The sequence below is a fragment of the Lontra canadensis genome, unplaced genomic scaffold, assembly GCF_010015895.1.
Source record: "Lontra canadensis isolate GAN:19392208 unplaced genomic scaffold, GSC_riverotter_1.0 scaffold40, whole genome shotgun sequence".
Taxonomy (NCBI): domain Eukaryota; kingdom Metazoa; phylum Chordata; class Mammalia; order Carnivora; family Mustelidae; genus Lontra; species Lontra canadensis.
In genome coordinates, this window is record NW_022631034.1 from 17,984,696 (window position 1) to 18,112,763 (window position 128,068).

At 38.6% G+C, this 128,068-nt stretch overlaps 2 protein-coding genes across 4 annotated transcripts; both read right to left on the reverse strand.

Moving 5' to 3' along the window:
• Positions 1 to 36,646: 36,646 nt before the first annotated feature.
• On the reverse strand, positions 36,647 to 96,679 carry ZNHIT6 (zinc finger HIT-type containing 6). 3 transcript variants are annotated; one of them, XM_032870286.1, is made up of 11 exons: positions 96,134 to 96,679; positions 95,847 to 96,103; positions 94,258 to 94,323; positions 94,065 to 94,171; positions 93,894 to 93,979; positions 84,215 to 84,318; positions 64,657 to 64,725; positions 63,810 to 63,890; positions 62,284 to 62,361; positions 41,845 to 41,969; positions 36,647 to 37,649 (listed from the first exon to the last, which is right to left on the reverse strand). In XM_032870286.1, the coding sequence occupies exons 1-11, from the start codon at positions 96,506 to 96,508 to the stop codon at positions 37,609 to 37,611; spliced, it is 1,389 nt and encodes a 462-aa protein (XP_032726177.1). In that variant the 5' UTR covers positions 96,509 to 96,679; the 3' UTR covers positions 36,647 to 37,608. The 3 variants fall into 3 exon arrangements, 2 of the variants coding, with proteins under 2 accessions (XP_032726177.1, XP_032726176.1); XM_032870285.1 differs by having other exon boundaries at positions 95,847 to 96,679; XR_004384127.1 differs by lacking the exon at positions 36,647 to 37,649 and adding an exon at positions 48,663 to 48,826 and having other exon boundaries at positions 41,886 to 41,969; positions 95,847 to 96,679.
• A 16,496-nt stretch (positions 96,680 to 113,175) lies between these two features.
• Positions 113,176 to 120,882, reverse strand: LOC116875079 (collagen alpha-1(XXIV) chain-like). The gene is made up of 3 exons (XM_032870287.1): positions 120,778 to 120,882; positions 117,729 to 117,944; positions 113,176 to 114,647 (listed from the first exon to the last, which is right to left on the reverse strand). The coding sequence occupies exons 2-3, from the start codon at positions 117,915 to 117,917 to the stop codon at positions 114,501 to 114,503; spliced, it is 336 nt and encodes a 111-aa protein (XP_032726178.1). The 5' UTR covers positions 117,918 to 117,944; positions 120,778 to 120,882; the 3' UTR covers positions 113,176 to 114,500.
• Between the last annotated feature and the right edge of the window lie 7,186 nt (positions 120,883 to 128,068).

The following is a 128,068-nucleotide window of genomic DNA, read 5'->3' on the forward strand; positions in this document are numbered from 1 at the left end:
GCACTTTTCCCAAGAAGTTGGGGGACCAGAGCATCCAAATCATGGCCTTTAGGCCAAAATTCACAGCCCGCTTAGCTGCATGCTCTCATTCCATCCTTCAGTGATTGCTCCTTTTGGAAAGTGGTGCAGCTGTTAAGAGAATTCTCATGCCTGTGACTCTCCTCTCAGCTTTTCCATCCATGGAACAGACTCCACGTACAACCTTTTGCTTCTTCCTTGGTCAAAGATCTTGGGAGACTTTCTGAGGTATCACATGGTTCATCTTGAGTCATTTTCCACGATTCACCTGTGTGGTGTCAGAACTGAGCCTCGTTCAGCTTTGGGTTGTTCTGTCCCCAACATGTGCACACACAAAAAATCACCCACGTTTGATTTAGTGGATGATACTACCCTTTGTGAATGGTTTGTACACCATGCCAACTAGGAGGTTAAACTTGGTAAGGAGAGGGATGGATGGTAGTATAAGCTGAAGAGAAAAATCTGTCTGTGATTACTGGAACATACTTGATAGACGCGCCTTTGTCTCAGTGAGAACAGTGCCAGGGATTAAAGGTTCCTGTACTTTGGGAGGTCACTGTCTGTGGGAACGGAAGATCAAAACAAATCGTTTTAATTCATGAGGAATGGAAGTTGTGGGAGGTTACATTTCATGGCCAAGGCCAGAGATGGAACTAGAACCCACATCTCCCACCACCCAGGACAGGACATTCCCCCCTCCCCCCAGCCTGGGAGCTGTCACCAAGCTCAGCAGGTGTAACTATGTACAGGGCAGATATGTGGAAAGTCATTTTCTTTCTTTTTTTTTTTTTTAAAGATTTTTATTTATTTATTTGATAGAGAGAGATCACAAGTAGGCAAAGAGGCAAGGAGAGAGAGTGAGAGGGAAGCAAGCTCCCTGCTGAGCAGAGAGCCCGACGCGGGACTCGATCCCAGGACCCTGGAATCATGACCTGAGCCGAAGGCAGCGGCTCAACCCGCTGAGCCACCCAGGCGCCCTGGAAAGATATTTTCTCTAGGGGCCAGGTGTTTGGGGGCTGAGAGAGGCATGCACAAAGACCTGAGGAGCCAGACTGCAGAGCCTCTGCTTCTGCCTGGAGAGGAGGCAACACATCAGTCAAGCCTTGGAGGGTAAGCTGACAAGGGCTCGGGGAAGGGCATTCCAGGCAGAGGGAACAGCCTGGGCAAAAGCAAGGAGGTACTCTGGACAGTCCTGGGCTGCTCTGGCTCATGATCTTCAGCCCCACACAGTGCACACGGGAACCAGGTGCAAAGTGTCTGCCCCCATGTTCTTCCATGTGGGGGTCCTCCCTAGGATGTCCAGAGAGCTCGGCCTCAGGTTCTTATTGTCTGAGGTCACTGAGCCTCCTGAAAGTATTTCAGGAATGTGGAGGCCTGACTCACTCTCTTCCTTGAGTTCACAGTCTGAAGTTCATAAAATGGCTTTCTCCTTTAGTCATTCTTATTCAAACAACGGCCCACATGCTTCACAGATGGAGCTGGCAGGAGGAATCCGGGGACACATTTTTTTGCTCAGGATGTGAAAGGAGATCAAGGGAGATTTTTCAGCAGGGGCCATCCACATACACAGGGAAAGGCTGGCAGGGAGCAGAGAGCCCTGGCAGAAGGGAAGCTGTGCAAGCTTCTGTCTCTGTGCCTTGCCCTTCTCATCTGTGAACAGGGATAGTAACCACACCAGCTTCAAAGAGTCGTGATGAAGGTTCAATGAGTCAATGAGTCAATCCACGTGAAGTACTCAGAACAATGCCTGACAAAGAATAAGCACTTGAGAAATACTAGTGTATGACTGATATTATTGCTCATAGTTGGCAAAGAGTGAGTTTTCTAAACACAGAGTGATGGGGGACAGAGGAAGTGTTCCTGGAGCAGGACTGTGGGAGTTCAACCTAGAAGGAAGACATCCCCTGCAGTGTACAGAGCTGGCTAGATGAGGACGACTTGGGCCACGGCATACCCACGGCGGGGATGGCAGTGCCAAGACTTGGATGAGAATAAACTCAAGTGTCACATCTGGCCAGATGCCAAAGACAAAGTTTCAACTACAGACTTCTTCCAGGATGGAAAGAGGTATCAAAATGAGCAGAGAATAAGCACAGGGGACTGGGAAGAGACAGTGGGAGCACAGGCTGGGCTTTCAAACAGCCCCGTGTAGAGTTCCCATTGGTTATTCACCTTATTTCCCCTGAGGCCAGGTAGGCAAGGAAGTTATCAGCAAGGCAGGCCAAGCACAGATCAGATGCCTCTGTTCCTCCTTGCTGATTCCAGGTCAGTTTAAAGGACTGAAAATGCCGGGAGACTTCCAGATCAAAACCGCCACCCACACTGCCTTGGAGCTGGTTTTGAGATCTCTCCTAGAACACATCATCAGTTGTCTTGACTTGAAGAGTTGAGTCCAAGCAGTCTTTCCATTGTTGGAATTCTGTTTGGACAAGGTGAACCTCTCTCTACCTTTCAGAACACTCCTCAGGGAAACGCTCTGTCCTGCCCAACTTAGACAAAGCACCGGGCAGAGTGAGCCCCACAGAAGGAAAGCACCCAACTCCGCAGGGCCTTGGGAACATCTGGCTGGCACAGTGCTTGATTTTTGCCTTCTGTGTCAGCCCCTTAGCCCCCATTGCCTCTCCTCTTCTCCTCAGTTGGAAAGGGCAGACACGTGCCTCCTTGTGCTTCTGTCACAGTAGAGCCTACAAGGTAAGAATCCCATATGAATTTGAAAGCCCCCCCCCACCTTTTTTTTTTTTTACAAAAAGTAAAAATACTCCCAATGGAAGAGAGGATTCAAGGATTTCACTGAAAGGCACTGAAAAACAGTATTACTGGCTCAAAGAAAAAGACGGCTGAAGAGACCGGAGACAAAGCCTACATTGGCCCTATTTTCAGACCAGTGAGCAGATAGAAATTACATTACTCTTTTGTTTCATGAAAACAGACTGGAGAGTTGAGACAAGGTGATTCTTGAAAGAAGAAAAGGTTATTAGATTCTTTACTATTAAAATTTCTTCATTTTTTTATTAACTTGCTTTTTAAAAAATAATACAGTACATACTTATGGCAAGTAACTCAGGATAGAAGGAAATGAGGTGAAAAGTAAAATTCCTTTCCTCCACTCTACACCCACCTCCTCACACCTTCCTGAGTCCCAATCCTCAGCAGAAAAAACTCTTCATAGTTTCTTCCCCACTTTTCTAGAGCTTTCTATATACATTACAATCTCCTCTGACACTACTCTCCTCCTTATTCACCTACAAGAAGCCTTCAAACTTGGGATCTCATAATTCTACTTCCTTTGTCAGAAAAGCTCTTCCAATCTTTGCAAGGCTGGTTCCTTCCTTATTCTGCTAATATCTACTCAGAATTGTCACCTACCAGAGATGTTCTGTGACCTCTCTATTTAAACAGGAATCCTATCAACACCACCATTCTCTACCCGGACAGTCCATACTCACCACTGCCTACCCAGCCCTTAGCACAGTGTCTAGCACACAGAAGGTATTTGATAAATATATGGTGGACACAAGCATGAGTACATTAGGTGCGCATGTGTACGCACACGTACAGAGGTTATCACACAAAGAATTCTGCCAAAAATGGTAATAAAAATAATTAACATTTCTTAAGCACTAACGTTGCAAGGACTATTCTAAACTTTTTACATGTATTCCTTCATTTGGTTCTTACAACAACCCCAGAAGACAGGTAGTAATACTACCTTAGGATAGGAAACCAAGAGATGAAGCCACAGGGAGGTTAAGGAACTTCTTAAGGTCACCCAGCTTGCAAATGACAGAGTCAGCATATATAAATTTACCTTCATTTTAAAATGACTATTTAGCCATAATTAAGATATTTTTAGTTTTTAACATATACAACATAAGATTTACCATTTCAGGGGTGCCTGGGTGGCTCAGTGGGTTAGAGCATCTGCCTTCGGCCCAGGTCATGATCTCAGGGTCCTGGGATCGAGCCCTGCATGGGGCTCTCTGCTCAGCAGGGAGCCTGCTTCCCACTCTCTCTCTGCCTGCTGCTCTGCCTACATGTGATCTCGCTCTGTCAAATAAATAAATAAAATCTTAAAAAAAAAAAAAAAGATTTACCATTGCAACAATTTTTAAGCGTAGTTTGGAGGCATTAAGTAAATTCACATTCTTGTGCAACCACCACCACCATCCAACTCCAGAACTTTTCTCATCTTCCCTACTGAAACGTCACATGCATTAAACAAAAACTCCCCATCCCCTCCTCCCACCAACCCCTGGCAGCCACCATTTTATTTTCTCTCAATGAACTGACTACTCTAAAGTTCCTCATATAAGTGAAATCATACAGTATTTGTCTTTCTGTGTCCTTCTGCGGCTTAGCATAATATCTTCTTTCACTAATGTTTTAATGAGTAATGTTATTAATAATTTGAACATCCTACTCATACACACGATACAAAATTCAAAAGGCACAAAAAGACATGGGGTAAAAAGCAAGTTCTCCTCCTACTTCTGTCTCCAAGCACCACAGGGCAACCACTCTTCTCAGTAGCCTTCCATATACAATCACATACCTACACAAATATTTTCTACACAATGAAGAGCATATTCTACATATTGCTCTGTTAAGAGCATTTCCCTTTTAACCAAATACCTCATAGATAGTTCCACATCACTGTACATAGACCTGCCTCTTAGTTAATTATTTTTATTCAAATATCATGTACATACAGCAAAGTGCGTGTAAGTATGTTTACAGCTGGATCAGTCTTCATAAGCTGAACACACCTGTATAACCAGCAACCTGATCAAGAAACAGAACATCACCAGTTCCCCGGGAGTCCCTCTCCGGCAACTTTCCAGACACGACCCATCCCCTCACCAAGAGTAACCCCTCTTCTGACTCCTGAACAGACTAGATTAGGTTCGTCTGTTTATGTAGGTTTTATGGAAAGTATCCTACGATCTACACTCTTGTGTCTGGCTCCTTTCCTTCACCATGACGCTGGTGAGATGAACCCACGTCACTGCATTTCAGTGGACACGTAACAATATCCTTGGGTCAGTGAAAGCCCTGTCCGCGCCAGTTGGAGGTCTTGTGTGTGGTATGCAGTCTCTCCACCTTGCCCTCAAGACCCTGGAATTCCTCTCAGCGGCTCTGTAAATGCCTTAAAGAGTCCACAGCTGGCCAAAACACACCTCCAGCTGAAGAAGTGATGAAAACCAGCAGCCCTGCGTTGAGGTCTGGGCAAAAAGTCACACTGGAGCCAAGAGAGGGGAGAAAGGCACAGCAGCCCTGCCCTCGGATCAGCATCTCTGCGGCCACAGCTCAGGGCCACGTGCTGCTTGAGGCCTCCGTCAGTCCGCCAAGAACTCAAATCAGAATTCCCTGAACATGAGGAATCATGACAGAGCACTGGTTTGCATTCCCTTTGCAAATGTGACTTTTAAAGTGGAGTCAAAACTACTTCCAAGTAAAGAGCTAAGCAGCTTTAACTAGTATCAGCAGACGGCCTACGAAAAGAGATGCAGTTAATGTATTCCATCTGTTTGTTTGCTCTCTTCTGCCCTGAGACTTGGGGCAAAATACCCATTTGGGAAAGGAACCGTCACACGCAGGGCAGGAACAACATACCAGCAGGGCAGAGTTGGACACCCTGTCCAGCTTGGGCTGCCCACTTATGACTCTGAAATCCCTAACTGTCAAATCAGTCCCCAACCTCACCCCCATCCCTAGTCTGGCAATGACACAAGTATCTATTTCCAGATATGAGTGAGCTACTAAGTGGCAGAACCAATCGGCACATTCGTGTGGGGCCAATCATCACTGCCCTGAGTGGCTCAGGAGGCAACACGCAGGACTGCATTCTTGTGGTTTGCCCTTCCAGAAAGGCCTTTCCCAAGCACCACATGCTGCCGGCCCTGGGTCCAGCAGAAGGGGAAGGGCAGAGCATGTGTCCTATGGCAGACTCTGCTTTGCTAGAATAATACCTTGCTTCTTGCTTTGGCCTGTCGCATTCCTTCTCTCCACAGAGGCCCTCTCCTGCAAGGCTTCACTGCATGGGCCCCCCAGAAGAACGCCTCCCTATGTGACAACCTGTAACAAATACGTATAGTGGCTCCAGGGTCTCCTGATCTCATTTGGGTAATTAAGCAACAAAATTTTACCGAAAACTCAAGATAATCCAGAATCATTCCCTGGCTTTCCACTTAGGATGTGGAAGGAGAGAAAAGAAATGAAGAATAAGCATAGGAGCAGAGGAATAAAGAGCTTACAGGAGAAGCAGAAAACAAACCTGATCCCAAGTCCTGAAAGAATATTCCATTTAAATGCTTTATAAAGATTTTCTCTGATGAGTTGCAGAGTCCTCTCTAAGGTGTGCTATCTTACAGTCCCTTCTCAGTCTGGTACTTACTGAAAGGTGTTACATGCCCACTGTAGGCAAAAGGAAAAGATACAGGGGGAGGACCACACATTCTCAAGGCTAGTTAAGGTACAGAGGTGAGTCTGCCAAGGCCAGAGCCAATTTTTAGTCTATATCAGCAAGGGCTGCTCGTTCTCAGGCCCAGGAGTCTGTGGAGGCCACTCTGGATAACCATCCACCACCCTGTTTGGCCGTATTCCATATTCCTTCCCGGAAACTTCTCTAAAAAAGAGAATTGAGATGAAAAATGCCCATAGGGGAAGTTTTCATAAGGGCCCACGAGCTCAACTGGCTGGAATATGACGAGGGCAAAAAATGGAATGTTCACCCCGAATGACTGAATAGAAGATAAGCAAACATCAGGTGACAGAGCAAACAGAGAAGAAACATGATCTACCCACCCCAGGAAGGACTACCGTCCTTGGATTCGTCTTTAACCAGGAGGAGTTTCTTATTGACTCTGGGGTTTTGAATCCAAGTCTGAGCAAAAGCTGCCCTCGTGATTCTAGAAAGGACAGTATAGGGCGCAAGGGCCAAGGATTTGTAGAGTTGGTAGAGGCTGGAATCAGCCTCATGAGAAGAGAAGTTCCAAGAGTCAACAGCAGCTGGCAGCAAAGCTCTCCAGGCTGGAGGATGGCAGGATCCTGACTGTCCCTGCCAGAAGGTACCTTAGAGATGGCCCAAGACGGGGAGTCCTTTGTTTTTCAGGGGAGGAACCCCAGATCCAGAAAGGGTAAAAGGCTTGTCCAAAGTCACACAGTCGGTGTGTGACACACGGTTGGGTGCAGGGCCGGTGAGCTGGCTTTCATTCCTCTCCCTTGGCCAATGTGTGACCCAGGACCATGATAGTTGTGGGGCAGAAAGAAGGGGAAAAGTTAGGAGCTTTGAGAGTCATTAGTAATCCTATCATTAGACACACAGTTAACATCATTAGCCAGCAAAACGTGCTAATGTGTTAACGTGAGAGGCAATATTGATTGCACTAATGAGGTGACTGGTGCCAGTAGCCATTTGTGGCAGACATTTTTTTTTCAAGTTTACCATTGTAGTAATAATGCATACATAAAAAGAGATTTACACATTTCCCGTCTAAACACACACGCTGACCATTCTATTATGAGACTGATTGAGTGAACATATGTCCCTTAATTTTGTCAGGAAAAAAACTTCAATTGAATTATAGACAGAATGAAGACAAAGTTATATGGCATAGAATTTAAAGACAAAATTGGTTAGCCCCCCTCCCCTTTTCTACTATTTCTTTGTTTTAGAAAGTGACTTCAGTCCTAATGAAGGTATTAAGAAAGCAGACGCAAAGACAAAAGTTCATTCAATCACTGCTACACATGCACCAGCAGCATGAGGAACAGTTTGCCCAATTGTCCAACTGTGAAGTCCCTGGCTTGGGGCAAGGCCTCATGCCCATGAAAAGCATGGGTGAGTCAGTATATTTTATTTTATTTTATTTTTTAAAGATTTTTATTTATTTATTTGACAGAGAGAGATCACAAGTAGGCAGAGAGGCAGGCAGAGAGAGAGGAAGGGCGGGGGGAAGCAGGCTCCCTGCTGAGCAGAGAGCCCGATGCGGGACTCGATCCCAGGACCCTGAGATCATGACCTGAGCCGAAGGCAGCGGCTTAACCCACTGAGCCACCCAGGCGCCCGAGTCAGTATATTTTAGATGCTTTTTTTTTAAAGGCCCTTCAAGGAGCTAAGAGAAACTAGAACATTCAGGTTGAGGGAGGATACAGACTTTTTTTTCGCATTGTTTCCTAATGTAGGTTAAAACATCAATAGTCTAGAATGCTGAAAGAGATCTCTTGTACTCTATTCAAGTTGGATGAATGGTATACTGTCATAGCCACGTAGGTCTAGAAGGACTTCAGAAATCACCTAATCCAGCATCTTCATTTTCCAGATCAGAAAACAGAGGCCCAGTTAGATCCAGTAACTTGATAAAGGTTAGCACAACCTCTCCGTGTGCTCTGCCAACCTCCAGTGTGTGTATTGGAGAAAAGGGGGGTGGGTAGGGTAGGGCAGACAGCCTTTCAACAGGTCTGTCAATCCTTCAAAATGCAAGCCATACAAAAAATGTATACAGAGCATTTTCCTGGAAGATTTTGATGTACATGAATTAAACTTGCAGATTTAAATGAAGATTTTAAAACATTACAATTATAATAATTATCCAGCCCTCCAAAGTGTTCATTCAGAGTAGGAAGCGGGTGTGAGCACTTCAGAGATGGGCCTTCTGTCCTCTTGGAGGTGCTCAGGCCTATGCGGACCACTGCTGGCAACATGGAGGTGGGAGATTAGAGCCAAACACTGAGAGGGACACACTGTTGCACCTGATGGTGTTTTCATTAACTTGCTGAGACTCAGCATCCTTGTTGCTTTCAGGGGATGACCCCTGAGAGCTGGAGTACAGACTTTTCAGCAGTTGTCCAGTCTGACGACAACTGTACACAAAACCAAGTCTGGCCAGCACCGAACACCTTTGGTTCCCCCAAAGCACTCCAGACCTCAAAGCCCAAAAGATAGTTTGATGAATGAGCCCATAGCCTTGGAGCACAAACAGGATGCTGTTACCATTCCAGAATGACGGCTCATTTAATGAGCACTTATTATGTATGGTGCTCATGACCTGTTATCTTGTTTTTTTCTCCACAAGAGTGATGAGCAGTAAGGGTAACTGCTCTCTTCTTCAGAGATAGGAAAATAAGGTCAGCCATGGCCCAGTAACTTGGCCAAAGACACCTGGCCAGTTAGCAGCAGATCCGATTAAACTCCACTGTCTGACTCTAACTCCCTGCCTCCTGGGTTAGGACCCAGGCAGGAGGAGCTGCACTCACGAACCAGCATTCCAGATTTTAAGTTATTGTCAAAAGCAGCCCCCCTACCTCCTGCACCCTTAATTCCAGTATTTGTTTGGAGGCCTGTTTTCTGAAACTTCACATTTGTTTGCCATGCATGCATAGGACTTCCTTCAATATCCCTGCAAATTTCCACCAAATAAAACCATATGCACTTCCATAGCAACACTGCAACACAAACATGGTGTAATCTTTGTCTACTGCAGTACACAGCTCGGAAGGTTTAAAAAAAAGAAAGAAAACCCCAAAACCCCAAAAACACCCCCAAAACAAAAAAACGACATTGTATACAGTTGAACCGAATCCCATGGTAACAAATACAAACATACACTTGGTTCTTTTCTTTAAATTTTTTCTTCTCTTTCCTCTTTAATAGTTTTAGAACAAACTGGGTTGGAACACTTGTGACTAAGCAGAGACCCCATCCAGGGGACCCAGGAGCCTTTCGGCTGGCGCGGGCCTCCTGCAGGACTAAGGCTACTGCTCTCCACGCCAGCGCCCGTCCCCGCCCGGGAGCTCCCGCCGGGGGCGCTGGAGACCCCAGGGGCCGCGCTCCCGGCCTTGTGCAACATAGAGCGGCTAAGGCGACCGCGCCGGGGCGGGTCCCAGCGGGAGGTCGGTCGCGATCCGCTCCGCAGGACCGCAGGACGGCAGGACCGCGCTTGGCTGTGGGGAAAGAGGGGCTGCTGGCCCCTCCCGGCCCGCCTGCTACCGCGCGGGACTCGGGGCCCTCCGCCTGGGCCCTCCCTCCGCACGCCCAGGCGCCGTGCCCGCCGCGGCCCCTCTCATCCTCCGCACCGGCCTAGCGGAGGGATTAGCCCCATTTTACCAACGAAGGCCTCCACCTTGCCAGAAGACAGCCACGGGCCCAAGTGACATGGCTGGAAAGGAAGAGCGGAGGGACTTGAATACAGGACTGGTGTTTCTCCTACTCTACTTCGCGTGGTCCCTGGCTGCTAGGGTGCTGGGGAACCTATCTGTGGCCCCGTGCGACCTGTGCGGCGACTCCGTCTCCCGGGTGCGCCCCCAGGGGACCGGCTGGGTTTGGAGGCATGGGCTGCCACGATGCAGGTAAAGGTGGGTTGGTCTGTCTGAGGTCCCTCTTTCCCTTCTGCTTCTCTCTCCTCCCCGGAGCCCAGGATTTTTAAGGGCTTCCTCTGTCCTGACACAGGCAGATGATGCCTCAGAAACGAAGACATTTCAATCAACTAGTAAGCTGGGGTTGTGCAGTGATTGATTGATGGCTCCTGTTCCTATAGGAAAGTCCAGCACTCACTAGTTGAAGGGGGAAGGAATTCACTGGGTAAAACGCCAATCTCAATGGACTTGTGCTGAGCTACCAGATGATCTCTGAGGTGGCAGCTAGGAGGCTGTGGCCCAGCCCAAGTGGTGATAACAAGAAAACCTGTCACTTCTGGAATACTTTGTAGGTGGCCAGGTGCTCTGAGGAGCTCTTTGTAAGATTTCATACTCACAAATCCCAGGAGGCAGTATGATTATTCTGCTTTAAGCCATGACAGATCCAAGGTTTTCAGAGTCATCTGTCCTATCCAAGATTGTGCAGTGGACAGAGCGGGGTTCTGCCGAAGCTGCAGCCTCCAGGGCCTGTGACTTCCCCATAGAAGGGGGTGGGGACCACTCACGGGACACACTCAGATAAGAGGGCCCAGGGAGACCACATTATTCCTCAGACTCTCAGGAGACCTTGAACCAGCTTTAGGATATTGGAGAGTGGGAACTTCCCTGCTTCTTGTCCAGGTCCAAAGAGGGGATCCAAGGTCTCATTCAGGAAGGCTTTTTTTTTTAAATCAATTGTTTTTTGTTTTCAGACCTAAGGTGGAAATGACCCTGTGAGGAAGGAAAAAGAGCACGACCTGCCATGGCCACACAAATAGAACATATATGCTGGCCAAAGGTACATCAGTCCCCTACCCCTCCCTTCAGTGAGAGAAAGGCCCTTTCTGAACCGGAGGCCTATTAAAGCATTCCACTGGGGAATCCTCTGACCCTTCTGAAGGGACACTGTGAGAACCTTGTTCCTTAGAATGCAGTCACACAAAGGGTTTTGTGCAAATACCGAGCCGTGATTCTATAAATGCAAAGGAGCATTAGGGATGGTATGTGAACAAAAGCTGGACAGAGGATGCACGCCCAGATGCTGTCTTGGCCAGGTTGCAGTTTGAATGATCTAATGTTTTCTGGCTCCTTCTTGCTTTGCTTTTCCAATTTGGTTCAAATATTTGCATTACTGTATTATTTTCCCTGTACAACTGCTGTTGTCTGTACACAATTAGGTCATTTTCATAGTTGGGTGAGGAGACGCTTCAGACAGGAGATGAGCTACGGCTGAGCTGGTTCTCTCGTGGGATGTGCGTTCAGACCCCCATCTTGCTGACTGCAAAGGCTCTACCTGCACCCAGGATCCGAAAGTTTTAATGTAGGTCATTCAACCGAGTGGAAAGAACCACAGCATCCCTGCGTAATGGTGGGTAAGCACATCTTGTTTCTATAACTTTTGGGTTGATTTGCTGATCTAATCATGCTGTTCCTTGGACCAAATCTAACCCTGGATCATAATGCTCCAGACAAAAGAAAGGGCTGTTTCCTGGCAGCCTGTGGCTTCTCTGGTCTGTGGAAGGTCTGCTGAAGTAGACCCTGAGCAAGGCAGAAGGAAAGGGAAGTACCAGGGTGAGAGGAAGGGCAAGCTGCCCCCAGAGGCAAACCCAGAAAAGCATGTGGATGTTCAAGCCAGTACAAGAGGCTGAACTTTGACCAAGGACTTTGAAGAGGGAGAGAAAGGGGATCCCAAAAGAATGGAGGCTTATTTTGCAGATGAAAGCTGACTTGGGCCATGTTCACAAAGGGCTCTGCAATCCCTCACCGGGTGAAATCTCACAGATACACATGCCACTAATCCAGCTTTCTCAGCTCTCCGGAATTTGTGGCCCTTTGGGCAAAGCCAGTGCTACATTTTTTGTTTGTGCTGGCTTTAAAATCAGGTGGGGCCAAATAAATGGAAAGGACAGGCTGTGATTAAAGTCAGGGGGGAAGCCCCTGACTCTTAAAGTGCTTTGTAATCAGACATGACCACGCCTGGCTCATCAAGTGTTGCTCTGGCAGGCCCATCTCTGGCTCAACCTTCTCAGGGCTCCTGCTTGCTTCTTCTCCCCATCCCTTAGATCGGAATCTACGACACCGACCTTGTTTCTCCTCTCTTCTTTCCTTTTTATCCAAATAATTCATTCATCATTTGTTTACTTGATATTTGATCACCTTCTGTGTCACATATGTTGTAGAAGCTGGGGTTACAAGTGACTAAGTGACTAAGGAGTCACTGCTCTCACAAAGCTCAGTCTAAAGAGGAGCGCTGACCACAAAGTGTGATGGGCACCACGTGAAGGGAAGCCCACTTCCGGCATTTAGCAGTGGCTGAATCAGAAGGCAGCTAAGACTCAAAGAGATGGCTCTCATAGATGGCTGACGACAAGACTGGAACTAGAGAGACCATTCAGGACTCGAAGCCTGGCCTCCTGCCACCACTTCTTTCCTGAGGCTATCTAGAGCCCCACAGTGGGTCTTTTTGGGTCTTTTTCATCCAGTTGCACAGAGTTCACACTTACCCTTCTCCCAAGACAACGCCATTCCCACCTCACTAAAACTCACATTTGTCACTATAGCCAGATAATGTGCCCTACCTCCGAGAGCTGATGTGCTGATAAACTGAGCTGATAGATACAAAAGGGCTTCGAGAAATGTCCTGCAATACAATTCTAAGTGCTAAAGCTACTATCAAAATAGCATTTAGTTCCACTGACAAATCAGCCAAGGATTAGCCACTAGTCAATACCAGCTTCTGTGGGAGTGAAGCTATTGAAGCTATCTTCAGGGATATAGTATGGCTCCCTCCCTCAAGGAATTTATGACAAGCTAATGGTACAAAGGCAAAGAGAAAACAAAGTAGGTATTTATGGAGTTCTTGTCATGTGGTTTTGCTTACAGTATCTCAAATAATCCTATCTAGGATATCGGCATTATTTTCTTCCTGGATGGAATGCCCTCCCCCAACCCCTGTCTGTTCAAGCACAATATAGCATAGTAGCTGAAAGCCCTGCATCAGGACTCAAACTGCTTGAAATCATATCCAGGCATAGCCAATTGCTTTCTGTATGACGGGGAAAATTACTCAAATTCTTGATGTTTCAGTTGTAAAATTGAGATGCTAAGAAGAGTACCTATTGTATGCTTTCTTGGAAGGAGAATGTGACCATACATGTTAATACCTGCCACAGTGCTTGGTCCAGAGGAAGCATGAGATAAAAGTTAGGTATTATTATTATTATCCAGCTCCAACAACTTTTTATCTACAAAGCCTTCCCAGACCCCCCGTTAGAATTGGTCTCTTTTACACCTACATCCTCGCATCACTGTGGGCATGCCTCTCAGCATATTTTTATGTGTACCTGGTTATTAGTGTCTGATACAGAAAAACCAATGGATGTTGATGGTTGGATGAATGGATGTTAATGTCTCCCAGAACCGTATCACATATTCACAGAAGGCACAATATTGTGTTTCTAGCTATATAGACAGAACATCTGGATATCCTAAATAAGATATAACAAATATACTTTTAAATGCATAACCAAACTCTCATGCAAATTAGGGAAATCCTCTTCACACGCATGTATGTGCACGGACTGGATTCAAAATGATAGACTGCCACTGGAGCCCTACTGCTTTGGAAAGTCTGTCTAACCCCCTAGTGACTTTGAGGCTTGGTTTTAGGGGCATTATGGGAGACAAGAGACTAGGCTTAGTGCCCTCAAAAGATGGAGAGTTGGAATAGAGAATTCTGCATAAAAGTGAGACTCACAAAAGGATACTTACTAAAGGAAAGAACAGACTAGGTAGGAAAAAAGCCTGCCTATCTGCAATGAAGAGAAATGAAAAACTTTGTCTGTTTTAGCCTGGCCTCATAAGATGTTAAAACACAGTCTTTCCTGGGGCACCTGGGTGGCTCAGTGGCTTAAGCCTCTGCCTTCAGCTCGGGTCATGGTTTCAGGGTCCCGGGATCGAGCCCCACATGGGGCTCTCTGCTCGGTGGGGAGCCTGCTTCCCCCTCTCTTTCTGTCTGCCTCTCTGCCTACTTGTGATCTCTCTCTGTCAAATAAGTAAATCTTTAAAAAACAAAACAAAACAAAACAAAAATCCCTCATACAAGTGTAGGATTTGAAATTTATACTATCTACATGGTCTGGGAAACTTCAGCTGTAAATTAGTTTAAATAGACCCCAGGTTGGTAGCATATGAGGGCACCTGGCAGAAGCAGATCTTTTGTGGAAGGGCATTCCACAGCTTCATAGGAATCTAACAGATGAAGTCCTACTGAACATAAGATCACAATTAAAATTATAACTGTGCTAAGAAACACACAAGCTACCCTGAGTAAAAGCCAGCAGAAACCACAATGAACAGAATTAGACATTATACAACTGTTACCGTATACAAAATATTAACTGTTTAAAATGTCTAAAGCAATAGAAAGGGGGGGGAACACATGAAAAAAGAATAAACAGAATCTAAAAAGACCAGGCAGAATTGAGAAAAGAGCCAACTACTACTTCTGAAACTAAAAAGTATAATCATTAAAATTAGAAACAGGAAGTGGGTACAAGTAGAATAGATACAGATAAAGAGAGAATTAGAGAACTGAAAGATAAATCTGAAGACATTACTCAGGACACAGCAAAAAAGGGGAAGGCAAAGAAATGGGAAGCAAGATGTTAAAGAGGCCCCAAAGAAAAAAATAGAAATGTGATAAAGGCAGTATTTAGAGAAAAGGACTAAAATATTTCCAGAATTAAGGGAAAGAAGTAGGCTTATTTAATCTTTGAATCTAAAGCATCTGGTAAGTGCCTGGTATGTAGTCAATGTCTAATAAATGTTTGTTAAGTTGAACTGACACAGTGTTACAGTATTTGCTCACCGATTACTTCATATACCTATTTAAAAAATTCACCAGAGACACAGTTGTGAACAAAATAGACAAAATCCCTGTCTTTACTGACCTTGTGTTCTGTATGAAGAAGGCATATAATAAGCAAATGAACAAACTAATACTCAAGATCTTTTTGATTATAAGAAGTGATATGAAGGAGTCAAAAGGTTATTTAGTAGATATATTCTGACAAGGATTTCATCAAAGAAGTGAGACCTCAGTGATAGGAAGTCAAGTGAAAGAACACATCCTAAGCAAAGTATATAGCAGGTGCAAGGGCACTGAATGAGAAATAACGTGTTATTTTCAAGGAAGATAAAGAAGCCAGTGTGTCCAGAGTTCCATGAGTGACATGGAGAGTGATATGAAAGTAATCTGAGAGATGGGCAGGAGAAATGAGATTTTTTTTTTTTTTTTCCCTGAGAGCAGCAGGAAGTCACTGAAAGGTTTTAAGTGTAGGAAGCAGTGTGCTCTGTCACCTTGGCCACTGTGTGGTGTGGGAATGGATTGTAGTGGGGACAAGAATGGAAGTAAGGAGTCTCGCTGGTGATTTCAGTTGTCCAAGCATAAGACAACAGAAACTCAGACAGGATGATGGCTGCGCTTATGGAGAAAAATGTTTGGATTTAACTTTTTTTTTTTTTCCCCCCATGTAAAAGGTGAAGGAAAGAAAAGGAGGAATTGAGCATGATTCCTGTTTTTGGACTGAGCAACTAGGTGAAGGGTGGTGCCATTTTCCAAGATGGAGAAGAGCAGATGAGTAACACTTGAGTGGGGGTCGGGTAGGAACATGAAACAGGAGTTCTGTTTTGGGCATGTTAAACTTGAGAAGCTTATCACACATCTAAGTAGACAGCTGTATATAAGAATATGGAGGAGCTTAGGGAAATGAGCCCCAAGTGAAGGAAAGGTCCTATTTTGAGAAGTACATTTCCTTTAAGATCTTCTTCGTGTAGGCTTGGATAGGACTGACCACTTCCAGCTCCAGACCCTGTGGGAATAATCAGTGTAGCTCCAGAGTTCCGGAGACTCTGCCTGTGCTGTGCCCAGCCCTGCAGTGGAGTCTTAGATGGAGTCCTCCAGCTCCATCTAAGCTCACTGCTTTTGGTAGTGGCTGTAGTTTTAAGCCAGTTTGCATTCTGAAAGATGCCAAAAGACTGAGTACAAAAACAGCATAGTGACAAACCTAAGCCACTCTTGTGTGAGGAAGGGTGGAGAAGTCATCCTATAATCTGGCTCCCACCCACTCCCACCCACCAGCTCAGAGCATTGTATCTGAGAGATCCAAGGGAGTAAAGTCAAGAATATGACGCATCAGGAGGTACAAAGAAAAAGGAGATCCCAGCATGAGGTAATGACTGTAAAATGCCATAGCCCATTACATAAGCGAAAGTGAAACCTCTGAGGAACAAATAAACAAAGGGTATCATATTGATATAAAAATACAAGAAGCTCACTCTGTGGTTGCTGACACACATCACTGTGGAAACAAAACCATGTCCAAAGTGGCTATGGTTAAACTTGGAACCACATGACAGGAACTTTAGGAAGTTCCAAAATAATCAAGAATAATTTGAACAAAGTAGCATTCTTCCCCAGGCTTATGATTCTGAGAGAAGGGACAAGCATTCCTTTGGAGAGGAGGGACAACAATTCAAGGTGTTAAAGTGACTCAAGGTTCATTTGAAAGAAGGAAACTACTGCAGCCTTGGAAAAGGGCCATCAGTTGACTGACATTAGTCAGGATTCACTCTCAAGGCCACGAGATTATAGTAGAATACATTCCTTCTCAGCAACCCACCCCCCGTATATGTGCATGTATATATATGTATATATCCATCCTCACTGAGAAATCTTTTTTCATTGCTCAGGAAAACAAAGACTATCACTTTAATTCTGTACCTGATCATGTCCACTTTACCTTGGCCACTAGGAAACTCGGAACCAGATTAAGTACATAACACTGTAGGTAAGCATGTAGCCTGTGTGGCAACTTCACTGTTGGCTTCATCTTGCTTTTATACCCTTATTTTTCTTTCATTCACCATTTTCTGATTTAAAAACAAAAACAGTGTATTTGACCTACAATGTGTTTTGGAATAAAGTAGAATACAAATAAATAAACTTTCTGCCCAAACAAGGCAGCACAAAAAGCAGGCACCTGGTGGTATTATGCCATCTCCATGAGCCAAAGAGGTTCTAATTACTGCCTGTTAGACACTCACGTCAGAATCATTAACTTCATTAGATAGACAGGAATCTTGCTTCAGCTATAAACAAGATGACAAATTAATGTTCATGAACAAAAGAAGGAGGTATTCAAGGTAAGAAGGGTCAGAGCCAATAAAAACAACCAAAAGTGCAATTCTAATTCCTATAGGGGGTGATTTCCACCCGGTCCAGGGTAAAGCTTCCAGGAGGAGCTCCTCGGGCCTGGCTGGGTGGTTCTCTTACAGAAACTTGGCTGTGTCCTGGGTATAGCTGGTCCCTCAGCTTCCACCTACTGGGCTCGATCACACTCTTGTCTAGACAAGTGGGTCAAAACGTCTGGAAAGGTTACTTTGGTTTCTGATGATTTCTTTGCATTTTATAGTTTTTATACATTTTTTTGTTCTTTTTTAAATTGACAAAGTTATTCAACTTTTTAAAATCATAAAAGTAACACAAAGGCAATAAAAAATCAAGTAATACCAAAGATATAAAATATAAAACCAAACTTCCTCTTTTTTACCTCCCATTCCATTGCTTCTCCCCATTCATCAAGAGTCAGTAACTGTTCAGTATGGATACTTCTCAATCTTTTCTATGCATACTGAGACATATATACATATACTCACAAAGTTTATGTATAGCTTTCTGTGTTTTCAAAGAATTTTTATTCACTTTTTTGTAACTTGTTTTTTGCACTTACTAAAATATTATGGATTCTATTTCTATTACCTACATACAACCACATTTTTTATAATTGCTCCTGAAAGAATCATGAGTTAGCAGAACTATACCGTAATACATTCAGCCTATTAAGGAACATTTAAGTTGTTTCTAATATTTTGATAGTACAAATTAATGTCACAATGAACATTCTCATACTTGTATCCTTTTGCTGTTTTTCTTTCTAAAGAGAACTGCTGGATCAAGGTATGTATGGGTTAAATTTTGATAGGCCCTGCCAAATTGCCTTCCAGGAAGATTGACCAATTTGCACTTCTACCAACTATGAAAGAGTACCCTTTGTTCACTTTCTCATCAACAATGGAGAGTGCCAGTTTTTAAAATTTTGGCAGAACTGACTGACAACAGCATGGTACTTATTTTAATTTGTCTTTGGCCAGTAGTAAGGCTGATTGATCATCATTTTTAGTCCTTCCTTTTACTATGGCTACAATGAAAGACAAAATGGGAGGCGAGGTTTTGGTTTATTTCTTTTTAATAGAGATGACCATCAAAACAGTGATATTTTGAGCTACTGACCCTTATAAAGATGCACATGTGAATGTTACACATTTCCATGTTAGGAAAGTCAGTCATAATTGAACTCCTAAGGTCAAATTGTACCTGGTGTTTATTCTTGGATTCACTTAATGGCTTTGGTCCAAAGCATTAAAAGATGTCAGAACTGTATTCTGATAATGTTCCCTTGTACCACCATTATTATACTAACAGTTGTATGTAACAGAAACAACTCTGACCAAATTATGGAAAAAGAAACTTATCAGATAATTACCGGAAGCCCACTATTGAGTTAAATAATGGATGACTTGTCCCCCAGGAACAGCATGGTGGTCTCACAGCAGGCATGGTATGGCTGGAAGGTCACTTCCACACAGCAATTCTTTTTTAAGTTTCTTGATCTCTATGCTTAAAAGCTAATTCTCTCTCTCTTTTTTTTTTTTTTTGAGAGATAGAGCACACGTGAGCAGGGGAAGGGGCAGAGGGAGAGAATCTCAAGCAGGTCTCCATGCTCAGCATGAAGCCTGACATGGGGCTTGATCTTATGACCCCAAGATCATGACCTGAGCAGACACCAAGAGTCAGATGCTTAACCAACTGAGGCACTCAGGCACCCCCAAGAGTCTAATTCTAGGGATAAAGCATTTTATTGGCTTAACTTGGGCCTCAAGGGAGGGCAGGTTCTTAATTACAAACCTAACTGAATCCAACAGCAAAGAGATCCTTCTTCAAAAGGAAACTGAAGTCCAGTTAGGAAGTGAAATGGATGCTCATTAGCTAAAAACCAAATAAAACCATCCCCCCCACTCAACTTTTCAATCATCATTTCTTCCCTTCACCTTGTAAACCTGCCCAGTCCCCACAGTCATAAAGATAATCTTGACAGACAGCAAGCTCCTCACATCCAAAAGGGGAGCCTATGGGGCAGAAAAGTGGAGACCATCCTATTCGTTACATTTTGTGCAATGCTTGTTCAAGATCTTTCCACTTTCCCAGGCCTGGGATTAAAATATTTAGGTCTTAGAATAAGAACAATAACCCTGAGAGGTTTTTTTTTTCTTTTTTTCAGATTTTATTTGTCAGAAAGAGCGAGCGAGTGAGCGAGGACAAGCAGGGCGAGCAGCAGGCAGAGGAAGAAGCAGGCTCCCCACCGAGCAAGGAGCCTGATGCAGAACTCAATCCCAGGACCCCGGGATCATGACCTGAGCTGAAGGCAGACACTTAACTGACTGAGCCATCCAGGCATCCCCCCGAGAGGTTTTAATATTGGTCTTCACTTTCTTCCTTCTCCTTGGTTATCCTTAAATGCACAGGAATTCTCTTTAATTCATTTATTCATCCATACAATGACTATTTATAGAGAGCAAACTTCTGCTAAACATTATTCTAGGTGCTGAGGGAGCAGCAATGAAATGGAAAGACAGGGTCTCTATCCTGGTAACAGATGAGGCTGCAAAGAGTAAGCAAGGTTGGAATTTGGATTTTGGACTTTATCTGAAAAGCAAAAGAAATTACTCAAAGGTTTTGGGCAGGCAAGAAATATGATCAGATTATACTTTAGGTACACCATTCTAAATGCTGTGTAGACAGAGTGGATTCCAAGGGTCAAGAACAGAAGCCAAGACACCAGATAGAGGACCAATGAGGTAGTTAGAAAAGACAAGACAGTAGCCTAAACTGGTTTGGTGGTCACAGAGATACAGAGATACGCACAGAATAAAGAGATATTTAGGAGGTAGAATGAAGAGAATTAGGTGATTAAAGTATTATAGGAAAGAGACAAAGATAACTCTGTTTCTGGTATGTGCAACTGGATGACTAGAGGTGACAGTGGGTGGCCCAGGAGGAGCTGGTTAGAAGCAGGTGGAGAAAAGGATAAATTAGCTGTGGGTCACACTGAGTACATGTGTGATTCTCATCTCAGGTTAGGTGCCTGGTCTCAAGTTCAATAGAGAGATTCAGAATATGGAGTTACCAGTGGGCATGAAGCCGAGGAGCTAGAAGACGCTGCCCAAGGAGAAGGTGTAAATTGAACAGAGAGGGTCACCAACACTGAACTCATCGTTTAAATAAGAGACCTTGGAATATTCTACCTCAAGAACTGTAACTTCTGTATCCTGTGGAGCCCCACATCAAGTCTTCTCTGTCGCAGTTCATTCTATAGACTGTAACAATGGCCAGCTCCTTCATTTGAGATTAATAAATGAGGCAAGGGTCCTGGTAGATCCGCCATTTGCTTCAGCTTATAGAAAGATTCTCAATTAGTTCTGCTCCGTCCATCTTGTTTGGAGAAAGAGGTGTTCCTCAGTCATGCCCATATTCTCACACAAATTGTCCAGGTAGGCGCCCCACCTTAGTTCAAGGGCTTACAGATTTCCAGGGCCATTGGACCCCAGGCTATACAGGCTATGGACTGGTGGTGGTGGGATGGTGGGGTCAACCCTGAGGAGAGCACAGCCCTGACTGAGCCCCTGCCTTCTACTCTATTCTTTGTCCTCATGGCAGATTTGAGGACGGTATTCCCTCCACACAGTGTGGTCACAGTTGCCCCTCTCCTGCCTTTCTCCCTCACTTCAGTGCTAGGTTATCCAGTCACTGGATATGAAAAACTGCACTTGCCACATCCTTTGGGTCTTTGTTTCTGTTTCTATCTGAGGTACCAGAAAGAGAGAAAGAGAGAAAAGAAATACACAGGAAGCACATTAGCAGGCTGGGCTAGGATTGTGCTGCTCTTTCAGACGATGGTTCACCTACAGCTGATTCAGGGATCAAGCTGGAGTTCTCAATATTGCCGGAAGAGACCCAGAAGGCTGGGAATATGGGCGAAAGATGAGACACCTAAGCTGCTGAAAGCCACACAGAGGCTTGGTAAATACATGCACGATTTAAAAAATGTTTCAGCGAAAATATAGGTGTCTCCTGTTTAGCCCTCGCTGTTAATCTAAGGAATCGCTTGAGCCTTGTGGCCTAGTGCATGATCCCTGCTCTGACCGCAGCTGCCCACGAAGGGCCTCAGTGAATTCCTCTTGGAGCCTCCAGACCTCCTTGGCTGGGAACTTGTTCCTCTTGGGACAGTTTCGCCTGAGTTGAGCAGCCTGGCCCCCAGCTGTGTGCCGGCCCTCTCTCCGGTAAGAGGAAACGCTTTCAGTTTAGTCCATTAACGCAAACATTCAAAAGCCACAGGTCATGTTCACATAAATAAAACAGGATTGAGGAAAGCTTCACCCCAAGAAACCAAAGGGGTATTTAAAAAACTGTCCTTGCCTTCCAAGTAGGCAGGCAGGCAGCAAAAGCCACAGCAATTCCAAAGGCTTGTGTGCCTGGTAGAGCTGGGTGGCAGAGGCCACAGACCTTTGAAGAGGAAATGCCATCCCCGGGACAGGCAGGCAGCCAGGCCCTGAGTCCTGAAAGTACCAGAGAGAAGCAGAAAGCAGTGAAGAGGGGAGGAGGAAACAGAGCAAATAAATGGGGAGATTCTTCCCAACTAGGGCCCCCACACCCAGACCAAAGAGTCACTAGACAGAGCAATTCACTGTGCCCCTGAGATGAAGCCCGGGCATGGAGAGTCCTGGGCGGCGGGCACAACCCAGGGTGACTAAGGCTTTGAGGAGGGGAGTGTGTCGTCGCTGAGGGGTGGAGAGGGGTGGTGGTGTCTGGGCTGAGAGATGCCTTTGCTTTGAATGCTTCAGAGGAAATTAACTTTACAAGGTACCTCCCTGTCTCCCAGAGTTATTAAAAGAAAGGAGGGAGCAAGGAAGAAATGGAAAAACGGTAATATCTCAGGAAGGGCTATGTGAGCCTAACAGAAGGAAATGAGAGGAAGGTTAAGTGATGAATGTGCAACCTCCCCTCAGGGAGGAAAACTCTGAATGGGACCTTGAGCAAATGGAAAAGAAACACAACAACCAACGTGGCAAAGGGCACAATGCACCTGTGCACATGCACATACACACATGCACACCCCAGCTTTGAATGACTAGAGATAAATGACTAATTAAATACCATAAAACCTTCAAGAGTCTGTTCCTACTCCTGTTGCAAGAAGGGAACACTGAATCCTCAAGGAATGGCAGTCGGGGGAGGTGGTGTAAATCATGGGGTCACCAGAAGGTATAAATCTGGAAGGCTCTGCAAGTCTTAAGAGTGGGGCCAGTAGGCGGATAGCTAGGCACTGATTACTCTTTTGCTGATGAAGAAGAAAACTTACTACATCGAAAAACTCTTAAAAAACCCTGAAACAGGGGCGCCTGTGTGGCTCAGTGGGTTAAGGCCTCTGACTTTGGCTTGGGTCATGATCCCAGGGTCCTGGGATCGAGCCCTCATCGGGCTCTCTGCTCAGCGGGGCGCCTGCTTCCTCCTTTCTCTGCCTACTTGTGATCTCTCTGTCAAATAAATAAATAAAATCTTAAAACAAAACAAAACAAAACAAAACCCCGAAACAAGAAGGAAGCCAACTGAAGCCATCTATTTCACGGGGTAGGAAGCCAGGTGTTTTCCTGCATGTGAAAAAACTGGGACTTAAATTTTAAACCCCTCCTGCCTGACAGTAATCCTCAGATCAGATGAGGCTACCTTTGCCCAACTCTGGTAAGCCCTGCCAGTGTTTGAAAGCACAATCCTTAGAAGCCTGTGCCTGCCCAGACACATGCATCCAGTAACTTCTTAGATTTAAAACTGTATTCAGGTAGAATGGCAAATCCCAGGTTGACAAAAAACCCAATACACTGGGAGAGAAACAACCCATCTATTGCTACTTTTCTATCTCTGCACTCCTAAGTCTTTTAGTCCCTCAAAGCCACTAGGATGGCAAGTCTAGAAGGACTTTGATGCCTCTAGAGGTGACACTCAGGGTGAATGGCCTTCTCCTGACAGAGACACCCCATGGCTTCCAAAGAGCACTGTGTTTAGCCCACTGGTGAAGGAAACAGCTCTAGATGGTTTCTGCTGGCTCCTTCATCCAAGCTGATCCCTGAACCATCAAAGTGCCACTCCTTCCAACATGGAAGCTCTAAGAGGGTTAGGAATTTTCTTCACCAAATTAACAGAGTATCCCGACTGTCATACTTCAGGATAGAAACTGACCAAAGTATACAAGGTCATGATGGGTAGCTCCATTCTTCATGGGCTAATTTTTATTTTCAATTTTTCTTATTATTTTGTGTATCAATAGATTTAGGAACAATCATAGCCACAGTATACTGAAAGTCTGTCGTGTGCCAGATGCTACATATGTTTCTTACATAATTCTTACAACTCTGAAATGGGTACCATAATGTTTCCTTGGTTAATTGAGGCTCAAAGAGGCCGTATAGCTTGTGAGAGGCTATACAACTAGTAAATCACAGAGTCATGGTTTGAACTCAGCTCTGTTTAACTCTCAAACCAGTTCCTTTTATCAGTATACTAGATAGGCTTCAGGAGCAAAGATAGTTTTGTTTCTGTAGCAGGCAGAAACTAGTAAGAAATTCCATCTTGAAACCTTTGACTAGTGTAACTCAATGTTCTGCCTCTGATATTGACCAGCAGGGACATTAGGTAGACAAGGCTAGGACACTGTATTAAGAAAGTCAAATAATCCCCTAAATACCTTTTTTTTTTAAGTTTTTTTTTTTTTTAATTAGAGAGAGAGAGAGTGCAAGTAGGCAGAGAGACAGGCAGAGAGAGAGAGGGGGAAGCAGGCTCCCCAATAAGCAGAGAGCCCGATGCAGGGCTTGATCCCAGGACCCTGAGACCATGACCTGAGCTGAAGGCAGAGGCTTAATCCACTGAGCCACCCAGGCGCTCCTCCTAAATACCTTTTTATCACTCATTAATCTATGTTAAATGCATTAATATTTTCAGTCTACATAAATCTCTTGGATCCTAGGTTCTGTAAGTTTATCATTTTATTCATTTACTACATTTATATGTCTCCTGAAACTACTTTTGTTGTTTCAAGGGAAGCCCTCATACTCTAGTATTCCCAGATTTATTTGTTTACTCATTTATTTATTTTAAATCTTTTGTTTATTTGAGAGAGAGAGGGAATGAGTGGGGAAAGGAGCAGAGAGAGAGAGAGAGCACGAGCAGGGGTGAGGAGCAAAGGGGGAGGTAGAAGCAGACTCCCCGCCGAGCAGGGAATCACACATGGGACTCGATCAAGACCTGAGCTGAAGGCAGACACTTAACCAAAGCCACCCAGACACCCTAGTATTCCCAGATTTAATAAAATTGCTGATAGAATCAAGATTAAAAAAAAAAAAATCTCAACAGACCGGAATGAAAAGGAGTAGGAATAAATTACAAATCACTGAGGTTCCACTAGTCAGGCTATTGATTAAGGAATGATGGTTAAAAAAGAAGATGGACACTGTCATTCAGTGGTCTGCCGTGGGATGTGGTAATCTCAGGCAGCCTAAAGAGAAACATGAAGTCCAGGACAAAGGGTGGGATAACTCTGGTTTAGTCTTTGCTGCCTATATAGTAAGTAATGTTCTAGACACACAGGTTTAATAACAATAAAGATGTTTGAGTATTAAATTAAAAAAGAATGAGAAAATGTCAGCATGATTCAAAACCACATTCCATGAAATTTAAGTGCATGTGTGTGCATGTGTATGTGTTGAGGGAGAATTGGAGGGGGGCAGAGTAACTGACTTGAACATTCAAAGGTGGGGAGTGGATTCAGATGGAAGAATTGGAACCAAATGGAAAGAAACTGCAAGGGGCTGATTTTGTGCAGTGTAAGGGAGAATTTTCTTAAGGGAGAATTTTCTAACTCTCAGAACTGCCAAAATGGAATGTGCTACCTCAAATGGAGATAAGCTTCCCATCTGTGGGGGTAATCAGAGACTGAATGACCCTTTGTGAGAGATGCTGTGGAGGGAATTCTGACATTGGAGGTGGGTGAGGGTGTGGAAGTGGCTTCATGATCTTCAGGATCCCTCCCAGTTATCAGATTCCACACTTAATATCTCTTCTCAACCTTCCTTCACCTTCTGAGCAATCCCTACATAAGCCATTAATCTCTCAAAGCTTCAATTTCCCCTTCAGTAAAAGCATTATATAAAACCTGTGAAATCACAGTTTGATGTGAAAGTACTGGTTATATTTTACTAGGATTCATCATAATAATTATATTTATGAAAATAAAAAATACTCATGAATCACCTAAAAATCACTTTGCTTACCTCCTCAGGCACCTTGGGAGGCCCTGGACTAACTGATCTCTATGATCCGTTTAGGCATCGGATGCCACGACTCTATGGTTCTGCAGACTTGAACCACACATATTGGAGGTGACTGTAGAGGAGAGCTGTTTGGAAAGGATGAGAAAACCACTAACAGGAGGTGCTCATTTGAACTTTCTCACATTCTCTCTATCACTTGGGAAATTGTTACTGCTACAGTTGGAATGAGGAAAGTAAGCATGCCAGAAGGACTGCAGAATGATAGGAAAATGTTACTAGGATCATCTCTCATCTCCACTTCCAGTTTGATTCTCAGGCTGCCTTCCCTTGTGGCACCATATATGGGTACGTATTCCCATGTAAGTTAGCCCAATGAGGAAGAGAGATGGAGTTCTAGCATTACTAGTGAAAAGCCAGAGGCCCACCCTCGAATGGACTGACATGCCCATTCCTGAACCAATTACTTTGGCTGAGAGGGTGGAATGGGGAGAGGGGTATCAATCCCAGCCAAACCATACAGCTCAGAATGAGGACAAGTAGCTCTTAAAGGAAATGTGGAGCATTAGATACAAGGACTAAGCAATGTTGGATAGTCCAAACTCTGGCCACCTAACATCATCCCACAGCTTCCAAACATCCAGGCCACATTCCTTTCCCAAAGGGAGATAATATAAGAGCTCATCCAGTTACTAAAGCTAGATCCAAGTCCAATATTTATGTCAATGTGCAAATCATGTCAAGTAACTCTTCATGGTTCAGTGATCTGTGGGCAAAGAGTGAGCTTAACCACACCCTATATATAATAGGAGAGAGAAAACAGAACTGCAATAAAAATTCCAAATTGCAGAGGGGAGAATGTGAAACATCCAGCGGCCATCAGTCCTCACACATATTACAATCTTTTTGGACAGAAATGGCAAAGACTCCCTCTCTTGCAGTGAAGTGAAGGTCTGGGATTGTCTCAATTTCACTCTCCAAGTGGATCTCCCTTGTCCAACCTCTTTAGAGGACCATACAGCTTTAGAAGCCACTGCTGGTTGCTGTAACACTAGAATGTATGGCTGGTGGGGGATGGGGCTGGGTTAGGGGTTGGGCAACCATTTTTTTTAAAAACAGACTTTTATTTTAGTTTGTTTTAAAGATTTTATTTATTTATTTGACAGACAGCGATCACAAGTAGGCAGAGAGGCAGGCAAAGAGAGAGGAGGAAGCAGGCTCCCCACAGAGCAGAGAACCCGATGTGGGGCTCGATCCCAGGATCCTGGGATCATGACCTAAGCCAAAGGCAGAGGCTTTTACCCACTAAGCCACCCAGGCGCCCCTGGGTAAACGTTTTTGTCACTGAGGAATTCTCTGTGATATGAATCTCTCATGACTTTTTTTTTTTTTTAAAGATTTTATTTATTTAAGAGAGAGCAAGAGAGAGAGAATGAGTAGGGGAAGGAACAGAGGGAGAAGCAGACTCCCTATAGGGTAGGAAGCCCGATGTGGGCTTGATCCCATGATCCTGGGATTGTGACCTGAGCTGAAAGCAGATGCTTAACCTACTGAGCCACCCAGGTGCCACCCTCATGACTTTAGTTAGCTCCCATCTGTGTGTTTTGGTTGAGATGTTTAATTTTATGTGTCAATTTGACTGGGCCCGGCAGTGTTCAGATATTTGGGCAAACATTATTCTAGATGTTTCTGTGAGGGTATTTTGGATGAGATTAACATTTAAATTAGAAGACTGAGTAAAGCAGATTGCTGTCCCAACATAGGTGGGTGACAGCCAATTAACAAGGCCTAAAAAGAACAAAAAGGCTGACCCTCCTCAGAGTAAGAATTTGTCTTCCCTGACCACCTTTGAACTAGGGCATTCCTTCAGACTTGAACTGAAACATCACTCCCCTGGGTTTCTAGCTTGCTGTCTCACCTTGCATGCACATCTAGAATTGTCAGACTCCATAATCACATGAGCCAATTCCATATAATAAATCTATTTTGAACTGGAGGGCATTATGCGGAGTGAAATAAGTCAATCAGAGAAAGACAATTATCAGATGGTTTCACTCATACATGGAATATAAGAAACAGGGCAGAGGACTGTAGGGAAGGGAGGGGAAAACAGAATGGGAAGTCATCAGAGAGGGAGAAAAACCATGAGAGACTCTTAACTATGAAAACTGAGGGTTGCTGGAGGGGAGGTGGGTGGGGTAATTGTGAGATGGGCATAAAGGACAGTACATGATGTGATGACCACTGGGCATTATATGCAACTGATAAATTACTGAACACCACACCTGAAACTAATAATGTGCTATAAGTTGGCTAATGGAATTTAAATAAAAATATTTTTTTAAAGACAAGAAAAAAACAGAAATCTATTTCTCTTTCTATATGTACACCCTTTTTAGTTCTGTTTAGAGAACCCTGATTAATACATTGGTCAATTCCATGGGTTAGTAGTAGAGATCTAGCTAATTACAATAGCTTTTCATTTAGAGTACAGGTTTGGGATGGTTATAATTAAGGGCTTCTCCTTCCATACTGGCCTCTGTCTGCAGGGGAATACAAAACAATGACCCAGAGAGGAGAGGAACAGCTACTATGCCAGAGGACTGCACACCAGCTGCATCTTTTTGAAAGGCATGGATGTCCCTTTGGATAGGTTGGGAGGGTATATAATGAGAAGATTCTAGAAGAGGCTTGGGAGATCACACTTATTTCACGTCCTAATCTTTCTCATCTTCCTTATTTTGCTTGAACTAACTTAGCTGTAGGACGAAATGTGGCTTTTACATTCAGACGAGGATCCAGACAATTGCCCTCAGTCTGCTTGGAACTACACAAGCAGAAAGCATTTCTATTTTATGTTTGCTTAGTTTTTAGAGGTGTTAGTTTCAAAGTAAATCTCTCTTTCTGGTGAGACTTACAAAGGCTTCAACTTATAATCAATCCATCTTACAGCCTGAATTTTTTGTCCAAGTCCTTTAATTTTGCAGCCCAAGGAGACATGAACTACAGGTCCCAATATACATTAGACAATGGAAAAACCAACTATTCCAGTATCACAAAGCAAAAACTGCTAATGGTCAACTATAGTAAAGACTCTCCCTTGTCCTCTAATACCCATTTAATTCTCCTCCTTAGAGGAGATCCACAACTTTTGGTCAATTGCATTGCCACCCAGCATCAAGACTTTCTTTGATTTCCTTGTAAGTAGGTGTGGCCATGTGGCCAAGTTCTATAAATGGCACATCACAAAAGAGCTGTGTGCAACCGCCATAAAATGCCCTTATAGGGAAAGTTAAGATTATTTTTCCTTTAGGGACGAATGTCATCCCTACGATCACTCTAGTCCAGGACATAGGCTCTCCTCACGATCCTGATTCAGCCAATTCCATAATCAAGGGTCTACAATTTGCCACACTTCACTTCCTGGCTTCAAATTCTGATATAGTTGACAGAAAATCCAACTTAAAATACTTGAATAAGGAAAAAGAAAAGGAATGTATTGGCTAGTACAACTGAACACTCCACAGGGGTAGATGGCTTGGCGTCAGGCTGGCTCTCCTTATAGTAGCAAAACAGGCTAGCCCACTTCCAGCCTTACATTTTTATAGCACGGGAGAGTCCATGCCCTCCCTGTTTTGTAGCTCCCTCGGATTGCACCAGCTCCGGCCACCTGCACAGTTGGAACCAAACATGTGGTCACAGGAGTGGGATACTCTGATCTATTTAGACTGCTGAAAACTCATCCAGGAGCTAGGGTTGGGCTTAATCCCATCCAAACCAGATGGCTGAGAACAAAGGCGAGCTGGCAGTTTCCCAGAGGAACTCAAGGTATGGTTACCAGAAAGAAGGGGGATGCACCGCAGGGAGCAAACAACAGATTTTTACCACACCTTTTACTATAACCCATACTTGCACCATCACTTGGCCTCAGCTTTCTAGACTCCTTACTACTCTCTGGAGAAAGACAAAATGGGACTGTAGGAGATTACAGATGATAATGAAGTACTTCTGGGTGGGCTACATTATAGAATTTCAAGTCAAGTACTTTTTTGATGTGTGATATACACTGAAATATATGCTTGCCCTCTCACTCCAAAGGGGCACCCAAGTTTGGGAGGAAAAAGAATCTGACTGCTCAGAAAGAAAAACAGTCAAGCCTCACAACTGCTCCCCTTGCCACTTAAGAAAGTGAGAAAAGAACCTCTGGATCGTGTTCTTCCTTTGTCCACACACAGGTCAGCCATGAACAGTGGCTTCCTTCTTAAAGAGTCCCATGAATTCAGTCCTGGGGAGACCGGATGCCCGCTCTCAGCTGGCAATCTTCACCTCAAGTTTTCCATTTCCAATGCTTAGAAGTTTTGTTTGTGAGGGTCCAAATGTGGCAGAAACTATTTACAGGCTTCTAAGCTGCTCTAGCTGCAGAGGCCAAAGACATTGGCTGAACAACTGACCAACCTTTCCAGGGAGAGATCTGAAGCAGAGAAGGTGGAAAAAAACAAAACAAAACAAAACAAAACAAAACAAAACACCTTCCAATCTGTCAGGAACATGGAAAAAGCTACTGTCTCTTCTGTGTTGGTGGGGGCCTGAAAGCACAGCATCCCGGCATCTGGTTAACCAGCCACCGAAAACTTCAAAACACAGAGGCTGGACCCTACTGTTTTTCTTTAGGAACACAGGGCAGCTGTCAAGAGTAGGACCACAGGGCTCTAGGAAAACTAAGAAGTTATTGGGCTTTTAGGACTGTCTTCGCACCACAGACTTATACCATATGGACTTAAACTAGAATCAACTGTTCAAGGAGCCAAAAGAAATCATGATACCAAGATGTGGTTGTGTGACAGTCTCTTCTCAAAGTAAAAATAATGTTGAGTGTTTAGCAGAAACCTGGGAGCAGGGAAGTCTTTCTGAAGTTAAAAGCTAAACCACCATTTGATAGTCCCTGCATGTCCCACCCCAGGGAGATAGAAAATTCCCCCTTTAAAAATCAAGTGGTTTAATGCACTTCTCTCCTTGGTTATATAGTTTAGAGCATGAGAAATGGCTTTAGTTCTATGGAATTAAGAATGAAAACATTTCACATTTCCCTGTGTATAAGGCCTTTCATTTGTCTGCCCTGGTCTTTTCATGGGTTTCCTCCCAGCATCCCATTTCCGCTTCTGAAGCCATTCCCGATTCCCAGCAGGTCCTGAAATGGTACTTCCTCCCATGGGGTTGTCCTAACTCCCCGCAGCCTGACCCGCCAAGTCTGTCTTGTCCAGAGGCAATGCTCAATAGCTCTCAGCTGGAGTCACCAGCATGTCCAGCACATGTCCCTCCTGCAACGTGACAATCACCAACAGTTGTCTTTGCCCCCTTATGTCCTTTCCCAGTGGGCCCCTTTCCCAGGGAGTCCTGGAGAGCCAGGTGGCTGGAGATCTGCTACAAGTGCTCCAGGCAGCGCTCAGACAGGCAATGCACAATTAATAATGACCAGTAAAACAGACCTGAGGCTAATACCCTGGAATCCACTGAAAGAAACTGGCATTAGCATTAACAGCTGCTTTCAAACAAACTGAAGTGATTGAAGTTTTTATGCCCAAACCAGCGAAATATGTGAGTACCATGGATGAAATACCAGAGAGGAACAAAACATACCAGGAGAAACCAGCCTGCTGTCCATCATCGAAGAGAAAAAGCTCCAAGCAAAGCAGTTTCACAAACTATAAAGAAGCTGGCCTTCTCCAAAAAATGTTAAAGTTGCTGGATGACCCAGACCAAGCCCACTTGGGAGGTTATATAGCCTAAAGGTTAAGAATGTGACTTCTGAATCCCCCAATGGCCTGGGTCTGATTCCAGGCTCACCTTTTTACTTTGCATGTGACTGGCCTGTGGCTCAGTTTCTCTGCCCATATCCTACAAAAAGGCGATGATGGTACTGTACTCCATGGACTTCCGAGCCCACGTTAACATCTCTGAGATCTTTAGTTATGAAATAGCCTTTGGCCAGCCACAGCCATAATATAGTTGTCACTTCCTGTGCATATGTGGACTTGGTGGCTGTTCCTGGTGGCACGAGTGGACAACTGCAGCCTTTCAGTGTTTGGGTCTATTATCACTGTCCTGATTGCAAGGAAGCTTTCAGAATGCCTTACCCAGTAATTTCACTTAGGTTTTTCTTTTTCTATGAGCACAGAGGGCTATAAAATCTTGTCTCAATCTCTATTACATCAAACTCCATGCTATTATTTCATATTTACCATCTCAAGTCAGGATGTGTCACACAATGAAGCTCTGTTTTTTGTTCCTGGTGGTATATGAAATGGTGTGTCTTACAAATTGACGGAGTGTTAGATTTGTTGAAATGAAATGACTAAGAGAGCGCTCTCTAAGTATAAACAGTCTAAACTGAGTTTTTGAAAAGCATTACATCATTGATATAACTGGCAGCAATTTTTTCTTAGTGTTACAGTATGTTACTGCGTTCATATAGTTCTTAGTGTTACACAAAAGGCACATCTTATCATTAACGGCGTTTTAGGTTCAAAGAAACACAGGAGTACCTAGCTCACAGGAGTGTGAGGATTCAATGACTGTTAGTTTTACTTACAGTGGTACCCAGATCAGGCTAAGTTCTAGGTTTTTTGCTGTCAATATTATCCTATCAGTCAGGGGTTTTGCTGTAGATCCAAAGAGATCAATCTGTAAAAATTAAAACTTTTTTATAAAGTCTTTCAACCTAGAGAGGTTTCCTACTTCTCCCACCTCCTCTTAATGCCCAATCTTTGACAGCTTACTTCAGGCCAGTAACTGTGCTTCTGCTCTCGTGCAAGTGCCAACCACAGATTTGGCCTTCAAGACTAGAAGAATTTCACCAATGATTATTAGACAGGAAGAAAGATAATGCCAGGTACAGAGAGGAATCAAGAGAAGGAAAATATTCAAGCTCCAACATTTAGCATTTAGCAATTTGACCTAAGAATAAGCTTTAGCCTCTAGGCTTAGCTTTTTCATGATTTAAGGTAAATCCTGACAATATAGCTGCCAACACGATCATTTCCATTCCCCATCTAGCCCCTGTTGGCAAGTGGCAAGTGGGCTCAAATTCTTAACTCTTGGTGAAGGTGAGGAATAGGAGAGGGGAAGTGAAGCTGGGGAAAGAAACACAGGCTGTCTCAGGAAGTGGGGAGGCAGGGGTGGGTTGGTTCCTCTCAGATAAGGAAGATGAAACAGGCATCAACTACCTAGGAGATTGCTGGACTTGCTCTGTTAGCCTCGAAGTACGAGTCGGATGTAGGACTGACTCAGAACTGTCCCATCAACATTTCAGCCTGGGTGGCCATCTGTCACCATGTGGTGCCAAAATACAGTTAGATGCTAGGAATTCCTGGACAGTTAGTTGTACCAACTCAGCCTGTCCTATCTTTCAGCCTGCAACAATGCAAACCCGTTTCATGTTTTGTACATGAATTTTTTGTTTTGTACCCCAGCTACTGCCAGGCTTTACTGTCATGTCTACTTCACTGGACCACTGTGAGAAATCTTAACTGTTGCTTCAAGTACATAAAGTGCTTGGAATAGTGGTTGGTATTTTATAAGCTATTACTACATATTAGCTATTTACTCTTATTATTGTATGACAGTAAACATATTTAATAACCAGTACGGCATTAGCACTAGACAATCAGGAGACACATCCAGTGTGAACGTAACTACGACTTCTACATGCGAGGATCACAACTACTACCTCTCAAGCCAAGTCTCAGAGAATAGGTAGGGTACATTCATGGAGAGACAGTGAATGAGAAGAAAGGCACAGAAGGGGGAAGAAACCTGGAATGTCCCCGTAATAACCTTTATGTTGTTTCATGACTGAGGCAAAGGGTGAAAAAGGAAGAAAGGAGAGGAAGGTGGTGGGGGGGGGGGTTGGGGAGAGGGAAGGGAGAGCAAGACACAGAGAGAGACACAGGAAGAGAGGTGGCCAAGTCATAATGGGTAAGGGTTTCAGTACTTTATTCAGCAAGAAAGAAAACCGACAATAGATTTGTGTGGTAGCTCATCAAAGGCTAAAGGATGCATTTGGTTATGAAGTTCAAGATGAGCGAAGTTGGCCACACTCCAGTATGGGAAACGTTTACGTTAGAGTTCATTTTAAAGAACATACGCATACATATTTTAGATAGCTTTCACTGACCAAAGTTGAAAGAAAACACTTCGTAGCAAAGTAAGATCCACCCAAATTTATTTAAGGGCCAACTTTTATTTAAGCAGTGCTCATTTTTTTGGGAAAGATTTTACTAATTAATTTGCCAGAGAGAGAAAGAGAGGCAGACAGACGGACAGCACGCACAAGCAGGGGAGGTAGAGGGAGGGGGAGAAGCAGGCTCCCCACTGAGCAGGGAGTCCGATGTGGGGCTCAAACCCAGGACCCCAGGATCACAACGATTGAGCCACCTAGGTCCCCAGTAGTGTTTGTTTTTTTAAAGTATTTTCCTCTAGTACAAATCTCATTTAAATATCAAAATTTCCAAAGTATTGACGAAACTAGAAGTTTCCAAATCTGTGATGGCAATGGACTGGTGCTATGTGCATGTGACAAAACCAGCACGACAAAATGTCAAACACAATGGAAAGTATTTTTTTAAAAAAGTCTATAATGGCAACTCAAATCAGCAATGGCATCAAGTAGGAATTAAAATCTCTAGTTAAAGCCAATGAGGATTTACAGGTTAGTTTTGAATTTTACTCCTTATTTTAAATCAGAAAAGTCTTACTACTCAAACTCAAAGAGGGTGCAATGAACATCTGTTAGTTTTGTATTCTCAGTAACATCTTGCCTCTCCTGTTCCCTACCCTCTTCCTTTTTCTGATCATTTCCCCTTCCGGATCAGCTCAGGGACGGAATGTGATTGAATGTGGGCAAAATCAAGGTTCTTTCCCAAATTTTACATAACTTGCTGCCCTGCTTTGGTTATGATGACATAAGCTGACACTGTCAATGGCTGCCATCTACCATTCTCTCCTCACTGCCTCCTTCTCCAAAGAGAAAGTTGGCCTGAAAGAGAAAACCAACAAAGGGAAAACACTGATCAGAGCTAAGTATGAGAGATGGAAAGATGGCTTCCTAGGGTGTTTGGACCAAGTCATGCCCGGACTTCCCTGTATATAAACCTGAGTTGAGTTCCTGTTACTTGCAATCAAAGAACAACTGGTTAATAATAAAAATGTATAATATCTACTTGAAAATAAATTTTAACCCAATAGTATAAATTAAATAAAAGCAAACTAGGTACCTTTACTTAAAACTTAATGACTAATATGAAATCAGGTATAACACACTGTGTATGTCAACCATTTTAAACCAAATGTATAAAAGAAAATTGTTGGCATTAGAGTTATGTGTTTAACATTTCATTATACACTGTGAAACCTGAAATGCACTACTTGCTACAGGGAAACAAATTGGTTCAACTAAACTTTGGAATCTTAAATATCTATTATACTAACTCTCTTTAACTCCTATTTATAATATGAACAGGTGCAAGCTTTGTTTACTGTAATTTATGGCTATTAATCCCATATATAATAATTAGCAATTATGAAAGGCCTACCTTGCCTTTGAAATCATTGTTTGAAAAATAAAGAAGGCCAGGTGAAGCTTTCCTCCTTTTAAAATGTGATTCGTGAACAAAATGCAGGATGTTGAACTTAACATGGGTCAGGGAGCTTGTTTATTCATCCGAATTTGTCAAGAATCCAAATGGAGAGGGGCTCAAAAAAAAAGAAATTAAGTCTTACTAGTACAGACTTCTAGGGCTCAGTGAATTATACCAACTTCACCCAAGCCGTTGTCATAGTTATTTACTAAAAACATGTTTATTATAAATCCCACGGGAATAAATACGTATACTAATCAGTTGAGCTGATAGTTATATTTAAGGGAACTATGCTAAATTTCTTTCCTAAGAACAGTCCATAGTTGAAAAATCTAATAGAATTCTAGACTACAGGGATGGCAAAGATGCACTGCATCACGCAGATGTCTTCCCCCTTTTGTTTTCCTCCTGGGCAGGGGGAAGCACAGGATAAATCCTTTGGTTGTCCAGTTTTCATTTTAACTGCTAGAAGACATGGAACTCAATACTTTTCTTGGAAATGAGACTATGTCATAACAGATTTCACTATCAGGAAATTGCTCTCCATCCTGATATCCAGATCATATGCTCCTGGCGTGTACTTTATCCCACTTTCCCACTAACAATTCTGTGACACATTTGATTCGATTCATTCGATTTCTTGCCTGTTTCAAGAAAACAAATTTTACTTTTAGATTAAAGAGGAATCCTTTGAAATCCCATTTAGTTGTCTCCCCAGAAATACTGAAAAACCTAATTCTACACAAACCTTTCAATGTATGAGGAAGATTCCTGAAGTTGCTTTAGAAGTGTAACTATTTCTCAAATTGCAAGAACTCGTTTTCTATGAATCACAGTTCCACTATTACTTTTATACTAAGGGTCTTTGTGGCATTATTGTCTTTGGATTTGCTTCTCCAGTTCTGACCCCCAAATTACACGTACTTGTGCTCTACAAGTTTCTCTCATTATTAGTTCATATTTCTATTTTTTCCCAAGCCTCTTTAATTAATGCCTCTGGCTTCCTTTTGGTCTAAAACTTATTCCAATTATAAACTAAAAATGAATTCACCAACGTCCCATTTTATCATTGTTTCTTAACCATTAAGTACACAGATGCAACACAGATGTAATAATCTTTTACTCTTTTATAGCCATATTGCAATTTCATAACTGTATAAATTCCAATAAAACTAGGAAACTTTAATTTCAGTATGTGAGATCATAATGTATACAGAGCGCCCATAAGGTATAAATTAAGCCATGTATATCTATAAATGCACATATACATTCCAGTAACACTTTGAAGAGTTCCAATTGTTTCTTTCTTTAGTTACTGCTGGATGTTTCAAAACAGCATAAAACTGCTCATCACAACACTCCTGTGTGGTAATGAGGAGCGTGAAATGGGAACGGGATGAAAGGCACAGAATTCATAATAAGATACAGCTCATTGTGCAAACAAGGAGAGCCAAATTTGTGAGCACCAAGGGTTCAAACAATGAGAAGCCACTGATTTTGTGAACTGAATATAAGAATTAGCAGTTAATAGTACTTATTTATCCTTTACATGTGACACTATACTAGATGCTACCCAAGTTAAAAAGACCCACTCAGTCTCTCAAGAGGGTGAGTTACAAGAAAATCCCAAAGACAAGAATTGGCAACGATGGGTCAGTCCTCCTGTGGCTACATGGTGGGTCACATGGCTTCTATGTTTAGTGAGGTTCTACCAACGAGACTGCCAACTTTGTGGCTGACACAGGTGATCCTTGGGTTTGGTCTTGCGTCAAACTAACATACAAAAGAAGTTTTCAGCCTATGGACTCAAGCATATTAAAACCCTGGGCCAAACTAAAATAAGCACTATGCTGGTCAGGTGCTAGGAATAAGGGCCTTACAAGTCAATCCACCAGGCTAGAATATACACCTTTTTTGAAAAAATTTTTAGATTGTTTAATTACTCTCAGAGAAAAAAAAAATTTCAACCACCCACTGACAGTATCCCAGCCATCCGACAGCTAGTCAATGCATAGTCCTCTGCAACGGTCTGGGAATTTTCGCCTTCTTCCTCCAGAAGAAGTGCTCAATTTTGATTGCCAATGTTCTTGGTAGATTCACTTTTCACTGAAAAAAATAAGTAAACATACAGTCAAGTGTTTATACTGTTTCTGTTTAGCTTGTTCTGTTTTTCCTTCTTCTCTCCTCCCTTCTGATGCATACCAACAGCACTGCTCATGGGGACAGACAAACCATGTCATATTCCAGGCAGCCGGAATATACAGATCTGGCCACAATAAAGAAAGGATGTCTGAGAGTAGCAATTATATTTTGTGAGGCAACATCCTTCCTGACTCTGTGGAAGACTTGGGAATGGTCACTTCACAGTGTGGTTATGATCCCATAATCGTACCACTGAAAAGATCACTATCATCACATAGGCTGGGCAAGTGTGCTTGGAATAAATTTTTCCATAATTTTTTTTAAAACTTAAAATTGAGGGTCAGTGTATGTTGAGTGAATGTGGGCTGAGAGAGGACTAGCTAATCGCCATCTCCTTCCTTTCATAGGAAAGATAACTTAGAGCAGAAATGGAGCTCCTTTAAAGGAGCTGTCCTGACTGGAAGCAAGACTATGATTCACTTACTAAACTGAGAGCTCCTTAAGAAGAGAGACTAGATCTTTCTTCCTTAAATCTAACTTCCCAGTGTAGCCTGCTTGCTGAATCAACATGAATGCAAGTCAACCAGAGTAACAGCTCTGTCTCATTCCATAGAACAGCTAAAAGGAAATAATATATTAAAACACTGAAATTAACGTTAAAATACAGATTATTTCGCTATAAGCTTATAGCCATTTATTTCCGTTTTGTAGATGAGGGAAACAAAGCTCTGAGGCAGAGAAAATGTTCAAGGCTAGTTAGTAAGAGCTGATGCTAGAATCATAAACCTAGATCTTCAACTGCCAAGTTCCTTGGGGGTTGTCAATGGTAACTAGATTTAAGATCATCCCAGCAACCGAAATGTTTACTAAATCCCTTTTCATGAGTAAAGCACTGAAACAGGTTCAATCCAAGATATAGTCCTGATCCTTATGAAATTTCAAACTCCAGTACAATCCTTCAAGTATCTCCATGATAATACAAGTCAGTTGTTTCTCCTCTGGCTTTCTTTGCAATTAATACTCATTTTATTAGAGCACCTACTGCACTATAAAGTTTACATGTGTGTTCTTGTGCCTGAGATCCATCCCCATCTCCCCACCCCAATATGCCACACGCACTGAAAGAGAGGAAAAGAAAGGGGGTAAGGAAGAATGAGGGGACGAAGAGGGGGAGGTAGAATGGATGAAAGGATACACTGGCCCAACAAGAGATTGATGAGTAGCTCCTACATTATGTATTTTCATTAACTTAAGTCCTCAGTTTGGGATTGGATTCCTTGTCAAAAGGCAGAGACATTTTCTATTCGAGTTATTTTAGAACAAGAGAGAAATACATTTTGCTGATATATTTAAATCAGTGGAGCTTTGTACTACTGCAGTTTGGGGGAAACACTTCTCTTTCTTTCCTTCCTGAAGTGGCCTGTTTTCTTCTTTTATTGTATTCCATTCTTTGTTTCTTAAGACTAAAAAAGCAGCATGCTCTTATTTTTTGTTTTTAAGATTTTATTTATTATTTGACAGAGAGAGCACAAGTCGGCAGAGCAGCAGGCAGAGGGAGAAGGCGGCTCCCTGCTCAGGGAGCCAGATGTGGGGCTTGATCCCAGCACCCCAGGATCATGACCTGAGCTGAAGGCAGCCACCTAACTGACTGAACCACCCAGGCGCCCCCAGAATGCTCTTATTAAATCATTTAAAGCTCCTAGCTAACTTTGGCAAATAGGGAACTGCCAAGCAGGTAACACCATTCGAAGCACTTCCCACTGGACTAACAGATGGGTGATCAGCACTCCACATTTCTAATCTAGTGGGCTACCTTCACTGCTCAATCTTTTACAGTCAACCTTTTATATTCCTTAAAAAGCGAAGAAACAACACCTGCCTGTTGCCCATCAATACCGGCAGACTTTTGAAAAGAAATTACGGCAATCTACAACCATACCAAACATTGTAACAATGATCAAGTGTGAAAACTACTGACTGCCGGCCCAGAAACACATTTTTCCCAAACTAGAAGAGAGACACCTTGTGCTATGAGCTCAAGATCAAAATCCCAACATTTCTGCCTCCGGAGAGAGAAGGAATTTCAAGGCTTTCCAAAGAAAATGCCTTGTTCTTATATAAGCCTCCTCCTGCATTAAGGGACCACCCTGCAGGATATCCAAAGTTATGAAAATGTTCAAAGAAACAGATAACTTGAAGTGCATTTCACACAAAGAAATGCACAGACAAAATTGTGTGCATTTCCCATAAAGAAATGCATGTACAAAAGACCCGGCATTATCTTTAAAGTGCGTGTATTTATGATGTAACAACACTGGTATGGTCCTTAAGATCCTGTCAGACTCTCTAAGTTTTTGCCACAGCAGCTCTAAATGATCCTCTATCCTGAAAGAACTAGTCACTTGTCTTCCTGTAAATAAGTCAAATATCATATACCCATCAAAAAACAGCAAATTTTACTTAATCAGGTTCCAAGTACACTACAAAAGTAGCCTTTTCATTCTGCTTCGTTACAGGAAGCCTTCCTTCAGTGTGCATTCCTAAACAAGGTGAAAGAGTTGCTGTGTGTGCTCTGTTTATTTACACAGACATGTTTGCCCTGGCTAGTAATCCACATTACTAAACAACTTTCCCTGAAACCAACATTTAGAAAGCTATGTGAATTATATGAAGGAAAAAGTAAGGTTTTACACAGCTTAAAAAAAAAAGAAAAAAAAAGTGAAATTGGTCATTTATAACACATTTGTAAGTTGAGAAAAAATCACATATTCTCAAATTGTGAAAAATATAAAGTCAAGAATTAATCTAAGGATTAAGAGGCCCATAACTGATTATTAGAAACTTCAACATTTGCTATCTAAAATTCTAGTTTCAAATTGTGATGCTGACAAAATTTTGGCTGCTTTGAAAAAAAAATTTCTCCTATTCACTTTTGCCAAGAAAGAACCCCATTATACACATGTGTAAGAGAACACCTTAAAACAAAGGTTACTGCTTATTTCAGTCTATACTGCTGGTGTAACAATAAAACCTAAACCATATGTTTTAAGTAATATTATTTAAAAAATAGATTCAAGCCAATCCAAGGATTCACTGGTCATCTGGAGACTGTTACAATGAAACTTGGCCTGTAACTATTATTCTTAGCTGAATAGTGGTATCTAATGGTTTCGAGTTGAGTCACCTCTCTGTCTTTTAAAAAGTAAATTCTGAATTTTATTAATCCTCTAGATTTTGCATTTAGAAACACAAGTAGCTCACTCTAACCAGCGGTGGCAAAGATGGATAAGTCATTTTAGATACTAAGCTTTTACATATACCATTTCCAGTTTTGTTTTGTTTTTTTTTTAAGATTTTTATTTATTTATTTGACAGACAGAGATCATAAGTAGGCAGAGAGGCAGGCAGAGAGAGAGGAGGAAACAGGCTCCCCGCGGAGCAGAGAGCCCGATGTGGGGCTCAATCCCTGGAGCCCGGGATCATGACCTGAGCCGAAGGCAGAGGCTTTAACCCACTGAGCCACCCAGGCGCCCCACCATTTCCAGTTTTAATACTTCCAATTCCATTACTCGCCAAAGAGGGACAAGTATCTACTTTTAAAGAATCACTAAAATCACTAAAATGATAAGAAATATAAGCCAAAGAAATAAACATCAAGGAAAATAAAATCACTGCATTTAAATAAAGAAAATAAAGGTCAAGTCAATGGCACTAGCTTATTCTAAACATAGTTCAAACTTTAAACCTGATGTTCTTTCAAAGATTATCTCTTTCTATAAGGTAAGATACTAAAAAATGTTTTATAATCCCTCATTTTAGGAATCTCTAAAGAAAGAGTTTTAACTAGAGAGTAGTTAGACTGTTACTTAAAGACTATTAGCTTTAAAAAAAGACAAAAACCTGTAGTACTCCAATAAGGCAAATAATGTCTTACTCATTCACTTTAAACTGATATTATAAGCTATGTGCTCCCATCATTACAGAATCAGTAGCTCATTCATTTGGTTCTTTACATTAGCTATAGCTAGCTATAGAGCAAATTCAGGTAAGTGTGTAAATACAGTGGGAAAACAAATATATAAAGAAATAAAGACAGTCATGTAAGTGCTCAGGTTCACTAGAGTTACTCTAAGCATTATAGGAACAAATTTACATTTACCTTGGTGAAGAACTTCCATGTCATGACTGGATTCTTTTAATACCACATGTAATGTTGGATATTCAATAATCACTTTGTTCCTCAAATTGTCACAGAGACTTTTGTAAGGATCCAGTTCATAATACCTTACAATAAAAAGCAAAACAAAAATAAAAAACATCCTTAATATTCAAAGTTACTAATAAAGAAGATATATATATTTTATTAAAAATAAAAAATTTTTAAATGTTGGGGTGCCTGGGTGGCTCAGTGGGTTAAAGCCTCTGCCTTCGGCTCAGGTCATGATCCCAGGGTCCTGGGATCAAGCTCCACATCGGGCTCTCTGCTCAGCAGGGAGCCTGCTTCCTCCTCTCTCTCTCTGCCTGCCTCTCTGCCTACTTGTGATCTCTGTCAAATAATAAATAAAATCTTTAAAAAAATTTTTAAAATGCTAATAACATCGTTATTTCTTTATAATATAGTAAGTTTAATACCTCTAAAAAAATCAGATACTATACAGGTTCTAAAGCTAAATCAAGAGCACATCAAATAATTTGATATTAGAAAAGCTTGAAAACAAGTCATTTTCAGATCAAGGAATAAAGGCTAACTTTTATACAATATCTATGGTTTAATGTGTCATGAATTCTTCTTGGATCAGGGAATGATGAGTTCAAAATCCAAATTCCTCAAATATATTTAGTTTGAGCCTTTGAAGAAAAACAAAAAACTATCTCATGATAATTTCCAGGAACATATGGTGTTAAAATTACTGGCTAGGAATACTTTTGTAAAAAGTTCATTCTAATTATAAGTAAGAAATTTACATTGCCATACGATTAATTAGGCCTTCCTTTATTTTGAAATTAAAAAAAAAAACAGGTTTGAGTTTCTAGATGAAGCTAAAGCACAAAATTTAAGGAATATGGAGTTTACCACTCAAGGTATCATGACATAGCTGTCAAATGTGTCATAGGTAATTAGATGCTAATGTTCCTTAAGTTATAAAACTCTCAAGTCACACCTTAAAAAAAAACAAAAACAAACTTTTTTTGAGTTGATTAAAAATGCATTCCTCTAACATTCTCCCCCTTGCTTGCTTTTCTGGAGCAGCAGAGAAAGGGGTGGAATTTCACTCACTAGGAGTTTCACTCACTAGCTCACTAGGAGTTGCACGTAGGAATATGTTGGCATATGAATATCATGTCACGTTAAAGAGGAAAAAGTTGAGAACATTTCACCAATGTAATCATAATTTTCCAACTTTTTTCTTCCATCTCCACCAATGACAGATGATATTCACATGCAGAACACAGATCCTAAGGGATACCCACCCTGACAGCTGTAATTCCATCCTTTTCTCTCCTTATCAAGAAAGCATACTGGATACAAGTGATCAAGAATGAAGTTATCACTGGAATACATGTGAATCTGCTGTAATTTTGTTAAGAGTAAATCATTTACAAACTTTGGTACTTCCTAATGAGTAATAGATTATTTGCAAGATTAACTTGCAGCTGACTGAGACATGCAATGCACTTATGAAGAACTCCTGGTGTAGATGTACAGAGATGTAAGTTTGTTCCATGGAATACTTTTCAAATAAGGGCGGGGGTGGGGGGGTGGGAAGTGCTTAACAAAATGCAAAGACAAAACCCACTATGGAAAATGATTTTTTTTCAGAAGTAGAAGTAGGTGAAAAGAGAGGGAACTGTACTTGACTTACGTTTGCCTGACTAAATTCCCTACCCCTGGAATTCAATTCTTCGTTTTAGAATCACAGAAAAATTTTTATGTTGAAAAAAACATGAAATGCAAAATACTCAGTTTTCCTAAACCAGCCACCCTAGTGCCCATAGGCCATGGAATGCACACATTTTTTTCCCTGTGTAATGTAACACAGATGTGCTTACAATACTTTAAAAGTGGTTCCAGCATTCAAGGATTAAATGCTTCACATCTTTTAAACATTATTTCCCTTTGAAATAAGCAGGGTCTTTTTTTAAAGTTAGCAGCAATTATACATAAGAGAAAAATGAGACTGAATTAGATATCAAAGTGTAAGATTAACTTTTAAAGTAGAATATAAAATGGATATAACCAAATTTTTCTTAAGAGAAAATAAGACTTGAATTCTCAGATAGGAAATTTTTAAGTAATATATCTTATAAACACTTGCAGCAACTTATCTTCTGTGAATTTAAACTGAATCACAAGACTTCTATTAAGAAACATTTCACAAATAAGGGGATGTTTTCCACTTATTTGTTTTTGATAATTTTCAGTGTAGACTTAACATTTTAGGTATTTCTTTTAATAATATTCAATCTTCATTAGGTTTCTCTGTATTTCCAAAGCTGCATTAAAAAAAAAAATTCTTCAAATGCCACATAACTGGAAGCCTAATATTCTTGCTGATACAGTATAAAATATGTTCCCAGCAGAGAAACATCTAGAGATACTTAAAAAGTAACATGTAGTTAAGTTATACATTACTTCAACCTCAAAGCTACAATGATTACTTATTTAGTTCCAAAAAATTTTGGTCCCTGTTTTATGTGTGTAGCAGGTCCTTTTAGTTTTCTTTCTACTTTAACAAATCACTTAGGATGAAAACATTTATAAGAACTTAGAATGAATTATTTTTAAAATACTTTATTCATATACAATGAAAATCTGGTAGGTTGTATGGTTTTCATTAGAACTGCTGAATTTTATTTAGTGTTTCCCCTAAAACGTTGCAAACTTCTAATCACAGTAATATTGGTATTGAGTGTCAGTAAGCTTCTAGACTTCGGCTTTCAAGTCTGTTAAAGAGGTTTGACTTCACTAGATAATCTTTTAGTTGAAATCCTGAATTTCTTCACTTTTCCACTACTAGTGGTACTCTCAGTCTACCATTAAAATTTGCCCATAAATTTAAAAAGAAAATTATGTAAACTGTTTATAAAGAAAAGTTATCAAAACATATGGGTAACATTTTGTGACCTGTAATTAAATAAAGCATCAACTTTTAGTGGCTGCTTGGGTTTGGGGCCTAATACCATGAGTTAAAGTCCTGGTGCCATCACTCATTGGTCTGATTCTGGACAAGTTACTTTACTTCTTTGATCCCTAGTTTCCACACATGAAACTGGAGAGAATGACAGTATCACTTCAGAGTTACTGCGGGGGTTAAATGATAAAACAGAGAAACTGTTAGCTCATTTACTTAAGCCATGAACAAAGTTTTACATTTGTATTTACCTAAAGCAAAACACATTCGGATAGAAACTTTAGTTCAGGTCATTGGACTTCTTCAGCATAACAAAGAATGATACTTACTATGTAAGCACGGAAACACACATTTGCTTTTTTATGCATTTTACATTTTAAATATAGAATTAAAACTTTCAAACTATTGTTTTAGATCACACTTACTTCCAGGAAGCTAAAAGAACTTTCAATGTTTCTATTTCTATTATCTTTAGGCAAGCTGTAGAGTCCAGCTTGCCACTGCCTAAAACATTTAAGACCTTAGCTCTTTTTCAAGCCATTAAGTTACTGAATCCTAAGGGACAGTTTTATCTGCTTGAAATTTTCTCAACTCTGGAGTTCCCATTAGTAGACTGGCTCTGCTACCATAAGACAAACTACTTAGGTTTGGAAGAATTAAGACACCAACATTTGTCTTTTTTTTTTTTTAACCCTAGGGATCCTCTCAGACATTTCCTCTTGTTATTTCACTTGTTCACCCTCACAGGCTGACTAGCTGACCTGCTCTAGGCAGCTTCACAGGGGCGTTAGAAGGGCAGCATGGCTCAGTAGGCTAAAACAGGTGTTATAGTGATTGACATTACATAAATAAAAGTTGTCTTGATAGTCAAGGGTATGTTTTTAATCTTGGCTCTGTTACTAACTTTCAAAGAAACTGCCCAAGTTCTCAACTTCTTCCTCTACTTTATTTGCAAATTAGGATTTTAAAAAAGTTTCTCCTAACTCAAAAGAGGGCTGAATTTTAAAAAGTCACAAACTACTTTATTTCCCATTACTGACACTCCTTAGATGATCTCCCTCTCCCCTCCTATAAAATATTCAAACTAAATATAAATATTCTCCAAATTTAATAATCTAATGTTAGTCCCTAGGCCACAGAACTTTTTCCACTAAAAAATAGTCATCGGATAAGGTGATCACCAAATTGACTCCAGGTTTAAAATTCTACAAGTTTTGATATATTTTTTAAAGATTTTATTTATATGACTGAGAAAGAGAGAGGGAGAGCGCACATGTGTACACAAGCAGGAAGAATGGCAGGCAGAGGGAGTGGGAGAAACAGGCTCCCTGCTGAGTAGTGGGGGTTGATCCGGGGACTCCAGGATCATGACCTGAGCGAAAGGCACACGATTAACTGACTGAGCCACCCAGGCACCCCCCCTTGTAAGTTTTGATATTTATGTGATGTTTATAGCACTTAACTTACATCCTTAATCGTTGCATTTATTTCTCAATCTAGATTTCCGAGTTAAAAGTGCAACTAACTGATTCCAAATGTACAAGGTTGAATCTTTGGCTATTAAAAAAATTAAAATCTATCTATCCATATATATATGTATGTATATAAGCAAGTTCTATGCCCAGCACGGGGCTTGAACTCACAAACCCAAGATCAAGAGTCCCATGTTCTACTGACTGAGCCAGCCAGGAGCCCCAAATTAACCTTAATATAAATCAGTTATTTGATAGTTAACTGTTTTTAAGGTATGGTTCCTCCAGGCCATACCAGTGAATTATGGTTTTTGAATCAACTGCAAACTCTTCTAGATCCACATTAATCAAATTCCTTGAAAATAATACAAACTTTAATGTACTAAACTTATTTTAATAGAGCAGAAAGTGTACGGATTAAGGAAACAAACTGGTTTTCAAAATCCAAATGAAAAGGAAGAAAGAAACCAGATTGTTACAAAGACCCAGAATAGGAGAAGATACATAAATTAAAACTAAGTACAGGGGTCAGAGAGTTTGAATTCTTCTGTTTAAAAGAAAAAGGTATTATTTAAAATTTTTCCAAATAATACACCTATGTCACAACTTTTGCAATTCACACAGTCCACGTCATATAGAAATGGATCTTGCAAAAGGTGAATTTTTTTCTTACCTAATTTCTCTTAGTTTTCATATATTTTTAAAAAATATTTTATTTACTTTTTCGACAGAGAGAGATCACAAGTAGGCAGAAGGCAGAGAGAGAGAGAGGAGGAAGCAGGCTCCCCGCCAAGGAGAGAGCCCGATGTGGGGCTCGATCCCAGGACCCTGGGATCATGACCTGAGCCGAAGGCAGAGGCTTTAACCCTCTGAGCCATCCAGCGGCCCCTTAGTTTTCATATTTGGGAAAAAAAAAAAAAAAAAGCCGACAGTGGTTGAATTAGTAATTTGCTGCACTTTGTTTTGGGACTTCAATATATCTATGTAAATGAGGACTACAAGTGTTTGATATGGGGCACTAGTCACGAGCTGGGTAGCGCAGACACATGTCTCCTCTTTCAGAAGGCTCAATAGTTCATACTGCAGCAACAAATGATTCTAGTTTATCCATGGTATGAAAGCTATGGAATGGGGGAAAATAGTGGCCAATTACTTATTTTAAAATTTTAAAGAGGGACTTAGAAAGCTCTTGTTTGTTCTAGATGCCATTTGTTCAGTCTTTCCTGATCCTTACTTGAAGCTTAATTAAAAGCTTAATTTTAAATCCAGAGACTTGGGCTCCAATCTTAAGATCCTTAGACCTTAAGGTCCTCTGTGACTCCTCAACGTTTGTTACTCCACTTTCTTCATTGGTATAATGATGGAAAAGTTATCTATTCAATAACTAGCTTATAAAGACTACATAAGAGAATTTAACAGATGAAATGTTTCTAAAGCAGAAGTTGTCCAACTAGTATCGGTAGTAAGATTTTATACTCTGAAGATTTTTTTATAATAAAGCACCTCTACCAGAGAAATGACATACTAGAAAGGAATTATGTTCATGATCTATGACAAGATTATTTAGTAGAAAAAGCATGATCTTATAGACAGACCTAAGTCCAAAACCTGACTTTCTAACTATAAATTGGTTTCTTCTGGGTAGGTCAATTTCTCAGATCTTAACCTTCCTATCTTGTGGAGATACAGTACATACTTCATTACACTTAATGCATGTGGAAATGTAAACACTTATTCATTGATTAATTCCTCAAATATTTATTATCTACCACACAGAGGTAGTCTACTAGGTAACAAGTTCAGAGAAATAAATCCCACAGTTTACTGATGGTACTAGTCAAAGAAATAATTAACAAATTTCATTGGGACAAATGTCATGATAGAAATTCTTTTTTTTTTTTTTTTTAAGATTTTATTTATTTATTTGAGAGCGAGACAGTGAGAGAGAGCATGAGCGAGGAGAAGGTCAGAGGGAGAAGCAGACTCCCCATGGAGCTGGGAGCCCGATGTGGGACTCGATCCCGGGACTCCGGGATCATGACCTGAGCTGAAGGCAGTCGTCCAACCAACTGAGCCACCCAGGCGTCCCCATGATAGAAATTCTAAAGCTAAGCAGACATTCAAAAAATATTCTCTTGTTCCTTACCAACCTGCACCTATTCTTTCAGGCGATGCTAAAAAAAGGGGAGGTAGGTAGGGTTAGCAAATGAAGTACCTAGATAACTAGTACCTACTAACCCAGCTGTGCCAACTGGCTGAGCTTCAGCTTCTCTGCAGCTAAATTTATAGTTCTTATCATAAAACTGCTGTAAGCAGAATGCCATGCATAAAACCCACTGGATATGTCCCTCTCTGATAAAAATATTTAGTACCTCACTCTACATATTTTCTTTATATGTATGGACACTCTTCAGATTGATTCTACATTTTCTAGTCTTCAAATGTTCTCTTGCTTCCTTTGTTCTAAGGTCTAGATCCAAAATATAGCCATAGTTTAACAGCAATTTGAGCACGTACTCATCTTGACCGTGGCTCTCTGAAAAACAATCAACAATCCCAAAAAGATATAACAAAGAACTGGGGTTGGGTTTCACATAATCGAATTATATACATTATGTCCATTTGAGAACACATACCAGTGTACTGGAAGACAGGCAGGCCTAGGTTTGGATCTAGGTACCACCATGTGGTGGTTACGAACCTACAGGTAGGGCTCTCTATCACTTACAATGTGTAAAACTTATAACGCCTGTATAATGTAACATAATCATAATGTATCCAAAATGCTTACTGAAGCACCTAAAAAACAGTGGAGGCACTCAATATGAGATTGTTATTAGTATTTATTATGTTGCATAAAGATACCCATTTGCCTCTCTTGGGGCGCCTGGGTGGCTCAGTGGGTTAAGCTGCCTTCAGCCCAGGTCGTGATCTCAGGGTCCAGGGATTGAGCCCCACATTGGGTTCTCTGCTCAGCAGGGAGCCTGCTTCCCCTTCTCTCTCTGCCTGCTGCTCTGCCTACTTGTGATCTCTCTCCCTCTGTCAAATAAATAAATAAAATCTTAAAAAAAAAAAAAAAGATACCCAATTGCCTCTCAATTTAACCTTGATCTTAATTCACCCTTGCAGCAAACATTTTTTGGTGTGTTTGCGAAAACTTATTCAGGATCTTCATACTTTTTTGGTTATATATAACTTAAAATAGTTTTGGAAAACGATGATACTTTTGCACATATATATTTTAAAGATTTTATTTATTTATTTGAGAGAGAGAGAGTGCACATGCCAGTGAGGGGAGGAGTAGAGGAGGGGGAGGGAGAGGGAGAAGGAGAGGAAAAGAATCTCAAGCAGACACTGCACTGGGCATGGAGCCCATCATGGGCCTTGATCTCACAACCCTGAGATCATGACCTGAGATAAAACCAAAGTCAGACGCTTAATAGACTGGGCCACCCAGGTGCCCCATTTTTGTATATTTTAAAATAGGTTATATAAAATTTCATTTAAAAACTTTACTCACAAATTTAAATAGATGAAAAGAACACAATTTATTGTGGAGTGTAAATACTAATGATTTAAAATGAAAATGTTAACTCACTCTTAAATAAATTTACTCAAATCTAAATACCATAGTAATTCGATACCGTATCATCCATTTAAAAGACAGATGGGAAAATTGGACAGCTATGTATAGAAGAATGAAACTCGACCATTCTCTTACACCATACACAAAGATAAACTCGAAATGGATAAAAGACCTCAATAAGAGCCAGGAATCTATCAAAATCTTAGAGGAGAACGTAGGCAGTAATCTCCTTGACATCGGCTACAGCAACTTCAAGACATGTCTCCAAAGGCAAAGGAAACAAAAGCAAAAATGAACTTTTGGGGCTTCATCAAGATCAAAAGCTTCTGCAGAGCAAAGGAAACAGTCAACAAAACAAAGAGGCAACCCAGGGAATGGGAGAAGATATTCGCAAATGACACTACAGACAAAGGGCCGATATCCAAGATCTATAAAGAACTCCACAAACTCAACACACACAGAACAGATAATCACGTCAAAAAATGGACAGAAGACATGAACAGACACTTCTCCAAAGAAGACATACAAATGGCTAACAGACACATGAAAAAATGCTCATCATCATAAGCCATCAGGAGATTCGAATCAAAACCACATTGAGATACCACCTTATACCAGTTAGAATGGCCAAAATCAACAAGACAGTAAACAACAAATGTTGGAGAGGATGTGGAGAAAGGGGAACCCTCTTACACTAATGGTGGGAATGCAAGTTGGTGCAGCCTCTTTGGATAACAGTGTGGAGATTCCTCAAAAAATTAAAAATAGAGTTACTCTATGACCCTGCAATTGCACTACTGGGTATTTACCTCAAAGATACAGATGTAGTGAAAAGAAGGGCCATCTGTACCTATGTTCACAGCAGCAATGGCCACAGTCACCAAACTGTGGAAAGAACCAAGATGCCCTTCAATGGATGAATGGATAAAGAAGATATGGTCCATATATACAATGGAGTATTATGTCTCCATCAGAAAGGACGAATACCCAACTTTTGCATCAACATGGTGGGACTGGAAGAGTGAATAAGTCACTGAGTGAAGTAAGTCAAGCAGAGAGAGTCAATTATCATGTGGTTTCACTTACTTGTGGCATAAGGAATAATGCGGAGGATATGGGGAGATGCAGAGGAGAAGTGAGTTGGGGGAAATCGGAGGGGGAGACAAACCACGAGAGACTGTGGACTCTGAGAAACAAATTGAGGGTTTTGGAGGGGAGGAGGGTGGCCGGTTGGGTGAGCCTGGTGATGGGTATTATGGAGGGCATGTATTGCATAGAGCACTGGGTGTGGTGCATAAACAAAGAATTTTGGAACACTGGAAAAAATAAAATTTAAAAAATTAAAAAAAAAAAAAGAAAAAGATGAACATGCTCTTCTCTTTTTTTCCCCCAAGCTCTTCCTTAATAGTTAGAAAGCTTATATGGTTCCCTCTTCTCCTTGAACTTGTATTTCCACTCTAATTCTCCACAGAGAAATTTTACCCTGAATAATGTATTTATGTTTGAAAATCTTTTACTGATTACCCATTTATACTTTTCTGTAACAAAAATGTGTATGTAAACTAAAAATTTAATTTTATTACCTATGACCTTAATACTTTAAATGTTAAAAATACTTCTGAATTGAATAATTTTAATAATTATTAGTATAAAATTGATTAAAACACAAACATACTACATTTTAAGTAATATTTTTACTGGAAATTATCTTATAGATGGGCAATTTTGGATGATGGCATCTTCTATTACTTGCAAGTTTGCTTACTATTGTTAAGTTCTCATTTATAGAATCAAATTCCAAAAAGAAAATAAGGGAATTAAGTAATCCCACCTAGAGAACATACTGCTGTCTTTACTAACCCTTCCTTCAGCACATTTACTTTCAAGGGATGTAACTAAAAGGCAACAACGGAGTCTGCAATTTTCCTAAGACAAGACATCTGAAAGTAATTAATGCTGTCCTTAGACATTCTGAAATCCCCTTAATGTTCTTTGATAATATATTTTATTCTGTACCAATATTCTCAAAATAATGTTAACTTCCAACACCTTGTTTTCTAATGGCAGGAAGTTTTAAAAAATCCTAACTTTTAACTGCATACTAAAAATTTCTTTCTTTTTTTTTTTTAAATGCATTGGGGCAATTTGATTTTTTTAATTTTTAAAAATTTTTTATAAACATATAATGCATTTTTAGCCCCAGGGATACAGGTCTGTGAATCGCCAGGTTTACACACTTCATAGCACTCACCACAGCACACACAGCCCCACAATGTCCATAACCCCACCACCCTCTCCCTCCCCCCCTCCCCCCAGCAATCTTCAGTTTGTTCTGCGAGATTAAGAGTCTCTTATGGTTTGTCTCCCTCCCGATCCCATCTTGTTTCATTTATTCTTTTCCTGCCCCCCAAGCCCCCGACGTTGCATCTCCACTTCCTCATATCAGGGAGATCATAGGATAGTTGTCTTTCTCCAATTGACTTATTTCGCTCAGCACAATACCCTCTAGTTCCATCCACGTCGTCGCAAATGGCAAGATTTCATTTCTTTTGATGGCTGCATAGTGTATACTATAAATTTCTTACTTAGAATATCTTCAAAGTATATTTTTCAATTATTTTCTGTAAGCCTGAAATAAGATAATTTTCCAGTTCCAATTCAATTAGGCAAAGCTTACAGACTAATATCTTTAAAGACATAAAAATCTGATTTCAAAAAATCCACCTTAATATCAAACTACATATTTCTTTTCACATCTTCAAAAACTCAACTGAATAAACATCTGCCAAATACTTATACAGAAAACATGTCAGACACTGTATGGGAATCAAATGTCCTCAAGGAGTTTACCACCCTGGCCAGTGTTTCTCAAAGTTTGATCACACGGGTAACTTAGAAAGCAGAGACTGTAAAAAATGCTCATTTCTGGGTCCTATGTGAAAATGATAAAACAGAGCCTCTAAGGGTAAGCTACAAATCTATATTTCCAACAACCGTCCTAAATGATTATGATGGACACTGAAATCTGAGAAGCACTTTGTGAGAAAAGAATACAGGTTAAATGTTTAGTTGTAGAGATGTTTACAGTCAGGAGGAATAATTGGCCAGTGGGGTATGGGTTAGGTAAAAAGCAAGGAGGGATATGGCAGGGCTATGTGGAAAGGCAGGCAAGGGACCAGGCTCTTAGAATTAACTGAGGCTGGGAGGCGGTATCTTGCAGGCAGAGCTGAGAGTCAGGGAAATCAGAATCTGAACAAGTTATATGAACTGGAGGTCAGCTCTGCTCTAAGGTAGAAAAGGTCTTCGCTTGCTGGAGGTCAGGTGGGTCTCACTTGAGGCCTTTTCATAGACAAAATCAATTTCTCTAAAACAACATAGGAAAAAGCATCTTACTTCTTTAATTTCACTATAAATGATTTTTAAAATATTTCATGCTACAGATCCAAAGAAAGTAAAGTAACCTTAGTTTTTATTTAAAAAACATCCTCTCAGCATGGAAATAAAATCATCCAAGAGAAGAAGCTCATACTTTTGCTGGCTGATTTTCCCCCCGCCAAAAAAAAAAAAAAAGTGTTCCAAAAATTATTAACTACAACCAGAACAGCAGGAAACAGCTAATAAAATCTGTGCAACTACAACAGGGTAGTATCCCCAAGAAGAGTAATAATCTTCTGTGTTACTCATTAAGTCAAAGCCTATTAAATAATATTTTGATTTGGCTTGGGTTTAAAGTCCAAACACTTGGCTTTATATGCCAATCTTTGCAAGCAGAGTGAAGGCAACTGGTGTGCGCTTCCATCAAAAAATGACAAGTCTGGAAAATCTATGCAAAATGCCCATGCCTTCCCTTGGGCACTTATTATGCCTTATATATAAAATACATAGCTATTGTGGCATTTATCATATATTTGCCTTATCTCCTAGACTGTGAGCTCCTTGAAGGTTGGTCTTTTAGATGCCTGTGTAGGGCTTAACACTGAGCTGACACATGGAAGGGGCTCACTGACACTTTAGGTCATGTTCATTTATCAGAAAGCCCGTCTTTTGAGCAGGAACTGCTTTTTCTGAAGTAACTTGAAATTATACTGGGCAGTTGTTGTAATCTTTCTATTTTTCTCTCTCATTTTCCATATTGAGAACTGAAGCCCTTCACTGATTAAATGATATAATCAAATAACCAATAAGAAAAATGCTTTAGAGGCATCTGGGTGTCTCAGCTGGTTAAGCATCCAATTCTTGATTTCTGCTCAGGTCTTGATCTCAGGGTTGTGAGTTCAACCCCCATGCTGGGTGTAGAGCCTACTTAAAAAAAAATCCTTTAGAGCAGAGATTGGCAAACTACAATCAGCAGGCCAAATTCAACCCACTGTCTGTCTGTTGTGTAAATAAAGTTGTACTGGAACGTTGTAAGTCATACCCATTCATATATGTATTATCTATAGTTGCATATGTGCTATAATGGCAGAGTTGACAATTGTGACTATATGGCCCACCATGCCAAAGACATTTACTCTCTGGCCATTGTAGAAAAAGTTGTCCCAATCCTGCTTTTGGGTATTAAAGTGGAATCAACATCTAGCAAATAGCAAGCATACATACATTTACGTGAATCAGTATACTACTTGTTAAGAAATTCCTACTATGGGGAAGTCATTGACTTAGTACTGCAGGAAATATAACAATGAAGATGCCTAATGTAGTCACTGTTTTTCAAAAGGGAGTTTATTATTGAATAGCATAAATCTTATTGGGAGAAAAATAAGACATGACTGCAGGAAACTATGAGAAATACAACATATTTTTTATGGCTCAAACGATAAGGAAACCACATGCAGTTGGTGAGAAGGGACAGGCTCCACTACAAATACTGATAAACAATAGCCTACTCAGAAAAATGGAGAGAAGCAACCATGTAAGCCAGAGTAGTAAGGGAAAAGTGAAAGATGGCTCTAAGGTCTTATGTCTCACTACAAGAATGACAGTGCCAATAACAAGGAGTAAGTATCAATATTTGCTGACTGCTTACTAGATGCCAGGAACATAATCAACCCATTTAATCTATATTTATAACAAAACACACACACACACACACACACACACACACACACACACCAGGAAGAAACAGATGTGGTGTGATGAGCTCTAAATGGTTTAAGATCTAATGAGATGTGTTAATAAGATAGCTACAAACCAGGATTTGGAGTTTGGGAGAAAGGCTGAAAATACATCTGAGAGTCACTGTACAGAAATAATACTTGATAACACCCTAAATACACAAACTCCTCAAACCTCATATTCTCCCAATATCCAATTTATATCAAAAGAAATAGAAACTAACATGATTGGGTATCTGCCCCCACTTGGTTAATGGTAAATGTGTTGAGAGTATAGCTAATATTGAACTTAGGGTACTTCTCACACGTATAAGACAAAATGGCTGAAACAAGTTGTTATTTTTAAAAAAGTAATGCATAATATAGTCCACTGCTGACTATACGGAATTTTTTGTTTGAAATCGATTTCCTCCTTTTCGTAAGGAAGTAATCTTCAGGATTTAAACAATAATAAAAACCCTTATATTGAGTCAATTCTGCAAGATGTCTGAATATTGCAACTCTTATTTTTAATAATTTTTAAAGTAAGATTTTATTTATTTGAGAAAGAGAGAGTGACCACAAGCAGGCTCCCTTATGAGCAGAGAGCCCAACGTGGGGCTGGATCCCAGGACCCTAACATCATGACCTGAGCCAAAGGCAGACGCTTAAAAAAACTGAGCTACCCAGGTGCCCCTATCACAACTCTTAATACCTGAGTAATATGTATTTACTAAGAGCGATTTGCTATGTCCCAAGCACTGTACTAGCAGCTAACATCACAAAGTATTCTTCACAACAAGGCACTATTGCTTCTGTTTTGATCTCCACTTGCAGGTGGGGAAACAGGCTTAGTAACTTTTCAAGGTTTGTACCAAATTTATAACATTATTTTGACTTTACAGGAAATCCACTTTGATGTAGGCTTTTGCATAAAGACAAAAGGGTTATTTTGGAGCATCTCATAATGTGGGCTAGGTATGAGAAGCAGTGATCTAATAAGCTTAGTATTTACAATGGTGAGGCTTTTGGTCTACAAAGTCTAGTCTGGAACCTTTCAAAGTAAAATCAGGTCTACTTCTATTCCGAAAGTATTATATTACTATTTCTTACTAGAATATGATATCATCTCACTCTGAAGGGATCCTAATAACAAATTAGTATAAAAAGGCCATTGCTTTTAAAAATAATGTTCCAGAAAACGATGCCTCTTCTACTTAAAACTCGATGTGCCCAGAAGGCTCTCCAGGCTCACCGGCATCTCTCAAAAAACAAATCCATGCCAGGAACCTCAGTCAGTCACTACTGCTTTAGGTTTGTTTTACCCCCTATAGGAGAACTATACCCCATTCATTCTTGAATAAACCCCAGTTTTTATTTATATGCCTCAAAGATAAAAGTGCTTAATTAATGGTTTTTGAGTAAATTTGGGAAGAACTATCCCATAATAGTTTAAACCATATATTTATCAAAACTATGCCCTTATAGGGCACCTGGGTGATGCAGTCAGTTAAGTGACTAACTCTTGGTTTCGGCTCAGGTCTTGGATCTTGGGGTTGTGAGATCAAGCCCCACTCTGGATTCCGCACCCAGAGTGAAGTCTGCTTGGAATTCTCTCTCCCTCCACCCCTCTCTCCCGTTCTTTCTCTCAAATAAATAAATCTTTAAAAAAATAAAAATAAAAATAAAAAGGACCTTACATAAACATCAAAGCAGCAAAGTAAATATGACAAGAAAATGTATCTCAACTTCTTTATGGGAAATAAATGGTTCCATTAAAATACAGAAAACAGATTTTGAAAATTACAACTGAATGAACAGTATCAAACTTTGGAATATTCTAAATTCTTCAGTCAGTAACAACTTAAGTGAGCAGCAACACAATGACTATCTCTTACAGGACCTGGCATTACCAACATAGGTTTTTCTGTTTCAAAACCACGCATTTATTATCTGAGAAGAGAGAGCTGGTTAAGAAATGCTGTGGCAAAAGATAAAGGGTGGCCTGCGAACAAAAGCACCTCTCATGAATTCTCCTCCACTGAGAATGTAAGCTCTACAGAGGCAGGATGGTTCTCCTTACTGCCATTACCCTAATGTCTAGAATGATAACCTGAACCAAAGTGGGTATCACTGTTTGCAAGTGAAAGAATACATGAACTTATTTACGAAGCCATATTAGCTTTTATAAGAAAACACAAATTCAAACCCTGTGTATTCTGGAAAGAAAACTCCCAAACAGATCAGCAGCAAATTCCTTAGGGTTAGACATGCACTCTATAATCCCCTAAGCCTAAAAATAAAAGTCATGTATGGCAAAGCTAAAAACTGGGAAATATTTAAGACTGCTCTAGCGGATCAGGTACATCATGAGACAACTGTCATAAACCCTCCAAAAATGGAAAACACAACCAGTGGAAACTGGCAACATTAAATATTTGGTAAAAAGACTTTGCTCTGGAGTCACTGGAATGCTGTAAATCGCAGGATACATTTAAAATCAACAGCCACAAGGAAACTACATGTTTCTGCCTTGTAAGTACTTTTTAGGAAATAAAATCCTTCCATTTTAGCATGCTTATCTTATATTAGAAGCCTAACATTTTAAAACCTATAATAATATTACTTAGATGTTCTCTGAATGTTTAATGATACATGTAATCAAGTTACAATCAAATATAAGTGCTCATCTTATCCTATCTATGAATGCATTATCTGAAAAACACTGTGATTTAAAAATCTTTAATTAAAAAAAACATTTAAAAAATCATTTAAAAAAAATCAAATGAAAATCTATTTCTAAAAGGATTCTCAGGTATCTAATTTCATTATTCATGATTAGAAAATACTTGAAAACTGGAAGTTTTATAGCAATTAGGATCACAGTATCACGAAGCGGACTTAACAATTCAAAAATAAATGATGCACCTTATCCCAACGTAGAATAAAAACTCCTTCACTGGATTTTCTTTGCCTTCTTCCTAATGACTTCCAATAGACTACTGAGTTCAAATAAACAACTCAAATGGGGAAATTTGGATAACAAGTTTTTGATATAGATAAGAGAAAGTCAAAATGCTTTTCATGTTATTCAGATTGGCTCAGGTTTAGTATCAGAACAGCCTATTCTAGGTATTCCTTGAACAGTATCATCTTTTACTTTATTAATCTATCACGCCTTTCCCGTTGGGGATTAAGGTTAACTCAAGGCCCAACTTTGGTCCCTTTTGGGTTCCTAAAGAAGGTGTAAGAGAGAAAATAAAGGATCTTAATGGAAAACGAAGCACAGAGAAACTGAGTGCCTACAATTAGGTCACTGGACCTCCAATTCAGTGCACTTTTTGACCTGGTTTCAGGTTCAGGTTTACACTCTCTGTTAAAAGAAACCTTCCCAGGGACGCCTGGGTGGCTCAGTTGGTTAAGCAGCTGCCTTCGGCTCAGGTCATGATCTCAGCATCCTGGGATTGAGTCCCACATCGGGCTCCTTCTTCTGTGGGGAGCCTGCTTCTCCCTCTGCCTCTGCCTGCCACTCTGTCTGCCTGTGCTCGCTCTCTCTCTCTCTAGCTGACAAATAAATAATTAAAATCTTAAAAAAAAAAAAAAAGAAACCTTTCCAATCTAACTGGTATCTTCCTGTGCTCTGGTCTCTCTGTAACCTAATTTCTAATGCAATTGCGTGAAATGATTTTCCCAACTGCTTCCCTCTGGATCATGTCATGCTGTGGGCATTTCTGTCAGCCACTCTCCTGGAAAACCCTCGTCTGCTAGGAAATGCTGAAATCTCCATCTTGAAATCTCCATCTCAAAATCTCTAACCTCTTTGCCTCTTCAAGCATTTATAGCACACATTTCCAAGTTAAAAGTGAAGGCTATCTGAGCCCAAACAGCCTGTCCTGTATTATAAACTCTAAAATACTAAGCATCCACCTTTTAACATGTATAGTTTTGGTTTCCTAGGATTTTGGAAAAAGAGGATGATACTATGTCAAAGAGTCAAGTTTAGCTGTCTCAGTGAGCAGCGGATATCTTCACTGGCCATGTCCCAGTTTGCCTTGACTTAAAATGAAAATATAGCAAACTTTCTCTTTCTGGTAATGGAGGAAATAAAAATGGTAACAACAAAGAAAGAAAAAAAAAACTATAATAAACTAAAACAAAACAAAAAAAGGAAAAAAGAAAAAAAAAAAGAAAAGAAAAAAAAAAACCCAAACCTTTTGTTCTTACCAGTTGTACCAAAATGATAATGGGCTGTTTTCCTTAGCTTTGGTAAAGAAATTTAATTATTTGCCTAACAGATTAGGAAAACAAGGTGACCGTGGTCAAGATGATGCCCAACCTCATCAAAATATTTTTATTAAGTCTAGAAAAGCATGGACATTAGGGAGGGCATGTGCTATGGTGAGTGCTATGAATTGTGTAGGACTGATGAATCACGGACCTGTACTCCTGAAACAAATAATACATATATGTTAATAATAAAAAAGCAATATACTTCAAACACATACTTATTAAGAAAACCACTGCATTCATGCAGCATTAAAATAGTAGCCAATGTCTGCTATCTGTAATTATATACAACAAAGGAAATGAAGCTAATCAGCCACATGGGTAGCACTTTCACTGTTTCCCTTCCAACCATTCCGGAGCCATTTACCTGTTATCCCCCACACCGGCAGTCTAGGACAAGGAGCTGGCAAACACTCAGAGTGGTGCAGAAGTGTCAAAAGGCTGGACACATCAGCAGGTTGTCAGGAGAAGACTTGGGAGAAGATGAGATGAGACAACTATCCGAAAGTGATTTCATTTTTCATAAAAACTCTCACAGGTGTTCTCTTAACAGGCTTATGAGACTGAAGCCACAATATACTCATCAAGAGCGTACGACATATATGCGAGTAACATTTACAAGAATTAACTAAATATAGCAAATGTTAAGAAAGGAACTGAATTTGAATGAGGTAACAGATAATAAAAGAAGGAAAAATTATTTAATGATTGATAGGAGGTAAATTCCAAGGGAATGATGCAAATTGTTTTGTTTAAACTTGAATTGTATGAAATTTACTTTAAGATTTTGCTAGGGAAAACTGAAAAAAATGAACCTTTTACATCAGTATTTCTCACTAATTACATAAATGTTTGATTGCCAATTTCAGAAATACTGATTTTGGTTAACATGGATATTATAAGTGGATAAACTATCTTTGCAGAACCCATAAAATTTTCCACCCCTCACTTAAGACCCCAAATATTTTTGGGGGAAGGAGTAAAGCATGAATTGTATATAAATATACTGAATTAACAAGTCTAGGGAAAAAACTATGTGATAGAAAACTTGAACTTTTTTTTAATCACTGAACCATGATCAATGATATGAAGTTGAGAGTATCTGAGATATATTGGTAAAAGTTGGTTAAGACTTGGTGTTTAAATCTGTTCTTAATTACAGGTCTTATCTTATGTGTAAACATTTTGTAAGAATCCATTTATCTGTAGTAGTAGTAATAAAAGCATGCACTTACCATGTGCTGAATGAAATACCTTAATCTCTCATGACAATCTTTTTTTTTTTAAGACTTCATTTATCTGAGAGAGAAAGAGAGGGAACGAAGGAGTGCACAAGCAGGGGGAATGGCAGAGGGAGAAGGAGAAGCAGGCTCCCCGCTGAGAAAGGAGTCGGACTAGGGGCTCCCTCCTAGGACCCTGGGATCATGACCTGAGCCAAAGGCAGATGTTAATCAACTGAGCACCCAGGTGCTCCTCACAACAATCTTTTTTTTTAAGATTTTATTTATTTATTTGACAGAGAGATCACAAGTAGGCAGGGAAGCAGGCAGAGAGAGAGGGGGAAGCAGGCTCCCCAATGAGCAGAGAATCTGATGCGGGGATCGATTCCAGGACCCCGAGATCATGACCTGAGCCAAAGGCAGAGGCATAACCCACTGAGCCACCCAGGCAACCCTCCTCATGACAATCTTATAATAATTATCATCCCCATTTTATTTATTTATTTATTTATTTATTTATTTATTTATTTTTTAAAAGATTTTATTTATTTGACAGAGATCACAAGTAGGCAGAGAGAGAGAGGAGGAAGCAGGCTCCCTGCTGAGCAGACAGCCCGATGTGGGGCTCGATCCCAGGACCCTGGGACCATGACCTGAGCTGAAGGCAGACGCTTTAACCCACTGAGCCACCCAGGCGCCCCCATCCCCAGTTTAAAGGTGAGGAAACTAAGGTAGCGAGGTTGTAAAATTTACTCAAGTTAACATAACTGGAGAAATCCCAGCTTTGCTTTCACAGCTTGGACTCTAAAACCTCTAAGCTAACTAATAAATCAAGTCATAGGTGAGACTAACCAGATACAGTCTGAACTGATTCTAGTAGTTTCGTTAAATGAACAATGAAAGAGCATCAAAGGTCATAAAAGATCAGTGTTTTGTAATTCAGTACAATGACAATGTCCCTGGCACTTAAGAAGACTTTGCAGAGACTCCCAGAGATCTTTGGTGTAGTCTATTTCACCACACCATTAATGCAGGAACAGCCCAGTCAAGTTAAGTTTCTCAAGTAATAGAGTTTGTTAGATCCCAGCTCTCTTTACATTTCTCGGCAGAGAATGCAATGTACGCTATGCTCAGTTAATCACGTGAAGTTTTGTATTTCCAAAGGCAACAACATGAACTCTGTTGTAGAGACTATTTCTTGAAGTAAGTTAAAATGGGTTTTAGGCATCTTTTACTTGTATATAATGCTATTTAAAAAGGGGGGGGCACCTGGGTGGCTCAGTGGGTTAAAGCCTCTGCCTTTGGCTCATGATCCCAGGGTTCTGGGATCGAGCCCCACATCGGGCTCTCTGCTCAGCAGGGACCCTGCTTCTCTCTCTCTCTCTGCCTGCCTCTCTGCCTACTGTCTGTCAAATAAATAAATAAAATCTTTAAAAAAAAAAAAAAGACTTCATTTATTTATTTGACAGATAGCGAGAGGGAACACAAGCAGGGGGAGTGGGTAAGGGAGAAGCAGGCTTCCTGCTGAGCAGCGAGCCCAGTGGGGCTTGATCCCAGGACCATGACCTGAGCCAAAGGCAGACGCTTAACAACTGAGCCATCCAGGTGCCCTGTGCATAATGCTATTTTAAGATATTTTAACCAGAGTAATTTTTCAATTGAATTTATCCTATAAGTGTGATTATTTTAAAATTTTAATTTGAAAATCATAGTAGTAAAATAACCAGCTACTTAAACTAATCAAGCTACTTAACTATATTACAAAATTAGAAAATATTTAAAGAAACAGGGAGGGAAGCAATTTTACCTTACTAAATTTTGCTGTGTATATTCAACCTTCATTAAAATTTGGACCCCAGTTTGAGAGCGAATGTAGGCTTTCAACCTGAAATAAAAATGTCATATTGAAGGAAGCAAAACTGATTTTTAATATATTTCAAGATAATATCTATGGAAGACCAAACATTTAATTAAGAGTAGCTAATAATACTTAAAATTCAAGTATCCAACGCAGAAAAAAAGGTTAAAAATATTTTCTAACCAAGGAATTGAATTTTTAAAAAATTACCTTTCTTTTCTCTTAAATTAAAAAATATTTATTTCAGTAAATTAACTTAAACTTGGTATTTATTTTTAAAAAATGCATCCAATTTAGTAACAGGTACTTTGTCTTACTGCCAAACACATGACCAATGATTATAGTTGGATTATCAGTATTAAGAAGAAAAGAAATTCAACCATTATACATGTGTACCAAAGACACTACTTGATATGGGGCGTGGATTTGGTTCAGTCTGAGCACAACCTTTTATTAGAAGTAGAAGATGAGATTTAATTAGAATTTAATCAGACATTTTAGAATCCACCCGATCTAAAAGTTAAACACCAGGTTACTCTGGAACCAAACCAAGCATTCATATCCTAAGCAGTTACCATCTGGAGAAAAAAAAAGTTAAACGGGTTCCTGCTCAGGAAAACTAATTCACACTCTAATAACAGATTTGCTTTTTGAGTGCTGCCTACAGTGTGCCAGGCCCTGTACTAGAAACTTTATAATTCTGGGTTTTTTTTTAAGCTTCATATAACCTTATCTAGTGAATATTATCATTCTCATTTTACTGATGAAAAAAATTAAGGTCCAAAAGCTAAGTAACTTACTCCTTGATCACATAGTAAAAAAGAGACAGAGCGAGCTACTGTACCCCAGATATATAACTGAATCTTTCTACTGTTCTATGTTAACCATTTTTATCCATGCTATATTTCTGGACAGGAGGCAGAGTGTATCTTAATTAGTTTTACGAAGACGTGGTTGAAACAGAACTCCCTGGCCTTTAACAATTATTCAGAAACTCTTAATTTTCCAAGTTTCTGATTCAACTTTAAATAAGTTTGATTTGAGAGTTAACAGTGCAGACTCTGATTCCAGAACACCTGGGTTTAAATCCCAGCTTCCCTGCTTACTTGCTATATGAAGTCATTTAGCCACTTTAAGGCTTAGTTTCCCCACCTGCAAAATGGGCATAATAGTAGTATTCTACCTTAAAGGGTTACTGTGAGGATTAAATTACTTAGTACATATTTAGTATCTCCTCCAATGAGTGTCTGGAAAACAGTAAATACTAAGTATTATGTACTGTTTTTATTGCTATCCAAAAACATCATCCATGACTGACAAAACCTTGAGTAAACACCAAGGAAATGGCACAGAAACTAAACTGTACTGCATATCACATTCTAATAAAGTCACAGCTCTACATAATAAATGTGTACATAACCAGTACCTCAGCATTTTTAATAATTTCAGAAAATTACAAGACTTTTGAAGCATACCTTTGACGAATTACAGGATCAGATTTTTCAGGATCAATGTAAGGTCTTAGGATTTCATTAATAGTTTTATCATCTGGTACTCTTCCCAACAAAAACAAAAACAACAAAAAGAAAACATATTATTATGTATAAGTTTCTACTAATGGTGTTAACTTGGAATTACTAAATCTTGTGGTGTTTTGTTTAAATGACTAAACACAGACCTTTTATTTTGCTCTTGGCAAAATAGAACATCCTTTTAAGCAAAAACTGCTTAGGAAAAAGGCTTAAAAAAACTTCTTGGACACACTTAAAAAGTCCTAAAAAGCAATATTTTGAGAAGCTCCCTATAAATCAATTATAAAAATATGAAGCCTCTTTCAACACACACCTGTGCTCACAGATGAGAAGAAAGAACTAAGAATGAAATATGTTTGAAAGATGTAGAAATATAAAATCCGAAAAAAGGTTGCAAATTTCAGTGCATGTTCAATTTCAAGTTTATTCATTCTAAATCATAAGACCAGGGTAAAAAACTGATACTACTTTTTCTGGAAACAAAGTATTTAAAGTTTTTCAACTTTTCAGTAAATATGCACATTGTTTAGAATTATAAATCTGTAGAAACAAAATTAAGACACTGCTTTGAATGAGTAACTTTTCCCTCAATTATACATATTCATATATACTACTGTGCTATAATATCTCCATCCATAATATTTAAATCCTTTCCCTGACTTTAGTCTGGTATAAACTTCAAAGGTAACAACTTAGTTATCCATTTTACTCCTGATATACATTTAAGTTAACAGTTTATTGTAAATACAAAACCACAATAAGAACAAAGTTAATAGTTGTAATACTACACCTTTTTTCTGTGTACACAGCTTGACTCTGAGGAAACTGGAGCTTCACATGCCAACAAAACTGCTGTTTTCTAAATTAGAAGATAATCTTATGAGGATCAAGGTAGACAATAAATTTTCTTTTTCAGATAGTAATTCAAAAAGTATTCCTAACACTTAATGTATCTTTCAACTATTTTCTAAGGTTTTAGAGGCTGTTTTCAAACAATATACCTGTAAGGATTCTGAAGAGGAAAACAAAATTAAGTGCAGCAGTTTTGAATTACAAGGACTTTACACTCCTGAATTAGAAGGCAATTTCACACAGATGAGGGGCTTTTGAGATCAGTGTGTTACTACTTCAAGTTTACAAATAAATTCCTCCTGACTAAAAACAACGAGCTGATGTCTTTGCCTAACTAGTTTGGAAATTAAGTGAATGAAGTGTTGTCTGGTTGCAACCAGCTGGCTGCAGATACACTTCCAAGCCATGAGTACGTGCATTTAGTAGCAAAACAGTAGACAACAAGTTGGTTGCTAAGCAGAATGCACTCTCAGCTAGAGTCCTTTTGCTTTCAGGTCTAAACTTTGGTTTGATACACGATCAACAGTAATAATTCACCAAATGACTAATTTTAGCATAATGACCATATGTTCTATTTAACACACCTAAATTTGGTGACACTATATACTATTCCTTCTTTATAAAAATTTTAATGCTTCAAATATTCAATCCAACAGAGAAATTTAAATGTTTTCACCATATGATGGTTTTACATGTTTTCCTTACTTAGAGGAAATTTCTAACAACCCACTGGTAAGTTAATGGCCAACAGAGTGTCCAAGCAAATGACCAGCATCACTATAAATCTGTCCCTTAGCAGGATGGCTCAAAATCTCAAATAGTTTTCTTTTAATACAATCTAGTAGAGTATCTCTCACTAAACATTTATATGATTTAGTCATATTTTTATCAGATACAGTAAGAATAAAAGCAAGTAAAAATCCTTCTTTTAGGGTAAGTCACAGATCTGCTTATGGAAGTTTTTGTTAATAACAAGACAGTTTTTAGCATGAGCTAGAAAAAAAATATGCTTGATTATACTTATGTTGAAAGTGCCACTTATCATATAAGAAATAATCATGTTAAGTTTAGGATTTCTTTTTTTTTCTGATAGAACAGAGCCATAAAGCACCCTTTATTAACTTAAAGACCAGATGTCTAAAATCTCAGAGGAAAAACCTCTAAAAGAAATCTGAATGCAAATATAACAGTTCCTAGTTTTAAATAAACAATTCTTCCAAAACAAAACACTCTGCAATGTTCGTTATCTGTGAAACAAGCATTGCATCATATCACCATCAAAAAGGCCAGAGATTCCATATTTCCTTTCTCCCCCTATTTATTTATTCATCTGAGAGAGAGAGCGCACACATGTGGGGTGGGGGACCAGAGTGGTAGGGAAGAAGAAAGAACCTCAAGCAGATTTTGTGCTGACTGGAATGTATGGAGCCCAACATAGGGTTCAATCTCACAACCCTGAGATCATGACCTGAGCCCAAACCAAGAGTCAGATACTCTACTGAGTCACCTAGGGCCCAATTTCACATTTCTTAGTAAGATATAAACCAATTTTTAATCTAAATGTATAATATGGCTTTTTTCTAAATACATTTGTTTTTCCCATGTTATAGAGGAGAAAATAGGATTATGAATTCATCATCTTATGGAATTGTAAATCATATTTAATTACTCCAATCATTGCTTGAGTAATTTCAAGAACCATTCCTCTTTCTTAACACTCGGTAGACACTAGATACCTTCAGAAAGTACTTAGCATTCCAAAAACAATGGAAGAAAAGCCCCTGGAAATCATTTTATTTGCTATAGTTAACTAGTTGTGATTGTAAAGAAGTCATTCACTACTATTTTATTATATATACATTGCTAAATTATGACTATTATAAAAATATTTCTATATATGGTCTCAGTTCAAACATGAACAAATTTGAGAAGTATGTATATTTTTAACAAATGACCTTGCAATTTTTTCATAAACAAGGAAAAAGTATATAAAGAACACTCAATGCACCCATACTCAAGATTAAACCAACCTGCATGTTGCCATATTTGTTTGAAATATTTTTTTCTTCTAAGGAATAAAAAGTTAATTGAACTGTTCCTTGATCAAATTCCCTTCCCATCCACCATCAGAGGTAGCTAATTTCCTGAGGTTGGGTGTATATTCTTGCCATTCATGGTTTTGTACTTTATGTATATATCCATACACATATGTATAAACAATATAGATTTTGTGTAATATTAACATTTACTTCAAAGTTATCATATTCTAAATATCCTATGCCTTGCTTTTCATTTACATTATCCTTTAGATTTTAATACATACAGATTAGTTCATTAACTTAAACTGTTCTGTAGTATTTCATTTTGTGAAAAATGCCAAAATCTATTTATCTATTCTCTACTGACAGATATTATGATTGCTTCCACTTTTATATCATTTGTTGTACCATATTAAATTACAGTAAAGAAAAAATAAAAGATTATCCCTAGGGATGGGTCTATCATTTACCTCTTCTGGTACACAAAATTAAATGTTAGCTTCATTGAAAAACTGCCTGTATTTTCTAACTCTATGGTAGTGTAAAAATCATTTGCAAACAGTAGTTCAGAATACAAAATTTAAGTGAAAGAATGGACATAGGAGGTTGAAGGGTACTGTATAAAGATTCCTGAAATGGCTGAGTTAATTTATTTCTGAAGTAGTTGCTAGTTCTTTAGTGTTCCTGAAACTGATGTAGTTCTGCCATGGGCAATGAAATCTAAATCTCAAAAGAATTAGGGTTTTTTTAAGTTAAATTTTTAATTTTAATTCTAGTGTAGTTAACATACAGTGTTCTATCAGTGCTCATCATGATAAGCACTATCATCTGTTTCACCCTCCCCTACCTCCCCTCTGATGAGCATCAGTTTGTTCTTCAAAGAATTAAGTTCATTTACCACTTTTCATAATTATATATAGTGATACATGTCCCAATTATAAAAATACATATACACCAAAATCACAACATTATTTTTGAGGGGGACTGTAATTTTATGTTTTATGTTTGCATCAGTAAATTTTCTAGAACACTGTAAAGGGAAATGGAACACTTTAGTGAGTATCTTTATGCATGCACACACACACACATACATTTTTGTATTTTGGATTATTCTGTAAAGATGGATTCCAAGGAGCAGAATCACTGGACTAGAACAGGGTTTCTTAACCTAGGCAGTGCTGACATTTTGTACCACATACCCCTTTGTTATGGTGGTGGTGGTGGTGGTGGAGGTGGGAAAAGACAGGGGAGACAATTCCCCCAGCAGGATGTTTAGCAGCATCCCTCAAGATGCCACTAGCAACACCCACTCCTCCAGTATGACAACCAAAGATGCCTCCAATTCTTGCAGATGTCCTTTGGGAGGCAGAATCACCACTTACTGAGAACCACCAGGATAGAGCTTAAAACATTCACTATTACTCCTACTATATCAAGACTACTATCCCCTAATTTCAACAAAATGCCTTCAACTATAATCATGTCACTGTGTCCTTGCTATAATTACCAAATTCTCACGAATGGAAATACTGTAAACAAATATTCTAGGTAACTTATGTACCTCAAGGCACTATGTCTAGAATTTGATAACAGACTTATGAAGAACAGTGGCAATTGTTAAACCTAATGTCCCCTTCTGGACCACCTGACAAGTAAGAGAACAGTGACCTCTCTCTGAGTCCCATAAAACTAAAAAACTACTCATGCATAGCAAAGCTTTTTCTCCTGCCCCCTCAATCATGCATTCTTAATGAGGGTAGCATCACCGCAAAGGGGGGTAAAGTTTGTTCTTGGGAGTGCTAAAAAAAAAATCTCAAATATTACATGGCATGTGGGCTTCCAAAGGGCCACTGTACATAAACAAGATTAATAAGTACACAGTATATCTATGGTATCAAATATCATGGAGGAACAATTAGACGGAAAATGTCTAAAAGGGCTCCTTGGGAGGCAATAATAATAATAATAAAGGTTGAGAAACATTTGTAAGTATTAAAAGAGGAAAATAAATATTATACTTGATTTTAATAAGGTAATACAGGGCACTTACTTAACAGCTAATGCTTACTACAAACTGTTAAGGCTCATTCTCTCCCACAGTTTAAAGAAAATAGTATGTGCACAATTACACAAATTTACAGGGGATGCAAATTCTATACCCATGCCTGTAATTATTCTTCTGACTCCATGACTTAAAATTGCTAATTTTCATAACTGGAGTGCTACCACAATTCCAAAGAAGAAGGGCAGAAAACAAAGGCACCAGATCCTTTTAAATGGCACTGATCTCTTGATACAGAAAGATTTTCAAGTTCATTTGTAACCAAAGAAATGGAAATGGAAATGAAATAGTTTTACCTGTCAGATTTACAAAGAGGTCGTTAAAATTAGAAATACTAGGGAAGAGTGGTGAAATGGACACTTTTCATTGTTGATAGAAATATAAATTGGTGTAAGCTTCTGGCAGTTTAGTTTCATAAAAGCTATAAATAAATATTCACAATAAAAAATACACATATTTTTGCCTCAACAGTTTTATTACCAGGAATTTATTCCAAGGAAATAATTGGACAAGTAATGACGTATGTTCAGGTCTGCTGTTTCACTCTAGAAAAAAATCAAAAACAACCTAAATGGGTATCATCAGAGAACTGATTAAATAAATTATAGCAGATCTACGTAATGAATGAAAAGATGAGGCAGAACTATATGCACTGAGGTAGAAAAATGTATGTGTTGAATGAGGACATATATGTTTTAAATACATATCCATAAATGTGTTTACAAGTATGAAGGACATGCCCAAACTTTTAACTACGGTTATTTCTTGCCGTAATGAAAGGACTTAATTCTTACTTTATACATCTCTATTAAATCTCTGACATAATGATTTGCTAATTTTTATAATCAGCAAAATAAAATGTTTCCATGGGAAAGTAGAGGATGATAGTCCTAGAAAGGACAGGACTAATTTGACCATTCTTTTTAAACCTAAAAATATTCCTTAGTGGAAGTGTTCTTTTAAGAGGTTTCCTTTTTATCTTAGAGATTATTACCCTACCAGAACTAGGGTTACTCATCTAATCATTTTGACAGCTTCAAAGATATCTTCCTCAAGAAATAGTCCACAGGGGCACCTGGGTGGCTCAGTGGGTTAAAGCCTCTGCCTTCGGCTCAGGTCATGATCCCAGGGTCCTGGGATCGAGCCCCACATCAGGCTCTCTGCTCAGCAGGGAGCCTGCTTCCCCTCCTCTCTCTGCCTGCCTCTCTGCCTACTTGTGATCTTTGTCTGTCAAATAAAAATTAAAAAAAAAAAAAAAAATTAAAAATAAAAAAAAGAGAAGAAATATTCCATAGCTAAGAGTTACATATGAAGGGGCACCTGGGTGGTTCAGTCGGTTAAGCGGCTGCCTTTGGCTCAGGTCATGATCTCAGGGACCTGGGATCGAGCCCCGCATCGGGCTCTCTGCTCAGCGTGGAGCCTGCTTCCTCCTCTCTCTCTGCCTGCCTCTCTGCCTACTTGTGATCTCTGTCTGTCAAATAAATAAATAAATAAATAAAATCTTAAAAAAAAAAAAAAAGAGTTACATATGAAGGCTGAATTCTTAGTACTAAGATTTCTAATATAAAATTTAAATGAGCTTGAATATTTTTGTTTAAAAAAAATTACCAATTTTCATTCCACTCTCTCACTGACTAACCAGTATTTACTCAAAGGCTCCCTAAGCATTAAGCATGCGAACAAAGGGGACGAGGCCATGGAAAGCTTCTGTTTAGGGCTTAAATCAACCACCAATCCTGGGCACCGTGTTTCCCTTCCATATGGCTATGAGAGAAATACAGAGTTCCATATGAAAGCACCTTGTTCTTCATGGATGCTGTACAGAGGAAGAATACTCAACATACTGTATGGACCAGAGGTAGGAGAAGACAAAGGTTAAGTGGACTCTGGGCTTAAGTCCTACTCTTAACAATTGTAACTTGATGTGATCTTGAGCAAGAGATAAATTTCTGTGACTCAGGTTTCTCAGAGTAAAGTGAGGGATAACAATAGTATTTACATCATAGGATTAAATGAGTAAATATATGTTGAGAGCTCAGAATATAGAAAAAATGTTAGTTACTGTTAGTTACTGTTTTTACCATTGTTGTAATTCTACATTCAATTCAGTGTTCTGAGTTACGAAGCTTAGCACAGAAATATTCACAGGTCCTTTAGCTGAGAATATTTTGCTACGAGTTCCTGACCAAATTCCACTTACCTTGAATTTAGTGTTTAGTGGCTAGAGATGAAACTGAACATTTGGATTCATATTAGATTGTTAAAAGCCCTGAATGTTCTGCTAAACCCTATGGATTTTATTTTGTGGTTAATGCACCAACAACAAAGCTTTTAAAAAAATGAAGGGCTTGGAGGGAGAATCATCATCCTACTACTTAACTCTCCTAGTAAATATTTCTATAGTATATTCTACAGTATATTCAAGACATTAACTTTTCAGCCCTTATTTGTAATTATTAAGGGAAATGTTTCTCACTACTTTTGAGAAGCACAATAATAGGTCATGTCAGTTCAAACGTCTAAAATTTTTACTTCTGATTTTTAAATACAGGTGACTCCATGGGAGTAAGCTAAAGCTAGAATTTCCACATGTCTAATCTTCAGAATACTATATCACTAATTAAGTTAGTAAAGTCCATAGCTGATCAAACCTACCAGCAGAAACTTTTACCAGAGTACTAGCAAGGAGCAATATAATAACAATAGTTTATTAAGTGCTTTTAATATGTCCGACATTGTTCTAAAGGTTTTACCTGTATTACTTCATTTAATTCTTTTAACTCTGAGATGAATGCCATTATTTCATTTTACAGATGAGAACCCTAAGACAGAGAAAAGTCTCTCAAGGTCATTATTCAGTTGGAAAGTTGCAGATTTGAACCCAGACAGTAAAATAACTCCAGAGTCTATGCTCTAATCAATTATACCATTATGAACTTATCAGAACTGCAAGTTCAATAACAAACCATGTATCTTTACGTACTGTTAATTTAAATGCAGCTCAGTTATATTTTATATATTTGCCTTCATATTTTGAAATCATTTATAACAGTTACAGTTTAACTGCCTTCTTGGCAGTCTCTTACCACCACCCTCGTTCCTAATCTATAACCATACTTTGAGGAATGGAACCCATTCCCTACCTCTAGGGATATGCACTTAATTGGTTGGCTTAAGAAAATCACTACCCTAGATTTTCCTTGACACAATGGCTCAGGATCAGGACTGGGCAGATGACCTAGGTGGTCTTATTGTGGTGAATTTCAGGCTTCCTGTTCAATAATGCTGGGAGAAGCACTCCTGGATCTTTACTACAACTCAAACTGTTACCAGGGCACCCTGTGAGCATGAGGATTGAGCTTACACCACAGAAGATACAATGGAGAACCAGCAAAAAACTGAGTTATTGATGATGTAATCGAGTCATTTTATCTATTAACTCTGAAGTCCATTCTACCTCTAGACATTCGGTTATGATGGCCAATAATATACCCTTTTAAAACTCAATCCGATTTGAATTGGGTATTTTATTTCAAGCAACATCAAGCATCCTGATATAAGGAATTGAAGTTTTCTTCTTTCTAGGTTTCATCTTTCATTTTGCATTTTGAAGCAGTAGAAAAGGGATAGACTAAACTATAAATTGTCAACTCTTAAGAAATTTGGAAGCAGCACATTCTACCTGAAGGAATTTCAGGAAAAAACCATTTTGTTCCACCATCAGTTATAAAACTTTATCTGAATTTAAAGCAGAAAGAAAATCTACCAAATTTTGAAACCCTTCGAGGGAAAAACAAATGTGTAAAATATCTACATAATCCTTCACTCACAGACATTTTATCTTTTAGAATACATTTCAAGAGCTAATTTTAAAGTCTCAAGAATAAATATAACTATTCCTCATAAAAACAATCCATCTATTTTATTAGGATTGGTACCATAATAAGTGTTTTTGGAAGAGTGAATACAAAGGATCTGTGTAGTTACTTAGCATGGATTAAAATTACTGGAATTGGGGAGAATAAAAAACATAATTTTATATGTCTCACATCATTATGAAAATACTTTGAAAAGTTCCAGTTATATATTACATTTTGCTCTTTTAAAAATTAGTTTCACCACTACACAATAATAATAGGAAACAGGTTAAGTATGTGGTACTGGCTTTAGTAGACAGTATATTAAGAAAATGGATATAGCAGGTGAAGACTGAAATGAAAAAGTACATCTTGCTTCAAATAACTGATAAATACTTGAGCACTTAATAAAGTAGTTCTCAACTGGTAGTTGTACCAACCTGGGCGGTGGGGACATTTGGAAATGGCTGGGCCATTCTGACTGTTCCAAGACTAGGAAGCACTTCAGGCATTTTAGTGGGGAGAGAAGAGAAATGCTAACCTTCCTGTAATGCATGGGAAAGTCCCACACAACAAAAAAACAGTCCTGTTCAAAATGCCAATAGAGCCCTTACTAAGAAACACTAGAATGCAGAAAGGAGAGCACAAGTATATGCATACCAAAAACTGAATGCCAGCACTAAATGCAGCATGTGTTTTGTATTAACTGTGGAGAAAATATGTACTATAGGAACTGCAGCAAAAAGAAGTAACAGAGAAGATGAGCTATTGTGTCTTCGCAGACTGTTAGAAAATAATGGATGAGGAAAACATTCTAGGATTAAGCATGGTGACCAGCCTGGGTATACTTGCTTGACTATATTAGGAAATGAGGTAGGGATAGACTATTCAGTATGGATCCCTCACACCAAAAGGAACATTTTCTGCTCAAAGTATGACTATCTAAACTCCCTGACATGGCATATAAAGTCCTGCAAAGCCCAAGCCAAGTGGGACTCTCTCCAACCTCATCTCCTACCACTTGCCAACTCCCAACCTAGTTTCTAGACACACCAAACCACATACAGTGTCTTACCTTTACTACTTTATCCTGTTGCATCTGATAGTCTCCCACAAGACCAGCCTCAAACCTAGACTTAACTTCTTGATTTTGAGCAGGTGACTGTCACAATAAAAACACATTTTATAAAGATGAGTCAGACAGCCACGTGTCGAGTGACTGAGGTAAAGAGACACTGAGGTAGGGTGGGCACTCAGAAGGTCTTCAGTAATCCAGATTAAGACAAGGTGGGCCCACATGGGAGAATACAGCTGATAAATGTTATGGTGAAGGAAGGGGGAAGAACAGATGCCGGAGGCATATCATGAAGTAGCAGACCTGGGGACTGCAGAAGGACTTCCTTAACTGAACCTGGGTGGGGACTCCAAGAAGACCAAGGGTATTTTCCATTTCCATGAATGTTGGCTAATTGCTGTTAAGGAAAAGTACCACCTCTGTGATGCTATGTCAAAGAAATTTCCTCACCACTGCCTGCATGGTCCCAGTAAGGAAATGCCTGTTTGGGGAACCACTAAGTTTCTACTTTTTCATACTGTTTTTTCTAATTCCTGCTGTTGCTCTGAAATCTTTCCACCAAACTAGATCACTGCAAAATCCACTTGTCCCTCTATTACCACAACTGTTAAACCCATCATTTCCTTTTCCTTTGCTCTTTTCTAAAATCAATTTGCAGTAAAGTATACTATTCATAGGTCATCATGCAAGTAAAATACTGTGTTTTATGAAGGGTATCACCACATAACTGGTTAAGGAAAAAATGCTACTGACATTAATAAAGAGATAGATGGGTATATTACTGCAATATAATTAGAATGTTGTAATTTTATCTGAAGGAAACAAAGTAATTTTGCGAATCTGTAAAAAAAAAAAAAGGTTACTTCTTTACAAGAGAGACATCTAGTGGCTAGCTTCTAAAACAGGACAGGAGCTCAATTATTAATTCACACTGTTGTTAAATAACGGGCACACTTCTACCATCTTCACAAACTTAGACTCTCTTAGACATTCCGTATTAGTACATTCAGACCTGTTCCATTCTTCTTCCATTGTAAAAACATGCCATAATTTATGTTGTCCACTCCTGACAAATTATTTAGATTCATACTACTCTTTTGCTATTACAAATAACACTGCACTCAATATCCTTGTACATATTCCATTTAAATGGTTGTATCTATCAAATAAATTTCTAGAAGTGGAATTGCTAAGTGAACAAGTAATTATCATGTCTTCCTGATCCATCTCTTTTCCCCTACTGCCTTATCTTTGTACTGGGGCCACTGTTTATTTTAAACAAGACATTTTAGAAGAGATAATCTGAAAACCTTCTCAATAGCATACATTAAGAAATCCTGGAGAAATAAACAGACTGAGCTCATAGGCAAGTAAGAGATATCTTCCGGAACCAAAAGGAAGCAGGAACTAAAGACCCTGGGGGAATGCTGAAATGACACCTGCTCTGGAAACCTTTGCCAATTTTGGTACCGAGAGGCTTGTACACAACTATGGGGTGACAGGAGACATGATCTTGTACCCACATATTTTGGAGACCTCAAACTGGGATCAAACCATAAAACCAGTGAAAATGTAAAGCAGAAAAATCCTGACCATTAGCAAAGCAAACAACTAGGAAATATGTGGACCTTAGCTCGGGCTCTAGGAGAAAGGTAGAAATGGTAGAGGGAAAGACCTCAATTGAAAATGTGGAACTGCAGCTTCCTCAAATTGGTTGGGATTCAAATTATTCCTACTAATATAGTCTGAGAAACTTAAGACTAAGAAATTAAAAAGGATCCTGAATTGGAGCCATAAAGTATCTTGGCATAAGCAAACGCATGCCACCTTCTATGTCAACTTGCGTTCACAGCTCTTTTTTAGAAGAAAAAAAAACCAAGAAAATGAGCCACCATAACCAAAAGTCAGCAGAAACAGCACACAGCAGTAACAGACTTCTAATACTGGAATTATTTAAACAGATAATAAATGTTCTAAATTATTAAACAAAGGGGAACTTAAACATGAGAAAAGAATACAGTTCGATCTAGAAGAGCAGAGAGATTTGGGAAAGACACAGAACTTCTAGAAATGAAAAACAAAACTAAAACAAAAAACACTACATGAGCTAAATATAAGATTAATTAGACACAGCTGAAGAGATAGTGACTTCAATGATGTAACTGAATAAATTACCCTGAAAGCAGCAAAAACAAACAAATGAGATATTAAAATAATGCCTTAGAATTCCCAGAACTGTAATATGCAGAAAGCACAAATGTCAAGGAAGATAAATAAATTAAAAAAAAAAAAATCACATGAAGACCCATATCACACTGAAACTGCAGAACTCCAAAGACAAAAGTGAAGATCTGAAAAGCAACTGCAAGGGACAAAAAAGAGAGTGTTCTTACGAGTGGCAAAAAAAAGTAAGAAGGGAATAAGTAACTGAATGGAAGTATTAAAATAAAATATCAAGATATTCAATATTCAGCTAAACTATCATTCAAAGGTAAGGGTAAGCTATATGATCTCATATATGGAATTTTAAATCAGGCAAAACTCATCACCAGGACATCACAGGATGTCCCTGGTGAGGAGAGGAACTAACAAGGAAAGACCTTTCCGGGGTGAAGGTAATATTCTATATATACGTATAGGAACAGTGTTACATAGATATAGGCATACCTCGGAGATAATCATGGGTTCAGTTTCAGACCACTGTAATGAAAGTAAATACTGCAACAAAGCCAGTGAAATGAATTTTTTGGTTTCCCAATGCATAGTTATTTTTACACCATACTGCAGTCTGTTAAGTGTACAGTATTATGTCCAAAAAAAAGGGTACATATCTTAAATTAAAAAATACCTTATTGCTAAAAAAAAAAAAAAGCAAACCATCATCTGAGATTTCAGTGAGTCGTCATCTTTTTGTTGGGGGAGGGCCTTGTCTCAGTATTGATGGCTGCTGACTGATCAGGGTGGCAATTTTAAAAAACAAGACAACAATCAAGTTTGCTGCATCGACTGACTCTTCCTTTCATAAATGATTTCTCTGTAGCAGATGATGCTGTTTGATAGCACTTTACCCACAGAACTTTCAATACTGAGGTCAGTCCTCTCAAACTCTACCACTGTTTTACCAACTAAGTTTAACATTCTAAATCCTCTGCTGTTATTTCAACAATCTTCAGAGCGCCTTCACCAGGAGTAGACTGTATCTCAAGATACCACTTTCTCCATTCATAAGAAGCATCTCCTTACGTGTGAAAGTTGTATTGACATCACAGCCATTCAGCCACCTCTTTAGGCTCCACTTCTACTTCTATCTAGTGCTCCTGCTGCTTCTACCACATCTGCAGTTACTGCCTCCATGAATGTCTTAAACCCATCAACGTCCTCCATGAGGGTTGGAATTACTTCTTCTAAACATACCTGTCAATGCTGATGTATGGACTTTTTCCCATGAATCACAAATGTTCTTCATAGCAACTAGAATGGTGGGCTCCCTTCTGGAAGGTTTTCAATGGATTCTGCCCGGGTCCATCAGAGGAACCACACTATCTATGGAGGCTATAGACTTATGAATTGCATTTCTTAAATAGTGAGACTTGAAGGCCTAAGTGACCCCTGACCCATGAACTGCAGAATGGACGCTGTGTTAGCAGAAATGAAAACAACATTCAACTTATTGTCAATGAGCAGCAATATTTTGAAAGGAATCTTTTTGTCTGAATAGTAGTTCTCAACAGTGGGCTTAATTCAGTAAACCATGTTATGAACAGATGTGCTGCTATCCAGGTTTTGTTGCTCCATTTATAGAGCATAAGCAGAGCATATTTAGCATGCTAGGATTTTTGGAATGGTAAAGGAGCCTTGGCTTCAACTTAAACTCACTGGCTGCATTAGTCCCTAGTAAGAGTCAGCCTCTCCCTGAAGCTTTGAAGCCAGGCATTGACCTCCTCCCTAGCTAGGAAAAGTCTAGACAGCATTTTCTTCCAATATAAGGCTGTTTTGTCTACACTGAAAATGTGTTGTGTAGTGTAATCACCTCTAATTATATTGGCTAGATCATCTGGATAACTTGCTGCAGCTTCTACATCAGCACTTGCTACTTTACCTTGCACTTTTATGTTACGGGGAGGGCCTCCTTCCTTAAACCTCACACACCAATCTCTGCTAGCTTCAGACTTTTCTTCTGCAGCATCCTCACCTCTCTCAGCCTTCACAGAACTGAAAAGATTCAGAGCCTTGATCCGGATTAGACTTTGGTTTACAGAAAGGTTGTCACTGGTCTATCTTCTATCCAGACCACTTAAACTTTCTTCGTATTAGCAACAGGTTGTTTTGCTTTCTTATCATTCCTGTGTTCACTGGAGTAGACTTCTAATTTCCTTTAAGAACTTTTCCTTTGCATTCAGAACTTGGCTAAGTGTTTGGTACAACAGGCCTAGTTTTAGGCCTACCTTGGCTTTGACGTGCCTTCTTCACTAAGCTTAATCATTTCTAGCTTTTGCTTTAAAGTGAGAGACATGAGATTCATTCTTACACTTGAACACTTAGGAGGTCACTATAGCATTATTAATTGGCCTAATTTCAATATTGTTGTATTTGGAATAAGAGGCATGAAGAGAGGGTGAAAGATGGGGAATGGCCAGTTGGTGGAACAGTCAGAATCCACACATTTATCAATTAAGTTCACTGTCTCAAATGGCTGCACTTCATGGCACCCTAAAACAATTACAATAGTGACATCAAAGATCACTGATCACAGATCACCATGATAAATAATAACAAAAAAGTTCGAAACACTGCGACAATTACCAAAATGTGACAGAGACATGAAGCAAGCAAAATGTTGGAAAAATGGCACCAAAAGACTTGCTTGATGGGACTGTCATAAACCTCCGACTTATAAAAAAAAATAGTATCTGCAAAGCACAATAAAGTGAAGTGCAACAAAAAAAGGTATGTCTGTATATGCATTTGTCAAAACTCAACAAGAGTACTCTTTAAAAGATTTGTGTATTTCACTGCATGCAAATTTTACATCAATAGGAAAAGTGAGCTTCCTATCTTTCAGATAAATGTTTAAAAACTCTGTTTTTTCTTTCATTGAACATATCATGATGTCATTTCACAACAATTCTTCCACATCTAGTTTGTCTCTGGGTACCTAGAATTCCACCTTGGGAAGATACAATCAATTTAACTCAGTCCCATAGTACTGAACACTTGAGTTGTTACATTTTTTACATTATTAAAAATAATGCCGGCATAGATATGTGTAATTCTGTAAAGTGTATGAATACATCTGTAGACTAAATTATTTAAGTATGTGTATATAACATTTTGAAAAATATTACTAAACTGCCGTCTAAAATGACCACTAATGTATATTCTCAACAGTGGAAGAGCAAATTGGCCTGGCTAACCCATACCTTCATTAGATATTATCAACATACACCTACAGGCCATGTATTTATATGTACATATCATTCTATGATATGTCAGGACCATCTATTCACTGAGATTTAAGAGATTCACAGTCATACTAGTCAAAAACTCCCACCATAAAGGATGCCTGATTTACAATAAACCTCACGCTTCTAAGGTATGTATTGCACCTGCTATGTAACTATACTGATAGTTCTACAGAGGTAACCCAGACACAATGGAGCAGAGTTACACTTCACATGTATTTATGTGTGGTAATAGCCCCAAAGAATTCCTCACTCTGTTCAAAAATTACCATTGGAACGTTTAATTTTAAACAAGTTCTATTTGAGTTTTTGACTATATTGTAACTCAAGCTGCTTAAACAAGCAAATGACCAATTTAATATTGAGGGAGTTACAGCAATCATCTTTGTACACAGGACCAAAATCTCATGTGAACAATAACAGTAAAATCCCTAAATATCAGAAATTGAAAGTTTTCTCAGTAACTTCTTTGCCAGCAAAACCTGCCTGAGCCAGTTCACAATCATTATTTACCCATCATAATGTAAACATTTACAGGTTTCACTGTAGACATAGTATCCTTTGATTATGTAATGCTGTTTCAGAACTCTTAGAGGTGAACGTAATATAGCAAATTTACCACATCCCCAAAGATTTCAGATAAGAAAAGCAGACCTTGAATTGTCATTGTATATTATTTACTAAGTGCCAGGTACTACTTTAGGTATAACTTCATTTAATCCTCTCAACATAGTAAATTCAATCTTGCCCAAGGTCACCTAATATGTACTTAACGGTAGAGGCAATATTCAAATTCAGGTTTATCTGAGTAAAAGCATTAATTGCTTTTGAAAGTTGAAAAGAAGTACTGAAAATGAACCTCTTAAAAATAGAATACTGGGGCATGGGAAGTGAAAATAATCCTTTGAAAAGATTTATTATCTCCCTCTTCCCCCCTTCTAGCGATCATCTTAAATAACACATCATCTAATAACACTAAATCATAAAATAACACTTAAAATCATTAAAACCTAGTCATTTTCATATGAATGGCTAAGAAAACAAAGGTATCCTAAAGAAGATACTTCTAAATTTTTAAAGATTTTATTTATTTGACAGACTGAGATCATAAGTAGGCAGAGAGGCAGGCAGAGAGAGAGTAGGAAGCAGGCTCCCCTGCTGAGCAGAGAGCCCGATGGGGGGCTCAATTCCAGGACCCTGAGATCATGACCTGAGCTGAAGGCAGAGTCTTAACCCACTGAGCCACTCAGGCACCCCAATACTTTTAAATTTTTAAAATTTTGTTCCATTTTTTCCCCTACAAGTGAAGACAGGATCTTATATATTTATCTTGCTACTTATACACCACCTTTGAGCAACAGAAATTTTTTGCAATCCTGATTCTACTATACATTAAGTTCAAGAAGTAGGTCTTTTGTATTAATTTAAATCACTGATTCTCAAGTAGGGGTGATTCTGTCTCTCCCCTCTGCCCCAAACTCCAGGAAACATCTGGTAATCTCTGGAGACATTTCCTGTTGCCACAAGAGAGGTGGCTGGGTAGAGGGTGTGTGTATGTGTGTGTGTGTGTTACCAACATCTAGTGGGCAGAGGACAGGAATGCTACTAAACACCCTAAAATGCACAAAATAGCCCCTCAAAACAAAGAATTCTCTGGGTCAAAAGGTCAGGAGGGCCAAGATGAGAAATCATGACCTAAATCACTAATGAAAATGCTGAACAAGAATGAACAAAATATTGGGACACACTAAGGAGATTTCCAAGCTGATTATCAATTAACTAACCAGCAATATTCTCAATATTCAGTATGGCTTTCACCCAACTGGGACCTCACCTTAATGTTTTATTCATCTAACATCTAAATACAGACATTTTAAATTCAGTTAATAGCAAAACCATTTTCATTTAAAAATAATAATGGGCAATTTCACAACAAACAAATGGAAAATTTAGTTACACAGATTTTGAATTATTTTTATTATTATTATTTTTTCACTGAACTGACCCCCAAAATGGTCCTACAAATGAAAGATCATCTTACCATAATGGATTGGATTAAGTCAAACTTTATACTCTGAAACATGTATTCAAATATTCCCTATCTCAGTAGCAATTAAATAAAAAGCAAATAAAAAAATGTCATTTCAACCTTCCAAGTTAGCAACATTTTTTTAAAAGAGAAAACTCAGTGGTATTGAGACATTTAAATGGATATTCTCATACACTACAAATGGAAATGAAAACCAGTTTAGTACCAGTTTATTATTATAAATCACAGTTTACAGATGAGGAAACTGAGGCAAAAAGAAGTTAGGTGGTTTAGCTTAGTATCGCGTAGCTAGGAGGAGGCTGATTACAAATTTGAATAAAAGTAGCCTGGCTACAGTTTCTGCTCTTAACTATTCCATCTTACTATCTATAGGTTGTAGACACTTTTTACAACTATTTAAAATGCATCAAAAATGAATGTAAGACCAAATTAAAGGATAAAGAGACTAGTGAAAATATTCCCTATGTATGGAACAGAGTAAGATGAGCTATAAACAGGTACATCTTAAAAAAATATTCAAGAGCTCACCCTTTCCAATAATCAGATGTAGTCTCTATCGTCTCTGATCCAGTAAAGTCTACTTTCTAGGGACTGATGGTACAGAAAAAGCCATGTGAACACACAAAACAATTCTTCAAGGAAGAATAATTTAATGTAATATTTATCGTGGCATTATTGCTAACAATTAGAAACTAGAAAAAAGCTAAATGTTCATGAATATGGAAATAATTAAATAAATTTAAACATAGTAGCTATTGCTGGAATACACTACTTAGAAATAAGGCAGATCTGCATTAATAAGAAAAGAGCTCCTAGCTGTAGAAAAAAGTAATTCTTTTAGTCATAAAAAATTAGCAATGTCTAACTTGAAAAGTCATGCAACTTTGTATATTCTTATGCATTTAATACCATATTTTATTAATGGAAAAGTAGAAGAAAACATGGTTAGAAGGAAACATCAAGTGGTTATCAGTGGTCATCTCTACATAATGGAATTATAGGTGCTCTTTTTCCTTTAAACTTTTTAATGATGAGTATATATTATTTTTACAGTTGCTACATACACTGATTCCTTCCTACATTCCATTTAATGGTTAGGTAAATTATTACAATAAAGGTCACAACTTGGGGCACTTGGGTGGCTCAGTCAGTTAAGCATCTGCCTCTGGCTCAGGTCATGATCCCCCGGTCCTGGGATTGAGCCCCACATTGGGCTCCCTGCTCAGTGGGGAGTCTGCTTCTCCTTCTCCCATTGTCCCTCCCCTTGCTTGTGTACTTTCTCTCCCTATCTCAAATACATAGTCTTAAAAAAAGGTCACAAGTCTATATAATAGCTATCATCATCTCCATTTTTCAGATGTGAAAAAAGCAAAGAAACTGACTCTAAATCCTATTTTGAATGATGTTGCTAATCCCCTCATGTGAAAACACTAAAAAATTTTAAGAATACCAATTCCAAATAACTATAAATTCATGAGCAAAAAAGCCCCATTTGCTACTTCAGAGATCTGAAAATAACCAACTATAAATTTGGGTTCTAAACTCAAGAAATACACTTAATATTTATTTTTGAAAAAAAAACAGAAACAAAAACTTCCCACATACATTCATGTTTCTAGAGACCCCATAATTTTACATTTGAGGGTATATGCTTTTAAGTACTAAGAACTAAGCTCTGATGACAATCTGAATGGCTTCCTTCATAACATAAGAATACATTTTGTATTTGAGAAGACATAAACTAGTTACCTTAAATTTCAAATACAGTATATCAATTTCTAAATATGTCAGTTTGAAAACGCACACTGGAATTACCTCATATTTGATAAATGAAAAACATTATTTCTGGAAGCTACCCAGAAAAAAGGAAAACCACTTTTACAAATACTTGTCTTGAAACATGTAAAATAAATGGATCTACAACTTATAATATAACTTCTTTTGAAAAGGTGGAAAATTTATCAGAATAATGGGATTTCTGATGGTTTTGCCTTTTCAGTTTATGAAGCAATACAACTGGGAGGGAATCTTAGTTTACCTACTACAACCCCCACATCATACAGATGAGGCCCAGAGAAAGTAATCTGCTCAAGACCTTGCAGTTACTAAGAGGCTGAAGAAGGTAGAACCCACTCAGGATCTTTTACTTCTAAGTCCAGAATACTGACATTTCAAAGTATTACCTAGGGGCGCCTGGGTGGCTCAGTGATTTAAACCTCTGCCTTCAGCTCATGATCTCAGGGTCTTTGGATTAAGCCCAGCCTCGGATTCTCTGCTCTGTGGGGAGCCTGCTTCCCCTTCTCTCTCTGCCTACCTCTCTGCCTACTGGTGATCTCTCTGTCAAATAAATTAAAGAAAAAAAAAAAAAAACTTAAGAAAAAAGAAAGTATTACCTAATAATTTTGCAGGCTACTTACAGTATTTTGAGATCCTGTCTCCTCTGTACTAATGGGACCTTTTAGATCCAGCACTTACAGAAAGCAGCAGGCTAATCTCTATTGTATTTATCTGTACTCACAGATTTACTATAGAGTAAATGTTTTCCAAGTCCCTCTTTCCCAACATTGGCTTTCAAATAAATCTTACTGGAATCCCAAAGGAGTTCGATAAAAAACGATAAAAAAACTAAACTCCTCCAGTCAAAATTGTACAGGGGTCCTGCCTTATTATTTTGTCCCTGTAACCTCTAAAATACTTCCATGGTATCTTAGGTCTCAGATATATACACATACAGTTATAGGCCCAAATTTTTATTAGTCACATGACATAAAATTGGTATAAGTTTTTAAATGCTTATTTTCAATTTGTGCAATTATCTTGGCATAGACCAATAACAAAAAGCTTATAGACTACATGTTAGGTAACAATGCTCTATAGGAAACCAAACTTTAAAAGATGTTCCTGATCAAATCCGAATACTCAATATACTAAGAATGAAATTAGAAACTTACTTCTTATCAAAAAATGTTGAATTTTCTTTTCTCTTGGTGAATCCACTGGGTAGAAGCTTTAAGTTAATACCTTGTCTTCTGGCACGATTTTTCATAAAGTACATCTAATAACAAAAAATAAATAAATGGACAAATTAATTTTAAAATGCCTTAAATTTCAGAAGTGAGTAAAACAATGTTCAAAATATAATAGTGAAGATTTATTGGGTATGTATGTTTCACAAATTGTACTAAACAGCAGTAACTCATTTAATCCTCACAGTATTACCAGACAGGTACTATTACTACCCCCAATCTAGGAACGAAAATTAATGAGATGCCAACATTATATAGCTATTCCTGAGAGAGAGAGCCTGTATTCAAACTCAGGTATATCTAATTCTAGAGACTCTGTTTTCAACCATACATTTTATGAGCCAGAAGAAAGATTTAATGGGATTTTTAAAAATATAGGTCATTTGGCAATTCATAGGGGCTACCTATACAGTTCCTTTTCTTTTACTGAAGAGTTTATACCATCCATACTTGGCTCTATACATGCCTGCTTTGATTACCAGACAGGCAGTTTACTCAGGGGAGGAACCATGACATTGCTAGTACAAGGCCCAACTTAAAAGTAGCCACCACTGTAGACTATACAAAACGGGGTATGTGAATAATCTGGCTCTGACATGTGTTACTCCACTGACTGTCTGGGTTGGTTAAGCTGAACTAGTCAACTCCAGAGAGTAGTGAAGGAAATAATATCATCAAGACTTCTTCCTTGACACTCAAAAAGCAAAGTATAAGTGCAAGTTTTTGGTTAAGTGAATGGGAATCTAGAATTTGCAATGCAAAGAGATAATTAAATCATAAGCCCCGGGAAAAGAAGAGTCAGTTATCATTTGTTAAGAAGAGAAATAATTTAAGAAATTACATCCAATTTTATAACTCATGTGACTTTGGTATCAGTAGTGGCAATGATTATAAGGATCAACCCTGCCACTGAAAACATGGAAGAATTACAGACAATGGGGGGAATAAATACATGTAATAAGATACATTTAAAAATCACCTTAGAAGCACTGAAAAGCTGAAAAAAAAAATACAAATATACAGGCCAATATTTGATGAGAAGTGAAAGCTCAGAGAGGTAAGCAAAGCAATGAAGCCACCTTTTAAAAAAATTAATTATTTTTATTAACATATAATGTATTATTTGCCCCAGGGGTATAGGTTTGTCAATTATCAGGCTTACACACTTCACAGCACTCACCATATCACATACCCTCCCCAATGTCCATAACCCAACCATCCTCTCCACACACACCCCTCCCCCCAGCAACCCTCAGTTTGTTTTGTAAGATTAAGAGTCTCTTATGGTTTGTCTCCCTCCCAATCCCATCTTGTTTCATTTTTTTCCTTCCCTACACCCCAAATCCCCACTCTACCTCTCAAATTCCTCATATCAGGGAGATCATATGATAATTGTCTTTCTCTGATTGACTACTTCGCTCAGCATAATACCCTCTAGTTCCATTCATGTCGTTGCAAATGGCAAGATTTCATTTCTTTTGATGGCTGCATAGTATTCCAGTGTGTGTGTGTGTGTGTGTGTGTGTGTGTGTGTGTACACACACACACGCCACATCTTCTTTATCCATTCATCTGTTGATGAACATCTAGGTTGTTTCCACAGTTTGGCTATTGTGGACACTGCTGCTATAAACATTTGGGTGCATGTGCCCCTTTGAATCATTATTTTGTATCTTAAGGGTAAATACCCAGTAGTGCAACTGCCGGGTCGTAGGGTAGTTCCATTTTCAAATTTTTGAGGAACCTTCATGCTGTTTTCCAGAGTGGCTGCACCAGCTTGCATTCCCACCAACCTTGTAGGAGCGTTCCCCTTTCTCCACATCCTCTCCAACATCTTTCATTTCCTGACTTAATTTTAGCTCTAAGGAACTTACCAAACTCAACACCCAAAGATATCCAATCAAGAAATGGGCAGAGGACATGAACAGACATTTCTGCAAAGAAGACATACAGATGGCCAACAGACACATGAAAAAGTGCTCCACATCACTCAGCATCAGGGAAATACAAATCCAAACCACAATGAGATACTACCTCACACCAGTCAGAATGGCAATGAAGCCACTTTTGCAAATTCTAGCAAATATAGGCTTTCCCTTTCAACAGCCTTCTCCCCAAAAAGGTCAAAGTTAAGACCCCGTAATCTTCAACCCTCCTCAAATGAATCTCAGTAACAGAATATGCCTAATAATATTAAGTTAAGGGCGAACCAGAAATAAATCCTATCCCCAGAGCATGCAAGGAAACTTACATTGGAATGACTGAAATAGAGGGGAAAAAGGAAAAACAATTTATTAGAAGCTGTGGCCATGGGCCAGTTCTTGCTAACATTTGAAATGATTGGCCTTGCTTATGTAGTCAAGGGAATCTTAAACTTTCAACTTGGTTTAAGACAGATGCAGATTTGCAATATTCCCAGGTACCTGGCAGAATACAAGAAGGCCTGCGTTCTACTCTTCAAAAAGTTCTCACAATTTAAGAAAAAAAAGCAGTACTCAATAAATAAAAAATAAAGAAGCATGAATAATGCAAAGGTCAGTGAGCAAGAACCAAAGGAGAAAAGAGGTAGCTGATAATTCCCCATATATTCAGATACTAAAAGGATCATACACAGACTGCAGAATATCTCTGCAAAATTTAAAAACATTAGCAGTTTAAAATATGCGCAGTGAAGAGAAACTATAAAAATGGACTCAGCAGATTTTTCAAAGAACCAAATAAAACTATGTTTGCAGAATACACTACAGAGACAAAAAAGATTTAAAAAATCAAAGACATTAAAGGGTAGGTAAGATATGGGGAGAGGACTTAAGTCACATTTAATGGTAGTTATAGAAAAGATAAGGAATAAGGCAGACGTAATCTTTTAATAGAAATGTGCTAAAAATTTCCCAGAACTGATGGAAGATATGCCACAGATTCAAGAAAACTAACACTTATCAAGTTAAGATGAAAAGAAATTTGCATTTTTTGTATTATAGCACAAATACAGAATACCAAAGATAAAAAAATGCAGCCAGATTAAAAGATTTCAAAGGCAGTTAATCCAGGTGACTGCAACAATAACAGAAGCCGTAAAACAATGGAACACTAATCCTAAACCAGAATTCCAGAGAAAAATCATTTCAAAGTGAAGAATGGCAAATAAATAGAAATTTAAAAAAACAAACAAACAAAAAACCCAAAAACCCGACAAAGGAACCCAAGAAGTGGCAAACCCTCTAATTCTCTTCTCTAAAGGAAATTCTAAAGGATGTACTTGAAGCAGGAAAAAAGTTGTCTCTCAGATGTAAGATCTAAGATGATGAGAGAAGGAATAAAGAGCAAAGAAAGTGGGATATATAAACTCAAGGGGCGCCTAGGTGGCCCAGTGCATTAAGTGTCTAACTCTGGCTCAGGTCATGATCTTGGGGTCCTGGGATGGAGCCCAGTGTCGGCTCTACACTCAACAGGGAGTCAGCTTCTTCCTCTCTCTCTGCTCATCTCCCTGCTTGTGCTCTCTCTCTCTCCCAAACAAGGTCAAGAGGAATTTAAGGTAATTGCTAGTAAAATCTGCCTGCTACTTATCTTTAAAGATAAATTTTATTGGGATGTCGCTCCACCCATTCATTTATATACTGCTTGTGACGGCTTTCTCGATACAACAGCAGAGCTGGAGTAACAGAAACAATACGGCCTGGAAAAAATATTGACGTTTGACCCTTTACAGAAAGGTTTGCCAACTCCTATTATAAGGTCTTCTGCGCTGTTTAGGCACAGGGTTCAGGTACTACTTAACTTCAGATACTGGCAAATTAAGCATGCACGTTGTGGAGTCTAGCTTAACTAATGAAAGGATAGGAAAAGGGCCCATAAGTTCTAAACTGATAAAGAGAAAAATTTAAATGACTGAAAACAACAACAACAGTCCAAAAGACAAGAAGAAGAAAAAAAACTGATACAAATAGCAAAAATAATGTGACACATTTAAAGTCAATTATACAGGTGATTTTATTAAAATGTAAATGAATTTAATGATTTAGTTAAAAGTTACAGACTATCAAATGGAAGAACTGGAAAACAACTATAACCAGAACATAAGGACACAGAAAGGCCTTAAGGAAAAAAACAGACCACACAAATACCAAGCAAAGAACTTTATAAGTATTAGTCAAAGTACACAAAAATCTAGAGACAAAGAGGGTTACCTTATAATGCCAAAGGATAAATACACCAGGGAAAAGTACTTCCTGAGATATGCATTTAATAATTTAGCCTTAAAACATATAAAGCAAAACAAACTGAACCACAAGGGGAAAAAAATCAAACAAGCCTGTTTGAGTTTATCTACTGGGAAATGTTAACATACTTTTTTTTGGAAACTTATAGACAAAACACACAAAAAAATCAGTAATTATAAACAATTTGAACAATATAATTAATAAACCTGACTTATAAGGGGTATATAAAGTACTATTCAGCAACTGCAGAATATTCTTTCTTTCAAGCAAACAAAGAACATTATAAAACTTGACCATAAACTGGACCACAAACACAAGCACTAATGTATTTTAAAGGAATGACCTTAAAGAGTATGCTCTCTTAAAAAAAAAAGAAGGGAAAAAAAAAAAAGTATGTTCTCTGACCACAGTGTAAGTAAGCTAAACATAAAAAAGATATAACAAAAGTCAAAAGGACACATTAACAAAATAGAAAAAACATATAACAGCAACTGATCTAAGAAAAAAGACACAAATAACCAATATCACAAATGAAATTACTACAACTCCTACAGAACTGTAAAGGAGAGGTTTATGAAGAACTTTATGCCAATGAAGGTGAATACTTAGGTCAAATGGACAAATTCTTAGAAAAATGTAATAGCTAGTAACACTAAATCAAGACACAGTAAACCCACAGAATCCCACAAATAGTAAAAACTATACCTCAGTGGCCCAAACTCTAGGTACATACTGGTTCCTTAATAATTTTACCAAACTCCCAAGAAGGAAGTAATTCCAACGTTAGTGAATGCGTCCAAGAATAAAATGGGAACACTGCCAAATAATTTTATGAAATTAGAATCATTTTGATATGGAAATCTGAGAACACTAAAAAGGAAATCTCACTCATGAAGAGAAATACAAAATGAGAGCATGGATAAGGTGAACACACACATATAATTCAAAGGAATTCTGCAGAGTATAAAAAGCATATGATATGATAATAGCACACCATGCAATTTAGCTTAAAATAGAAAACTGATTAAGATTACTCATATATGGCGCCTGGGTGGCTCAGTGGGTTAAGGCTCTGCCTTCGGCTCGGGTCATGATCTGAGGGTCCTGAGATCGAGTCCTGCATCAGGCTCTCTGGTCAGCAGGTAGCCTGCTTCCCTCGTCCTCTCTCTGCCTGCCCCTCTGCCTACTTGTGATCTCTCTGTCAAATAAATAAATACTTTTTTAAAAAAAGATTACTCATATAGATTATAGATTAAGAGAACAAAAATAAAATAATCAAATACAGAAGAAGCATTTGATAAAATACAACCATCACTCATGTTAAAATCTGATAGCAAACTAGGACTAAAACCTCCATAATCTAGATGTCAAATTACACCTAGAAAAAATTTAAGAGCAAACATCATGATGCAATCTTGGAAACTTTCCTTCTATAATTAGGAGTTATAAAACAAAGATGTACAGAGGCGTTAAGATAGCAGGCCTGAGGGGCACCTGGGTGGCTCAGTGGGTTAAAGCCTCTGCCTTTGGCTTAGGTCATGATCCCAAGGTCCTGGGATTGAGCCCCACATTGGGCTCTCTGCTCGGCAGGGAGCCTGCTTCCTCCTCTCTCTCTCTGCCTGCTTCTCTGCCTATTTGTGATCTCTGTGTCAAATAAATAAATAAATAAATAAATAAAAATTTAAGAAAAAGATAGCAGGCCTGAGACTGTTATCATTAGGTGGTTTTGCTTGCAAGGTTGTTCCCTGGCTGGTGCAAGGAAATTTGAATGATTGGTAAATGGTTCCCTACACTAACTTTTTGTAAAACAGTAAGTGTGGTTCACTGTGCCTGAATTGTTTATATAAACAACATGGTTTTATTTGCTTTCCTTCTGGGAGTCTGGAATTTGGCACCTGCTAGGCAGAGGGAAGGTGCTCCTGTGACCAGCCCCCAATAAAAACCTTGTGCAGTGAATTTCTAATGAGCTTGCCTAGCAGACTATACTTCACAAACTTTATCACAACTCACTGACAGAGGAATTAACTGCATACTGTGTGACTCCAAACGGAGAGGATTCTTGGAAGCTTACAACTGGATTCCTTCAGACTTCAGACTCTGTTCCTTTTCTTTTCTCTAACTTTGCTCTACATTCTTTCACTGTAATTAGTTTTAGCCATGAGTACAACTGTATATTGAATCATGTGAATCCATCTAGCAAATCAAATCCAGGGAAGGACTTGGGACTTACAACATCAATATTTATTATCATCATTAGTATCTGACAATAAATGGGAAGTCCTAGCTATTCCAATAAGAAAAAGAGAACAGGACAGAAAGATAAAAACAAACTGGGACAAATTGTTTATAGAGAAAATCTCAAGGAATCTATAGAAAAGGCACAAGTATAGATTTTAATTCTATAAAATGCAAATTATAATCCCATAAAATAACAACAAAAATATCATTCCTAAACACCAGCAAAGAGATTAAAAATAGAAAATACCACTTTAAAAAGCATGAAAAAATAAAGTGCCTAATAACAAATCTTTTTTTTTTTTTTAATTTATCTATTAAATTTATTTATTTGAGAGAGGGAAAAGACATCAGAGGGAGAAGGAGAAACAGATTCCCTGCTGAGCACAGAACCTGATGTGGGGCTAGATCCCAGGACCCCAAGATCATGACCTAAGCCAAAATCAAGAGTCAGACACTTAACCGACTGAGCCACCCAGGTGCCTCTAAAATGCCCAGGAATAAATCTAACAAAAAATGTATAAAAGCTATACAGAGAAAATTAGAAAGATATTAAACATATTAAATAAATGCAGAGATTTCAAGATTTAATGCTATAAAGAAGTCCAATCACCCAAGTTACTCTGTAAAATAAATGCAACCCCAATTAAAATTCTCAGGTGGGGAAAGAGGAATGTAGAATCAACAGGTGATTCATCATATCTGTGTAGAATTACAAAGAATCATACCCATAGCTAGAGTATAGCAATACTCCAGAAAATGAACAAAGTCAGAGGAACTATTCTGTGAGATAGTGAGTTGTAGTAAAAAACTACAGTTGAGAGTGTAGTATTGGCATGGACAGACAAGTAGGCCAACAGAATCGAAAAGATAGGCCAAATACTGACCCAAGCATATATGGATGGCAGTCCTGCAGAGCAGTAGGAAAAGGATGAACTTCTCAATAAATGGTACTAAGAAAGTGGATCATCCATACAGAAAATTAAATGGGATCTCCACTTCACATGATACACAAAAGTGGATTCCAGGTACTTTACAGACATAAATCTGAGATGCAACACTATAAAACTTTTAGAAAATAACTATGGGAGAACAGCTTCATAACTTCAAAGTGGGAAAGAGTTTCTTAATAAACATATAAAACTACTAACTATAAAGGGAACATGATAAATTTGACTACATTAAGGTTAAGAACATCTGTTCATCAAAGATATTAGAGTGAAAAACAAGCCACAGAATGGAAGAAGGTATCTATAACACATACAACCAACTACCGACAGGCATTCAAGAAATTACTTACAAACCAGTAAGAAAAAGAAAGCTGACCAATAAAAAACGATCAAGAGACTTGACCAGGCATTCTACAAAGTGAAATCCAAATGGCCAATAATATATTTGAAAGATGCTCAATCTCATTAGAAGTTAGAGAACTGCAAATTAAAAACCCTGATAAAATTACAAAGCCATCAAATTGACAAAAACTTTAAGACTCTGATCAAATCAAGTATTGGAGAGGACGTGACAGCAGGTACACACAATATTGTAAGTCTAAACTGGTATAACCACTTCAGAAAATGTTTTGGTTACATCTAGTAAAATTGAAGATGCGCATACCCCACAACAGAGTAATTCCATTCCCAGGTATAAACACTAGGAAAAAACGTGTACATAAACAAATCACAACTCATAAACAGAAGTGCTCATTGCAGTACTTTTAAGGTTTTTGTTGTTGTCATTATTACAGAATACCTGGAGTCCATGTTACAATAGAAAATTCAGAGTCCATCAACAGAATGGATAAATTAATAATGATATAGTCCTAAACTAGAAAACTATTCAGAAGACTGGATTAAGGAACAGCACAAGGCAGTGGCAGATAATTTTTGAGAAGTTGGTAATGTTCTAATTCTGGGTGGTAGTTACATGATGTTCACTTTATAATTACTCATTAAAAGCATATTCGTATTTTATGCTTTTTAAATATGTATGCAATTCTTGATGATAAAAACAAAAAATTTAAAAATTTATCTTTTAAGCAGAATTTTAATTATGCTTAATTAAACTTGAGAAAAACATGCTGATGCATGGTAATTTTTCTTTTAGATATGTGAAATGTCAAGTCTGTGCCAGTAACAACAATAAAATAAGGTGTTTTAAAAGTGCTAAAATGCTGCAACTCCAAAATTAAAATGGTCTTTGAAAAAGGAACATAATTCTATGGCATGATTTAATAACACTATTAAAGAATTTTTAGAATACCAGTTGCAAAGTATTTCAAATACATAAGCTTTAATTTGCATACTTAGCTTAAGGAATGCAAAAGGGATGAAAGAATATGAAAATGAGGTGTGTTAGAAGAGCAAGCCCTGTTAGTTCTTCCTTCAAAATCAGAATCTAAACACTTCCCAATAATTTAGCAGCATTATCCAAGCCACCATCATTTTTCACCTGAACAGCAAAAGCTTTGTAACTAGACTCCCTGCTTTCATTCTTCCACTCTTGCCCACTGAAGCTCATTTTTCAGACAGCAGCAAGCATGACCTTTCAAAAGGCAAGTGTGCTCAAAAGTTTCCCATGGCTTCTATTTTCTACTTAGGATATATCAGGAGCCCTCAACAGTTTTTCTAACCCCATGTTCAACCTTCTCCTCCTTACTCACCTATGTTTCAGTCACCCTGTCCCCATTTTTAATCCTCAAACACACCAACCTCATTCCTAACTCAGTCTTACTTATGTTTTTGTCACTATCTGGAACAGTCTTCTTCCAAAGGTTCATATGGCTGCCTCTTTCTCATCATTCAGATCACTGCTTAAATGTCATCTCTCAGAAAAGCTTCTCTGAACTACAGTATTGGAAAATACTCCCAATAAACACCATTTTCATATTCTTTTATCTCCTGTGCTTTATTTTCTACATGCAATTAACTCTATCTGAAATTATATTTGTTCCTCTACTCATCTCCTGTCTCTCCCCACACAATACAAGCTCCATGAGGGTAAGAACTTTGTTTTGGTCACTGATGTAGTATCCCTAGTAACTGGAATAGCTCTGGATCACAACGCCACTTAACTACATTCATTAGGTGAAAAAAATGAAATCTAACTGATTAAGAGAATTCTAACTGGAAGAGATGAAAAGAAATACTTACATGTTTATTGCTTATTGGTCTTTTCAAGAAAGCATCTCTAGAAATGTGGTCTGCTGTTCTTGCCACATCTTCCAAAAACCGATAATCTATAAATTTTAAAATAGGAAAATAAACAAATGACATATGCCAATGGCCAGGAAACATCAATCTGCTATGCATAAGATGACTTACCACTTAGGAGATTCATTTCAGTAAACTGTTGTATGGAAATATATGCAGTCTTATCTCGAACTCCATTACAGGTCAGTTCTGCTTTGTGTTTCTTTACACAGGGCAAACTGAAGAGAAAATGAGGTGGTACTATTATACTCTGAGGTAGGAAGGGTACAAACAAAGGTAGTAAGGCAGGAAATTACACATATACCTGCAGGAATATCGCATACAACGTGGACACTTGTACTTTGCTTCTTCTGTACCACAAGTTTCACACCTACAAGAGTCCACAAGAAATTTAGTAAGTTATCAAATATTAATACTACTTATTGATTTATAAATTTTTAACGCTAATTCAATTACTCATCACAATTTATAGACCTGTAGTCAGTGAATGAAGTATATGCAAGTTACTCTGATAAAAGTACTTGATAGCTGTCAAACACCCTTGGAACATTCTCCTCTTAGGAAACTGTCTCCTCCAAACTACCACTACATTTACAATGTTGTTAGCACTACATAATTCAAGAAAACATGTATTAAATTAAAAAAAAAAAATCTCACTTTTGACTTCTTTTTTCTACTGCGATCAGAGAATGGGATTATTCATTAATATTTTAATTTGTAATTCCTGGCAGTCTGCTAAAGATTGCATGTGTGTGCGTGTGTGCACATGTATATAGTCCAATCCATGAATTTACATATCCTTAAACGCACACATACCACAAAAAGAATAGGAGACCAAGTCAAATTTACAAAGTTATCAGCTGTACCTTTTTTTAAAAGATTTTATTTATTTATTTATTTGACAGGGAGAAAGAGAGACAGCGAAAGAGGGAAAGAGGGAAAGACAAGGGGGGGGGTGAGTGAGGGAGAAGTAGGCCTTCCACAGAGCAGGGAGCCACCCAGGCGCCCCTCAGCTGTATCCTTTCTCCTCATCTCCATACCCAACCTAAAATGAGCATTAAAATAATCTAGAGGGGGGCCTGAGTGTGTTAAGCCTCTGCCTTCGGCTCAGGTCATGATCCCATGGTCCTGGGATCAAGCCCCGCATCAGGCTCTCTGCTCAGCAGGGAGCCTGCTTCCCACCCCCACCTCCCGCCTGCCTTTCTGCCTGCTTGTGATCTCTGTCAAATACATAAATAAAATCTTAAAAAAAAATAATAATCTAGAATTACAATTACCCATCATCTTTCTCCAATTACTCTTCTAGGATCTTGGGATACTGACAGCCAAACTACAGTCATTTCTATTTGGCCCACTGTGTCTAGTCAGTAATAGTCCCAAGAATCTGACCACTTTTATTTCCTATGCTGTCACATAGTCATACACTATAAGGAAATTGTAAAGCAATAAATATTCATATTCATAACTATCCATTGAGAAAGTGGACAGTTGGGTGAGTTCAAGTGCATTTTTCTTCCTAATTTTAACTTAATCCATGTTGTCATTGTTAGTTTTTCCTGTTTATCCTTTTTTAAAGAATATTGAGTCAAGACCATATTAAGTCAAACCAGAATCTGGTCCAAGGGTTTTCTGGTCCCCAGAATTTACACTTTCTTACTTGGCCATTGCCCACTGACCACTAACAGCCTGACATATTTTTACTGAATCTGTTGTCCTTTGACAAAACCCTGTTTTCCCAATTACCCCCTCCCTGCACTACCAACACACAGGCTCCAGGGACCCATGTTTGCATTTATTTTTCATTATTCCACACCTGCCTGCTAGATTTCCTTCAATCCAGACAATAGAGGACTCCACAGCTTTATTCCCCCAATGAATTTCTCCCTGTCCTACCTTGACATGGCCAGTTTCCGTTTTAAACCCACTGGGGGATTTATCTGAGGCTCTTCTTTCACGTTTGTATCATCCATCCCTTCTTCCTTTGGGAAATACTTCTCTTCTTTTACACAAACTTCATCCATCATTTCCTCCTTTTTAATGTTCTGAGCAACAAACACCTCTTCTTTTATCTCCAAGTTATCTTTCCTCTCTTCCTTCACATCTAGCCAGTCCATAACCTCCTCCTTCACCTTCACTTTCTCTTCTTTTACCTCTGCTTCATCCACTTTCTCTTCTTTTACCACAAAACTACTATCCATCTCCTGCTTCACCTCCAAAGTGCCTGGTTTCTCCTCTTTCACCTCAGGCCCATCCTCCAGCTCCTGCTTTACCCACCGGCCATCCAGCATCCCGTCTTCCATTTCCGACCAGTCCATAACTTCTTGTTTCACAACCGTTAGGTCCACACGCATCTCCTCTGCTTTTTGTCCACTTCCTTCTCTACCCTCGGTCTTCTCCATTCCTGCCAGTCCATTCCTCGCTTCTACACTGCCAGCGTCCAGCCCTGCTGTGCCCCCGACTCCCTCCCTACCAGACTCGAGACTTAGCCGCGCCCCCTCAGCTCTACCAGGCAGACCTCCACCCAATGTCCCTTCATTTGCAACAGCAATATCCATCAGCTCACGACCAGAGGCCTCCGCTCGCACTGTGTCCTTCAGTGTGGCTTATCGACGCCAAAAGGAACGAACTCTACGCCGGTCCACCGACAGTCTCCCACGTGGGCGGCCGAAAATCGCAAGCTGTAAACGCCGGCCTGCAGCTTTCCTCCAAATCGTCGTAAAGCTACACTTCCGCCCCTCGCCACTTTACGACTGGTAGAAGCCTTTACGGCTCCGCGGCAATCCCGCCCAGAGACTCTGAGAGAACTGGCGTGAAGCCGCGCCCATTTGAGCCCACTTCCGGGGCGGGGATTCGTCAAACCCTTCCCCCCGGGGAGGCAGCTTCCGCCGGCTTTCCCCGCCCCCCACCCGTGGTCCCCCACGCTCTTCCGTAGAATGGGGATGCGGGACGGAGTAAAGAGAAGCAAATCTGTGACAGTTTGGGAACGGTTGAGAACCACCCCGGGCTGTGTTAACGATCAATCTTGTATGAAAACGGAAGAAACCCTTGATGCCACGCTTCTGCAAACTTCATTCTTCACCCATGCACTAGAGACGATGGTGTTCGGTGTTATTGTGAAGATTAAACGGAGTCATGCATGGAAATAAGCCAGTAGTCACTGAAATAAACTCAATATATGGTGGCTATTACAGGGAATCCTGAGAGTTTTCAGATAAGAAAGAAGGAATTAACTTTTATTCTTTCAGTTCTGTCAGTAATAGCCCACAACAGCCAGTTTCCCATTCCCAGCATCCTACAGGATTCTCTTAAGAGAGTATGTGTTTGTGTGTATATCCCTAAAGACTGGGGCAAAAGTTCAATCCCCAGGAATAGAAGATCTAAAAAAAATACAAAAAAATGCAAAAAACAAAAACCACACTTTTATCTATTTCAGTCACTTTTCAAAATTATTATTACATACTGGGCATTAGGCCCTTTCACCTAATCTTCACATAATGTCTGCAAGGTATTTTTCTCACTGTTTAGGGAGAATTCATAGGAGATATATTTTTCTTGCTGCATAAAGGAGACTTCAAAGAAATGGTGTCTCAGCTGTATGCTGCTTTGTATTACCTCCTCAGTGCAGGGCATTTAACTATTATCTCTTATTTGCAAGTTGGTCAAGGAATGGGAATTTTCAATGGATGAGTAGAGTGAGGAAGGAAGAAAATTTTGAAACCTAATTGGGGCACCAAGGATTAAGTGGAAAGGAGCACTGAAGTAAATTGGGAGAGTTTAGTACAATCTTCTTGTGGGGTATGAGAAAGAAGCTTTCAGAGGAATCATATGGATAGTCTCTTTTGGAGATACTTAGAAGTGCTAGCTGCCCATGGAGTCAAAGAAAGCCTGATTGAATATTCAGGCCAGATCACTTATTTACACTGGGGGAATGGGCTAAATGATAGAAAGGATTCATGTGGTTTTTGCTAAAGACAAGATTTGTGAGATGGGAGCAACAAGAAGGAGTGTTGATCCTCAAAAGAATAAGACCATCTGGATTTCCATTTAAGAAAGGGAAAAGTTCTGGAACTACAGATCAGACACCAGAAGCATAAAGACTCTGTAAGATTTTAAAACTTTTGTCAATTCCCTACATTTGTTCTTGTAATCTGTGTGTGGGTTTTTTTTTTTTTTTTAAACAGTCACTGGAGGAAAAATCGTTAAACCACTAAGGCTCCTTGACAGCATCACAGCTAATCATTTACCTAAGTTAAACAATCCATCTGTGTGACTGTAGTTTTAATGGAGATACTAAAGGTTGTGGTGATATTGTTGAATGGTAGCTTTGAATTTAAGAAGGCTCAGATGGTCCTGAAGGAGGGAACTTTGGGTTGTTGGCATGTAGAGCACAGCATTGTATTCAAGGATGGAGATAGGACAAGGACAATGAAAGGGTGGCAGAAGTTATGTGGAGCTGTCACTGAATTCCTATCCAGTTCCTCAAACTCCTTTCTTCCTCTTTTCCTCATCAGTGGAGGAGAGGGACAACCCCTGCTCCTTCACTATAGGATTGTGCCTATCATTTCTGTCTCCTGCCTCTGCATCAGGCATCACCTTACCACTCTCCTAACCGCTTTGGGAACTGGCCCTTTGCCAAAATCATAGTTGAGTTCATTTTAATAGCCAGAAGCCTAGGAGTACTTTCTAGGAAAGTATTTTAGCTGTGACTGAAATGCCATGAAAAAGTATATCTTGGGGATGGTTAAATCATTTCAGCAGTTCAGCAGGTACTTTCTGTAGTCAACTGTTTGCTTGACTAGAGAATGACGATTAGAAGAGCCTTTCCTGACCCTCCATTAGACAGGTAAGAAAACAAAGACCCAGAGAAAGAAAATGATTTGCTCAAGATTCAATGGCTCTTCAGTGGCAGCACTAAAACAGAAATTTAACATTCTGATCAAAGCCCTTTGTTTGCACTTGAGCTAGCTTGAGATAAAGGCCAGGATGTGGAATTTCAGCTGTGTCTGCAAAAGAGGCAGGAGCTAGGAACCAGAAAGCCTGGAAGTCTGAGTCTTATTGTATATGGCTATGTGCTGTGATGTGTTGCAGGTTTGGGCTATTCAGAAACAGATGCTGATAGGAGTTGTTAGGGATTAACACCTGTGAAGAGAAAGGGGAGGAAGCAGGATTGGCCAGAGAAAGCATTTAAATTGTGATGCAGGTCTGACAAACTTTGGCCAGGCTGACAGGTGACTCAGAGAAAGCATTTGTCTTTAGAGAGTCTCACTTCAGGCAGAACTGCCTCATACTTTTTATCTGGCCCCACTGGGTCATCTGATACAGAAAGGGCATGATCTTGGGCAAGAGAGCCTCTCTGCAGCTGGAGCTGAAAGATGAACTGTGCTCTTTGAGGCTAGGTAGCAAATCCTTCTTTGAAGATCTGGGTGGCATATCTCCGTGGCGACCACGATGTAAATGTGTGCCTCTGTACCCACATGGCCTCTTGTCACTGAATTGGCTTCATTCTACTTTTTCTGTAGGCAAGCTGTCTCTCTTTTCCAATGTACTTTTTTAAAAAATACTGCCATTCCACAACTCTGAGGTTTCTGTATCCTCAGTGCTTATATAATCATGGAGACTCACTATTGTCTATTTCCAAATGTCTGGGGAAAAGAATCTGATTGGATCAGCCAAGTAAGGGAGGTAGGGAAAAGCACTGGGTTTAAATCTCCTTTGCCTGTAGCTAGGTGACCACTTTGAGTCTCAGTAAATCTATCTGTAAAATGGAGGTAGTTATACCTATTTCACAGAGCTATTTTGATAATTAAGTGAGAAAATGTATGTGAGTTTTGCAAACAGTAAAGCATTCCACAAATATAAGTATTATTTTTCCTTATCCTACCAGTAATTTTGAGAGTCCTGCTCATGACATCTTGCCTAATTGTTTTCTCTTTTGATTCATGGAGGACAAAGTTGAGATAATCACATTTCTCAGTTCTTGGCACATTCTTCTCATGTGTGACAACCTTCTCCTTAATATTTTTGCTATTTGTACATCTCAACTATCATTACCCTCTCCCTCACTCTTATATGTTTAATATGCCTCCCTTAAAAATATGGGGGCACCTGGATGGCTCAGTGGGTTAAAGCCTCTGCCTTGGCTCAGGTCACGATGCCAGGGTCCTTGGATCGAGCCCTGCATTGGGCTCTCTGCTCAGCGGGAAGCCTGCTTCCACCTCTCTCTCTCTGCCTGCTTGTGATCTCTCTGTCAAATAAATAAATAAAATCTTTTTAAAAAGTGTATATATATATATATGTTTCTGTGAAATACGTAGAATTTTTATTGTGTGCATCATTTAACAGCTTCATTGAGGTATAATTCACATAAATACACCTATAATAAACATACAATTCAATAATTTAAATTTGAAATTTTATACAGTTGTGCAGCCATCACCAGAATCCAGTTTTAGAACATTTCCATCTACCCCCACCCGATACCCTTGCTCCCATTCACAGTCAATCCTTGTTCCTAACCCTAGTCCCAGGCAACCACTGATCTACTTTCCATTCTTATACATTTCCTCTTCCTGGAAATTTCATATGAAATAATACAATATGTGGTCTTTTGAGTCTGGCTTTTTTCATTCAGCATAGTTTTTGAGGTTCATCCATGTTGTAGCATGTCTCAGTAGTTTATTCCTTTTTATTAGTGAATAATAATCCGTTGTACGGATATATTGCATTTTGGTCATTCATCAGTTGATGGGCATTTGGATTGTTTCCGGGTTTGGTATTATGCAAAATTCTGCTTCCACATTCCCATACAAGTCTTTGTGTGTATGTGTGTGTATATATATATATTTTTTCCTCATTTCTCTTGTGTAGATACCTACGAGTAGAATTTCTAGATCACAAGGTAAGTTTACATTTAATTTTTAAGAAACAGTCAAACTGTTTTCCAAGTAGCTAAACCATTTTACATGCTCACTGGCCATGTATGAGGGTTCCAATTTTTCTACGTCCTTGCCAACAGTTGGTATTTATTGTCAGTCTTTTTGATTATGGGTGAGTAGTGGTATCTCACCATAAATTTAATTTGCATTTCTTTAATGACTAACCATGTTGAACATTTTTTCATGTGCTACTAGCCAGTTCTCTATCTGGATTAGTGAAATATTCAAGTCTTTTGCTTACTTTTAATTGAGTTGTTTTTTTATTATCATGTTGTAGTTCTTCATATACTATGGATAGAAATCTTTTGTAGATAGCCATCAGGAAGTTCCTTAATGATCCCCACCTCCTGCTATTCATGCCAGTGTATAAAACTTCCCCAAATTATCCAGGATTGGCCTCTGTTACTCCTAGTGTACAGTAAAAGTATACTATGTTACTCCTGAGATTAGGTTTGAAAAATGGCTGTGGTTTCGGTTTCAGGCAATTGCTCTCTTGCTCTCTCTCCCAGATCACTTACTCTGAGGGAAGAAAGCTGCCATGTTCTGAGTTGCCCTACTGGTAGGGGTCACGTAACAGGGAGCTGAACTATTATAAGGCTGAACTGTGTTCCTCCAGAATTCATATGTTGAAATCCTAATCCCTGGTACCTCAAAATGTGGCTGTATTTGGAGATAGGGCCTTTAAAAGGTGATTAAGTTAAAATGGGCCATTCAGGTGGACCCTAATTCTGTCTGTCCAGTGTACTTCTAGAAGGGGAAATTTGGACACAAATAGAGATCAGGGATGTGTGCACACAGAAAAAAGACCATCTGAAGACACAGCAAGAAGGAGGTCATCTGCAAGTCAGAGAGAGAGGCCTCAGAAGAAACCAAACCTGCCAACACTTGATTTTGGACTTCTGGCCTGCAGAACTGTCAGAAAATAAGTTTCTGTTATTCAAGCCACACATTTGACCTATTTTCTTATAGCAGCCCTAGCAAACTAATACACTGGGCAACAACCAGCAAGGAACTGAGGTCTGTCGACAGCCATGTGAGTGACCTTGGAAGCAGATTCTCTAGTCCCAGTCAAGTCTTGACATGGCTGCAGCGCCGTCCAACAATTGCACTCAAATTCCTCATATTCAAAAGTTGGGTAATATAAGAAATATTTATTGTATTAAACTGCTAAGTTTCAGGGTAGTTGTTACACAGCAATAGATAATTAATACCAAGTCCTTGTATGGTTTGCATATACATTCTCCCATTATGTGGCTTGTTTTTAATTTTCCTAATTATGTCTTTTAAAGAGAAAAAGTTTTATATTTCAGTGAAGTCCAGTTCATGAATTTTTAAAATGAATTCTGCTTTTTTGTGTCACACTAAAACATTTTTGGCTAGCCCAATGTCCCAAAGATTTTCTACTATATTTTCTAGAAGTTTTGTAATTTTAGCTCTTACATTTAGATCTATGATCCATGTTGAGTGTTTTTTAATTAGTTTAATTTATTTATTTGACAGAGAGAGAGAGAGAGAGAGAGAGATCACAACTAGGCAGAGAGGCAGGCAGAGAGAGAGAGGGAAGTGGGCTCCCTGCTGAGCAGAGAGGCCCATGGGGCTTGATCCTCCCTGCTGAGCAGAGAGGCCCATGAGCAGATCAAGCCCATGGGGCTTGATCCCAGGAGACTATGAGACCTGAGACCATGACCTGAAACCATGACCTGAGCTGAAGGCAGAGGCTTAACCCACTGAACCACCCAGGCACCCCCATGTTGAGTTTTTTCATAGTGCAAATTGAGGATTTATTTTTCACATATGGATCTCTTCTTATCCAAGCACCATTGGTGGAAAAGATCATCCTTTCCCCTTGAATTGCCTTGATATGTTGTAAAAAATGAGGGGATCACAAATATAAGGGTTTATTTCTGGACTTTCTGTTTCATTGATTTGTATGTCTGGCTTTGCACCAATACCTACACTTTCTCGATGACTGTAATTTTATAGTAAGTTCTCAATTTGGGTAATTAAGTCCTCCTCCTTTGGTCCTTTTTCAAAATTGTGTTGGTCATCATAGCATAACAGACAGAGATGTTGAATCACTATGTTGTACACCTGAATCATATGTAACATTGTGTGTCAACTACACTCAAAATTCTTTTTTTTTTTTTAAAGATTTTGTTTATTTATTTGACAGACAGAGATCACAAGTAGGCAGAGAGAGAGGAGGAAGCAGGCTCCCTGCTGAGCAGAAAGCCTGATGTGGGGCTCGATCCCAGGACCCTGGAATCATGACCTGAGCCGAAGGCAGAGGCTTTAACCCACTGAGCCACCCAGGCGCCCCTCAAAATTCCTTTTTGAAAAATTGTGTTGGCTGTTCTAGGTCTTTTGCATGTCCATATAAATTTTAGGTTTAGTTTATCAATTTTTACATAAGAGCTTGCTGAGATTTCAACAGGGATAGGGTGGAATATATAGATCAGTTGAAGAGAATTATCATCTTAATAATACTGTATCTTACAATCCATGGAAATGGAATGTCACTCATTTATTTAGATTGTCTTTAATTTCACTTAACAATTCTGTGTAGTTTTCAGTGTATGAGTTTTGCATGTCTTTTGCCTAATGAATTCCTAGGTATTTTATTCTTTTTTTTTATTTAGTTAAGTAAGCTCTACACCCAATGTTGGGCTTGAACCCATGACCCCAAGATCGAGAGTCTCATGCTCTACTGGGTGTGGTGCAAAAACAATGAATACTGTTACACTGAAAATAAATAAATAAAATAAAATAAAATAAAATAAAATCTTTATGGAGCGCCTGTGTGGCTCAGTGGGTTAAAGCCTCTGCCTTCAGCTCAGGTCATGATCCCAGGGTCCTGGGATCAAGCCCCACATTGGGCTCTCTGCTTGGCAGGGAGCCTGCTTCCTCCTCTCTCTGCCTGCCTTTCTGCCTATTTGTGATCTCTGTCTGTCAAATAAATAAATAAAATCTTAAAAAAAAATCTTTTAAAAAAATAAAATAAATAAAATAAAATAAAATAAAGGAAAAAAAAAAAGTCCCATGCTCTACTGCCTGAGCTAGCCAAACACTCGAGTATTTTATTCTTTCTGATGTGATTTTGAAAAGAATTATTTAACTTAATTTTTGGATTTTCCATCACTAGCCTATAACAATGCAATTGATTTTTAAAATTGATTTTGTATCTTTCAACCTTACTAAATTCATTTTTTATTATATAAGTTATATACAGCTGGATTCAAATAGCTCATATTTTGTTTAGTAGATTTTATATTATGTTTATGAAGGATGTTTGTCTATAGCTCTCTTTTCTTGTAATGTCATCAGGTTTTGTTATTAGGGTTCTTTATGCCTTTTAGAGGAGTTCCCTAACTAATTTCTACTTTGCTCATTTGTTGATAGTATCAAATGTTAGTCAACTCATCTACTAAGTTCATTTCAATCACTCTACTTTTCATAATCAGTTTCCCCAGCTTCTTTTTGTTTCATATTGCTAATATTCTCCCTTATCTCTTCAGAGATATTTCTTTACTCATTTGACATTTCTCGCTTTTTAAAAAAATCCATTAATTTTGTTCTACTAGTACAAATTGTCCAGTTTTCTAAGAAAGCTCTTTTAAAGAATTACACTTTTCAGATTCTGTAATTTTTTCCCCTGTGATCTCATATTCACTTGGGAGTATCAGCAACTTCAGCTGCAATTCATACTTGAAAGGGAGGATCAAAGGCCTGAGACTTGGCTTGCGATTCTTCTGATATTTTTTCTGAGGTGGCTGGTAAGTAAGAGAGTGGATGAGTCTTAGGGTAGAAAGCTTCTGATGTTCTAGTCGGGGCTCCACTAGAACCACTTGGACTTTTCATGAGGAGAATATGCCCCCTATGCCTGTACTTGCCATCCCTTTCAATAACTACTATATTCTGTGTTATCACACAGACCCCAGGGTAGAAGCAAGAGAAGAGAACTGTTGCAAGCCAACCTGTATGAACAGTTATCAGCTTCCCTGATGTTATTCCACCTACATGGGCAGGGGTTGGGCTAGCCCTGCTGTTGGCCCTTGAGTTGGGGTAGGCTGTGATCCACCCAGGGTAATATGGGTAGACAAGGAGACAACTAGAGATACTATCCCTCCATTTTACCCCTTATTTCCATCAGGGTCCATCTATGACTCTAGGTCTTTCCTTTCCCCACCACAATGGGCCCCAACTCCCTTTCATCTTCTACAGTCTTCTCCAAATTTCTGAGGAGGCTCTAAGATCCATTAGCACCCTCTTATTTATATGACATCTTCAAGATTAGACTTGGAGACTCCAGGAAGTACTAGTGTTATTCATTGGCTATCTTTTTCAGGAATTGGATTCTCCAGATTTATTTTAAAAATAGGGATGATAGTAACTTTCTGAAATAATTTCGGAGGTGTCCTAAACATCCTTCCTACTAGGCTTCCCATGTTATCACTCAAATTTTTCCAGGATGCAAGATGTTTTATTATATCTGCAAAGGTTTCATTATATTTGCAACTTTGAGGCAATGCAACAATTGCCATACTTGTCCATGGACTGTTGTATCAGCATCACCTGGTGTGCTCAATAAGATTTCTGGGTCTTTCTGTAGAGGTACTTAATCAAAATAGAGAAAGCTACTGGAACATCTTTTAACAAGCGTCTCTATGTGTACTTAAGATGTAAACGCAGGTTCACTGGGTGAAGGCATTACAATTACACAGCCCTAGATGGTAGCCACGATGGCTACTGAGCCCTTGGAATGTGGTTATCCAAATTGAGATGTGCTGTAAATATATAATGTACACTGACTTTCAAAGATTCAGTATTTAAAAAAAGAATAAAGTATCTCATTAATAACATTTTTATATTGGTCACATGATGAAATGAAAATATTGTTGGTATATTAGGTTATGTATAATACAGTATTAAAATTAATTTCACCTGTTTTGTTTTGTTTTGTTTTATTTCTTTAAATGTGGCTACTGGAAAATCTTAAATTACGTGTGTGGCTTATATATATATATATTGGGCAGTGCTGCCCTAGGAGAGATTATTAGAATTCAAATGCCAATTGCTGAGATTTAGATAAGAGAAATATTCAAGAATCAGCTAAAGGTGGCAGTTCATTTGTTAATTTGGTCAATAAATACCTGTCTCCTCATTCTTCAATTTGTAGCCTGAGCATCTTTGCAAATCACAAGTCTGATAATGTCAGCCAACTCCTTAAAACCCTTCAATGTCTAATTGTTGCTCTTAGGATAAAGAACTAAATCCTTATCATGGCCTTGCAAAGATCCCTCATAATGGCCCATATCTTCTCTTCAGCCTCATGTCTAATTACTCATCCTTCAGAAGGAAGTAGGCCCTACTTTCCTACAGAAGCATTCCTTAGGCACTCCTCCTCTCCTCTACTCCAGCCTCGGTCAGAGTTTATGTATATGTGTGTTATTTCTTAAAAAGCACTGGTTTCAAGTTGTAATGATAAATTCACGATTACTATCATTTGATTAACATCAGTTTCTCTCCTAGATAGAAAGCTCATTGAGCACAGGGACCTTGCCTTTTTTGCTCAATTTGAGTTGCAAACTCACAGCACAGTCTCTAGTCCGCAATATGCAATAAAACATGAAGACATGGAGGCCTTGAGCACCTATTCGCATCATACACTGTGCCATTCTGTGTAATTATAAGCATTAAAATCCATACTTTGCCTTCAGGGAAGTCACAGTGAGTGAAGGGAGATAGGCGTGTGAAGGACAATAACAACCTACTGAAGCAAGTGTAGAAGACAGAATGTGGGGGTGCCTGGGTAGCTCAGTCATTGGGCATCTGCATTCAGCTCAGGTCATGATCCCAGTGTCCTGGGATCAAGCCCCACGTTGGGCTCCCTGCTTGGCGGGAAGCCTGGTTCTCCCTCTCCTGCTCCTTCTGTTTTTGTTCCCTCTCTCGCTGTGTCTCTCTCTATCAAATAAACAAATAAAATCTTTAAGAAAAAAAAAGAAAAAAGAAAAACAACAGAATATGCCCCCAAAGAGGAAGCAGCATGTATTCCTTTGTCGGAAAAGTTAGGAAAGTTTTCCTAAGGAGCTAACTTGAAGAAAGAGTAGGAGTTGGCCAGGAGAACAAGGCAGGAGAACTTTCCAGGCAAAGGAATGAAAACATACAGCATGTTCAGAGAACATGAGCTAAGTTAGGTATGGCTGGAGTATATGGACTCAGATGAGAAAAGGAGGTGAGCATGTTGACAAGGAATCAGAGGCCCGGCCACCAAGGCCTTATAGGCTTCACAGAAAAACTTGCATTTCTTTATCCTATAGGTGATCAGGAACCAGCTTCATTTCAACTTGGTTCTGAGATTGGGATACAGAGAAGAAACCATAGATTGGTTCTGGGTGTGATAATTCCTTACCAGAGGAACATGACATAGTGTGATTTGGATGGGCCTATTATTATAACACAAGTAACTTGTTTCCAAAGAATGGGCTAGATCTATTATTGGCAAAAGCATTATTTGGATCAAACAAACAAATCATGATTCAGGAGGTTCAATCATAATTGATGAGCCTTTAGAAGGATCCAACAATTGGGTCATTACTATTAGAGGAATCCAGGACCTAATACAGAAGGCCCAACTATTTGCAGTAGGGAGGTATAAGAAATAAATTTCAGAAAAGATTTTAGAAGAAAAATTTCTGAAAACTATTCTAAAATATTTATTATCTTTTAACATCTGAACCCTGAAGGCAGCAATAATATTGGTTATAAACTCAAACTAAATAAAGTCTGATTGTTTTGATTTCTCACTTCCAACCATTAAACTAAAAACTTGCTGGTATCTAGTAATTAATTTTTGTCCCAAGTTTTAAATTTTTTCATTATAGGAAGACTTGGAAAAAGATATATAGTATTTTTCTATGATATACTGAATTATGTAGGAAATATTTAGGAACAACTAAAAATTATGTTAACTGAATGTTTTATATAGTATCTCAGCATTTGTTTTGGTAGTTAAATGGCTTAACCCCTTTTATAAGTTGAAACATTCAAGTGAGAAAAATTGAATGTAATATCAATGAAGTTCAAATAAAGTTTTTATATTCTAACAGCTGAGGGAGATCTTTATCCCTTCATGAAGAATGTCCATTTCACGAAACTGGATTTCCAGTGTTTCCTTCAAGAAATGAGAAGTTTTCTTGAATTTCAGCTCTAAATTTGTCCTAAACTAGATACCTTGTGAAATTAAACTATTTTTAATGGACTGTTACTGAGATTACTTTGTCCTTGTGTACAGTCCTGAAATTCCACTGCTAGCTAGGCACAGCCAAGATGATAGCTCGATACCCCACTGGTTGCCCTTCTCTACAAAGGTGCCGTTTTTCTAAATTAGCTTTGAGTTATACCAGGACTCTGAATCCAAAGCACACAGATTGCATAATTGTGTATCCGGGCTGAGGTGATAACGACTTAATCATGCCTTCAGAGCCAATTACTATGTAGGTCATGGTAGAAAAGTTGTGTTTGAATAGGGCAGAGCACATTACATTGAAGGCTTAGCTTACACTTATTTCTGAAACTATAAAAGCTGCTAGTCTTGTATGGGAGAACCAAACTTAACATTTTGGCCAGAAAATGAGGTCTGTCACAGTGCTTACTGCTGAACACCATGTTTCTACCGCTCAGGTCATTCCTGTACCACTAGCAACAGTCCCTCTTTTTGTTTACTATAGTCATCAAACAAAGAAAAACTGTTGTTTCCTACAGAAAGAATGACATTTATATTTCATTCCAGGTAAAGGGCAGGGATAGACTTAGGTTTCATGAAGCCCGACACTCATACAAGTTAGGGTCCTCTTTATGGAAAATAACTAAAAATTACTGTACTTTTGCAAACTCTACAAACATAAATGCCCCTGTGAAGACATTTTGAAGGCCACTTCAGGGCTCTAAAGCTTAAATTTATTATCTTCAGTGGTAACTCTGCCTCTGTATAAAGCATATGTCATCTCTTCTTGCTTCTTTCAAGTTCACCTAAAACATGAAGGATGGAAGGAAGGAAAGAAAAGTATAGGAAAGTATAAATAGGTGGATAAAACCAAATAAATATTGCCAGTTTAAAATAATAGCAAATAGTAATATCCCGTAGGAGTCTAAATATGTGCTGAATTAAAATACTTGACAATAACATTCCAAAATGTCAGAGAGAGATGAGTGGGGTTGAAGTTTTGTAATATCCTTGAGTTGTCTGGAAGGTAGAAAAGTACTAATTTATGTGACCTCTACAAAGTCAAGGATACATATTATTGACTTTAAAGTAGCCACTAAAAGAAAATAAAAATAATGTTTAACAAGCTAAAAGAGGGAAAATGGAATAAAAAGTATTTTACCAATCCAAAGGAAGAAAAAAGAAAAAGAGATGAGACAAATACAAAATGATAGTAAAATATCAGGTTTAAATGCAAATATAACAGTAACTACATTAACTAAACAGACTACATATTCTGAGTCTAAAATTGTCAAAGTAGGTTAAAAATAAACACATCTACAAGCATATGCCGAGTATAATAAATATGCCTAAACAGAAGGATGTAGAAAGGTTAAAAATAAAAAGACGAACAAAGATGTACTATCTTGACACTAACAAGTTACAATACAAAATTGGTATGCTCCAAGTGTTTATGCCATGAAAACTGGCTAATGCTACAAGTAGGGATTGTTTCTCTTTTTACCCTGGAGGGCTAGTTATTAAACATGTAGTGGGACACCTCTGAAAAAAGCTGTGGTAAATTTGAATGCAACTGATTACAAGTATAAAGCAAAAATGTGAGATGTAAAAAAAACGGGAATGTCCATAATCACAGTTCGAGATTTTTTAACACACCTACCTCATATAAGAAGCAGACCAAAAAAACAAAAAATTTTGCCCAGTATAGATAAGGAAACAGAGAATTAGTGACTTAACCAAGTACCCCAAACTGATGAGTGAGAGGGGAACTCAGTTCAAGTTTTACGCATATATTTTTAAAAAAATATAATTCATCCATCCATCCATCCATCCATTCATTCATTCATTTGAGAGAAAGAGAGCACAAGCAGGGGGAGCAGCAGAGGCAGAGGGAGAAGTAGGCTCCCTGCTGAGCAAGGAGCCAGATTTGAGACTCCTTCCCAGGACCCAAAGATCATGATCTAGCCAAAGGCAGACGTTTAACCAACCGAGTCACACAGATATCCCAAGTTTTACGTATCTAAATCCAATATTCCTTCTGCAATGGTTTTATATTACAAAAAAACCTGGTGTTATTTACTTTTAATGACAACTATAATTCCCACATTAATATAAAAAATGGGGAGAAGAGGGAGGCACATTATCTAATTATATACTGTTACAGTTGTACCTTATTTCTAGAAAGCCTTTATATTTAATCTATGTTCTAAAAATATAAAATCTATTGTTACAAAACAAATTATGGGGCTGGCATTGCTATAAAACAGATGAGTAATTTTATTAAGGGATTTGCTACCACCTCCTTGGTGATAACTAGCATGGAGCTTATCTATGAAATCTTCAATGATGTTGTTGTTACTTCAACAACAGCAGCAGGGAATGCTTACAGAGTGATTGATGGCTTTGTGCCAGGCAGTTTTATACTTCTCCAGGGTAATTTATTGAATCCATTCAACCACCAAGTGAGATAATGTGATAGTTAATTTTATGTGTCAATTTAACCAGCCATAGGTGTCCACATTAAAAATTATTTCTGGGTGTTTCTGTAATGGCATTTCTGGAGGAGATTAGTCTTTGAACCAGTGGACTCAGTAAAGTAAATCGTCCCTCTCCCACAATGTACATGGGCATCACCCAATCCACTGAGGGCCTGAATCAAACAAAAGGCAAAGTAAGGAAGAATGTGCCTTTTTTGCTCTGCCTGCTTGAGTTGAGACCTCCCATCTTCACCGGCCCAGAGACTGGATTTTAATCCATTGGCTCCCCTGGTTCTCAGGTCTTTGGACTTACTTACATCACTGGCCTTTCTGGGTCTCTAGTTTACAGGTAGCAAATTGTGGCTATTCTCGGCTTCCATAATTGTGCAAGCCAATTCATCATAACGCTTCCATATAAAAACATAAAATAAAAAATGTATTTATATATCATGCATATATATAACAATATTATATGTGTATTATATATAAAATCTGTATTTCTACTTCTAACTATCTATATCTCCTACTGGTTCTGTTTCTCTAAGAACCCTAACTCATAAAGATTTTTACTTTTATTATCCTCATTTTGCAGTGAAGAAACTGAGGTAGTGAAGAATAATATACCCAAAGTCACACAGCTCGTCTCCAGAGTATTCTTAATCACTATATATGCTATATTGTCTATGATTATGTTGATTAAAACTGTGCTTTAAATTTAATATTTCAAAAACAAAAAACATAAAGTGAAATATTTCTATTTTATATATATGTATATACATACATATATATATATGTATATATATATATATTTAGTTCTTAAATGATACCTAGAAAAACCATTTATGTCTCTGAAATACATTTTTTTTGGGGGGGAGAAACAAAAGGTATGGCACATTCTGCTCCTTTTAAAAAGCAATTCTATGGTTCTCAAGCAGGAAATCAGACATATTTGTCATCACCCCATTAAAAAAATTGTGGTAAAATGTACAATATAACATTGGTCATTTAAATCATTTTAAGTGTTAGTTCAGTTGTATTGAGTGCATTCACGTGTCGTGCAACCATTATTACCATCCATCTCTAGAACTCTGTCATCATCCCAAACAGAAACTCTGCACTCATTACAAAATTGTTCCCCATTCCCATCTCTCCCAGCCTCTGATAACCTCTGTTCTATTTCCTGTCTTTGAATTTGTCTATTCTTGGTACTTCAGATAAGTGGTAGGTACTTCAGATAACTTGCCCTTTTTCATCTGCCTTATTTCACATAGCGTAATGTTTTCAAGGTGATCAGTGTTGTAGCACATATCAGAATTTCATTCCTTTTTATGACCCAATAATTTTCCATTGTATGTACATACCACATTTTGTTAATCAATTCATCTGTGGATGCACATTTGGGTTGTTTCCAGTTTTGGGTTATTCTGAATAATATCTCCATGAACACTTGCATACAAACATCTCTTTGAGTCCCTTCTTTAAATTCTTTTGGGCATATACACAAGTTAGAATTACTGGGTCATATGATAATTCTATGTTTAACTTTTGAGAAACTGACAAACTATTTTCCACCACGACTACACCATTTTACATTCCCACCAGCAACATACAAAGGTTTCACTTTATCCACATCCTTACCAATGCTTGTTACTTTCATTTTGTTTTGTTTTGTTTTTCGTTTGGATAATGTCATCACAGTGAATGTCAAGTGGTATCTCCCTATGGCGTTGATTTGCATTTTCCAAATAACTAGAGATGTTGAGCATCTTTTCTTTTGTTGGCTATTTGTATATCTTCTTTGGAGAAATATCTGTTAAGTCCTTTGCCCATTTTTCAGTTGGATTGCTTTTTATTTTGAGTTGTAGAAATTTAATTAATTGATTAATTAATTAAATTATGGTGCAAAATGGTGGTTTCTTAAAGCATGGGGACAGGATCTGTGGGCAGAAAGAGCTACGGAGGTGTAGGAGTTTAAAAAAATACATCCTGGGGTATTAATTCTTTATCAGATATATGATTTGCAAATTTTTCTTCCCATTCTGTGGGATGTCTTTTCACTTTCTTGATAGTGTCCTTTGATGTACAGAAGTTCTTAATTTTGATGTAGTCCAATTTATCTTTTTCTTTTTTTGAACATGCTTTTAGTGTCATCTTCAAGAAATTATTGCTAAATCCAATGTCATGGAGACTTTCCTCTATGTTTTCTTCTAAGAGTTTTATCAGTTTAGCTCTTATATTTAGCACTTTGATCCATTTTGAGTTAAGTTTTATATGTGATACCAGATAAAGGTCCAACTTCATTATTTTGCTTGTGGATATCCATTTTTCCCAGCACCATTTGTTGAAAAAACTGTCCATTTCCATTAAATGGTATTGGCACCTTTTTTGAAAGTCAGTTGACCATATATGAGAGTTTATTCTGACCTCATTTTGTACAAGTAGGAAATTGACCCTATAATCCTCTTGTAGGTGTATAACAGATACTTTGTAATAATGTATATGTACAGAGGACAGAAGGACTATGCCAGAGAGCTACCCTTGGTAATACAAGGATATGATAACAAAAGAAGAAAAATGAATACCACCAAAAAAGTTTTCAAGCATATTTTTATTATGGATAGGTAAGTGTGGTTTGCTGTGGCTAAAGATATGTTTATAATGGATGTACAAGCTTTTCTATATACCAAAAGGTATAATATTTTTCTTTTAATACTGAATAACATTTCTCTGACAAGGGAAGTCTGAGTGGGCTGAGCCTATTTTAAATGGCTAAAGACTTTTTTCTTCCTGAATGTTGCTTTTAAGACTGGTAAATTGAAGTCTTTTAGGTCCAAACACAGTAAATTTAAGAAGAGTGAGATAAAAATCAATGAATACTACAAAACATGTAATTCTTATGAAGCAGAAATAATGGTTTTTATAATTTAAAACAGCAGCAATTTCAAAAGATTTGCTGAATTAAAACTTTACAAAATATATATATACATAGTATCATTCCAGATGATCATGGATTTTTTAAAAAATAGTATATCACAACCCCAAACTCTATCCCAAACCTACTACGGGAAGTAGCTGGCCTGCAATATTTTTTACAACACTTTAAAAAATAAAAACAAAAGAAACCTCCCAGTTCTCTTGTGCATAAGCACAGGTTACTGTGTGCTGGCTTTGATTTCATATCACAAAGAGAATTTTAAAATAGAACAAGGACTTCACATAAATAATGTTTTACTTGTTATTAAGCATGTAACCAAACAAATTAAAATAAAGTACTAACAACCAAAACATATCTTGATGTAACCAGTACATACACTCTTAAAGAATGACAAAGACGAAAAAAGAAATAAAATAGTCTATGAAAGCCACAAGCACCTTGTTTTAGGAAGAGCACCAAGCAACATAAAAAGGCAACACGTAAGAGGTAGTGTACCACCGGCTAAGATGTATATGCCCATTATGGACCTGAATACAGCTTAGTGTTTGGGAAAATAAGACATGTTGGACTGTGGCTTGTGATTTTTAGACAGAAGCATCACACATGTGGAAGCATTAGCCAGTATTGCTCCATAGTGCTCTGCATCTCCAGCTGTCTAATGGGTACTTTGCTCTCAGTCAAAAAAAATAGAGGCTACCCTGAAGAATTCCATGTTTATAAATTTTCAGTTCTAGGGAATTCTCTAAGAAAGCTCAGATCAATATAATTTTTTAAAAAATTAAATACTTTATCAATTATAGTCCTTTAAAAATGCCTTTTCTCCTTCTTCGGAGGAAATCTTTTCTTCCTGAGATTCTTTAAGATTTAGCCAATGCTTTATTCCATGCATTTCACAATGATAATATCTCTCTGTCTATATTTTTCCCTCTGCAACAATTACCTGGCCAACAGCACGAATTCTGAACTAATTCAGAAACTTTAGAGAAAGCATACAGAACTGCTTTCAATGTAGTACTTCCTTTCGGTTTTGAGATGAGGAAGTTTTTGTACTTCAATGACTGGAAGCTGATTAGGGTCCTGGGTGTGAAAAAGGAATTTTGCCTTATGCCAGCTGCCATCTTGAATCTGTAAAACAAGAACAAAATGCTTTGATATGTAATCGTGTCATCAGAAGTCGTTCTCAGCAGACAGTGCCCTTCACTCTCAGACAATGAAGATTTAGTTTAAGGATTAGAGATAATGAATAGGAAGTCCCTAGAACAAAGTAAATGCTGGCATAGAGTAAGTGTTTAATGCTAATACTCACTATGACTAATTAAAAACATGAGTTCATTCTTTTCTCCAAATGGCAATGTGTGTTCTGATTTTTCAGTCCCAGGGACTAAGGCTAGGCTTCTGCTTCTGTTGTCTGTAGATCACTGGTCCAGGTATGAATTAAAAGGCTGTACTATTCCTAATATGAGTAACACCCATCTGTTCTCTGTTCCTTTATTTGGGGCTGATTCTTTAGGATGGGCATTCTTGGAGGAAAAGCAATGAGCTGTCTCAACCTCTCTGTAATTTAGGCAAGAAATAACCAAAATTGCTTCAGTAGGAAATAAACTATAATTCTGTTGCATCACTTTTCCTTTTTTCTAGTCTGTGGTTACTGTTTATATAGTTTCTTTCCTCTCTTCTTTCTAGGCCTTTCTGTTTTTCTTATCACTCTATGTTCTTTTGTTTCTGACAAATTCTACTATGGAACAAAAACATATCATAAAATCTCTTATGATTAAGATTCAACAAAATAAAATAGAGAAACACAATTGGCTAGTTTTGTGAAGCTTTTTATTAAGGAGTTGATTCACTTACTTGTTTATAGAATTATCATGATATAAATTTTAAAATGTGAAGAAACCTCAGTGATTATTTAAGTTATAAATTTCATTTACTAGTCATCAGCTTGGTGTGTGTGTGTGTGTGTGTGTGTGTCTGTAAGACACCATTAGATTAACTCGTTAAGTCTTTTAAGCAGTATTTATTGAATAGTAAGTACAAGTGGCACAGCTGAGTAAGATGTAATCCTCTATTTTCTAACAGTCCTTGGGAAATATGAAGATGAATAAATCAGCTCTGGCTTTTGAATACTAGCAGCTTATAAATCTAGTTGGAGAGGGGAAACATGAACATAGACATAACACAAGACAACATATAGTGAGTACAGTATAAATAATGTAGACAGTGAACGCTAAATTCCTCATTTCCAACTGAAGTACTCAGGGAAAGCCTCATGAATTCAGATTTCAGAATTTAAAATGGGCCTTCAAGTATGCCTAGTACTTCCACTTGGTTAGAGAGGTAGAGAAGGCATTTCAGAGAAAGATAATGACACGAGTAAAAACAAACATACAAAAAACTGTTGGAAAAGTAGATGATTGCAAAAGTAAGCCTAGCATGGGAATGAAGAACAGATTTTGATAGAAATCCAGGTACCACCATTCTCTTTATATATAAAATTTGAAAAATAAACACTTACCTCACACAGTTGTGAGGATTAAATGAGATTTCAGTTAAGCAGTATAGTGTGGCATGGACTTTGGAGTTATACCCACCTAGGGTTTATTTCTTGCTCTCCACTAATTAGCTACATGACCTTGAGCAAGTTATTTAACCTTTCTGTTTCTTCATTTTCTTACCTATAAAATGAAACTTCTTTATAAAGTTGTTATAATTAAATAAAATAATGTATGTAATACAGGGTAACTGCTATATAATAAGGTCCCAGTGACTAATAGTAGGGATTATTGTTGATATTATTATTGTTATTATTATTAATAGATCAGTTTCACCATACTTTAGGGCTAACAGCCACTGAAAGCCCAAGCTAGAAAGGTTGGGGCTGGACTATTTTAAGCGCTAAACAAAGAGCGGATAAGTTTAGATTGTATCTCAAAGATAGTAGTGAGTCACTGAAAGTTTCCGGAAAAAATTATAAAATTCAAATGAGTTTGTTGATAATATTGATCTCTTTGCTTTTAGAGAATGAGCCGTATATCTCTGTTTGCCTCTCATTTTTCGAATACTCAAGCACTATTTGTCTGAAATTAAAATGTTGTGAAAAAATAGAGTTCCCTGGAAATGGTAAGAGATGTTAAATCATGGGCTTCATGGTGCACAAGAGCAGGAAACCAAGCTACTTGAAGTCATTAATGAAATGCATGTGATGTGGATGCTCTTTATAACAGGGTTGGGAAACTCTTCTGTAAAGTGCTAGATAATAAATGTCTTAGGTTTTGTGAGCCACAGTCTCACATTTATTTAACTCTGTCATCCCTGTGTGACAACAGCCATAGATACTAAGTAAACAAATGAGTGTGGCTATGTTCTAATAACTTTTATTAACAAAAACAAGTGGTGGGCGGGGCACCTGGGTGGCTCCGTTGGTTAAAAGCCTCTGCCTTAGGCTCAGGTCATGATCCCAGGGTCCTGGGATCGAGCCCCACATCCAGCTATCTGCTCAGCAGGGAGCCTGCTTCCCCCCCTCTCTCTGCCTGCCTCTATGCCTCCTTGTCATCTCTGTCAAATAAATAAATAAAATCTTTAAAAAAAAAAGTGGTGGGCTGGATTTGGTCTGTGAAATGTAGTTTGCTGACACCTGCTTTATACCAAAACATTTTAAAATTATAGATTTTTTTTATAATATTAGTTGTTTAATTGTAAAAGAAAAATGGGCTATGATTAAAAAATGGATTGGTAGGGCTAGTCAATCTGCAATTCTGCCCGTATTTGGTTTCAGGTATCGGGACTGACAAAATGAAATACAACAAGACTTGCCTCTATAACTGTCTTCCATATATAATGAGATGTAGAATTACAGTAGGGAAATATATGAAATAAATCTATTTATTTATATGCTCTTTCTATCCATGCGGGGGTAATATAGATATTTCATACGAGCAATAAGAATTAGATTTATGTATTAACATCTGTTTTGCATATAAAAATCTGTGGATGACCAGTGGGTGTGACAGAAGTAGACAAGATATGATACAAGCAAACGATTGATTCTGAAAAATGTAATGTTATTACAAATAGGGCACCTTAAAACTTATTACCCTCTGGATCTTCAGTTTGCAATTAAAGTCTTATCCCCATTATTTTAATTTTATGGCTTTTTCAGTTTTATGTTAGCTATATTGAACAATTCTAAAAGTTGCCATCCCTTACCTTGCAGTCATCAGAAAGCACCTTAGGTTCAAGTAGAGTGTTTTCTTCAAAAATCTGGCCATTCCATCCCTTGAAGCCAATAGACAATCCCAAGCCATTTGGCTGAGCACTTGTCCACACTGGTGTGTTTAGACAGTGAATGGTGATGATATGGGTGGCTTCTGAGCTCAGTAAGTGAAGGAAGTTCATCTGGACTTTTCCAACTCCAAACTCCAACTAATGTCATAGAAATAATATACAAGTTATAAGATGTGGCAATTGAACAACTTATAATTTGGGGGAACCTGAGGAAAGTCCTTGAAATGAAGACCCGAGAAAGCCCTTTTCCTTGGTATTTAAGTGCCAGTCAACAGTATGCTGATAAATGCTTAACCACTGGCTCTTGCTGGGTGGAGTGGGGTGGGGGCGGTAATTGCCGATTTACAGCATTTTTCAGTTTCTATGGTGTAACCACTCCTACCATGGCTGACTTCAGGCAATCATGGTGGTATCACTGAACACGGAGTTGGAAAGAGGTGTTAACAATAGGGTCTCCTGAGTCTCTATGAGCTGGCTGGCATACCACGAGGCTACCAGACATGACCAAAAAAAGCAAGGTAATTTTCATGTTATCTAAAATGCATTAGTTATTTGTTGTTGATTAATTCTTTAATAATTTCTTCCACAAAAATCTGAAATTGCCTATAATTTACTTTGAAGATCTTTTTTTGAGTTTCCAAAGACAGGTTACAAGTTGTAATAATACCTCGTTGAGAAATTTTAACTATGAGAGCCTTTAAAGACAAGGATAGAATCTTATTCTTTGTGTTACCAGCCCCTAATGTAGTTCCAGCCATAGAATGGAGTCATCAATAAATGTTTATTGAAATGAATGAAGGAATGAACAAGTACTGATAATAAAGTCAACAATACAGGGCAAAATTGGAGCAAGGAGGTCTGACTAAAGATTTCCTAGGCTTGGAAAAGGAAGTAGATTTTTCTATAGCTTTTGACATTTTTATTATTTTATTTATTCTTCAAGCAGGTGTATAGTTATAAGTGAATGAAAGTGACTTCAACAAGGAATTTATATTGATTTCCAAACATAAAATTAGAAAAATATCAGTTATGAGGTATCAGAGGGAAAAAAATAAAAAAAAGACAGGCACCAAAAAAGTAAAAGGAAAAGAGAAGAAAGGCAAAAGAAGGTCAATGAAGATGAAAACATGGAAGGATCATCATAAAGAACATTAGAATTTAAGTAGTTCAGGTTCCTTTATTTTACAGCTGAGAATCACAAACTTGTAAACTAATCTTTCTGAGCCTTAGTGTCTTTGTTGGTGAAGTGGAGTATGACACTGACATGGCAGGATTGTTGTAAGGGTTTAAGGGGCCAAATGTCACTTACCCAACACAGTGCCTGGCACAGAGTAGGATATTTGGTGGCTCAGAGCATCATTTGCCAGATTAGTAGAGAGGTAGAGGCTAGAACCCAGGTCCCTGATTCCAAGTCTACCATTCTTTCCACTACCTGCCCGGTCTTTCTTACGTTGAGTTTATGGATAAGAGAGATGGGAGAGTTGATTCAGTGAAGGAAGGAACTGGAGTGCAACAACTTCACTGTTACTGTCTCCTTTGTACACGCCTCCTGGTCCTCATCTGTCTTCTATGATAATCCGAATAAAAATCCTGGGCCGAATCCAGGGGAATGAGGATGTTCATACAGATATTTTGGAAGTAAGACTATCATGCTGATCTTCATGAGAAAAACACTCATTCCCTAGGGATGGAAGACTCTTTCCTGCCTGTGGTTTGAGAATAATAATGGTGAATGCTACTGTGATGAACTCGTGAAACACCCTTAATGAAGAGGGATATTCTATAAAAGGCCAGTGAAACAATAAACAGCTAGAGAGATTAATAGACTGCACATTTTAGCTGCTGCCTCTTTATGATGGACCAAATATATAAGGGGCAGGTCTATCAGTTCTTTCTTGATGAGAAGTAAGTCCTTGGTAATAATACCAAACTGGTTTAGCCAGAAAAAGAAAGAAATGCACTTTTGATTTCTTCAGGATTTTATAGGTAGAGCTAAGATATAGGTTTCATAAATGCTTGTTATAATTCCAGTATCATACCAAACTAACTTTCATTCATGTTATTATACTTGAAAGGAGTTTTAAAAAATATTCAATGGATGTTTAAACATCCATTGAAGGGAGGTTCTTTGTGCCAAATCATCAAAAATAGCAAGCTTTGTGGCAAAATTCCTCTTCTAATGATGTGATTTTCAGAAAACCTTTAGGTAACTGGGTACTAATTATAAACATTGCAGCTGTTTGGGGGATTTTCTAAGGTATGTATATGCATAAGAACATATGTTGCACATTTTTTGTTTTAGAGAGAGCATGAATTAGGAGGGGCTGGGGGGGCAGGGAGGGGCAAAGGGAGAGAGAATCTCACGCAGACTCCTTGATATCACAACCTGGGCCCAAAACAAGAGTCAGCTGCTCAACTGACTGAGCCACCCAGGCGTGCCCTCCCACAACATTTTTAAAAGGAAATTAAAAAAGCATAATCAATAGAATAAGCCATGACATGCCAATCATAAAATACACAACCAAAATATCAGGATTCTCTTAGAATTATTTTTTATTTTTAAAAAAGATTTATTTATTTATTTATTTATTTAACAGAGAGAGAGAGAAAGAGAGAGAGAGAGATCATAAGTAGGCAGAGAGGGAGGCAGAGAGGAGAAAGCAGGCTCCCTGCTGAGCAGAGAGCCCGATGTGGGGCTCAATCCCAGGACCCTGAGATCATGACCTGAGCTTTAACCCACTGAGCCACCCAGGTGCCCCTCTTAGAATTTTTTTTTAAAAACAAACAAAAAAATTTCTTTCTTATATATGGTAGAGAAGGATATCTTACTTCCATGATTTTATTTTCTTTTATTATTTTATTTATTATCATGATTTCATAAAAATCATAATTATTTAAAGTGACATTTTAAAAAATCATGCTCACTGATACTGGGCAAGTATAGGCATATATTCTATAATTCAATACATACCTTTGCTACAGAAACAGGAGATAAACATGTCTGACCACCAGCACTGAAATTGCAGAAAACCTCAATGGCATCTGAAGGGCATCCGAGATTTGGATCAATCCAGTATTTTCCTATTAATTTATTATAAAACATAAAAATATTTAAATTACATACTAAAACATGTTTGAACCATCATTACAAATTATCGTACTTTAAACATATATTTTTACAGTTTTAACTGTAAAAAAACTTAGAAGATTATGAAGATATTTACATTCAGTCCACGAATGAAAGCAGCAAACGTTATGTAAAATGATACCAAAAATAGTGTATTTTTCATATACCTATCAATTTAAGGATTTCAACAAAAAAATGATATAATGGTTGAATTTATTGCTTCTTTCCACAGATGAGCTCATCATCTTAAAGGGAACTGTCTAAAGTTACATAGTTAATAGAAAAGTTGCAGTGGATGTGGTATACTTGTACACTTCTGTTCTGTCATTTTAGAGTTTAAAAATAAATATACAGAAACAACATCAATCTCCCTGAGGTAAAATAATATCTTCACAATAATTGGAATAAAAATAATAAAACATCCTTTGTTTCCATAGAAAGAAAATGTAAAGTTAAATGGTTATCACTTTTGGGCTTTCTTCATCAGATTTCTTTTTTTAAATTTTTTAAATTTTTTTTAATCATTTTTTAAATTTATTTTCAGCATAACAGTATTCATTGTTTTTGTACCACACCCAGTGCTCCATGCAATCCATGCCCTCTCTAATACCCACCACCTGGTGCCCCCAACTTCCCACCCCCCCACCTCTTCAAACCCTTCAGATTGTTTTTCAGAGTCCATAGTCTCTCATTGTTCACCTCCCCTTCCAATTTCCCCCAGCTCCCTTCTCCTAACTCCCCATGTCCTCCATGCTATTTGTTATGCTCCACAAATAAGTGAAACCATATGATAATTGACTGTCTCTGCTTGACTTATTTCACTCAGCATAATCTCTTCCAGTCCTGCCCATGTTGCTACAAAAGTTGGGTATTCATCCTTTCTGATGGAGGCATAATACTCCATAGTGTATATGGACCACATCTTCCTTATCCATTCGTCCGTTGAAGGGCATCTTGGTTCTTTCCACAGTTTGGCAACTGTGGCCATTGCTGCTATAAACATTGGGGTACAGATGGCCCTTCTTTTCACTCCATCTGTATCTTTGGGGTAAATACCCAGGAATGCAATTGCAGGGTCATAGGAAAGTTCTATTTTTAATTTCTTGAGGAATCTCCACACTGTTATCCAAAGAGGCTGCACCAACTTGCATTCCCACCAACAGTGTAAGAGGGTTCCCCTTTCTCCACATCCCCCCCAACACATGTTGTTTCCTGTCTTGCTAATTTTGGCCATTCTAACTGGTGTAAGATGGTATCTCAAGGTGGTTTTAATTTGAATCTCCCTGATGGCTAGTGATGATGAACATTTTTTCATCAAAATCAACAGCTTCTGCACAGCAAAGGAAACAGTCAAGAAAACAAAGAGGCAACCCACAGAATGGGAGAAGATATTTGCAAATGACAGTATAGACAAAAGATTGATATCCAGGATCTATAAAGAACTCCTCAAACTCAACACACACAAAACAGATAATCATATCAAAAAATGGGCAGAAGATATGAACAGACACTTCTCCAATGAAGACATACAAATGGCTATCTTCATCAGATTTCTAAGCAAGAAAAACTGAAATCCCTACAGCCAGTGTAAGCCTACCAAACTTTGTCTTCACCGAATGCCCAGCAGAATCAAATGAAGTCTTAGTCAGCCTACAGGAAATACTCAGGCTGAAAAAGTGTTGATCTAGTATCTTAATTCTGGAATAACAAGCCCAGAATATTGAAGTAGTGCCTTATTCTAAAAGCAAAGACTAAGAATTTTTTAATGAGATAGCACTGCTTTTTTGCATTAAAAAGGCAAGACAGTCAAACAGTATTTGGCAAATGTCATTTCTATCCTTGTCCATTCCATCCTTACCCTTAGAAATCCTTACTAATTAGAAAGATTCTTCTACCTCATGCTGGGCTTCCTCTCTGGCCCATTATTTTAGACTTCCAAAACATCCTCAACTCTTCTTTCCTCTACTATTCTACTAATCCTTCAAAACGAATACTTGTTGAGTTGGTGGCTCCAAAAGTAGAAACTGTCCTCTCCTGCAGTGTTTTCAAATTTTGGTGGCATTAGAACCATCTGTTAAAACACAGATAGCTGGGCCCCATCCCTAGAGTTGCTGATTCATTAAGTTGGGGCTTGAGAATCTGTATTTCAACAGAATCTCATTCTGGTCCAGGGACACTTAAAGAACCACTGATCTCTTGTGATATGGAAGAAAGGGGCAAAAGAAATCCGATCCTCTGGTCCCTTTTTGTCCCCTTCCCTTAGAATTCTGGACAATTTGTAAAGTTTATAGAAATGAGTACCAGATTTTTTTACCAGGATCTAATGTAGGCTTCCAATATTATCTAGTGGGTGTAGAAACATTATCTTCACTACTACCTCTTCTCTTCCAAGAAAGTTTCCCCTTCTATTATAATAAATAATAAATTTATTTTATTAATAAAATAAGCTAATAAATTCCTTATAAAAAATTTTCCATCAAGCACAGTCCCGTTGTTTTATAGGGTAGAATTCTTTGAATTCTAGCATTATGTTGTACAATGGTGACCTGGTAGGGACTTTGTAATTGTTTTCAGGATGTACTGAGCTATTAATAACGCACTATACTATAATATATCTTTTGCAGGCCTAAATGTTCTAACCTAAAACTAGGTCTCCCATGAGGACAGTGCTTCCCTTGCAGTCCTTTCAAGCTTTGCCACAGCCTTTATTAGCATCGTACTTGTAGTACAGAAGGTGTCTTTCTTGCTCTTCATTGCCACCTCCATTCTCTATTTTTTCCCTAAAACAACTCTTTGGTAAAATTAGTGTCATTACATTATGTCCTCATTACCCCTTCCCATTGCAGTCATCCACTTTCTCTCTTTCTTTTTTTTTTTTAAGATTTTTATTTATTTATTTGACACAGAGAGAGAGATCACAAGTAGGCAGAGAGGCAGGCAGAGGGAGAGGGGGAAGCAGACTCCCTGCTGAGCAGAGAGCCTGATGTGGGGCTCGATCCTGATGTGGGACTCAATCCCAGGACCCTGAGACCATGACCTGAGCCAAAGGCAGAGGCTTAACCTACTGAGCCACCCAGGTGCCCCAAGTCATCCACTTTCTTTGAAGATTTTAGCATTGGATGCCTATGACTTTCAGAAAATCTATGTATTAGCCAATTCTTGATGATTTTAAATTCTCATGGCTAGCACTTCCCATATCCTGGCCTCTCACTTCCCTGAACTCTTCTGCCAAAGTTCTCATATCCTTCCCCTGCTCTCCTGACTGCCCCATTCACTTCCCAGGCCATATCCTGGCCTTTTTTTATCTATCACCTACAACTAGAGTTATGTCATAATCTCACTCCTTCTCTTTTAAGCTCATTCATTCTGGTGTCCTGAGTCTATCTAATAAACTCTTCCTTCCCATCAGGGGATATCCATTGATACTACCACTTTTTTCATCATCCCTCATCCTATTAGGATCATATGTTCAATTCCCTTCCTACCCAAGTAAAAACCCTGAGTCCTTTACTGTAATTATTTCTTTGAAGACTTCCTTAATATCCCTGCCCTGCCTCACTTCAATGTACTTGTCTTATAAAGTCCTAACCTTATAGAAGTCCAATTTTGTGCCTGATCTGTGCCTGAATTTATACAGCTAAATGTGGCTGAAGAAAAACTCACTTTAAATTCAAATGTTTATAAGGTTTCCAGAAAATGACACTATGTTTCCCTCTGTCACTCTCCCAGTTGATTATTTAAGACCTTTTCTTCTTCCCTCAACTTTATTATATCTATTCCTTCATTTTATTCTTGACTGATAACCTTTCAATTTCACTGAGACATCCAAAGCCATCTGAAAGGAACTTCTATAACTTCCCACTATTACATCTATTTACCTATTTGAACTTGCGCCCATATATTCTGCCTTCCTTGTTACTATTGTGAATACGCTGTGCTCCTATATAGGGCTTACCTTGTCTATTATACCTTCAGTTTCAAATTCTTCCTCTCTTATTTTTCTTTTAAGTCTAATTCTGTTTGCTGTTTCTGTCAGTTCTCATTTTTGGTGTTTTATCAACCAGTATGCCTCATTACCATTGATTGTGTGCTGGGCACTGTGTTTGAGAAATGATTTGTAGAAGTAATTTGAGCCCTAGGATGATGGTATATTTTATAGAAGACTTTTGTTTCCGTCAAAATGGGGTAGGGGTTCTATCCATCTGGAACCATCTTAGTTCAAGTTCAAAGCTTTAGATTCTGAGCTATCTTCATGATGTGAAGCTAGGCTACAATCTATATGAATGTCTCTTTTCTTCCAGTTTGTTTGCTCTTAGAATGGAGCCCTTTGAAAGCCTAAATCCCCACACTCGGTGGACCACAGATGCTAACTTTTGACTCTTAGCCCCATAAAGCCGCCAAAAGCCGTATTTAGTTTGTGAACACAAGTAGGGCAAGAGCAGCTCTAAGTGTGTTCATCTCTCCACTGTCTTCTTTGAAATGTTGACTTGAAATGTTCTCAGTATTCTGTTACCTATTTGATGCTTGTAACTTAAAAAACAATTTAGCCAGGCAACTTGAATTACCTCCTTCATCACTGGAAGTGGACACCCTCTGGCTCTACAATTTTCTTTTAAAATCTGATACCTACCATTCTTCTTTTTTATTTTTAAGATTTTATTTATTTATTTGGCAGACAGATCATAAGTAGGCAGAGAGGCAGGCAGGGGGCGGAGGGGGGACGGTAGCAGGCTCCCTGCTGAGCAGAGAGCCCAATGCAGGACTCAATCCCAGGACTTGGGATCATGACCTCAGCTGAAGACAGAGGCTCTAACCCACTGAGCCACCCAGGTGTCCCCAATACCATTCTCCTAAACTGCTCTTATGAAGGTCATCATAAAACTTAATGCTACTAAATCCAGTAGCTTCTCTAAGTCTTAACTTTATCCAACAAGGACCCCATCAAACCCTTCCTCCTCAGGCAAATATTTTCTTCACTTCACAAGCATCTAGTTTTCTTCCTGTCACCTATAGCTTCTTCTTAGCTTTCTTTGCTAGTTCCTCCTCACTTCCCTGATCTCTAAACATTGAAGAGCCCTAAGACATGCTGTTTAGACTTCTTCACTTTTCTTTCTCCACCTACTCTTTAGGGAGTCTTAAGCAGTCATAAGGCATGAATTCATGCCTCATGAATATATAATTCTTACCCCTAGCCAGGATCTCTCTCTTTAACAGCCTCCTATCTCCTGGACATTCTTACTTCATACTTAACAGACATCTCAAATGAATTGTATCTGAAACTGAACTCCTGATCTTTTCTCTAAAACTTGCTTCTCCATCTCTACACAGGAACTCACACTTCCATCTGTTAGTCAAAATCCTTGTTAGAGTCATCCTCTATCCATCTGTTTCTCTCTTAACCTATATCCAATTATTATCAAAAAGTGCTGGCTCTTTGCAGTATAGACATTTTAATAATGTTTATTCTTCCAATTCATGAGCATGGAATGGTCTTCCATCTTTTTGTGTCTTCTTCAATTTCTTTCATTAGTGTTCTGTAGTTCCTCGAGTACAGATCCTTTACCTCTTTGGTTAGGTTTATTCCCAGGTATCATATGATTCTTGGTGTTATAGTAAATGGAATCGATTCTCTAATTTCCCTTTCTGTGTTTTCATTGTTAGTGTATAAGAAAGCAACTGATTTCTGTACATTGACTTTGTATCCTGCCACATTACTGAATTGCTGTATGAGTTCTAATAGTTTGGGGGTAGAGTCTTTTGGGTTTTCCAAAGAAAATATCATGTCATCTGCGAAGAGAGAGAGTTTGACTTCTTCATTGCAATTTGGATACATTTTATTTCTCTTTGTTGTCTGATTGCTGTTGTTAGGACTTCTAATACTATGTTGAAAAAGAGTGGTGAGAGTGGGCATCCTTGTCGTGTTCCTGATCTCAATGGGAAGGCTGTGAGCTTTTTCCCATTAAGGATGATATTTGCTGTGGGTTTTTCACAGATAGATTTTATGAAGTTCAAGAATGTTCCCTCTATCCCTATACTTTGAAGCGTTTTAATCAGGAATGGGTTTTGTCAAATGCTTTTTCTGCATCAGTTGAGAGGACCATGTGATTCTTCTCTCTTCTCTTACTGATTTGTTCTATCACATTGATTTGCGAATGTTGAACCATCCTTGAAACCCAGGGATGAATCCCACCTGGTCATGGTGGATAATCTTTTTAATGTGCTGTTGGATCCTATTTGCTAGGATCTTGTTGAGAAACTTAGCATCCATATTCATCAGGGATATTGGTCTGAAATTCTCATTTTTGGTGGGGTCTTTGTCTGGTTTGGGAATCAGGGTAATGCTGGCTTCATAAAAAGAGTCTGGAAGTTTTCCTTCTGCTCCAATTTTTTGAAACAGCTTCAGGAGAATAGGTACTTTAAAATATAGCCAAAGACTTGCTCATTTCTTATTACTTCCTCTGCTACCAACTGTAGTTCAATCCATCATCATCTCTTACCTGGATTTTTTCAACGGCCTTCTCAGTGGCTTCTTTTACTCTTGTCTCCATTATTATTTGTAATATATTAGCCAGAGTAATATTTTAAAAATGTAAGTCGAATCTTATCATTTCTTTGCCTGAAAAACTTCTAATGGCTTCCCACCTTATTCAGAACAAAAGCTGGGGTCTTCTGTGTAGTTCAGAAGATCCTATATAATCTGTGTTTTGGGTATCTTTCTGGCTTCATTTTCTACCACTTTCCCCTTATGCACTCTTTTCTAGTCACACTGGCCTTCTTGCGACTCCTAGAACACACTAAAGACACTCACTCTCAGGGCGTTTGTTGGTGTTTTTTCTGCCCTGAAAGCTCTTTCCCTAGATTTCCTGTTGCTTGTCCTCTTCCCTCCTTTTGACATTTCTCAAATGCCATGTTCTCAGACATGCCTTATCTAACTGCTATATTTAAAATTACCCTCACTCTACTCTCTATCGTATCCCCCTTCCCTGCTGTTTTGTGTTTTTCTATAACATTTCCTGTCTCCTAGTGATGAAAATACTTATGGGCATTAAAACCTTTCTGATACCTTGCAATCCATACCACTTAGCTATTTTTCTTACAAGGAAGGCAGACCTTGAATTAGATTTCAGTCATTTGT

Excerpts from the sequence above, each read along its gene's own strand:
- LOC116875079 (XM_032870287.1), bottom strand. The coding sequence starts at position 117,917 with ATGAACTTCCTTCACTTACTGAGCTCAGAAGCCACCCATATCATCACC. Across the intron at positions 114,648-117,728 it reads TGCTTTCTGATGACTGCAAG|ATTCAAGATGGCAGCTGGCA; the intron begins GTAAGGGATGGC and ends CTTGTTTTACAG.
- ZNHIT6 (XM_032870285.1), bottom strand. The coding sequence starts at position 96,508 with ATGGATATTGCTGTTGCAAATGAAGGGACATTGGGTGGAGGTCTGCCT. Across the intron at positions 93,980-94,064 it reads TGAAATGAATCTCCTAAGTG|ATTATCGGTTTTTGGAAGAT; the intron begins GTAAGTCATCTT and ends TAAAATTTATAG. Across the intron at positions 84,319-93,893 it reads GACCAATAAGCAATAAACAT|ATGTACTTTATGAAAAATCG; the intron begins GTAAGTATTTCT and ends TTTTGTTATTAG.